This window comes from Telopea speciosissima, chromosome 1 (assembly GCF_018873765.1).
Source record: "Telopea speciosissima isolate NSW1024214 ecotype Mountain lineage chromosome 1, Tspe_v1, whole genome shotgun sequence".
Lineage (NCBI taxonomy): Eukaryota > Viridiplantae > Streptophyta > Magnoliopsida > Proteales > Proteaceae > Telopea > Telopea speciosissima.
In genome coordinates, this window is record NC_057916.1 from 436911 (window position 1) to 558806 (window position 121896).

The following is a 121896-nucleotide window of genomic DNA, read 5'->3' on the forward strand; positions in this document are numbered from 1 at the left end:
ATTGTCGCAATGGACTTGAACAGGGAGACACTGGCAATGACAGGTTCACTCTGATGCTATCCCTGCAAATTATGTGACAGCTTAAGTTACAAGAAGATTAAGCCTAAGTAGAGATGAATGAGTATGAAACAAGGGTGAAGAAAATAATGTAACCAGGTCAGGGAAATATTACGTATTTCCCTTGAAGGCTCTTGAAGAAGTTACTACTTGTGTTGTCGCATAATCTCTTTGAGTTATGGAGATATTTGTTCTGTTGGGCTGGAACTCTGAGGTTGTCTGCTTGAAGAGTAACAAACATTGAAAAGGTTAGCTGAAAACTGAAGGTAGTTGCCATATAAGAACACAAACTGGGAAAGAAAGAGACAAGACATAGAGGCAAAAAAAAAAAAAAGAAGAGTCTGCAGACCAGTCTTAAGCAAATTTACTTTCTGATGGTAGTCCTAGTCAAATAAAATCCATAACATCCTTCTTTTCCCAGAATTGTTTCTTCATGGATCCAACAAGTCACTTGGGATTATCAATTTAAAGATCAATTACCTTTCCTATTTAATTTTTAAGTCTACGAATCATTGTACTTCAAAGAAAAAAACTCAAGGCGGTTTGATTTCAGCTGCAGTTTATGGTGTGAGTTTGCCAATGAATTTCTCTGTTATTGGACATATTATTAGGTAAAGATTTCTGACACAGTCCACTTAGGAAGCCTTACCTAAATGAAACTAAAAATCTTCCACATGGAAGATCAAATGGGGCTCAAATTTCATGGAACAAAGGAACCTAGTTCCCAGCTCACATGTCCAGTTTCAACCAATCAGATTTTCCCAAGCTATGGGAGTTGGAGTACTGAAGGTGTGTGTGGATGTACATTGGTCATTGGGATGCATACCAATACATAGAAGGGTATGATTGGACTAGGCTCTGAAATTTTAAATGTGGCTAATCCAGACCATGTCCTCTCTTCTACTACTACGTACTGCTACGAGTATTATTATTATTAGGTGAATTATTATTTTCACAAAATTCTGTTATTTTTTCAAATGTCACAAGGTATATATTCTGCCACGTGGACAGATGATACGTCCATTCTGACCATTGGATAGAGATGGCATTGTTGTTGCTGTTGTTTTCGATTCAAACACAAATCCACTTTCAATCATTCAAAAAAAGCCATTAACCAAGAATTATGAAGGGGGAAATTCCAAGCAAGTCAGCACAGTAGCTTTTAGTTGACCAGACAGCTTTTTATTTATGAGGGATTGCTAATTATTTTTCAAGAGATGGAAATTCCAGAATTCGCAAGCAAAGTCCATTTCATTGCATAAACTTGTCAAATAAAGACTCGAGTAAAATCATTGTTTGACAGTTGAAATTAACAAATTGCCCTGACTAATGGACCAAATCCAATGCATGTGCATGACCATCATCATAACAAAACAACCAAGATTATCACAGTTCCTATTTCATGTGCAAATGAGAGAAACCGTCCAAAATTTCAAATCTCTTAAACTATTTCTACTAATGCTGGGTAGTTCAGGGTGCTCTGCATTCCAGTAGAAGTTCACTTGAAATACCCATCAGAAAGTTTGATTAAGCAGATTAGAGAACCTTAAATCCCAAGATTCAGTATACCAACAGAAATTTAGAATAGTTGAAACTTTACCGGTGAGTGGCTGCCTTCAAAGGAATTTCGGGGAAGATCATTAGTTACATTGATGTTAGCGCCTTTTGATGCAGTTTGGTCTCGGAGGAAAGGGTGATCCATTAATTGTACAGCTGTAGGACGTGCAGATGGATCCCTTTGCAGGCACAGCCTCAGAAAGCCCTTTGCATCACTAGAAATGTGATCTGGAATTTCAGGAATGTCTTTGCTGTTTCCAATTTTAAATATTGCAGCCACCTATTTATTCCAACAAAAGAAAACTGATGTTAGATAGTGCAAGAAAGTTCTCAACATTAATTATAACAAGTATCAACTAGAGTATGAAATTTAATACAGACCCCTTCATATTGGCTCCAAGGTGGTTTTGATGTTGCCATTTCAAGAATTGTACAACCCAGGCTCCAAATATCCACTGCCAGGCTGTAGCCACTGGAATTCATTACAACCTGGATAGAATGCAAAAAGACGACAAGATATCAATGTTTAGCATAATGGATATGATGAATGATAAAAAAAATAAACAGAGAATGGTCAGGACTGAGTACCTCAGGTGCCATCCAGTAAGGGCTTCCTTTGAAAGATAACATTGAGGAAAATGATGTAATCTGGAAGAAAACCCAAAAATGGATTATTCTGTAGGTATATAAAGTAAATAAAAAGATAAATTCATTTGGCGTGTATCTTGTGGCTTTATTCTTTGCATATTCTATTTTTTTCCAGTTTGATCATTTAAAAAGGAAAACTACACTTTACTTTGCATAGTGAAGTGGTTCAATCCACTATGTGCCACATGGCGGAACATGGGTGGGTCACGTAGCAGATACTGAAGCGTAACACTTCACTACACGTAGTGAAGCCTAGGTGAACCCTTTTAAAAAGTTCAAAAAGTGTATACAATTTCATACCAGAAGTGAATTCCCATTATCTGTATTTCTGGAATTGAACTTCTTCACAGGGTTAAGAGACGTACATGTTTAGCCATGCCAAAGTCTGCAAGCTTGACTTCACCAGTGGGACCTACAAGTATGTTCGCCCCTTTAATATCCCTGTCAAGTACATTTCATTTGAGTTCTTAAGGCAGTGATATCATTCTTCAACAGAAAAGGATGTGAAAACCAAGTACATTAAGGTCAAAAGAGGGAACAGGACAGCATATCATTCCACAAAACTAGAATAAGAAGGAAGCACCTGTGTACAGTATTCCTCCCATGTAAGTAGGCAAGCCCAGAAAGAATCTGTCTGGTGTAACTTTGAATAACAGGTTCCTTGAAGGCACCATATTCCCGAAGTAATTTGTGGATGGAGCCTCCAGATACGTACTCCAAATAAACAGAAAGTGTCTCTTCCCCCTGTAAACATAAAATTTCAGGATCATTCTAATTATAGGATTGAATATTTGAGGCATTTCAGCAAAATACATGATGGGTAAGCTTCAGTATTAGCTGACTCCTACATCTAGCTGCTCAAGTGGCTTACACATTGATTAACTTCTGGTGTTAAACAGTCGTTAATATTGCACCAAAATACTGTCAAATAGTTGTCTTGACTTATGACAGGACTTGACCAATTCACTGATTTGTTGTCAGTGAGCCAATCTTCAAATCCTGTTCTATAATCTTATTCAATGTACAACCCAGTCCTAGGTTATATAAGTCTACATATATATATTGGGGGGGGGGGGGGGGGGATGAAAATAGAAGCCCAAACAATGGTGACTAACAGAAAGGCTTTAACTAGATATGAGGCCCACTTTCACAAGGTCCCAGGAGGATCAGACTGGACTCTGGAGTCGGTCCTAACCTTTGCCATTTTTGCATAAAGTGGCCCCACCTTTAGACTCCAACATGCATCTTCATGCTAACTGCCCAAGTTATTACCATCACACCAAGCAATGGTAAAATTAATGAGCTTCAGGGGAAATCTTGGTGGCAGGCATGTCTTGGACATGGAAAACTTTTCTAGAGTGGAATCACAAATTATAAATTTAATCGTACCAGTTCGCTCCCGTAGTACTGAACAATGTTTGGGTGCGAGAGTTGACTAAGCAATGCTATCTCCTGTGCAAATGAGAAAAACTGGTTAAAATCCCATCAATTCCATTTGATGAATACCCCAAAACATGGCTAGCAAGGCAAAATACCAGAAGCTAATGTATTAACAAAAAATAAGATGCAAAGTGAAACAAAGCCTCAAAGACAGACAGATGAAGAGATACCTGGTTCAATTGCTTGAGACATTCTTTAGAGGTTTGATCATCAGAAATCACCCGGACTTCCTTTATAGCACACATTTGTCCATTTTCACTGAAAAATGGAAAATAGGAAATGCCATTAGTCTAATCAATTCTTTTTCGGGAGTAGCACCTATTACCGTCTCCCAAGCAATCTTCCCCCCCCCCCCCCCAAAAAAAAAAAAAAAAAAGAGGAAGGAAACCACCAGTTAAAAAGTTGCATAGGATTCGGAAAGAAAGGCTTGATAAGAGGAATTACTGCTACCTGTTAAATCCAACATAAACATGGCCAAATGTCCCTCTTCCTAGGAGCTTTCCTTTCTTCCATTTTGATCCAAGGCAATGTATACTTTCATTGGCTCCAGTATTTCTTATAGTGGGTGAGGTGCAACGATTTGTAGGAGAACCTGGAGGAAGTGGCAGTGGATGACAATGACATAAACTTATCCCATCTTCTTGCTTTCCTGTTGGATGCTCCATACTCGTACCAAATAGCCTTGGATGTAAAGGTGATGTGGGATTGGTCGGCCCCCTTGATCCTGGACCTGGGCTTCTTGATCGTAAGTTTAACTTATTTTCCCCATGTGTTCTGGGTTCACCATTGAACATTGTATTTTGTTAGGTGAAGAAATTGAAAAGAAAACATAAATGTCTTATAAAGGGCGAAGACTTTCTTTTTATCCGCACTACCCAGTGTACCTTAAATAGTTCAATTTGTTGTTTTTTTCTTGGGGTGGGGGAGAGAGACCAAGAGAACTTGGCCAGTTTCTGTTTTCCATGACTTTACAGTTATCCATGAAATGGCTAGAAATAACATAGAACCCCCAGATTATCTAGAGGCAACCCAAATTGAAGCAAGAAGTGGGCATCTCACTAAAAATTGAAAGCAAAACGGCTTGTGAATTGGAGGCTCGTACATTTAAAAAAAAAAAAAAAAAAACAGATTTTCTAGAGTTTCTTTTGTCAAAATTCTAACTTCAGCTATTAGAAGTTTTAATTGGAAACTAAAATTTGAGCGATGGGGGGCCCATAATTTTGAAAATAAATGAAAATTAGTAGAACTCAAAAATTTCCTGAATTGAAATAGGAAAGCATAAAGTCTGAGAAAGTTCATAATTGAAGGACACTTAAAATAATTCCGATAAATCTCCCATGACAAAAAAACCAAACAGCAGATGCAAAGCTTCCATTCTGAAAGGGGAAGAGAAGATTTGGAGGTGGGGGGAAGCATAACAATCTAGTTTTTATTCTTATGCAATTTCATTTGACAACAGAAAGGGGATAGCGATGGGGGAGAAGAAGAGATGGCGGGGAGGAAGCAAAACTAGAGCTACCATAGGTGTTCATGTTAATCCACTAAATGAACTGATCATCTTTTCCATCTGAAAAGATTAATCAATTAATTGGAAAATGAGTTACAACAGGACAATTCGGTTCAGAAACCAAACTCAAAAGAAAAGAACATCTCCCAGAACAAACAACTATAATTGAAATTCAACCAAAATCAATGAAACCCAATACCCAGAAATTCCAAGTCCATAAGAATCCAAATAGAGGAAAAGAATATAGACAGATGACCAACCCGGAATTGCAGGAGGAACCACGATCAGGAGGAGCGTCATCCGAAGACCCAGAGGAGCTGACACTGGAAACGGACACCGACCCAGACCTAGACCCCGACACAGCTCCATGATCGATCGACAGCGACGGCGCCGACGAGACGGACGGCCGAGGCAAAGGAAGCCCCTTCTTCTCCGAAACTACATCACCACCACCACTGTGGCAATCGGAATCAGAACCCCAAGACGAACCGAAATCCTTGCTAGTTCTGGGAGAGTTACGGGTGATAAAAATCGCAGAGAGCCCATCGAAGCTCTTGGGCTTCTCCTTGCTCTTCTTCTTATCGTTCTTAAAGAAAGAAGCTTTGATGTAATCGTGACGCTGTTGTTCTTCTCCTGAGGCTGCAGATTTTTGTTCTTTGCTGCTCTTGTGAGACTTTCTTCCCCACCAAGCAGGCATGCTTTCAATACCTTCAAGTCTTCCAACCACAGTAGAATTGCAGATAGAGATGAGAGAAACGAGAGAGAAAGAGAGAGTTTCTCAATGTTTTTTTTTTGGTTTGATTATGTATAATTGGAGAGAGAGAGAGAGAGAGAGAGAGAGAAGCTAACAGTGGATGACAGCTCAGCTAATTGAGCCGGCGAGCAGTGGTTAGATTAACTGGGTGCTGACATGGCGGTGTGGAGAGAGAAAATATATACAAATAATTGAAGAGAGAGAAGAGAGAGGAAATTGATATGTGTTTGTATTAACGCATGTGTGGGAGGCATGTAAGGAATGCTCTCTGTGCAGAGAATCCCCATTGGTGTGTGTGCAAGAACGCGTGCGAGGAGAGAGAGAGAGAGACACGGGGGATGGCAAAAGGGGACGGATCGGGATCTGGATTGGGTTCGGATCAATCCCAAACCTTTATCCGGATCCATCCAGCAACTCCCGAGTAGATCAAGAGAGTACATGTCTAGGATTAGCACACTTAAATCAAATTTTAGAGTTTAATTTAAGATTTTCGTCTATTGGCATGAATCTCATGAAGTATGTTCATGCACACTTATATTTTATGCACTCTCTCATAATCCTAATTTTTAAATGTTTATTAATTCTTCGACTGAGATTTTACATATGGTAGGGACCTAGAGTTTACATGTTTATAAAATATGACCTCATCAAACTTACCATGTGGCAAAATTTGGGCTACTATCAAGACAGGTTGTTCTGAAAGTTTTCCCCCTGCCAAAATACGGGGAAAAGTATCTCTGAGTTGCATATGGAAGCTACATCAATAGCTACTCTCTCTCTCTCTCTTGACACTTTATCTCCTCTTGCCCCTAATGGTGAATCATAACTTGTCTCTGTGATTGGTGGTTTCTCCATACTGCTAGTTCAGAGAACTCTTAGCTCCCATAATCTAGACCACTCATCGTGATGTTGTTTAGGCTAATACAAGTTGTGTTGGAAAATGTTGAAAGGTCTATTATAATCAATCCGCTAAATCATTCTTTAGAGAACTATAATCCGCCACCCTAGTAACGTGGATGGTTCCTTGGTTTTAGTTCAATCATGTAACATGCCATGTGTTCCTTGTTGAGAATATCACCATCTATTGTTAGGCATCTCACCTAAGAGATTAGATAGAATGAATGATTGGGAAAGGTACATTCCTATCATCATTCTAAATGGCATGTTGACCTAAGCTTTTTTTTTTTTTTTTTTTTTTCGTCGCCTATTCATATACCATATGTCAAGTTTTAGATGGCATGTGACAAAATAAAGTTTCAAAAATTCAAGACTATTGGAGAATGCTGGTTGGAGCATCATAGGAGTGTATGGACATATTTGAGGATACATGTCCATATAAGGAAGAGTATATAGTTGAATTTAAGTCTAAAACTGAACATATGGCGTAGATACTCCATATCCTATTCAACATCAGAATTGCCACATTGTTCCGCCATGTGAAAGTCTTGTGAAATTTCAAGGAATCTAATCATGATGAATGTGACGTAGCATTTTTCTCATACTCTAAGGCTATCAAGAATGTGCATGACAATAAATAAAAATATATATGATTGAATTTGAGTATGTAATTGACAAGTGGCCAATGTAAACCATTCTCAGAACATTTGGTTTTTCTGTAAATACTAGCATTTCATAAGACAAATTCAAGCTTGGCAGCTTGCCAATATATAAAAAATTTATGCAAATAATCGTAATTTTCTATATGAATCTAAATAGGTAATGAGTCAAGAGACTCAAAACATTCTGATCCATTTTTGAATTCCATGTGTCTCACTTTATGATTAATAGTTTTTTATTTTTTATTTTTTTTTTGAAGTGTCTAAATGACATCTCTATTGGTGTATTTATAACTTGACATATTCTTTTGATTGTTTCTTGTCTTATTCCTTGAAGTTCTCTATGCTAAGAGTTAAAAAGAGTTTCAAAAATAATTTGAAAGTGATTTATCATTATCAAAAGTTGTAATTGTCTTGTATATTTTTCGAGTATACATGTGAAATGACACAATTTACTTTCGTTGAAACAAAAAAGTAAATTTATAAATTATTTGACATGTAATCAATAAAAAAAAATCCTGTTTTTAAAAACCCACAAATCAATCAAAATGGTAAGTAGCAAAATCGATACCCTTACGGCTTTGTGGATTACAACTCTCTTTAAAATTAAATTCTAAAAGGTTGAAGCAGAATCCTATAACTCATTAAATGGTTACTAATTAATTAAGGCAAGAGTATATATCTATCCATTTGCTCCACATTTTAGGTATATCCCTTTCTATATTTTAAAAAAAATCAGAAGTGGGGTGGGAGGGGAAGGAAAGGTAGTAAACTAGCTAGAAATATATGAAGAGTAGTAGTAGTGTGGGCGTTACACCTTGGATGCATAACTATTCATATTATTTTGTGTATGAACTAATTCTGATTCCTCAATAAGCCACCCCAAGGTATCTAAGAGCCCAAAAAAAATGGTATTTTATAATTGTTATCCCATTGCAATCTACCTAATCCATGTATATCAAGCATACAATACATGAACCATTTTATCTCCCACAACCAATTAATGAAAACTTTTTTTTTTGCTTTTTATCGTAGAGACGTACACCAGACCCAAGACATTTTGGCCGGGTTTGACCCAATTAAACCTGGTTTAGCATTTTAAATGAAAACACACTTATCGGTTTGACCCAATAAAAGTTAATTTTCTAATAAAAACTGATAATGGAGCCAAGGTTTCAGAATTCATAATTGAATTGGTGGAATCAACTGATTCAAATCAAATTCAGCGGTCACCAATCCCAATTCCCCTGGACTCTATTTCGGGTCTATGCATTTATTTATGATATGTGGGAATTGAAGGTGATGTAACAATTTCAACTGTTGGTCGGGTCTATTGATAAACAAAATTCTCATACAATCTAATCTACCACGTGGCAAATATATAAGTGTATACATGAGAAGTTCTCCTACACACTTATTAGTCTAGCTAGGAACATTTTTATTTTGATGAAAGATATAGATCATGAGAAGACAAATGAGAAAACTTCAACTATGGAAAACATGGTCAACGTTAAAACATTTCATACGTTTCTCTTTGAAAATAGATAGGTCATATACTATTTATTGATAAATAGGATGCAACATTAATCCATAAAATTATCTCTAGTGATTAAAATTGACATCTTCATAAACATTAATAACCATTTTCTCTTGGTTAATGACCAAATTAAGGTCTAAAGGATTTGAATTTGAAATAAAATGTTCTAAAAAAGACTTGAAATTTCAAGAGTCCAATTTCATCTCACATAAGATATTTTAAGATAATCTAAACATTAATTAGCTCAAATCCAAATCTGATACAAAATCAAACCCGTGCATACAAACTCATGTTTTCAGTCATTAATGTATGCTAGCTCATGCACCCTTGTGTAGTCTCTAGATTAATTTCCAAATATCTATTTTTACTACTATGTGAACTGTGTTTCGACTAAAACTTGATACATAAGTTAGGGACCTTGAGATCTACAAGTGCATAAAATTTAGGTCCCATCCAATCTACTAGGTGGTAGAAACTTGGGCAATCCTAACTTACGTGTATCAGGATTGAAGAAAGAGAAAATATTTTGATTATTTTTGTTTGTCAGTTTCCCATGACGACTTTAGATATATTGATGAATTTTAAATACATTCGTCAATTCATTTACAAGTATTCATGTTTTTATTTTCCTCATCTCTTGAAAGGCTCTAAGCTCTCTTCTTCTTCTTTTTTTTCTCTTTTTTTTTTTTTTTGAAAAAGGGAGGGGGATTGCAAAAAAAATATTTTGTTTTCAGCATAGAGATGCAAAAAATTATAGTTATCCTACTTGCACCCAAGGCAAATAACAAAGTTCTTCTTCTAACCAATTAATTGGTAGGCCTGCAATTACCAAAGAAATTAATTAAGTCAAAAGTTATTGACTCAATCAAACAATTATGCCCATATTGCATATGATCGATGTAATAAATAAGATTAGGATTCTCTTTGATCATATCGAAAAAATGGTCAAATAAGAAAGGTCATATGGTTAGGGTCATTTGTTCGACTCACTTGTGTAAGGAATGAGACTGTTGTGTTGCTCATGACAAAACATGACCTTTCTTAGTTGATGGACTTGGCAATCAATATTTGACTCTCTCTCTCTCTCTCTCTCTCTCTCTCTCTCTCTTAAAAGAATTATGGGTTAGAAGTCTTTTCTTTTCTCTTTAGGCAAGCTTATATATTAAGTTTCAACTCTCTCAACTTTGAATGGACCAAGTAACTGCACAAATTTGAAGACTAGTTGTAGGACCCAACTTCATGCAGATAGAAAGACTAGGATTGGACCTAAGGTACGGCTCTTTCCCTTCGACAGAACCTTTACGCTCTATATTGCTACCATTTGAGCTAAACAGGTTGCGAGTTTTTTTTCCATTATTATTATTATTATTAGCTAGAACTCCCTCCCTCATTTTACTCTTACATTTGGTGGACATGTTATCCTCTTCACCATCTATCTATGCACAAAATTTAAATCTAATTAATGGAATGTCCACCATTCGCCGTTGTTATCTTGCATATAAAATTATTATTTGGGAAACAGTTTTCTGTCCAAGAGTGTGGCCTACGCCAGCACTCTCATGTGTCTATCTCTCTCCTCCTTAAAGCAAGGGGTTAGAGCTGTCTTTTCATATGGGGGAGGAGAGAAATAGACTCATGGGAGTGTTGATATAGGCCATACTCCCGGACAGAGAACTTTCTCCCTTATTATTATAATAAGCATTTAAGATGTGACTTTGAAACTGAGTTGAGTTGATTACTTTATGTTCATTCACCTTTCTATGAAATTTCTATTAATCTCCAATGAATTATATCATCAAATCTTATGGGTCGGAAAGATAAGTTGACCATGATTTGCTTAATTCAATTCATTGGTTTTTGTATGTTTTAAGCCTCTCTTGTTTTTCCATTGCAATCTTTAAGGTATATTTAGTTACTACTTTAGTAGACTTGTTTACTGTACTCCTAAGTCTAATCCAAGTTTTACTAGGGAGTTGCATTGGATGTGGATTTAAGTGCATGGGTTCCTAGTCAACTATGGATATTAATCTAGGGGAGGGGAGGGGGATCACAGCTAGATTGGGTGGCCGTTGCACTAATGTGGGGGTTGGGTCAATGAAAGTGTTCACAGGGGCATCCAACAAGAGTGGTATTTTCATTTAACGGGAAGCAGGGCAGTCATTTCACACTTCTTGTGTCTAGACGCAAACACCACACAGCTTGACAGCCTTCTTGTTTTTTTAAAGTTAGAGTAGGATTTTAAAATGCCACATTAGCACTTTCCTACCCCAACTTACATCCCCGTCAAACAAATACGCCTTTGTTCAACAATGAAAATAACCAAATCTTGAAGTGATAAATTGAAAAGATCATATATTTTACTAAAAAAATTGGTATGATAAATGCTTTTAAGATGGGGCGATTACCACATGCGATCATATATATTTATGCAATTATAATTGGTGGACAAATGAAATTACTCTAATACTCCCTAAGAATGTTTATATTAAAGAAATTGGACGTACTGTCTATTATTGTCTTTTACTCTGTTTTTTTTTCCATCTATATATATATATTAAAATGGTCACGCGGTGGTTGGAGAGAAAGTGGGTGGGTGAGGGTGTGGTATAAGAGAGAATAATTAGGGGAGATCTTGCGCAAGGGAGAAAAGAGTATATAAATGAAGTATGAGAGGGAGACTGGGTGGGGACTGGTATGTTTTTTTGTCTGAGAGGGAAAGAAAACAAAAGGTAGAGAGGGAGAGAGAGAGATGTGAGCCGGACCGAATGAATTAATATTATAAATAATCAGAACACAATTTGTACTTCTATGGCAAAGTATATTTAGTTAGCCATTACATAAATTTATTAGATTGGCCCAAATTAAAATGGGTTATGTAGTATGTCCGATGGGGGGCCATGTTTTATGGATAGATAGACTTGATAGGTCTTTTGTTCACATGTCAAATTTCATTATAAATGAAATCTGTCAAACGATAAAAAAAGAAAAAAAAATTAGGTAATTATTATTAATTGAGTATAGAATTTTGAGAATATAGAATTATTAAGAATACCCATCGCAATTGGAGTTCTATAAACCTACATGGACATGAATAGGGGATAGTATACCATAAATGAGAGTATATAGTTGAATTTGAATCTTGATTTTGACAAAATGGCTCTGGCTAGATTGTACACGTACTTTTCATTCAACAATTGAATACACTTTCCATTCAACAATCGAATTACAACACCATTTTTTCATGTGACATAATTAGGTGGACCACTAAGATTAAATAAGTTTTTATTCATATTGGACAATGAACTAGTAATTTCTCAAAAGATAAAATAAAAAAATAAAAAAAATAAAAAAGAAAAAAAGAAAAAGAAAACTACAAGAAAAGACTACAAAGCACTACAAACATCCAAAATAAAGCTTGATTCTCCTTGCTAAGAGGAGAATCAAACCAATGATTTCAGTACTTAGATAAAAATAAAAAAATTAAAAGAATGTTAATCCAAAAAAAAAAAACCTTTTTGAGAATTTCATTGTTTGTTTAAGATTACAGATATCCATCATCCAATATTTGCTTAAATTTTTATTTTTATTTTTTTTTATAAGAATAATTGCCAAAAATGAAACGAATGAAAATTTCTTTCTTTCTTTTTTTAATATTTTGATAAACACACAGACCACACGTCGGTACCCAAAAGTTTAACCGACTTTCCTTCTCTTGTTGTTCACGTTTCTTAGATCACACTTGGGTTTTATTCATCTTTTCCATTAACTCATCAGAATTTTTGACATGAGACGACATTGACTTTAGTCGACTCACTTGTCCCACAAATAATTCGAGTGTGTGTGGATGTAGGGTTCATACTAACATCTTATCTTCTTTTGATCATGGATTTAGATAACGGTATCATCACTCAAATCAGATTATTCCATCTCAAAGAAACACCATTTAAAAAATAAAATGGGAGAAAGAATGCTATTTGGACGTGTGCAATGCGCTATCCCTACACCTAGACATAAGGGCGTGTGAAATGATCGACCACTGTATTCCAGGGAATTTTAGCCTTTCTAGGAGGTTTGGTGGTCATTTAGTGTATCCCTATGTTTGAACGTAGGGGCAGTACACCGCACGTACCCCAGGTAGCGTCCCCCCTCCCCCTCCCCCAAGAAAAAAAATTCCTACTTATACCTATGACCATGTATAAAAAATAAACATGAATTACCCACTCTGAATTGAAGTGCAAAATTAGACCTGAAGGCCCCAAAACCAATCAATGATCCAGCATACACGATTTTAGGAATCCGTATTGAATCGGCTGTATTGATGCTTGACAGATAGAGGTCAGTTGATACGGTATGGATATGATATTTTTTATATGAAATAATGGTGTTTTGATATTAAATTCAACCGATACAATCTGATAAATAGGGTGTCGATATCGGTATCATCGATGACCGATTATGTCAGCATTACGGTGAACTAAATCCATGCAAAAATCAAGTAAGATTGATCCTATATATAATCAAAACTTAATACCGCTATCATAGAAGTAGCCCATAGGTTAATACATCTTAATCAGAGAGGTTTTACCCCCAACTTGCTTAGAAACGTTGTTTAGTTGGGTGGCAGGAAGGTTTGCTGACTAAGTTGGTGGTTAGTTCCTAATTATTCCCTTCCCCCCCCCCCCCTTCAACGATTTTTCGCTAATGATCCATGCCGGCCTCTAATAGGCCAACAGACATATCAATTAGATCCGATCCAATAATCAAAATTTATATACAGCCTTCTTTTTAGAAGAAGTAGCCCATAGGTTAGTATGTCTTAATCAAACAACTTTTACCCCTAACTTGCTTAGACAAGTTGTTTAGTTGGGTGGAGGAAGGTTTGCTTACTAAGTTAATTTGTAGTTAGTTCCTAGCTAATTCCTTCCCCCCCCCTTGACGGCTTTTCTTTCAGCTAGGAAATGGGTTGATGATTTGGATAAGTCATGTGGGTCTCTCTCTCATTGTGCTTAGTGGATAGGGGCCCACCACTCGCAGATGAACTTTATTGTTTGTTTAGCCCTATATATTTTGCCAATTGGCAAAATCTATTTAAGCTGAAATTTGAAATATGAGGAGGACCTTAGTCGATCTACCTATTCACAAAATTTGCACCCATCCGAACTGTCATGTGTACCGTGCAGCAACCAAAAACTCGGAATTAAATATATTCTGACATCTTGCAAATATGCGAAAAACAAAAAACACTCTAATGAGCATAGTACATAAAAATATTAATGTTGTGTAATTAAAACATAAATTTTCATATGGATTTTTTTTTTCCCCCTCTTTTATCCGAATCATATGGGGATCCATCCATGTGGATTAAACCATTCCTCATGCCTCCAGCCTCCATTGGTGTGGCATGGGAGATTCTCTCCACACTAGCATCGTAGGAAATCGATAAGTTCAAGTTATTATATGCATATAAAAATTGAAAACTAATAGAGCTTTTAAATTAGTGATTTCCTTATTGATAGGGCTATAAATGGATCGGATTCGGTTCGGATAGTGCTATATCCGTATCCGCATCCGATTAGCTATCGGATGGATTCGAATAGTGCTAAATGGATACGGACATGAATACGGATCGAATATTTTATCCGTTTACATGTAAATATAGCTTTTTCGGATAGCTATAGCCTATCTGTATCCTCATCCGTTTAGCTTTCGAACGGATGAGGATAGTGCTAAACGGATACGGAAACGGATTTCGGCTATTCATTTACACCCCTACTTATTGATACCTTTTAAGTTAACAGTCAAATAATTAATTACTTTATTTTTATTTTTTTGAATGACGATAAATCATCATGTCATTTCACATGCATATTCAAAAATGTACAAGACAAAAACAAAGTTTGATGATAACATAAAAACCACTTTCAAATTAACATGAAAAGAGTTAATCAAAAGAAGGTGTCAAGTTCTAAATACAACCATATAGGTGTCATTTAGACATTAATTCTCTTTAAAATAAGAAAGAAATCACATTAAAAATTATGAATTGGAAAATTAGAAGCAAGGTTACAGGTATTGGGTATCAGAAGCCGTATCGGTCTCTGCCCATATTGATAAGAATACATCCATATTGGTTTGGCATAGGGCTGGACTGATACATATCGGCCAAGACAACACCGATACGTACCTTTTTCTATGCTTGGAAGAAGAGAGATGCTTAATTAAGAAAGACAATCAATCATATGCTTCCTAATTGGATCCTTAATAGCGATGAAGTCCTTGATTAATATGTAAACCCCAATTACGGTTTTGGTTTCAAGTCTGCAGAGTAAGTGGTCCATATATATCCAGTAGCTAGGTAGTGATCCTGAGTCGTGACTACAGATCCCACACCCAGGGAATATGAGGATATATAGTTAAACAAGTGGAGCATGAGAAGAGGGAAATCTCATCCACATGAACCCTACCACTTAAGCAGCACCACCTCACAATCTCATTTGTAATATCCATACCCATTTTCTGTTTTATGTTTTCTTGGTGAATTAATTGGAATCTCCAATATTGTCCAAAATTAAGGAGAAAAAAAAATCTTAAATGTACTGCAAAGGAATTCTTTTGTATCTCTTCGAATCCTTCTTCAAGTAAAGAATAGAGTAGTAGATCAGAACAGAGTAATACAGGGAAGAAGAAGAAGACCAGAGAGATCGATCGAAATGGCGTTGGAGACTTGTTTTCAAGTTAGCACCATGAGTAGATCAGCAGCTTCATGTTGTGTTCATCTAAAAAAGAAAAATGCTCATCATCATCACCACTACTCATTTGTCTCCAACAACAAGGAGAAGTTCAATTTGCCAACATGTAAGGGATTGAAGAACCTCTCTGCAACAATCTCTGGTTTATCATCATCACCCTCTTCTACTTCTTGGCCTTCCTCCTCTTTTTTATCTCCTTCTGTGGTGGATCACAGATGCCTCAGATCCCGCATTGTCTGCAAAGCCCGAGAAGCCGTCGATGAAGGTAAAAGTGTTGTTCTCGATCATCTCTTCCAATATTTCATCATTTCCTAGTCGATCCTTTGGTTGAAGCCTGAAGGTTGGTTGCTAATTAATTAAGAGGGTAATGTAATGTGTAGTAAGTAGTATCTTACAGTGCTATTATATATATTTATTTGATCGATTAAACCATATATAGTAACCTAAATCCCCAAATTAAAACATGATCTGCATGCAAAATCTAGCTAATTAAACTGATATATAGATAGACATCGATAATCAGATTGGACATTTTGAATTTCCTTTTAGAAAAATGAAATTTGCAATTAATTAATTAAAGCCCTGTATTCCTGCCTGACTAGATCGATCATAACTAACCAAAATAATGTAGTCGATCTGGGAATCCACATGCAGTTGTGGTGGTGACAGAAACAAGCTGGGAAAATGAAGTGATTGCAAGTGAGAGGCCAGCTTTGGTGGAGTTCTGGGCACCTTGGTGTGGACCTTGTCGGATGATTGCACCAGTGATTGAGGACTTGGCCAAAACATATGCCGGAAAGATTGTTTGTTACAAGGTCAACACTGATGATTGTCCCAACATTGCCACTAAGTATGGTATCCGGAGCATCCCAACCGTCTTATTCTTCAAGAATGGTGAGAAGAAAGAGAGTGTTATTGGTGCTGTGCCACTCTCTACCTTAACTGCTGCTATAGAGAAATATTTGGATTCATGAGAACATGAACATGGATTAGATTAATTATAAACCCTCTCTCTCTCCTTTTCTCTCATATATATGTATGCTGGAAAACAATTATAAAATCATCTCAACTATTGTAATCCATCATGATTCTCTTTAATTTCTTCCTCTGTATCTGTAATTAATTACAATGATCGAATTGAAGTACTCCTGTACGTGGTTATCTTAATTTGGAAGAAATTAAAGCTCTGAAAATTTGTAGTGTTATATAATGTTTTGTCATTTATACATTAACTTTGTTGATTAAATCTGCAGCAATAACTGGTCTCCCTCCAGACTCCAGAGGCCTTAATTCTTCACCCATTAATTGGTTCCTTGCAGTTTGCACTTGCTATAGCAATGGAACCAGTTTACCTCTCAGCTTTTGTTGTCATTCAATTTAATTTAAACCTCTTCTTTCATCAATGCTAATATGGCCATTTCTTTGGCAACAAAGGAATTCCTCAAAGGTAAAACCGTCAACCCCACTTCACTTATTTTTGTGGAAGAGTAACCGAAAGGTAACATATATTAATTACTACACTTTTGATCTACAGGAACACCTTCTGACCTGACTATTTTTTTTTATGCTCTCTGCATTGTTGAAAATGGGAAAGGCAATAATCCTTACCCCCCTAGAATCGACCTTTAGATCTGAAAACTCAGTGATCCGGTGTCCAAAAACCTAGAATCGTCCATGTCGAATCAGCTGGAATAGGGATTCCTCGCAGCCAATTCCAATCCAAATCAGCTGACATTTTTTTTGGGTGGGGTTTCAAATGCCCCTCCTCAAATTGCCCAAACATACAAATGCACCCCTGAAAGTTTACTAATTCCAAATGCATACCTATTTTCCAAACTTTGTAACCAAATTGCCCTAATCTTTCCCGAATTGTTTAGGGTTTGAAACTGTAAAGTGTGTAAAAACACGTCAAGTTACTTTAATGATCACCTCAATAAATACTGTTCCAGCATTTCAACTAATACATTTGGTAGTCAACCTTTCTAACAAAGAAGAACCAAAGAGAAACGATTAATGAGTTCCTGTGAAACCAGCCCAATGAAATTAGGGATTGAGACATGGTCTACAAGGCAAGGAGGAGGGTATAACAGCAAACAACAAACTCTCATCCCAGACCTACTTGGCAAAATACAGAAAGGGAAAGGGAAACATGGGAGGGAGAAAAAGAACGTACACAGAATCAAACATGGGAAACACCCTGTCCTTCTTAAATTTGTATCGCAATAAATCGAAGCTCGATGAGCGACTCCATCTCCCTTCTCCAATGATACGCTTTGCTCAATGCTGCTTACAGACGACAATGAATCATCCTCCACATCAAGCAAAGCAATATCTTGGTGTTTTATAAGACCTTAGACTTATTGAACAAAGTCTTGCTTAACTGATCATATTCTATCTCAACCGCAATCCGATTGACCTGATTCTTTAACCAAAGTAAAACTGACTTGATGGGCTACACTTTTCATGCTATCAACTTAACTGATGTTCAATGCACATATCTTGAAATTGAACTACAAACTAATGAATCTACTGACAAGAATTTCTAAAACAAAGAATGTCAACTTCAGTTGAACATTCACTATTACGGGAATATGTTGGCTGTGTCAACAATGACGAACAACACTCGCCCAAATAAAAAAAAATGATGACCACACCATAGTCAAGCCACATTGTTCCACAAGATTTTTGAATTTTTTTTTTTTTTTTTTGAACGTAGGAATTTAGAATTATATTTTGGATGATATGTATTGGAACTTGTAATGGGTTTTGGAATATATTCTAGCACTCAAAAGGCGTTTGATCTCGACACAATGAACGGTGTATACACGTTCCATGCCATGTGTCTGCCTATAACGCTTGTCACGTTTTTCCTGTGTAGGCAACTTGTTAGTGTATAGAATGGAAAATTACAGTAGACCCATTACACATCCCAAAGAATGTGACCTCGCTGATTCCCCCATTTTAGGGGTGTTAGTGGTGAAAAGCTTCTATATGGAACCATAAAATACAAGGAATTCTTCCCATCAGTAACCCTCGTCACATACGTAGGTGACCCAAAATGGGGGGAAAGAAAAAAAGAAAAGAACGCCAAAGCTGATGTGATGCTGGTGGATTACAACGTTTCAATGGACACTACACTATACTCGTTTTACCTTTTCCTGAAATTAGTACAGAAGTGGAAGCTTTGTGGTATATGCTGGACTACTATGTGAGGCATGCAGCCTGGATATATCTGACACTACTCCAGCAGAGCATCCAACTTGAACACACACACGTATCATCGAAAAAGCCTTCTATGGGGATGACTTCCAACTGAATTGGAGATTATTGAAGCTGTTTACTGCACCAAGCCCACTCAACAGCCGATTCCCCAAATCCTGTTGTTGATAGTTCATGCCAGGGTCCTGAGACATTGATGGCATGCCAACCCGCCCATTCAACGTCATGGAGTTATTACTGCCCATCGCTGCTCTAATTCCACTAGCCGCTGCAGGTGTACTAATTCCAACACCCATGTTACCAAATCCCACACTGCCAATGCCTGAACTGTTGGTAATCCCATTTCCAACCAAGCAGTTTCCACCATTGAAGGCTGTGTTATTGCCTGTCTGTGTGATCCCGTTGATGTTTTTCATGTCGTTCCCCAAGGAACCAACACCACCCATACTACTCCCTCCATTTAGCTGATGAGAAGACATCATCATATCCTGTATAATCTGCTGAACAGAGCTCTGGGAATCATTTGGATCAGCTTCAATGGACTGAGTTGGCTGTTGCATTGCAATGGTCGCTGGTGAATTTGCAGTACTCATCTGGTTTGTTGCATTAACTGCAGCTGCTGGTAAGGCACTATGAGAAGAATTCTGAGGATTGTTAGATGAAGGTGTTGGTGATGGGAATGGAGATGATGGATTTGTTTGAGCTTGTGGTATTGAACTTGAGGAGCCCGTTGATGGGATCTGAACTGCACTCGCACCATATGGACTGTTAGCATTATTCATCGAGTTTTCCTGCCTCGAATTCATGGAGTTCTGGTGGAGTAGCCCAACAATGGTGCTTGCAGAAGTGGAAGTGGATGCTGAGTTGTGGGAGTTATTTACACTAACAACCGTATTGTTAGCAGTGAGCTGCACACCAGTGGCCTGGACGGAGCTCTGATCATTGTTGGAGTTTTGCACCATGGTTTGTTGCTGCTGCTGCTGCTGTTCAGCTTGTTGACCTTGACTTTGGAGCCCAGATGACGAGCTGGTTCTCCGAGGGAAGTTGATCAAACTTGCTGAGGAAGAAAGAGTCATTAGCTAACAATAACATAAGGTTTCCTATGACAAACAATAAGGTACCTACAGAAACACGCTTGTTTTTAAAAAGTCCTGCATTAAATCCCCTAAACCAGCCATCAAGAGATATCCTCAACATAAAACATAAATTAATCTTAAGGACAATATTAATATTGATCCCCACAAAAAAAATTTCCACCTAATAATTCTACTTCATGCTCCAAATTTTGATGATTCCAATTGGGGGAGAGAACAGAGGAAGTCCCAAATGACCCATGACAACATAAGGGACAGATTCCGTGCAGTTTCTATGGAGAAAGATAGGTTAGTCAGGCAGGCCATGATGGAAGGCCAAGGACGGGGTCGTGAAAGTGTTTTGAGTCCCTTCTCCCTAGTTTTTTGGATTAAAAAAACTTAAATGTAAAGACGGCACAAACGCAAACAAGAAAAGCCCAAAAATAGAAGTATCCCACTAGATATCCAACCATAAAAACAATGGAAATAGCCAATTGAAAGAGATGAACACAACCACACACACCCCTCAAACGAGAAAAAAAAAGATGCCACTTCAAACTTCACAAGTACCAAGCCAATGAAGTCAATCAATACTACTGTTCTCAGAGAGGGAACATGATGTAGTTATATCAACTATGGGCTTATTTTATTAAAATTAAGTTTTGGGTTGAGTTATGTATGTATTGGGCCTTTGACCTAATGGGTTTTCTTTGTAATGGGCCTATAATAAGGGGAGATGCTAGGCTAGTCATACGGGATTAGATAAGTGAGTGTCTTTATTTCTTTATTTTAATTGTTATCAAGTGTTTTAGTTAAGGCTGGATTAGGATTCTACAAGTCCAGTCCTGTTTTGAGTCAGTTCCCTTCGTTATTTTAGTTTGTAGTCAGGTTAGGTCACCTTATTAGTTAAGAATCGGGGTAAGCCTTTCTGTTTGTGTTTAAATATGTTTTTACGTCTTCTATATAAGTTTGCAAGGGACTACAGTCTAGTACACGAATTTTATTAATGAATGAAGGTGGCTTTTTGCTGCTCTTTTCTGTGGGACTCATATTAATGGCTGTGTGATCAGGTTCTACCAGGTGGGATGCTAGGTGGGTCAGTGGGAAGCTGATCAAGGCTTGGGTGTGAAGCTCAGGTCATATCCTTCTTTTACTTCTTCTAACTTCCTTCTTCATTGTTTAACCTCTGCAACAGGTGTGTGGCTTCTAGTTCTATTCTGTTTTGCTCCAGCACATGAATCTGTTCTACATTGTCTTACTGTTTTCAGCCAGAATTTGGTATCCATCTGAGTTGTTGAAGCACTGATATTAAAGTTCCTAGATTTAAGGAACTTTACTTGCTAATTCTGCAAACACCTACGGTTTACAATCCAACCGTTAGACCATTAGTGTTCTGGGGTTGGGTTATCCTATTAGTCTGTGAACCTTGGTTAAATTTTGACCTTCATCAGAAAAGGTTGACTTTGACCATACTGTTGACTAAAATTCTGTATTGGGGTTTTAATTGGGATCTTGTTAGGGGGTGTAATTCTGAATCTAGGGTTCATCCTACCTACCCCAATAGAACAACTCTCATTAAGGCCTGGAGATCAGTGGTCCAAAACTGGCAGTACTTGATCTACAAATATGGCATTTAAATATGTATGGTGGGTTTTGCTACGATAATAAAAAAGTTGTGGCTTGATGGTTAAGTATCTTTATGAAAGATATCATGTCAGGAATTTTTCAGAACATAGGTAACTTATGTTACACAACACCTAACGAGATCTAAATGCATCAACAATCAGAATATTTGTAGACTTGTCAACACTTTTAAGGCCGCTAATAGTTCTGATCTTGGGACTACCCAGTGCACGAGGCTCCCGCCACTGACGGGTCTGGGAGGGTCATAATGTACACAGCCTTACCCTCGCTTCGCAGAGAGGCTGTTTTCAGCCTTTCCCTGTTTCCAGAGACTCGAACCCGTGACCACTTGGTCACAATGGAACAACCTTACCGTTACCAAGGTCCACCCTCTAAAATATGTTGCCATAAAGAAATGAATATAAAATGAGATCCTTGTAATTTTGAGCCACTTCTAATCATTTTGAACTGAAATACACCAACCATCAGGGTATGGGGTCGTCTTTTACATGAATACATGGAGACACCCACAGCATGCCATATGGCAGTTCATGAAGAAGAGAGAAACATCACTAAGCATAGTGACATGCAGTTTAGCATGCACAATTATGACACCATAATTGGCAGAGCTCTTGCACTGTCAAACCTTTACAAGAACGACAATTCAAACTTTACGAAACATAAGATGAGAATAGGAGCATTAAACAAAAATAAGAGGAAGCTTTACCCATAGGTCCAGTCCCTGTTTCTCTGCTATAATCAATCAAATCTTTCATACTGTTAACGACTTCCGATATCTGCAAATTTTTACCCACAAAACATCACACAGATGAAGAGAAATTCTATGAACGATCAAATTCATTGGATAGAAACCCTTCACAGTTCTTTTTATATGGATAGACCCGTGCAAACAGAAAAAACTAGACTGAGATACCATTTTATCTACTGGGCAAGAAAAATAAAATTGCGGAGAATAGATTAGAACATCAGAGAAAAAGACTTTGTATAAAAAGACGGAAAAAAAAGGGAACACATTATGATGAGTAAGCCTGTTTACTAACACCTTCCTTATGCACCTTAAGCACCTATTATCATGATTGTCACAAGTAAAATTTAGTTGACAAATTAAGATATATAATCATCAAGCAAAAACTTCTAACGAAATAACATGCCTTTGAATCTAAATAAGAAATATTTCAGCCAGACATCAAGAAATTTGTCTGCATTTTTTTTTTTTTTTTCCTTCATTGAAGTATTGACAACTTTGTCACCTCAGAACTAGCAGTTGATCCATAGCCCCCTTCTTCCCCCCCCCCCCCCCCCCCCAAGACAAGCTAGTAGACAAGTTCTCCAATTGAAGATCTCATTTTCACATAATGCAGATAGGAATCAAAATTCATAGCAATGAAGGTCATGATGAGTTCCACTTTTTCAAAATTTAGAAAAGGTGCCGGCAGAATGAATTCAGTCCAGATCATGAGATTCCAAACAGCCAAGAATCACCACAGATCAAAATTTAGAAAGGTGTCGGGAGAAAATGAATTCAGTCCGGATAATGAGATTCCAAACAGCCAGGAATCACCACAGTTCACATCAGTTATTGTGGAATTATCTGGGGACTGAGGGAACTGTGACTTCCATCTTTGAGCTTAAATTCCCATTACCAATAAGAATTGAGACCACCTAATTGTAGAACCAGATGATTATTGTTGTATATTAATTGATTGGGTGGTAAGCCAACCCCCTTTAGTTGGGATAAGGCTGAGTAATTGTTGTTGTATTAATTGATTGGGTGGTCATCTAATCTGACAACTGGACAACTTGTCATTAATAAATACAGCATTCTGACAAATTCCTGGCTGTTTGGACTCCCACAATCCAAATCGAATCGTACCTAAGAGAAGACATGCATCATTATACACAACTATGGAAACCCAAATCTAAAGGTGTCAGTTCAAGAAAAGTTACAAGAATCACATCAAGGAGATAGATTTAGAAAAGTGAGAAGAATTGCATACAAGAGGCAACAACAGCTCTGCACTTTTGAAATGTTAGTGGACCCCAACAAATTAGTTGTAGATGCAGAACACTCAACCATATTCAAGTTATCCTCCAACATTTAATTCAAGATGAAAGTGGAAATCATTAATTTATGTTAATCGAAGAAAAAAAACACACTACCTGGAGACACCGCACGTATCTCTTCGTATATCCTAAATCATTTACTAAAGGCACCTCCAAAGCTTTTGCCAATTGGCGAGCCGATGAGACAAACCTGAAGCAGAATGACGGTTACTGATCAATGTAAGTGATTTCAAATATATATTTTAACAATTTATAAAAAAATATATAAATGCATAGACATGAAAATATGCTCAGAATGAGCCACTAACTAGTATTCTAGTAGGCAGAGAACACTGTACATCATTGTTGATGGATATACACAATATTTCTAACAAGCAGGCACCAACTGTTGGATCTGGCTCTTGTCCAGTTGTGGCGGGAGCTGGACCGTCCAGCAACACCCCCCTAAGATCCTTCCACCTGGCCAGCTATATATCCAATGGTCAGAAATTTTAAATCTCGTTTTAACCCATCTTCCTCTCTCACCCTCTCCTTTGACGAAACCCGACCCAACTTTTCCCATAGTCCATCTCCCTCTCCTCAAAACCCTCGATTCTCTCTTTCTCTTCCCCCTTTCTGCAAATCTACTTTGTTCGCTGTTGCCAGAGAAGAGACAGGGCCCTAGCGGCGTTTGGAGACACCAACCGAAGCACCATTGAAGCTACCGGTTCCCTCGCTAAACAACAACAACCATAACCTTATCCCAACTAAATGGGGTCGGCAACATGGATCCGAAGAGGCTATGATAGTAAAAGAAATAAGAGAAGTAAAAAGAAGTACAAGAAGTAAAAGAGAGAAGAATAGAAAATAAGTAAAGGAAAAAAAGGGTCAAAACAGCATCCCATGAACATTCCCCTACGAGGGGTTGGCTACACGGGTCCTAGTCCTCCAAACAACTCTCTATCTACGATCATACTAGGATTGAGCCCTACCGCATGCATATCCTTTCTTACCACTTCTCTAATAGTCATCTTAGGCCTGCCCCTACCTCTTTTAGCTCCGTCAAACTGAATCTGGTCACTCTTCCTTACCGGTGCATCCATAGGTCTCCGTTGGACATGACCATACCACCTCAAGCGGCTCTCACGAAGCTTGTCCTGGATTGGTGCAACTCCCAATTTGTTTCTAATACAATCATTCCTTACTCTGTCTCTCCTGGTCTTGCCACACATCCTCCTCAACATCCTCATCTCTGCTACACTCATCTTATCTATATTACTCTTCCTAACTGCCCAACATTCCGCTCCATAAGTCATGGCTGGTCTTATAACTATCCTATAGAATTTTCCTTTAAGCTTAATAGGCATGCGTTTGTCACATAACACTCCCGATGCACCTCTCCACTTCATCCATCCTACTTTAATTCTGTGGGAAACATCATCCTCTATATCACCCTCTTTGTTAATGGTTGACCCCAAGTATCTAAAGCATTCACTTTGTGGTAGCGCTCGCTCCTCAAGTTTCACCACTTCATCACCTCTCCTGGTTTGACTGAAGTTACACATCAAATACTATGTCTTTGTTCTGCTTAACTTAAAGCCTCGCGATTCCAAGTTTGATCTCCATAACAAACAAATAGGGGCTTAGAGCTGATCCTTGATGTAACCCAATTGTTATAGGGAATTCACTACTTTGGCCCTCTACAGCTTTGACACTCGTCACCACGCCCTCATACATGTCCTTGATTATGTCCACATAGTTACTTGAGCTCCTTCTCTTCTCCTTCTCTTCTCTAGGACATGCCAAATGAGCTCTCTAGGGACTCTATCATAGGCCTTTTCTAAGTCAATAAAGATCATATAGAGGTTCCTTTTGTAAACTCTAAATATTTCCATAAGTCTCCTTAAAAGGTAAATAGCTTCTGTCGCGGATCTCCCTAGCATAAAACCAAATTGGTTCTCTGATATAACAGTTTCTCTTCTTAAGTGAACTTCAATGATTTCTTCCCAAAGTTTCATGGTATGACTCATTAGTTTTATGCCCCTATAGTTATTGCAGTTCTGGATATCACCTTTATTCTTATAAATTGGGACTACAATGCTTCTCCTCCACTCATCTGGCATTTTCTTTGTACTCAAAATCTTGTTAAACAACTTGGTTAGCCAAGATATCCCCCGTGCTCCTAAGCTCTTTCACACTTCAATTGGGATCTCATCCGGTCCCGGTGATTTCCCAACATTCATCTTCCGCAGGGCCTCTTTAACTTCAGCCTCACCAACTCGTTGTAGATGTTCATGACGTGTGTTGGCTTCAAGACTAATCCTCTCCACTTCTAAATCCATCCTATCGGTCAAGATAGCGCAATTAAGTAGATTGTAAAAATATTCACCCCATCTCTCCATAATGTCTTCATCTCGTATTAATACTCGACCTTCCTCACTCTTAATGCATCTAACATGATCCAAATCTCTGCTCTTCCTTTCTCTTACTTTGGCTATCCGATAAATTGTATTTTCCCCTTCCTTTGTATTAAGTTTTTTTATAGAGGTCATCATATTTTTTCACTCTTGCTTTCCCCACAGTTTTCCGAGCTTCTTTTTTGGCTGCATAATATCTCATCTTATCATCTGCCTCGTTAGTCCTTTGCCAAGTCTTAAAATGAGCTTTCTTAGTCTTAATGGCTGCTTGAACTCAGCCATCCCACCACCAAGTCTCTTTAGGGGCCACACACATACCTTTTGAAATCTCTAGGACTTCTTTAGCAACCTCCTTAATACAAGTCGTCATCTCAGTCCACATCTCATTGGTATCTCCCTCAGAATCCCACTTTCCTTGTAGAGCTACTTTATCAAAAAATGACTCTAAGAGAACTCCTTGGAGTCACCCCCATCTTATCTTAGGGCAAACTTGTTTTGCCTTCTTACGTTGTCCCGTACTGAGGTACATATCTAAGACCATCAGTCGATGTTGGGCGGTTAAGCTCTCTCCTGGTATAATCTTACAGTCCTTACATAAAGGTCTGTCAGACCTTCTTGTTAGGAAAAAATCTATTTGGCTTGCATGGTGCCCACTCTTGTAGGTAATTAAATGTTCATCTCTTTTTTTTAAAAAGGTATTTGCAATGCACAGGTCAAACGCTATCGCAAAGTCTAACACTGATATCCCCTCTTCATTCCTCTCTCCAACTCCGTATCCTCCGTGAACCTCTTCAAAGCCTCTACGATCCCTGCCCACATGTCCGTTAAGATCCCCTCCAATAATAATTCTCTCCCGAACCAAAACCCTGTACTAATCCATCCATGTGCTCCCAAAATTGTATTTTAACACTCTCATCCAAACCTGCTTGGGGTGCATACGCGCTAGCAATGTTGATAACCTCGTTGTCTAGCACCAGCTTGATAGATATGATCCTAACCCTTAATCTTTTAACATCCACAACTTCGTTCTTAGGGTCTTTATCCACAACTATGCCCACTCCACCTCTCCCACTTTCATCTCCCAAGTACCATAGTTTGAAATCATCTAATGCCTTCGCTTTGTGACCCTTCCATCTAGTTTCTTGAATGCATGCCACATTAATTCTTCTTCTTCGCATAGCATCAATCAACTCCATACTCTTACCCGTCAAAGATCCGATGTTCCAGGATGCAAATCTAATCCTACGCTTATGAACATGATTAGTACTTGAAGACATGATATAAAACAAGATAAGGGATAATCAAAAGATAGTAGGATCCATGCAAAAGGGATTGGCTGTATAGAATATAGTGCCGGCTGCCTACCTGACGCACTAGTATAAGATAACTACTATATAATATAAAGGTGTAATTTAAAAAGAAATATGATTTATAGGGTAAAATTTTAAATCCGATCAAAGTGAAGATAAGCACGACATAAGCCCAAGAAAATTAAAAAAAACAAATATGAAGGGTAAGCAATAATCAACAATCAGGGTGGGGATTTAGAAGCAACAATGGAAAGAATAGTATATGGCAACAATGTAAAAACAATGTATAATAAAATAGGTAATAGAACAGGGTAATAGAACCAATAAACAGTAAACAACAGCCAGGATGTTAGACTAATATAAAGCACATTGATGGAATTAGAGACAACAATAGAAAGAATATTATATAGCAACAATGTAAAAATAATGTACAGCAGAATATGTAATAGAACAGGGTAATAGTATAAGCCACAATGTAACCGGTTCCCTCGCTAAAATAATTGTCAAATCATACCAAAGAGGGCCGAAATCACTTAAGAGACTAGGGTTTAGAAAACCCAGGGAAATCCAGAATCGCTGGATAGGGTTAGTAAATCAGCAAAGAGAGATGTTTAAAAACTCAACCCAAACAATTCAGTTATGCATAAAACTCCGGTTGATTGGTCGATCATGTAAGTAGAATATCTCAGCAAAATTTGATAGAAATCTGAGACTAATAATTTGAGATATTGGAGAGTCCTGCTCCAGTTAGGAAACCAAATCATGCAGATAGGCGTTGGACAAATTAGAAATTAGCTTATTAATTTTCTTTTCTTAATTTCAGCCGTAGATAGAAGTACAGTTTGAGTCAAAGTTTGATTCAGTTGAGTCCATAATAGATTCCAACTCTATTTCTGTTCAATTAGGATTTCTTTGTTTCAGTTTTAGAGGGGTCTTCAATTAGTTTCTTTAAATACCATTGTAATCCAACGATACTCAGATTTGAGAGTTTTTGGAATGAAATTTTGTTAGGTTAACCAATGGTTGCCATGAGCCTTGCGTGCATCTCTTCCCTCCTCTGATTTCTACTTCTTCTTCTCTTCTTCTTCTTCTACCCAGCTACTGTTTGTGTTACTGTTGATAATACCAGGCTGAGAAGGAAGTGATTGAACTCCTTGCTGCTCTTTGGTTTTTTTTTTAAGTATCCATATAGGTGATCCTAATCCAAGGGTTCCACCACCCAAATCAACCCCTGTTTTGAAGATCAATCGTAACCTAAATGTTTGGTTAAACCCATGGTTTAGGTTTAGGGGGAAGAAGGAGATTTGCAGAAAGGGGGAAGAGAAAGAGAGAAACGAGAGTTTTGAAAGGGGGTCGGGTCGGGTTTCCTCAAAGGAGTGTGTGAGAGGAATATGGGTTAAAACGAGATTTAAAATTTCTGACCGTTGGATGTATAGCCGGCCAGGTGGAAGGATCTTAGGGGGATGCTGGACAGTCCAACTCCCGCCACGGCTGGACAGGAGCCAGATCCCCAACTGTTGCCTTGACTACAAATATATATATATTTATTTATTTATTTATTTAAAATGCCTCCAAAACAATGAATCAAACATCAGACTGAAAGCAGGAAGTGGGAAACAGATTAGCAAGCTTCAGTTATATTTCAAAACAATGATTAAATTTCCATCTCATAATTTTTATGCCACATGGAAGCTCAAATAAAAAAGGGAATACCCAGTGCAAGAGGCTCCCGCCACTGCAGGTCTGGGGAGGGTCATAATGTACACAGCCTTAGCCCCACTTCGCAGAGAGGCTGTTTGCCTGTTTCCAGATTCAAACCTACCACCACTGAATCGCAATGGAGCAACCTTACCGTTGCACCGAGTCCGTCCTCACATGGAAGCTCAAATGTTAGCTCCCAACTATTCAATTTATGGGGAACCCCCTTGATTAGCCATATAAACATTTTTTCTTTCTTTATTTATTTTCCCTCCCTTTTAACAGAATTAGCCACATGAGCAGTTACTTTTCAATCTCAGTACGCAGCCCCCCTTTTTTTAACGTACTCCCCTTCTTAATGTATCTCTTCTTACAAACTAGAATGGTGATATATTGCTATTGAATTCAGTATGTGACCCAGGCAAGGGAGATAAAGATCTGGGAATAAATGTTCCTGCAGATCCAGTAACTACTGACAATAGTTAAAGCTATAGTTGCTGGTACTTCTGTGTGTGTGTATGGATAATAAAAAATTCTATTGAAAGGGGAAAGAATGCAAAGAGAACAACCCTCAAAGGTGAAAACTGAGGCTACATCTAAAAGAAACAAAATAAGGCAAAGGTCTGCAAAGCAAAACATTGAATAGACTCGCAACAAAAGCAATTCGAGAAAGATATGCTCGGTCTAAAACACTCCATGCTTGGCTAGATCATCAGTTCATTGAGTAACTTATTTTGACTCAAACAGAATAAATTGTTCAGAGTAGAAGGAGATGATGTGCATGAATCTCTAAGGACATATTCCTCCATGCACATCCAACCAATAATGGTAACCAAGTTTCCATCTACAATGACATACTGATAACGTGCTCTGCCAACAAAAGAAATGCCTGCTCACAAGTATCCCAACTTCACTCTCAATGAATCCCCTTGCACATGGGCCCAAAGTAGACAACAAGGACCTCCTCAGACCTGATCGAACTGGATTGCATAATGAGCAACCATCTAAGTTCAACTTCACAAAGCCTTCAGAAGTAGAAGCCAAGCCTGGTTTGAAATTTCGGTCATTTTTCAGTTGAAATGACCGAAATTTCACGAAATATTTTCAGTTTCAACCTAAATCGAAATGAAATGACTATCGAAATTGCAGTGTAGAAATAGACCTAAATTTGTGAAATGGACTGAAATTTAAGCCAAATATTCCGGTTTCACTCCGAAATCAAAATGGGGTCAAAATATGAAATTTCAAACATTGGACCAAAGAAGGAATCAGTTTATCAAACAAAACTCATGAGGCAATCATCAGATACCATTCTCCAAACAGATAATCACAGGAAATACCAATGAATAAATTGTCCACTGCCCCCAAACAGAAACTCTACTGTTAAACCATTGGGATAATCTTTTGTTCCACGACAAATGAATTTTCTGAATAGCCTGGCGTTTCATTCCTCCCACCATAGCACTGCTAAATATATTTTCAACTGATGACCAAAAACCAAGTTCACATCTGCTTAAATAAATCCTTAGGAAAGAAGCAATCAAATCAAAAACTTCATAACAAATGGAACTAATTGTCTAATTGAGAAACCGAAACCCTAAACCCTAACCTATAATAGTATTGGTGAAATGGAACTATCATTATGGACAGATTACACAACTCAATAACAAAAGAATAGGAATCTCAGATGGGAAAATACCCTGAAAACCAAAACAGAAAAGGAATACTGTTGAAAAAATGTGGCAGAAGCAGATTGATGGCATTGATGGAGAAATAGTACCACTTGTAAGGAACAGTCCACCAGGCTGATAGTCAAAATTGGGTGGCCTTTGGTACCATTTGGTATAAAAAACAGGACTGATTTCTCAGTTCCTAGTAACATGTGACTAGAGTTGTTACAGATCTAGTCAAGTTTCATATATCAGGCACAGGAGGAGATGCAGTAGAACTTGTAAAGAAGAGACCAGATGATGCAGATTTATCACCAAACTGGGCTTCTTTTATTAGGAATAAGTCTAGGGTTGGGTTCTATATATCTTGGGCCTTCGATCCCATGGGTTTTCAATGTAATAGGCCACTTTTATGAGCCTAAAATATGAGTACTAAGGTTACATACGGGATTAGTTAGTAGATTTCTTTTTATTTGGTAAGTGGTCAGGTGATCACTCTAGTGATCATGTGACTTGGTTAAGTGGTCATGTGACTATTTAGTTATTATTTAAGTTGCGCTGGATTAGGACTCTACAAGTCCAGCCATGTTTTGAGTCTATTTCCTTTAGTATTTTAGTTTCCTAGTCAGTTTAGGCTACCTAATAGATTAAAGATTGGGTTAGGCCTTTCCTTTTTAGTGTGGGAGTCTATTTTTGAGTCTTTTATATAAGGTTGTAAGGGGGGCAAGTATTGAACACGAATTTTGATATTAATGAAAGCTTTTGCTGCTCTTCTTCTCCATTGAAAATTTTTGTCATGTGTTTGATCAAGGCTGGTGGGTTCGGTGTTTGATCCGATTGACACCTTGCGGTGGGAAGCCTGGGTGGTTCTTTGGTGGGATTGGTGTTTTGATCCAATCGACACCTTGCGGTGTGAAGCCCAGGTGGTTCTTTTGAAGCTCTCTTTAAGTTCTTTGAAGATCTCCTTCAATTTCAAAATCAAAACTCAAGAATTATTCAAGATCCTCTAACCAACTGAGCTGCCCTTGCAACAACAGTAAGTTTGAATCATCCCATCAATACCCATTCTTCTAATCCTCCAAACCACCCCAAAACCCTAATTTTCCCACCCATCTCTTGAACCATTCCATCTCCCAAAATTCTTAACAAACCATTCAGCTAACAACACCTTCATATAATTGGATCAAGTATTCTCCTGCCCAATTGGAATACTCAAACCAAGCTGTTTTCCCATTACCCCATTCAAACCACAACATCCCTCCATCACTGATTCTGCCCAGACCAAACCAGCCTGCAAAATCCCTCCTTTTTTAGTTCAAACTCTCCACACCTGTCCCTATAGCATTCGATCCAAACCCTAACCCTAATTTCACCCAAAAAAAAAAAAAACCTATTTTGACCTAGCTAATTCACTTGTTCTTAACAGATCCTGGTTTACTGGCTCCTAGTTGGTCTCATAGTTGTCACGCATCCAAGTCGGTGGAGGGTGTCCGATATATCGACATGTCGCCCCATGCAATAATAGATGTATACTCAAGCCAGGTTTCTCAAGTTTTAAGAAAAATTCAGAAATCGAAGAGGAAAGAAGAAATCGAAAGAAATCAAGAGGAAAGAAGACGAAGAAGAAATCGAAGAGGGAAGAAGACGAAGAAGAAATCAAGAAGAAATCGAAAGAAATTGAAGAGGGAAGAAGAAACGAAGAAGAAATCAAGAGGGAAGAGAGTCGAGGAAGAAACAAGAGTCGCCATGGCGTGTCGCCATACTATGGTTGGTCTCCTACCAATCTAGGACTACATTACCAGAACTGATAGCATGGACCACTACAAATTTTCCCATAACTGATTACAGATCAAAGCTAGAAGAAAAAACAGTAAAGCTAATGTCAGAAAGCAAAGGAATTGAACTAGAACTTGTCCGACGTAAGTAAACAACCAGAACCAGGTGGACAACAGTGGGTTTCTGACCTATTAAATATCCGCTGTAATGGAAGAAATAGATTCTGAAACTTCAATACTGTAGCACAAAGAAGAATAATAAATTGCAAAAGAAACAATGCAACTAAGAACCAACCCAAGCACTTAAGAATCCATCCTAATCTATGGATTAGGAATCCACCTCATACATAAAACAGAATCAAATATTCTAGTTTAGGAGAATTTCACTCTTAATTAAGGAAATACATCCCCATCCCATGAATCCGCATGATTATATAATAGAGAAAAGAACTATGTCACTTCATTCATGAAATTTGTGTCCCCCCCCCCCCCAGGCTGGGGGACAAGCCTATTTATGATATTCCAAATTTCCAATACCACTCTAAAATAGAAACTCATCCCAAACTCAACTCCAAAGTCATGTAGGACTTAAAACTGCAAAAGAAACTCAAATGGACAAACTCTCATATTTCCATAAGAAAAAAATAAAAAATAAAAAAAGATAAGACCTCCTAGTTCTACAAGGAAACATAAAATAGAAGCTAGACTCTCAAGCAACTAAAACAAGACTTAAACTTGTGCTCCTATTACCTACCCATAACATAGGCCCATTAAAGAAGCCCATTACAATGAAATGGCATAGGACCACAAGCCCAATTTATTTATGGGAAAAGGCTGGGAATGCCGCCAGGGTGCCCAACATGTGTCATCCTCTCTCCTCCCCCAATGGAAAAGAACCCCCTGGCCCTCCTGTGTCCAGCCATGTGATTGATGTATTCCGCAAGCTTACCAAAAGCTGGCGGCATACCCAACCCTCTCCTTTTATTTATAAACCAATGCTTACCTTAACTAAATTGAGCCCTTTCTTGCACTTAAAGCATCAGGAACCAGATTTCTTGCAAAAGAACAATAAGGAAATAGGTTATCAACATAATTCATCCCCCCTTACCCATGAGATAAATCTGAAGAGGAAGGAACCATCCCACCCCTCTCCCCTGATCATGGTTTGAGGAATCGGTATAGGATCGGCCGATCCGGCCGGTTTTGTATCGGTATCGGTATCGGTGGATCAGGTGGATCAGTACAGACACGGGTAAAAATGGGGAAAAACTATTTTATTAATGAAAACAGAGCCGATCTGGATCGGTTGATCCAGACAGATACGGCTGATCCGGATCGGTATTGGCAGAGACTCGCACCGATTACTAAAACCCTGCCCCTGATACATCTTTGCAAGAAATAGCTACTTCAGGATTATCCCCCTCCAAATAATTTGAATTTAGAAGGGATGTCAGGACTCCAAATATCCTTTTGGAGAAAAAGAACTCCGAATTATTCAGGTAATCTGGATTAAATAGATTCCCAGAGCAGCTTTCAGCTAATGCTTCCTTTGGATTCCATATTAGTACCTACTTCCATCCATGCGTGGCAATTGACACCCAGGACAGAAGTGCTAATAAAACAGCTGATGACTTAGAAAAATGGGGTTCGTGAATCTATCCCACATAAGTTGTATGTAGATTTTTCAGGGTCGGTGTGATACTTCTTCTGGTTAGCTCTTTAAGCTGTATGTTTTATTTCATGTTTCCACTCCAGACCTAGTTTTTTGGCTTTGAAACTTTACCTAAAAGTTTCTAACACTTAATTCTGTACAAAATACAAATCCACATCCACACACACACACACAATGGATTTCACAGCTCTGGCAGATTGAAGGATTTTGCTTCTAGAATTCTTGACAGAAGAGATTTTCGGTGAGAACTCCTTTCTTCTCTCTCTCTCTTAGTACAAGAAATATATAGGTTAGAATGACTACAGGCTATATTTATAGATTTTATTCGTCCTGCGCTAAATCTGTTCATAATTTTGATGAACCGTAGTATGTTGAAATTAAAGTTAAACGAGAGAGAGAGAGAGAGAGAGAGAGGGAGAATTTGAATTTCAGCATATGAAATTGCTTCTCCAAATTTATGTACTATGTATGCAATGCATTAATTTTTTTAATGTCCGAAAGACTTCTGTTAGAATATTACTGTCTAAGTTCTTGGGTTTCCAGAATTTCTCCTTTTCCTTTACCTGAATCAGCTGGTTTTTTTTTTTTTCCGGTGTACTGTACCGGAGCCTCACCAGAACTGACCAAGGTCCAATCCATATCCTTAAAACGATGAGTTCCACTGGTCAAAATCATTCCAAACACCGGGCCTATACTGCTTTTTTAGAAATGGAAACTGGGTCCCACACAAATATTACATTACAATCACTAGTAAATAATACTCCGGTGAAGAGTAAATACAATATTATAACAGCATTTTACAATATATGTAAATAACTATACAGACATATAACAAATAATGTGCACGCATACATGAAAGAGAGAATAACTAACCTACCACAGAAAACGCATCAACTGACACAAGAACCAAGCATGTTTAATGTACAATGGTAACCCCAGACATCAATCCATCTTCAGATACTACATAAAATAAAAAAAAGTAAACACATAATAGAGAATAATTAGCTTACATATTACAGTTACTTTGTAACTCCTGAGGAGATAGGTTGGATGATCCATTTTGGGTAGCAGCCTGGTATTTCTGAGCCGCTGCTCCAAGCTGACTAACCTACACACATATAACAACAATGGTCAATGCTGATACTACAATCCATTACACACTGTTGCAGCAGCCACAACCAACTTCCAAGAAAACTCCCATAGCATATCAAAATGTCCAGCTAAAAAGCCAACACAGATACAACATGAAAATTATGAATTAAAGAAAAAAAAAGATACTGATAATGCAATTAATGTTGGTGTTATTGTCCCAAAGAAAGGGGGTGAAGAAGGAATCTAGCTTCCAAAACACGGAAGATGCAAAGGAGTACAAAAGGGAGTCAAGAACGTTCATCGTTTCAATGGGGTCGACCCTATTTAGTTGGGATAAGGTTTAGTTGTTGTTGTTGTTGTTGTTATATTTCATTTTCAAGAGACATCAAAGCAAAACAGGGTTGACTCTGTAGGCCTACCAGATTTCAACTGCAATTTCAGCATTTCGACTCATTTCGACGAGAGTTTGACTCATTTCGTAAGATTTCGATGAAATTTCAACTCATTTTGGCAAAATTTTTAGCTTTTGCCCACTATCACCTAAGAATTCCAGAACTACTACAAAAGCTTTTTTTTTTGGGCAAATTCCTTCATTTGGCAACTGAATCAAGACTTGGTGGTCAACTGTGGACCATCCATTTCAACATTTGGGTGGATTGGAAGCATCATTTGGCCAAATTTCAAATTTTCCACCTATAGGGTTGTTGTGTTGGACCTCGAGAGATTCTTTAGGCAGAAGATGACATGGCCACCATATGTAATAGGGTCCAAAGGTATACTACCACTTTGGGTGTTCTTTTTTCCAATCTAATGCTTCAAACATATGTACACATGCTTAAATAGGCAAACCCTATTAATTGTCTATGATTAAACTTTTCAGCATTGGTGTACTATTAAATGGTTTATCTTCCTTCTTAATACATAAGTTCAATTGTTTTTATTGAATGTTGTGTTTTCTAGTATTAAATTATTTGTAGAATAGGTTATATAAGAGAAAGGATACCAAAACATACAGCGTACGTCGTGTAGTACCAACCTAGTTCTGAAGACAAATTACCATTTTGGTTTTTTTTAAATACAATGTAAAAGTTCAAAAATGTTTAGAGATGCTTAATAGGGGTTTCCTTGAACTTTTGGCCAAAATATGGCCATTTGACAACCAAATGTACTACATTTTGGTCGAATTTTGAAATATTTTGGCTTTGACATGGGTTAAAACGAAATCTCAACCTATGGCTTCAAACCCAACCCCCCCCCCCCTCCCCAAACCAAAAGGAATTTCTACCAAAGTTGGAAGCTCAACTCCCAAATGGTAATATTTGACATATGGAAATGCAAAGTTCAAATAAGTTACCACAAGTATCAATGGCGATGTGAGGTACTCTCTTCCCCAATAAATTGTATCGGTCTTTTTACAGCAACTTATTACAACTCTCTATCTATAACAATTTATTACAGCAGCCCTCATCCCAAAGAAAGAAAGGATAAAAAGAAAAATGTCGTCAGACTCAGGATATCAAAATTCTCCACCAAACATCACCAATACAGGAAGATATGATTTGTCTATTTCTTCTTAGGGGGATAATTTTTGATAGTCTAATATGTATCATACAATTCAGCACATGCTAAGATATTATAAACAATGACCGTGACAACCCCTAGAGTAATGGAAAATGACAGTTGATTAAAATAAATAGAGGTAAGAGAAAACAATACAGCAATTGGAGGGCCGAGAGTGGAAGAATAGAAAGATAATGGTAAAACATAATAACAGGGAAAACCCCACCCCCATCTTTAGAGTGTCAAAGATATGTGAACGAGTAGGAAGATGAAATATTAAGATCAGAAAATACTCAACTTGAGACGATATAAAGAATCATTTTTCAGTAACATGACATACCAAGAACAGACCGTATTCAACATGGAACAACAGATTCAAGAAAGTTTGTGGAGCAAACAAAGAATCAAGACACAAATTAAAATCAGTCATTTGAATTTTCAATAAAGAGACAGCTAATTAAACAAATAATTCAAATGACCATCAAATTCCACAATAATTTTGGACTAAAATGATATAGTAATTAACAAAAAAAAAAATCAGGCATTACTTATATATTAAGAAGAGAATATAAAGAACTCAATTTAACATCAAATGAAAACAAGCCCCTTCCAAGGAAGCTGCAGATAAGTAAAGGTGTAGGCTATTCTATTAGCTATTTATTTATTCAGTTTTCATCTACTTATTTATTTATTAGACAAGTAACATAGTCAACTACCAAGAAAGTGCCAGAATCAAAATTTCACTCATTTCTTGGGCAAGACAAGTCAAATAAGACAAATTATCCAGAGGTCATATTGCTGGTGCACAAATCATGACAGGGATAAAGCAATAAGGCTTTCAAAATTGCTTACCTGAGGAATGATCAACCTCCGAGGGATGAGCTCCTCATGACGCCGAGCACAAAACTCCCAAGAACAAATCTAGTGGAGGAAGTTCACACACACAAGAAAATGCCACTCAGTAATACTACACAAATTAAGAACTTCTTTTACATAGAACAAACAATCACACACTGACCTTTAGATCAGATGAAAAAACAATTCTTAGCTGACCATCACGAACTACACGCAGTTGCTCAAATACACTTTCCTGTATTGCCTTTGCATAATCTAGGACTATTTGCCCTGCTGCATTCTGATATTCACGAGGCATATCAACATAGAGAAGTTCTTCCAGAGTACCACTATCATACTTGATTTTGCAAAGCCTGGGTATAACTTCAACCGTCGCTTCTGAAATCATAGAGGGTAAATATCAAATATAATCTGTGAATAACAATCCTGACAGTAAATCTAGATTGGCAACAAGTGACAAGCATGATTATGAGATTGGGGATAGCACTAATGGCAATCTGAAAAACAAGATGCCAGCACATTTAAATTTCTCAAAACCAAGAAAAATAGAAAACTAAAAACATACCAAATCCCCGACCAGGCTTACGATTGCATATTTCACAGTGCCATACATCCTGCAAATAATACATTTAAAAATCATTTCATGTCCAAATAAATAACTAAAAGAGGAAACATAATCCATTTGACACTTCATATTGGTACGCAAACAAACATCAACTACATAACAAATATAATTGAAATTTTTCATCAAAAAAATCAGACAATCACCCTCTTGGTGCCATACTGAGAGAGTAATACAAAGCCCATATTAGTTACATATGATGAAGGATGACCTAATATTACAGGTAAGCAGAATCACCTACAACCAGGCTACCTGGATTGAATCTCCACAATGAGGCATAACATCAACAAGGAGATAGGTTTTCTCCAGCAACAAACCTGAGGGAAAACACCAGTTGTTTGCCGACCACTTCCATAGAGAGACACACACCACCTCTTTTTGGCATTGGGAGCGAAGTACTCAGTAACAAATTTCCTCCAGAACTCAATGTTATTGTCCTGCATTAAAGATGATCGTAAGCAGACAGAAGTCGTAAAAGAAACATGAAATATGTGACAAAAGATTCAACTCAAATGGGATCTCACAGCAGGCCTGTGTTGTTGGTGATACATATAATGCGTCAAACGCCGAGCACATGTCCCAGGCTCATAGGCAGTTTTAACTGTAGATCTCACAGGCAAACTCTGCTGTTGAAACTGCTGCGGTAACTGAGACCGCTGCTGAGGAAGTCCCTTCAAGAGTTGCTGTTGCTGCTGCTGCTGTTGTAGCTGCAGGATACGCTGCTGTTGCAAAAGATTAATCTGAGCAGCAGCCTGAGAAGACTGCCTGGTCATTTGGAGGTATTGTTGTTGCTGCTGTTGTTGCTGAAGAAACAATGACTGGTCTGAATGTTGTGGTTCCAGTTTAACAGGCCCTAAACTTCTCAAATTCTGGATTTGTTGAGGTTCCAATTTCACTTGGCCCAGACTACGCAAGGACTGCAACTGTTGCTGCTGTCCATTTTGGTCGTTAGTCATCTGTTGCTCCAATTTAACAGGGCCAATGCTCCCCAACCCTCCCCGAATTGCCTGAAATTGCTGTTGCTGCTGCTGCTGTTGTTGTTGTTGTTGTTGTTGTTGAAGCTGCTGCTGCTGCTGCTGCTGGTGGTGGCTGTGAGGAACAGAGAACTGCTGCAACGACTGCTGGCCATGCTGGAAGTTTTGCTGCTCAAGTTGTTGAGATTGCTGCTGTTCAGGCACCAGCTGGTTCCCAGATGGGTTTGAAAATTGCTGCCCCTGACCTTGACCAGTCAAGCCAATGTTGGCAGTGTTAGGTGATGCAAATGACATAGGTGAATGAGTGAAGTTCATTCCATTACCGGCAATAGACAGTGGATCAGACTCGGCCCCTGTATCAACGCCACCACGTTGAATACTCCCCGAACCAGAAAGGCCAGAGTTCGACCCACCATTCCCAAAGGATTGGTTGAGGAGAGAGGAAACATTGGGCATGTTACCAATCAAGTTCATGCTATTATATTGAGTACGTGGAGAAACAAGTGAAGGAAACCCTGTCTGTGAAGGAATTGCACCACCTTGCGCTCCCAAAAGACCAGAGTTTGATCGGATGAGTGAAGGCGAGACAGATTGGGCACCACCGACGGGAGTCGGAGGCCCCGAGAGCACCATCTTTCCAATAGCACAAGCTACGGGTTATTCACTAAAGTTGAAAGAATTTAACTATAACAGCATGAAATACAAACTCAACACCACAAGATCCAAAGAAGCAGCACCTAAGCAACAAGCCCCAGATTAATGGATCTCACTCAACCCAGAAGATGTATTACTCTTAAATCCAGAGCTCGAGACCACAGAGTTCTCATTTGCACCCAACGAAGCGAAAAAGTTCTCTTTCCAAAAAAATGTTTAGCAGTGATGAACACCGAAGGAAGAAAAAGGAAAACTAAAACCAGGCAACAAGCTTTGATTCTGAACATTCTTGCATTCCACAAGTTTTCGGAAGGAACAGATACTAGCCAGCAATGGCTAAAGTTTCTGTAATTTACAAATCCTTGGATCACTAAATTGCCGTGATACTACAAAAATGCATCCTCGCTTCCCAAGACAAGAAGAAACTCAGTCTTCCACATCAAATGCAGGCACCTGAAGACCCTCAATCCGGGTACTCTCGTCTATCACAAGAAACCAAAAGAAAACCATCACAATGAGCAATAGTGTAAAAGAGCACTATACTTGATGTTACAACTTACAAAGGCATTTTAATTAAATTAAACTTGATAAATACGAACCGTCCCAACCTTGTTCAACCAGCTGAAACCGCCAAGTAAGGCCGTAAGGGAGGGGGGATCCCAGGACGAAGGGAAATAACGAATTAAGCAAAACAGACTTCTTCTTCAAGACCCAAAGTTTATAATGCGATCCTCAACAGAATCGAAATAAGAGACTAAAACTAAAGATCATCTTAATATACTCAAACAGTAGAAGTGTCCACCGATTTCTCAAACATTGAAGAAACAACTTAAAAAAAAAAACTAAAGAATCCCTTGATCAAGACCGAATTTAAGAAATCGCAGCTAAAATCAACGATCTGAAACTTCGTCCAAGTAAAATCCCTAGGGTTTTTAAGTCAAAATGGAAGCTCAACAAATGAAAAAGAAAGACTAAACCCTAAAGAGATGCAAACCAGACTTACAGGAGTTGAAATTCAGCACTGACAGTGAAGCCCCGAATATTTCGATCAAAACCGAACCACAAACAAACTCCTGAAATATAAAAATTATTCTTCCATCTGTCTTCTTCTTCAGCTTCTTCAGTAACTTTAAATATTTCTTTTTTTCTTTTTTCCTTTTCTAGGGTTCTTCTTCTTATTCTTCTTGTTCTATATATCCTTCTTCATTGAAATAGTCTTTTCTCTCTCTATGGCTCTGTATCCAATCCAGCTCTGAGAGCTTCTGGCCGTCTCTCCCTCTCTCTCTTTCTTCTTTTGTCTTGTGTTCTACTGTATGCGAGAGAGTCCTTGCGGACGTCAAAGATACTTTTGATCGGATTGAATTTGCTTCATTCCTTATTTACAACCTTTTTCCAAATAAGTCAAATCTTCTTCCTCTCTCATTACCACCTGCGCCATCCATGACCTCATGGCATCAATAGAGACACATCATCAATGTTGATGGTAACGGTGATGATCATCATAAGCCCATCGCATGTAACGACCGCCCCTGACAATATATATTAGGGAAATTTACGTTTACAATTCCTGTATTTTCAAATAATTATATTTATATCCCTGAGAACTCTTCTATTTTGTAAATTTCTTTTATATTTTAAAAGATTCTTACAAATGTATCCTTACCGTTAGATGAGAACACTTAAATGATGATGTCATCACCCCAATATTAATTAAATACCCATAATAGCTTTAATGAAGGCGCTTTTACATATTTCCCCCATTTGTTTTAAAAATATATTTTCATTGCATTTTTTTATTTTTTTTTATAGAAATACGTAAACTCTACCATCTAGAATTTTGGGGGTTCAAAATCAACAGTCAACTAAAAAGCCCTTAAACAAAAGGGAAATGACAGGGTTGTTGCCATCTTCTTCGTCAAGCCATCGCAAAACAGAAACCTGCTAGGGTGGCTGAACTTCAATTGTTGTCGATGGCTTTTTCAGGCTTCCACCGACCACCATAATTTTCGATGAAAGATGAAACAATGTCGACGAATTTTCCAATAGGCCAGAACAAGCCTTGAGATCCCTTCACCATTCAAACTAAATGAGGAACGCTGAAAAATAAAATCAATTTTAGAAAGCGTAGGTAACACCATGAGCATGGACAAGAAACAATGCCCTTAAACAAAAGGGAAATGACAGGGTTGTCGCCATCTTCTTCATCAAGCCACCGCAAAACAGAAACCTACTAAGGTGGCTGAACTTCAATTGCTGTCGACGGCTTTTTCAGGTTTCCACCGACCACCATAATTCTCGATGAAAGACGAAACAATGTCGACGAATTTTCCAATAGGCCAGAACAAGCCTTGAGATCCCTTCACCATTCAAACTAAATGAGGAACCTTGAAAAATAAAATTGATTTTAGAAAGCGTAAGTAACACCATGAGCATGGACAAGAAACGGCACGGGAAGAAAATTAGCAACGACAAGGGCGGGCGTCAGTAATTCTTCCTCAAAATACGCTCGTGTTTGATCTTACTTCGGTGATTTTTAGTTTCGTTTCGAAACCAATTTACCGATTCATTTTATTGTTAAAGATCCTTTTTTTTTTTTTTTTTTTTTCTGGTAATTACACTTACAGTATATCAAAATCTATGAATCCAGGGCCATTCAATTGTTTAGTCCGATTCTCAGTATTGCCATATGATTTCTTTTTGAAATCGAATAAGAAAATGCTAGCTTTTCAAATTCAAATTGTTCTATAGAATAATATACAGTAGTAGAATTCTGTCTCACTGCAACTTCTTAGTTTTAATCTTGATATTTCCTTTTTAATTTTGAGAGAATATTGCTCATGAAATCTGGAGTCTGGAATGACCCTTTAACCTTACCACAAAACTAACTACTTGATGATGACCCCAAACGATTTTATTAAATCCTGCAATTCAACATCAATTACAACCCTTTCTTAAACTAACCAACAATAGCGACAAGACTGGTAGGAGGTGGCATAGAAAATAAGGGAGATGGAGCTGGGCAGCTCGGCAGTAGGGGATCTAAATTGGCTCTATAGGGTTTTATGGCTTCCCTCTTCATTTTATTTATTTCGTATTTTATTTCTTTAAAAAATAAGAAAAGGCAAAATTGTTATTTCTTTATAAATTTAACAGAGTTAGTATTCAGACGTTTAGAAGTAATTTTCAAAATTTTAAGGGTGATAAACATAATTGTTTGAAAACCCCAGGATGATAAACGTAAATTTCCCTATATATTATGGTCATCTGTCGTCACTATCGCTTCTGCAGTGAGTTTGCACCACTCGCCCCATGGTATCAACAACACCTATTACTAAAGAGAGATTTTTTTTGGGGATAGAATTACTAAATAGAGTTTTGGTTAATAAAAAAGCTACTCTCAAATCTTAATGTATGAGGTGCTATATGTCAATCGGTCGGGCCTAGTTCATTTCAGTCAAATTTAATAATTGGTCCTCACCAATTTAAGGTTTTGTTCAGATTCCATCCCTTTAGGTATCGGGCCTCATAGGTTAGTGAATAAACATTTTTTTTAGGTCAATCGATCGATTATCAATCCATGTACAAACTCAAGGTAATTGGATTACTCTAATTATAATCGGGTTTTAAACAAACTAATTGATTAATAGAATTATATAAACAGTCTTTAAATATGCTATAAATAAGTTAATTGATATAAAAAAGATGCTAATTATCAATCAATTTTAGTTGGACAACCATCAAGCCATCACCTAGTATCAAGAACCGAAGAACGTCAGATTATTAATCAATTGATACTAAAACCCAACACATTTAGTAATCAATCTAACCGGTCTCAATCTTTAACCTATTCAAGTCGGGCCTACAGATGAAGGCCAACTTTTGACACCCCTATGAGATCCCATAAGACATATTTAGGTAATAAAGTAATCGTGTGAGGTCATTTTGTGAGGTTAGCAAAAACCCATTTCTTAAGAATTTGCAACTTCTTTTTACTTTTTTGAATTATTACCTATAAAATATTTTTTCATTGAGCCAACCAGTGTAGTGGAATAAAATTTATTGACCTTAGGGTATAAAGTGCTACTTAGACCTTGGGTTTATTAAGTTATACCCACATTCCTTTTCCATTTATACAATTTATAGCACGTGCTTCGCATGTAGCATTCCTATTATGTATGCAACATATGCAATCAAAAAGAATAAATGTTTGAGATTCACTGTGTGGGTGATAAACCAATAGATTTTATGTAAGTGCACAAAAAACAGTTTTAGTCACAATTTTTAAGAAAGGTTATGAACGTAGTTTTCCCTACCTCTAATTTTTAATAAGTTTAAGGAGAAGATTATATAAACAAGTGGCATAGGGGAGTGCACTAATAAAGTCTATTGGAAAGATTTCATCTATAGAAGGATAGCGAAATTATTTCACATTCGAATGAGAGAGAGAGAGAGAGAGAGCCTTTCCCTTGCGACTCAGAAAATCTTTGGTAATTTGTAAAAAGATTGAAAAGGAATCAATGTGCATGATTAGAATTCTAAATGGGAAGATTAACTAAAGATGGTTCAAACTAGTAAACCCAGTGTAATGTGGTAATTTGTTTTATGAATTTGTAGAGTGAGAGAGTTATTGAGCAAGTGGCATAGGATACCACACCAATAAGGTGCAATAAAATGGTATCATACATTGAAGGACAATGAAGTCATTTCATATGAGGAGGAGAAAGATAGATACAAATGTGCTAACGTATCCTATGACTCAAAGAATCTTTTTCCTCTTGTATAATTAGAAATATATTTTGACAACTGATTTGTAAAAAACAGAAGAGGGTTCTCGGATTAAGCAACACAGATGAGCATACCAATAACATACAATAAAACAAAATCATACATTGAAGAGAAGCAAGGTCATTCCATATGAGGAAGAGAGAGACAGGCATGGAGAAGCTTGTGTACCATACTCTATAGCCCATAATTTTTTTTCTTCAAAAAAACATAGAAAGAATTCTTTTGAGCATGTGCAGAAACATCAACAAAGGTGGAATTTCAACTTTTTACAAGGAGGTAGTGCGATCATTTTGCATCCTTATGTACCGGCGCAGAGGCCATGGTGTCTTTTAGTTTTTGTCTTTTATCAAGAAAAATAATAGGAAAAAGCATTAAAGTAATTAAGATAGACTATTACTGTAATTGTAGAAAACTTTTTCCTGTTTTAGGTGACGTCATCGAAAGCCACTGAACATAGAAAACCCTAACCTGGATAAACATTCCCGTCATCCTCCCAGTCATGGCGTCATGCATCCTTCCATGGATATATGCATGTGTATGTGGAAAAGACATCAATGCCAATGCTACAAAACTAAACATGCATGATGCATGGTAGGGCATGACATGGTTTTGGGTCACGTGTTACGTCCGTCGACGGCTAACTACCGGTTAGTCCGTTAGTAAAATGGTCCCCCATAAGAAGATTCTCAGTTTCTTACCCTATAATCTAAATTGCAGTTGAGTTCCAACTGGGTATGTCGCGAGTCACCAAAAATCATAAGCCAACTGTTTGACTTGTCCAAGTGAAAATCGATGCATTAGATCTGGATCGTTTGGGGTCGGCTCCATAAGTCATTTCTAGTTATGTGACATAGAATAAAGTTGTTATCGGAGGTACATACCAAAAGTTAGATGGGACAGGGTTTTGGTTCGTTACAATGAAATTCTTTTCTTTCCACGTCAGTCCTAATAGCTGTATGTGGAATTGTATATTGGATCTCTGCTCTATCGAATTTGCCAAGCCAAGCCACGCCACGTGGAAGGATCTTAGAAGCACATCCAAATCCCATTTATGATGTCCACTATTTGCCACTTGTTATGATCGTATGACAGGGTAACACCATTGACCAAGTTACCCATTGACTACCATGGTCCACCCTAAGCCGGCCTCTCTCAAATAAATCAAACAAATGGGTCCAACTGGACATTGATGCTTATTATATAAACATTCGTTTTTATATATTAGCATGATTTATCAAAAAAATATATATATATTTATACGTATTAGCACGGGAAATTGAAAATATATGGCCATGGTAGTAAAAAAGGTAAGGGTGTCAATTTGGGATCAGAATCTTGAATCATCATAGATTTGTTACTAAATGGGACTGTTTTAGAAGTTGATGTTGGAATCGATTATTGTATGGGATAGGTTTTGCAAAACAGTTAAAACGAAAGATCGATAATGGACTGATTGGAATCATAGACCGTTTAAAATATATTTTAACTTATTTAAGGTTAGTTAATACTTGATAACTATTACATGTATAAAGATTTTGAATTACAATGAAAATTATAGATTGTGTCAAATAAAAATAGTTAAAAAATTAGAATTAAATCATTACATTATTAAATGAGATTGGATCCTAGTTTTGAAACCGTTTAGTATATGATATGATTCTAGGATTGATCTTCGTGATCGAAATTGATAAAATAAATTTCTGACTATCCAAAACCATCATATTCAACATTCTTACAATATACAGATCATATCTAGCATATTTCTATTTATCCCAAACATTGACGGAAATCCAATGAGTCTGGATCAACTCTCCGTACATAGAGTGTAATGACTCTTCAAGAACAGTGATAATGTGCCTAGCTTTTTCCTTTTACAAATGCCCTCCCAAATGCAATGAAAGCAAAATGACACATGTTGTCACAAATCAGTATGTGAAACATTCATGTACGAGGAGCTGTTCCAGGCTCGAATCAAATTGCAGGAAAAGATTTGCAATGTATGTTGAACTACATGCTCAATATCATATCATTCCTTCCTTGTTATTCTACCTAAGTTGGCGGAAATACTGCATTTTTGGGAAATATCATGTCCTATTTTCCATTTTTTATTTGGGTAGCAAAGCATATCATGTCCTATTTAATTTGTTGGAGACTGGCAGTGGTTAGGGTTCGCATGCGTTGAGGGGTGCACGCTAGAGATTTCCAATAAATAGAGAGGGCCCACTTCTAGTCAAGATGTTGGTTCCATTGTGAGCGTATCCCTACCGTCCGCCCTTACGTACAGGCGCATGGAATTAGCAAATCTATTTTCTTTCTAAAATATATTTAAAATGTTTTGGCTAATCATGGTAGGGTGAAATTTTATGTCCTCCAATGGATGAAAGTAGTATTTTGCATATTTTCCCTGCCCATGTGCAGTTTCAGACGAATAGCAAAATCCCTTTTGAAATATGATAATAGGAGAAGGGGCATTTATGACATATCATCCCTTCACATGAACAACGATATATAGAGAGATTTGTAATTTCATTTTTGAGGTGACATTGTGTACAACTTTTTCTCATTTTTTTGTAAACCTTTTAGTGTACTCTGAGCTAAGAGTTACCTCTATGACATATCAAAAAAGGGTTTCTTGTATGGCCCATAAGACTAAAATCTCTTGCTCACATATTTAGTCCAAACAAAAATTACCCAAGTGGTAAAATAATGCCTTAGAAATCTAAAAATGCCAATAATGATTAATATCTTTTTTTTTTCCATAGAAATATAATAAGCCTTAATGGTGCATAATTATACATGGGAAGTTATACGATCAAAGTAGTCTATATATAGACTTTGCTATGTAGCCACTCGAAACAAAGGATGCAATTTGCGTTATTAAAAAAAAAAAAACAAAAAAAAAAACAAAGGACGCAGCCGGGCCTAGGCTCAGCTCGAGGTTCTTAGGGCTCAGTCCATGCCCAAACCTGCTGGGGCAAGGTAGCCCGGATTCCACCCTATTTTTGTCTTTTCTGATTTTTACACAAAAGAAAATAAATTTTAGGAAAAGAGTTCTTTGGGGAGAGCGTGGCCACTGCGTCCAAAGGTCAATGAGAATGCGTGTGAAAGCATCAATTGGGCAGACATTTTAGCCTTTCATGGGGGCGACAATCATTTTGCCCGTGTGTCTGGCGCAACGGTTCATTGCAAGGGATCTTCAATTTTACTAGTTATACTACATTAAATATGATTTTTGAAACAAATAGTCTCTCTTATGTTTCGCTTTTAGATATTTTCAAAACTCTCTCTTACCCGTAGTGTTCTACATTGCTTTTTAGGTATGGGAAGGATGAATTTTTCATCCTCTTATGGGTGATCTTATCACAACTTAATCTTTTTCGTTTCAAGATTCAATTTGATGAAACAGGTATTTCAAGCGTAGTCCAGTGATTACTTTGGTCGGGGTGAAATTGGAAAGCGATTACAGATAGGCTCAATCAAAACACAACTAAGCCTAAACTCCCATCAATATCCTAATGCATAGCCTTAGCCTTTCTTCGTTTATTTATTTCCATTTGCATGAGACTTTAACTTTCAATAATACCAAGCTCCACGTATTTTTTTTTTTTTTTTGTATTCAGTTTACATAAATACAATGAAATTAATTGTATGATGATATGATGACGACATGGTGATGACAACAAACTCGACCCCATTCTTTCAACCAAAAAAAAACTCGGCCCCATTCAAATCAGTGTTCTAAATTCTAATTATCGGTATCGTATCTAGTCGATACGTATCAGTATCACTAGAACCTGATACCAATACAGATTGGCCGATAACCGGTTACAGTCTATCAAAGTTTTCATCAACAAGGATCAAGGTATCGATAATCAACTTCCAAGCTGGTTCCTCATCATCAACAAGTCAGAATGAAGAAGTAAGGCGGTTGTAAATCGGGGCTTTCCAACACCATCAAGAAAAAACAACTAAGCACCTGCAATCGATCAATATCGGGGGCAGTTTGTTCTGAATAAGAGGGATTCCGCTCGCCAATCTGGGAGTGTCCGACAACGCCACAACCCTTCATGCCCTAAGTCCACTCAATCGAGAACCAACAGGGGCACCATGCCATTCAAAGCCTTGCGGTATCGGTAGCGGAATGGGGAAGGTAGCTTGTACTACAGAGATGATAAAATATAGCAAAACCTATACCAAGAATTGGTTCATGTAAGATTTGACATGGAGAAAGGGCAGAGCCTCACCTTGCAGCAGGAAGGCATTCGTTGCTGGGAGGGGTTCCAAAATATCTAGACGAAGGGAGGAGGAATTCAATACTCCGATCTTCCTAGGGATTAATCAATAGCTAGGGGTTTTGAATCAAAGCATGGGCATCTGCAACCATAAGAGGGTCAGTCTATACATATCGAATCGGTAGACACTGATACCGACCAATGGTATCAGCCAATACATGGTCATTTTTTTAGGAAAATTTACATCTACCACCCTTGTGTTTTCAAATAATTACGTCTACCACCACTAGAATTTTAAAAATTGAGTGCTAACTTTGTTAGTTTTATTTTGAAAAGACAATTTTACCCTTTTTTATTTGTTATTAATAAACTCACCCCTCACCCACCCTTGTTACCATTGCATACCTTGTTATCTAGAGCGACAAGGGTTGGGAGTCGACGACCTTTCATTTTGCTACTACCTGCTGCTTTGGCGGAAGTGCTACGCTTGATTTTTGAGTTCTTAAGTCTTCAGATTTCAGTTGTGTTGAGCCGAGTACCTACGCCACAAGGTTGCAGTGATTAGAGCTCTAGTTAAGCCTTTTTTTTTGGATAAGTTCCAATTAAGATATACGATCTTGACCTACAACAAGATCACAAGTCAGCTTTTTCTCATTACCTATTGTTGAAATTGAAGTCTTTCTACCTAAAATCCTAGTAACTGTATTCCTAATCCCTACCGTGTTATTCTCTAATGTTTCAATGTCTAATTCTGGTCTTTCTAAGCTTTTCCTAGATGGATATCCAATCCAACCTATTGCACCACCGATCAAATTAACAACTTTGTGGTCGCATCTCTGAAACCAAGATAGAACAATAATAGCAAGCCAGAAGAGCACCCGATCTACCCCAACACCTCTGGTGGCAGAGCCTACCCATATGTTACTCCACTGCCAGTCCCAGACTCATACTACAACTCATACGCAGCTTCACCGCCAATCCCTAGCTCATACTACAACCCATAACCAGGTCTGCCCTCAAACGACCAACGGCGGGACACCTTCCTCCGCATCTTGGCAATCACAATCATCGCAGTAATCATCATCATGGGAGCTGTCTCCTTAAGCATCTGGCTCATCATCAGCCCTCGCGTCACAGAGTTTCAACTTGATTCGACCTCTAAACCAATGTTGTTCCACCAAAGGACTCCTACGTTGCGGTGATCTAATTCCCTGTTCCCTGACGACCACCACTAGCCCCAAGTTTTGTGGGCTCTGAAAATGGTTATCATCTTTGTTTTCTTCTTCTGTGAAATGGTGCTAGCGTGCGGTGGGGTGGTGGATTGGGATAAAGGGGGTTTTGCAGAGGATGTGTCGGCGGCGGCTTTTCCTTTTGAGACGATGGTGTTTCAGACAAATGGGGGTAAATATGTAAAAACACCTTCATTAAAGGTATTACAGACATTTAGTTAAATATTTGGGCAATGACATCATCACTTAACTGTTCTCAGGGGTACGCTTGTAAGAATCTTTCAAAATACAAGAGAGGTTTATGAAATAGACAAAATTTCAAGGGTGATAAACGTAATTGTTTGAAATCACAGAGGTGATAAACATAAATTTTCCTTTTTTTTAATTTAAAATCCATCCAATCCTGGACTTATATGATATAATACCAGACCAATATGGACATATCACGAGAGACCGATACGGCCTTCCATAACCATAAACTTGTCCATCAGGAACAATCACTGTTGTATTCTGTGAGCCCATCTTATTGTTCTTGTAATAATACTTTGGTATGAAGGGTCTGGTGACTGGTTTTAGGGCAGCAAACAAGACACCTAGTAGGCCTCATCTTCCAAGAGCATGTGCAGAGTTTCAGTCCGATTCCCACTAGGCAAAATAAAACACAAAGAATCATTGAGGAACACCCTGATCGTAATAATAAATCGGTTATGGAGTTTATTTCAGTATTTAATCTCACAATTGATTGGACAGTGATGACTGGCATTTTCATATCTTATAGGGCTGTGAGCAAACCAAGGACCTAAAAACACAAATTTCTAGTTGAATAAAGGGTAAAATGCATCATCAAGAACGCATTTGCAGAACATCAATTATGTATAGGTCATCCACCTTGGTGACATTATTACCCCATTCAGAGCAGCTCAAAAAGTCACAAGCCTAGGTGTCAAGTTGCAGAGGCAATTGATACATGAATTGATAGTTCTTTAGACAATGAAGCACTCTACGTAGTTGATCTGCATCATTAACTTCCACCTGCTTAAGCTTAAGTAGCAAAAGAAATTGATATATTGATTCAGCTCTGGATTGCTTTTAGGCCCTGAAGCACTCTACACAGTTCATCTGCATTATTGATTTCCATCCATTCTAGACACCCTTAAGCTACAACATACACATACACCAGAGTCTAAACACGACAGGTAAGCAGAAATGGCTACCGTGATTTAATGGTTCGAGTTTCAGGGGCCCCCAACGACCTGCGCCACCAGATTTGAAATGCTATGCTGAGATTGGGACACTCTGTGCCATGACTAGAAAAACAGCGAAGCCATTCCATGAACAGAGAGTGTTGCTGCTTCAAGGGGAGGGTCAGAAGCGCATGACCCATGGCTTCCTCCAACTCATTCACATCAAGCCCCTTCCTGCACCTCCGCAACCAACCAAAGTCCACCAGCATCGGCCCAAACCATACCTGAAGAACCCTACACCTTACCTCAGACCGGCAATGCAATTTCCCTCTTCCCAATGCAATGAATATGCAAGCTGAAATCCGACTGAGCTCATACCTGACCATTGGAGATGCCTTTTCATGCATCGTCACCAACTGTATTTGGTCCGCCCATGTAGTGACAAAATCTTCAGCCATTTGCCGATCCAGTAGTATCTCTAGAAGCCAATTGATGTTGTCAACTTGCCTTGACATCCGCTCGATTAATGGCCTATCCATATCTTTTTCTGTTAATCTCTCCTCAGTAACAGAGTTACAGGCCTCCTCAAAGACACCGAGCAATGAACCCAGACATGACTGACAAACAACATAGATATCCTCCTTGTCAAGACTAACAGTCTCCTTGTCATAGACTGAGCTCTTCGATAGCAGACCCTTGACCAAGAACTTGAGATCCCTCCTAGCATTAGCATTGGCACCTCTGGTGATTGACCAAACCAGCTGCATGGCCAAATGTTGCTGGGTGTTGTTTACATGTGGCGAATAGAGCCTCGCCAGCACATTTCTAGCTGTTGCATCATCAAATGTAAATCTGGCAAAAACTTTCTTCAGCTTCTCCTCTTCATGCTCAGTCCAAGGAACAGCTTCAAGATATTTCAAACAAGAGAATACCCCTTTGGTAAAGATGATACCCACCGACACCTAATGAGTTAGAAGAGAAGGGAGCTTATGAGTCACCAATGCTTCAAACTATCTATAGAAAATAAGAACTACAAAAATTCCATTAATACAATTCACTAGAAAAGAATCAAATTAATCAGGCCATGCCTCGAAAAGAAATTAAAATAATTTAAGGAATATAAAGTGCAAAAGATGAATTCTGAAATCCTAAATATCAGGCTCCTGTAACGAAGTGGAAATCTATGCACCCTAATAGAAAAAAGTAGTTAGTTTACTCCCAAGCCCGCAAGGTCAAACCATTTACTTTCTTTCTTTCCTGCTTTTAAAACATTAAAAGATTTGAACAGAAAATTCTAATTGGTTACTACATTTTTGGAGTTTTCAGTTTCAGGAAAGCAAAGTCTATCTAGGAAACTTAAGGAAAAAGTTATGAAACTACTCTCTAAGGCTACGTTTGGAAACCAAAAAAGAAAAGAAAAGTTAAGAAACAATATAATAAGACAAAAACTATGATGACACAATGATTGATTTATGTGTCTATCTCTCTCCTCAAATTCAAATTTTTTTTGAATTTTTTATTTATTTTTCTTGGCTTCCAAACACAGCCTAGGAGAAAGTTAAGAAACTACTCTCTCTCTCTCTACCAAACTTGTTAGGAAAACATCCCACCTCTCTCTTCATCTTAAATTTCCAAGCACAATGCCTTAAAAGGTGATCATACATGAGGTCAATATGATGCACGATTATGCAAAACAACTTACAAAATCGCAAATAAGTGATGCATTCAAGAAGAAAGGAATGGACTGTAGAGTAGGTTTGACTTGTTTGTAAGAAACTTAGAATACATGGGTGAAAATATCAATTGGTGCATATGATTGCACACGTTCTATATTGTTGAGTTCATTGCTGCATTGAAGAACTTTTATGGAAGTCATTTGACTACCAGGCACTGTAATGAGGAGGAACAGTTACCACTTTCAATTAATGGTATTTTTTCTTAAGTGATAGTTAAACCATCAGAGCTAGAATATGTCCAACTCTCATCGCCTTCTGCTTAGTCTTTGGATCTCTCTAGTATAGTGCAAATATTGCTACTCCCTATGGCGTGTTGGCAGCAGAAGAGGTTTCTTTCCACAGGGTTACACTTACTCATGATTATTGTTATGCTTCACAGGATGGGTTGATTTTCACAGCTGTTGTTTCCCCAAACCAAAGCTATGATACTGGTGACTAATTGCTTCAATAATTTGCAGCATGATGGCATTGACTTGCAAGGGTAATGTCAGCCACTCAAATCTGTAACTCTGTTGATTTTCATGGTTCGTAGAGTAGGTTATAGATGGAAACTTCAAGCCCTGTCCCACCCTGTGGTATGAGTCTGTGAGAGAGAGAATCAAACACTTCTATTTTCCTGAAAGAGGAAAGTTGTACATTATTAGCAGGCCTTATGTAGGAGTACACCTGTTGTTACAACAACAGCAACAACAACTCAACCTTATCCCAACTAAATGGGGTCGGCTACATGGATCCTTTCAAAACAAAGTAGGGAAAACTGAGGTCCTCACAAAGGGAAAGGAAGGCACGAGGAATGAAGAATAAAAATGAAGAAATGAGATAAGAAAAGTGGGAAATGGAAAATGAAAACTGAAAGTAAGAGGAAAGAGGATAGCACAGAAAATCAAGAAAATCTCAGCTACATGATATCGACAATGTGGATCCTTGCCCTCCAATAGACTCTATCTGAGGTCATAATTGGCACAAGACCCAGACTATGCATGTCATTCTTCACAACCTCACTATGGTCATTTTAGGCCTGCCCCTAGCTCTTTTAGCTCCTTCAATCGGAATCAGATCACTCCTCCTTACTAGGGTGTCCTCAGGTCTCCGTTGCACATGGCCAAACCACATCAAACGATATTCTCGGAGCTTGTTGTTAATCGGGACAACTCCCACATCAGCTCTAATATGTTCGTTCCTCACTTTATCCTTCCTAGTTTTGCAACACATCCATCTGAACATCCTCATCTCTACAACACATAACTTCACTATATGGCACTTCTTAACTGCCCTCCGCCCCATACATCATAGCAAGTTGGACAACAGTTAGTAGATGAATTCCGGCTTCCATCCAAGTTCTGGACTTTATCACCTATAAAGGTTTTACCATTCCAGCTCACACACTCACCCCCCCCCCCCCACAAAAAAAAAATCTCCAGGAAAGGAAAAACTGAGGCCATGTCCACTGTAGCTATAACTTCTTTGGTAAAGCTAGAGAATTATTTATGAACTTTTGACTGCTGCATGATTACTTTAATAAATTTTGGAGTTGTTTTATCAATTAACAATATAGACCTCTCTGCCTGTATTTGGTTTACTTCCAGCAAAATTTGGAAAGTATTCCTATTCCATATATGCTGCCAAGTCCTACACCTCCTACTGTTGCACTTTAGTGCAATGGCTAATAAATGTCACTACATTGTTTGATTCCAAAACCATTTTTCATGTAGAAGATCAACTGCTTGTGGTTTCTTGATTTTTCAGTGATTAAATCGTGCCTCACCTACCCATCAAACAAGGGGTTAAATGACATCCCAAGTGCCTAAGAAAAGAAGTAATGAACTATTGTAGATAATTCATCAATATGAAAGTATAAAATAAGAAAGGAAGCAATGAACATAAACTTGGATTTCTTTATTTTTTTTAATATTTTATGACAACTCCTTAATCTTTTCTTTATAGCTCATAGAAGTGAACCTATATTGTAACTCCTCTCCCCCCCCCCCCCAAAGGTATCTTCTTTGTCTTAATGAAGCCTATGCCAAATTGGAAATTAGTTTAGGCTCCCTTTGAGCTGAATAGATTGAATTTTAAGACTCCATTTTCTGTATGAAAATAGTGGAAATAATTTTGGTAGATAGGTTATGTTGGGGATATGGCTGTTGGTGTTGTCATGGTTATCAACACAGTCAGGATCAACACACTCACACAATGTGATCAATACAGTCAAAAAGACTTGCACATAATAGTTGATTACACAGTGCTGGACAGTAATGCAGTGTAGCAGATATATGGCGGACAGTCAGCATACAGATGGCAGTACAGAGTACAGATACAGTACAGTGACAGATGTGACAGAGCAGTGATAGTGGTGGTACACATGCGTCAGTGATTTGGCAGCCTCTGGACAGGTGTGGCAGCATATGATGGTGTTTTGCAGTAGTGTACATGGTTGTAGAGTATCAGATATTATGTGGCAGCACTGGTAGTGACAGACATGATATGAACAGTTTTTGTATGTGTTGGAATTGATGTCAACACCAGTGTCAAGACAGTGATGCTTCAATGACTCGGTCTATGATTTATATTGGCTCACGGATTTATGGATCAGTTTTTATGACTCGATCTATTCTTTGGTTCAGCCGCATTGTGAGGACTTGTGGAGTTACTTGGCTCAAGCATGAACCAATCTCGACAGCTTTGTGATTTCAGCCAAGTGGAACATGAAGTCAGCAGGATATGGTGATGTGGCAGCATCACAAAAAATAAAAAGAGGAAGTGGCATTCCAGGTATTTCAAACAAGTTGGAGTTAAAGGAGATAAACCAAGTTTATGGCCTTTAAATTAACATTTCAGCAGCTATATAGCATATATTTGAGCATTACATCAGCAAGTATATACATGAGTGGACAGTGAATCAGTGATATCATCATCTCAAGTCCTCATGTGTGGCCAGCAAAGCTACTATTCAAGTATATACATAAATAAATTGTTGGACAGCAATTTAAGCATTATAAAATGATGAATCAGCTGGTTTTGGTCTTTGATACAGTACAGCAGCATGAAGAAGTGGATAATAGAAGGGTTTAGTCTATTGGACAGCATGTTCAGTCCTAATCTAATTAGGATTCTCTTTTACAAGCTCGGGTTGATCAATTTACATTTCAGCAAGCACTTTGCTTATGTACATGAAGTCATCAAGCACTAATAGAGAGAGGACTGTTTAAATAATTTTTAAGCAAGGTGGGCACTCCAAGAGAGGTCACGTTTTATATTCCAACATGGACTCAGACAGCTGTGGCAAGGTAAGTTGAATAGGAGTGAAACATTTGGTAGACTGAAATTGTATTCAATTGATGGCCTCTCTATATGAATATCCAAGAGAAAGATAGCAGCAATTGGAAACAAGATGAGTCTAATAAGGAATCTTTGTAGCTAAAGTAGGTTTCCTTCTGTCACGGATAGCAAGTTCCTTTTTTCCACAAAAGGAATGCTTGCAACCCAAGATTGAAAAAAAAAAAGGAAAAAAAGAGGAAACTCAAGTTTTTTTTCCCTCACGCACAAGCTTGGCTGCCGACCTATACTATATAAAAAAGGGGAACACGGCAGAACATAATGATCTCTCCATTCGCTGCAGATCTATAAAACGAAGGAGAAAAAAGAGAGAGCCTGGGCAGAACATTGTATCTCCTCCCATTGCAGCAGATTTGTGAGGGAAAAAAAGGGACTGCCAGCTGCAATGTTAAAATATTGAAAAGAGAGAGGGTTTTTGTGGGACAGCAGAATCGTGAGCGTTTAAGGAATTGAGGAGCAGATCATCTGAGAAGGAGCTGAGAGATATCCGGGTTGTTGCCAAGGTGTTTCGAAGAACATTGATTAAAGGAAGCAAGCCAATGCTCCTACCCAGATTTTAAGATTGATGAAAGAAGAAGAGGTTGAGCTGCTACTGCAATGGTGTTTTGCTGAAACAAAATCTGATATCTATGTTGCTTTCATAGGAGTGTGAGAAGAAGAGAATTTGAGACACAAATAGAACCTGAGAGATGCTGTTCATTCATTTATTGTTGCAACACTTTGATGCTGTGCTGCTGCCATGATTTGAATCTAGTTGCTGCTACCATTCACTGAAAATCAAAGAGTTTGAAAGAAGTTTTCACTGCAATTCTTATAATCTGCCGTAGCAGAGTATTGATGTTGCCCATGTGTTAAATCTGAGAACACTGTTGCTGCCATATATGCTATTGGGTTGAGAATCTGAAATTCTGAGAGAAGTTGATGTTGCCGTGGTTATATCTATATACATTGAAGTTTGGAGCACACTCATGTTGATTTCTATGCATCGGGGAAGCATTTACCAATTGGATTACATAAGTTGAGGTAATTTGCACCGCAAATCCCTATTTTATTTGTTCCAGAGTTTTGTAATTGTTGAAAAAACCTAGACCATGTTTGCAAGGGAGGGGATTTGATTATTTTGATCTTTAATTGTAAACCTAGAAAGTTGTGAATTGTCTAGGGTTGAGATTGTAGTCCTTGCCTTTGCGTCGTCAAAGGTTGAAGCAAGACGGTGTTCCTGAGTCGTTGTTGCGGTTGAAATACACCAATTGGGATTGTTGTCCTCGCACTTGTGTAGGCAAGTGTTGAAGCAGGATATGGTTTTCCTTAGCTGTAGTTGGTAGTTAAAAATTCACTAGTGTGAGTAAATGCTAAGGTCGGTTAGACCATTACTATCATTTCTATGATGTGGAGTCAGCGGCCTAGCTCATTCAACTCAATAAATTAACCTCCTTATCCATTTCTATAAATTTTCTTATGGATTTTAAACAGATAAATTGAAAACGGTGCTACAGAATCGAAATGAGCAGTACCTCCATGCAGAGTTACAGTTCTACAGAACCCAAGAGGAAAATAAACAAATGAACAAAGAAGTTAGAAGAGGCTCACCTCCAGTATATCAATAGAACGGGAGACTCCGACCTTGATAAGTCGCCTGGTGATATCTTCCTCAAACATAAGCTCAATGGTCTGCTGAAATATTCCGAGATTTGCAACATCAGGCACTTCGATCCTACAGAGATTGGCAGCGGAACTCCCTCCGGAACCCTTTCGAGAATCTGAGATCAACTCCGCAAAGACTGAGCTGTTCGCGGACAGCACCTCCGAATCCAACTCCAAAATCAGACAACCCCCATTCTTACCTTTCAAGCTCAACCTCACATCGAACGCCCCACAGCAACTCCCTTGATCCTTGGCCACATGATTGTTCAGAGCAAAGGACGAAAAGGAGGAGGCAGGGAGAGCGACAGATGAAGCTCCAGCTCCAGCTCCCTTGGGAATCGTCAATTTATCTGGGGATCCCAACTGAGCACCCACATCGGCAACATTGCAAGTGTGGATGGCAGTGTCGGAGTCGATGGGAGAAACCCTTCCAGGAGACAAGATACGACGAGGGTCGATGCGGCCAACCAAGCCCAACCCAGTTCTATTGCTGCTCTGAGGAGAACTAGGGAATGACCCACCACCAGATTTGGATAGGACATCAGATTTCTGAGGGGTTTTGGGGTGAGAGGCGCTCAGGTTTTCGGGGCCGTCGGAAGAAATGCCGAAGGAACAACACCAACTCCCGCGGAACCCACGGCCTTCACGCTCACGGCGAGACTGACCTTGGGCATTCCTCCGGTGGCCGGAGTCTCCCATTGATGAACTCTCTCGTTTATTCTGTTAATTATTGTGGAGATGGAGTAGCCAAGGGAGGAACTAGGGCTTGAACTTGTAGACGCATCGAACAGAGACGTAAGACTGGGAAATAAGGACGGAAGAGTTTGCTTGTCTTATAGGTTTTTGTTAATTGTCGGGGGTTATGGATTCTTCTTCAGTTATGCTCGGCTGAGCGAAGGAAAAGATAAAACGAATCTGATTTTAATTTTGTGAGATTGAGAGGAGATTCCTGAGTATTAGTAGTGGAATCCAGATGCAGTTGCAAAAATAAAATTGCAGGCCGGGTGGAGGGCTGGAAGCACAGTCTCACTCACAGTTGAGATGATAAGCCCATTGCCTACTTGTTGGATCCTGTATCTTTCATTCTTTCCCCATCTGATTCAGTTATTAGCGAAGCTGCTAACTTGCGCTGTAGACTGTAAATGTAGCTGCGTAAGTGGTGGCCTGGTGGGTGGGGCGCGGCTCCTCTGTCTTTTGTCGATTTATAACCGAACCAAAATCCGGATCAAAACCACCAGTTTAAAATCGAACCAACAATAGGTTCGGCTTTGGTTTTTTGAAAAAAATGGAATGAAATTCGGTTCAGTTTCGATTTTACAGGTAAAGCCATCGATTTAAATTAAAACGAATACATAGAACCAAATAACATTGAATCAAAATGGCTTGATTTTGGTTCTAGGTTTTTAAAACTATTCGGTTTCAGTTCATGCATAATGAAGCTCGAACCAAACTGATGAAAGGCATAGAACCAAATAATATTGAACCAAAATGGCTTGATTTTGGTTCAAGGTTTTTAAAACTATTCGGTTTCAGTTCATGCATAATGCAGCCTGAACCAAACTGATGAAAGGAAAGAGAGAGAGAGAGAGGTGGGGTCCAGCTTTGGTTCATAATCTCAGTTCGGATCAATGGATATTGGCTGGATCAGATCGGTATTGATTCACTTGTATGCCCAAGGATAAAAAGGTAATAAAAACTAATTTTTTATAATTAAAAAAACAAGGGTAAATGCGTCCAATACCAAGACTGGTACGACATGGCTGATTCACACTCAAGCCCTAGAAATGTCCCTGTTTTTGGATCTTTGGACCAATTCTAGGGTTCTTGAAGGCCGATTCCAATCCAATCTAGATTGAAATCGTCAATGTCCGATTCCGTCTCCGATTCCACAATTTAAAACCTTGGTATAATAGTGTAATGGATTCAACATGTTTATTTGTAATGATCTCCTTGTCCCCTTATAAACCAGAGGGAATTGTGCGTAGGTATTTTTTACTGACATAGGTATGCTAGTGAATGGTTACACTTTTTTTTAAGAGAAAAAGATCTCTACTTGGTGGTGTTTTCTATGCCCTCTCACATGGCACCGTGAAATGACACCTTTGCCCTTGTGTAGATACCTAGGCATGCTCCCCCATTAGCCCTGATGCTTGTGTAGAGGCCATAAGACCAAGTAGAGATCTCTTGCCCTTTATAAAATATCTAAAGGGAAAAAAGAATGCTGCCAGCAGCACCCTCTACGACCTCTTAGATGGGGCACTGAAATGACTACCCTACCCCTCCCCCTTGGAAGCTTTTACGTGCACTCGCAATATTGGCCCCTACGTTGGCAGTATAAAAAATTCTCTACCATACTATAGGTAGGGATGTAAACGGATCGGATTCGGCTCGGATAGTGCTATATCTGCATCCGCATCCGATTAGCTTTCGGACGGATTCGGATAGTGCTAAACGAAAACGGACACGGATACGGATCGGATATTTTATCCGTTTACATGTAAATATAGCTTTTCGAATAACTATAGCCCATCCGTATCCGCATCCGTTTAGCTTTCGGATAGATTCGGATAGTGCTAAACAGATACGGAAACGGATTTCGACTATTCATTTACACCCCTAACTATAGGGTGTGCGGTGCACATCCTGCAGCACAGCAAATAACGTTGAGTAGAGCAACCTACAAAGTGAGTAACCAGGACATCTTTAGAGGGGTTTATGGGGTGGAAGAATTGTTAAGGTGGGATCCATGTGTTGGTGGGGATCTGACAAGAGAGTGAGAGTAGTATCTAATTTTTTGGATATTTTTTCATTATGTTCTAATGTGAGATCAATTAAAAAATTAAGTGCACCGCTAGTGCTAGTGCGATCATGCTGTGCATGAATACTGTGGTCATATGGGATGAGCGGGTCATCACAGAAACAAGGAGGAAAAGAAGCCATCATATCCCTAAGCAATTAAAAAGATAATTTCCTGGGGGCTAAACCCGTTTGCAATACTGGGAGAGACAAGGGTCCTAAACACGTACGGTTCTTCCAACCTGGTGTTCCTCAGGACATCAATCTCCTATGCAAATATATGGCCGTGGAAATTACAAGATAAAAGCAAAGAAATAAACAGCAAGTAAACCAACCTGTGTGTGTGCTAACCGGAACTCTAGATCGATAAAACGACCTTCGCAGTACTCAAAGGGGGTAACCCTTAGCGATCTATCACTTCGCAGATAGTCTTCGGTTGTGTGCGCATAAGTCTCAACAAAGAACAGAAAGGAAATACAGGAAAGAAATTTCAAATTTCAATATATGTGCATATCCTTACAAGGAGTTGGCAATAAGTCTGCCGCTTTCACTCTGTTGCAGATCCGAAGATAGGATTGACGATCCGTTGTAGATCCTCGATACTATCTAGAGATCATTAACAAATTCTATACCTGTGGTGTCAGGTGCAATTATAAGAAAACAAAAAGAGCGTACTAAAGCTCTGATACCAATTTACATAAGCGGGGATCGATCCTAAAGAAGGTATCGAAATAAAGATAGAAGAGAAGGAGAAGTAGAGAGAGGGGCGAGAGGCGGAACTCGAGAGCTGGCGGAGCTAGGTCTGCTTTCTCTGAAGAAATGAGCTGCCTTATATAGAGGGAGAGGTCGGCTACGGATTCCAAAATTTTATTTCAATTCCGGAATAGTAACTGCTGACGTAGGGCGGCTGGTACTATTCAGCACTGTTCATGGGTCCAGATGACGTCATGGGTGACGTAGGGCGGCGGTACTATTTGTTGACGTCAAGTGACGTAGGGCGGCGGCACTGTTCATGTGGGACCATGCTGATGTCAGGGATGACGTTAGTCTGATCCGAGATTGACATCGTCGTCTTCGTGACCGGCAAAGAGGGGATTGGGCTCGTTGAGGAGAGCCTCATTGGCGGCTTCCTGAGCAGCGAGTTCGGCGGCGTCGGCTGCAGCCATGGTTTCAACTGCTTCGGCAACATCGGCGAGGAGAGTGCCAGGGATGTCGAGAACGGGAGAGAGTGTCTGGAGCTGGTCGATTAGTTGGAAGGTATCGGCAGCAACTTCATCAGGGATCTCGTAATCCATCATGAACTGGGTGACGAAGATTCGTCTTCCGTCTGAGACAAGATAACGGTATCGTGGACAACTGTTGGGATGTGTAAGTCCGAGAGCTTCTTTGTGTAAGGCGATCAAGGACTGTTTGTACAGGCTTTCCGCATGTATCTGCAAATTAGCAATATGCAGAGCTTCGGCTTCATCTGTAACAAGAGAAGGTTCTGCTAAGGAGTAGCAGGAGGCTGGGCGGAGATGCCAGAGCTGATAGGGCTGGAAGAAGAGTTCGCGTTCACACCAGCCGAGGGTGCTGCAAATGGTGAATTCAAGTCCACCAGAGAATCTCCAATTGGCGACAGCATGGGCGATCATAGTCCTGATCATCATGGGCAATTGGTCGAGGACGGTCGTATTATCACTAGAGAAGACCAGTTGGCCTACTAGTCCCCATTCAACAGCAGCAATACTCCATGGTTCGGAGCCAGGGTAGAAGATAAGTCGGTCCTGATTATGTTGTTCAGTCCGTATTATATTTTTGGGAAATTCCAGCATAAAATCTTGATAGCGCTGGTATTGGGTATGATCACAATGACGTTGTATCATTGGAAATATTTCCCGGGGGAGAATTTCTTTAGCTTTTAAATATAAACAGATTTTGTATGCCTTATGGAAGAGAGCATCTTTTAAATGATCTTCGACACAATCTGCAATCTGAAGAAAGCTGTGTACTTTCTCAGGGGAAGTAACATCGTCCCAATCAGTGTGTCTAATTGAGTCGAGTACAATAGACTGAAGGCTAAGCTGCTTGGCATAGAAAGATCCAAGAGCCTTAGAGAAGGCGGTAAGAGCAGTACGAAACGGCTTTTTCTGGCCGGCAACCTGCATCTTCCACAAAGTATTCAACTGATGGTACCACTTGGTAGGTATGCCATCATGATGAAAAAAATCAGTGGTGTTGGAGACCGACTGACCAAAAGATGAAGGTGATCAATAGGGGTGAGAAACAGAAAATCCCAGATGGAATTTCCCACCTGTCTTGATTCTATATTTCTTTGTGCGTTTGGGAATACAGAATACTTGGAGACCTCATCTTCTCCATTGTTTCAGAAAAGGGTTTTCACAGATGGACTACAACAATTGGTCATGAAAAGCAAGTAAAACACTCTCAGCTACATAAATATCAACATCAGAAAATTCCGAAACAAATTGAAGGCAAGCCTAATCAATCATCAATCCTAGTATACCTTGCTATGATTGAGAAATTCCTAAACCGAGAGCTTCACAAAATTAAAGTAAACGTGTAATGCTGAAATTAGATTCATAAGTTCTGAGAGAAATGACACATGGAGGGAGAGATGAAGAACGTGTAAAGCTGAAATTGGAAAATTAAAGTTGAGGTTGCAGGGGAGTGCGGGGTGGGTGGGGGGAGCAATCAATGAGAGAGAGAAAGATCATTTTTTTTTCTTTTGCTTTTCTGGCTGAAGTAGTGTTTGTGATGATGGAGCAGCGGGGGTTGCGAGTATGCCAAGGAGGAGCAGCAGCGGTGACCATCGATGCCCTGGTTACTCACTTTGTAGGTTGCTAACCATATGGGAAATTTGGGGATTACTCTAACGAGAGGAGCTTGAAGAAGATGAATCGAGCGTTTAATTTTGGGGGATAACAGTTTCTGCAGATTTATGGCATTGGATAGTCGGAGAGTGAAGAGGACCGAACGAAAGAAAGAAGAAGAAGCAGAAAAAGGAGGAGAAGGAGGAGCAAGACGGAGTTTGCCTTTCTAATATTAGGATCAAATGACTATTTTACCCCCAAATCTTGGGACTTTTGTGCACATGCTCATTAAAAAGCGAAAAAATGAAGTAAAAATAGATTTTTGTCATAATTCATAATGGATTCTATCAGAGTGTTTTGAAAAAGGATCTTATGCAGCCGTGGTGGGAACTGCACCGCTAAACAACAGCAAAAGTAGGGGTAAGGTGGTCATTTCATAGGTGGGTCTCATCTGGGCCTCACATGTGAAATGACCACCTCCCCCCCCTGTATTTTGGGGTGGTTTTTCGAGCTGCAGAGTGCAGCTCCCGCCATAGCTGCACAAGATCCAACTACGAGTGTTTTCTATTATTTTGATGTTTTGTAAATAGAAATAGGATCCATAAATTATAACAAACACTTGTAAAAAACATTTGTGCCATAAAATAAAAATAAAAAGTGATACCAAAGAGGCCCTAAGCAGCTTAGAGAACTTTTTTTTCCCTTTCGTTATCCTTTCAGCACTACCTCTTTGAAAAAGTTTTTCTCTAGGGAACCAGCGGCTTGATGAGAGAAATCTCTCCCTTATTTTTTAGACAAACAAAAAGTAGACTAGGCAATACTTGCAACAACTACATCAGTCATGAAATCTCCAAAAGAGTGTTGGATCAGCCCATTTCTGATCCATTTGCAGTCTGATTAGCCTGATTAATTCAATTAGCCCGTTTAGAACCAAATTAACATGATGAACTTGATCCCAATTATTTCATGAGAAAAATAATTTTACCTCAACTTTATCTTAATATTTTCATTTCAACAAAATCCCACCAACATGTATGTCCCATCTTCCCAAGAAAAATGATCGAATTGAATCTGAAAACATGAATCAAGTCTACTGTTGGGTCCTCTTGACCCCAAACCTAAAAAGCAAGACTAAAGTTTTCCTCTACCTATGGGCTATGGAGTAGGTAGAATCTCCGCACTATTGGTGGTGGTGGTGATGGGATTTGCCCTTCACTGTCGGTGAAATAAAATTCGATCCAACCTAAAATATTGTTTTGTCATTACATTTATAATAATTTGTCAAAAGAGTCAATTCATTCATTCCATTTTAAAACTATTATTATTAAGCTAATTAAGGACTTAATAATATTTGCTTTGGTCCGTTAAAAATACGTGTCGGCAGAATAGACAGGTGCGATTAATCGAGGTAGCAAACGGTTTGACCGCCAAACGATCCAGATGTCATCACTTCTACCTCCATTGAGAGAAAAAAATTCCCCAACCGTCACAGAGACTTTTGTGTCAAAGTGCCTACGTAACCTCTTCTCGTGCCACGTGCCACGTGTCTGGGGTCACCGTATCTTTAACTCGATACACATAAAGAAATCGAAAATCTCCCTCCAAATGGCCCATCTGTCCCTGTCGTGGTGCACTTGCCCACCCTTTGAATTCACCTATATATTTAGGCTCCTCGAGTTCCAGAGAAAGGTCTTTCAATTCCCTCTAAAGCTTGCTTCTCTACTTTCTCGCCCTGTCTAAAGCTTCTCTCTCTATCTCTCTCTAACTTTTCTGTATCTCTCAACCTTTCTATCTTTAAGAAGTAGTTCAAATTAAGAAGATTAGTGTCAGGCAAGGGAAAAAGGAGAGGCATGGATGCGTCTGCAACTTTTCTGATAGAGAGAAAATCATCGATTGAGAATGAGCCCAGGACGCTTAACATGAGTCAACTTCAATTTGCAAGGGTGAGTTGAATTCGTAAGTTTTATATATAATATATGTTCATGGCCTGCCGGGTTTATATCATTCACGGCTGATCGATCGAGTTTAAATCCTCTCCGAATGAATTGCAGGAGGCAGCACTTTATGTTGCGGAAACCACAAGTTTTGAAGAGGCACTAAGAATTTTCACCAAGGTACGTAGCGTAGGAGATGATATGATATGATATGATATGATATGATATGCCACAATTAATTAATTATATTGTAAATTTGGGATGTTTAATTAAGGTACAATATAAAATCTAAATTTGAAGTTATTTAGAACCTTTTGTTTATTTTAATTTAATTAATTCAATAAAGGTTTATTATTAGAATGATAGATAGGGCAAAGTTTTGAGTTTTTAGGTTTGGTTGTTGATTTGAAAATTTTGGTTATGATGATGATTGTAGGGCTTAGAGCCAGTGGTGAGTGCTGTGAAGGACAAAAAGAATTTTTCTATGGACACAACGGAAGATTACTGTGATAGCAGCTTTGCGATAACTCAATGGAGACTGCCACCTGCAGCCGCTGTCCCAGCGATGAGGGATATTGCTTCTCTCCATTAATTTGTTCCTTTTTAATCAATATATGTCCATAACATAACACATGTATATATATATATATAGAGAGAGAGAGAGAGAGAGGATGGAGGATGGATTTTTGTAACCATGGTTTACTACTCAGAGATCATATGAGAGATTACAAATTACGATACACACACATAGAAAGAGAGAGAGAGAGAGAGAGAGAGAGGGGGGACAGGGGGAGGGGCCCTACTCATTGCTTTCTGTATTAGAAAATTCAAGTATCTAACAACAATAAAGTGATATGAATAAACCAGAATTAGAAAATAGAAACTTGCAGAGAGAGAGGGAGGAAGGCGTGCATAAAACGGTAGTTTAGGGTTAAAGAATGGTAAAATTGACAGCAGATATACGCAACGAGGTTACGTGGGAGATCACTGTCCACACACAAGTATCTCTAATCCGTCGTCTCTAAACGAAGCCGTCCTGAGGTGGCGCTGTAGGCTGAAGTTGCTTCTCTTGCTGGTGGGCTTTTCCGTTGCCCATCTCCACAGATTCATCAACAGTGGTGGTTTTCGATGTCTTCGCCGCTCCTCCTCCGCTTTTGTTGTTCCGGTATATCGCATACAGTATCAGCTGTAATGTCCCCAAAGCCGACCCGAAACCATTTGGCACCTGTCATTCCCCAACCCATCTACCAAATTATTCACTTCACACTCCCACACATCATCACTCATGACTCGTGGACAGATTTTTATTCTGTTGATCAGATTATTGACTAATAATAATTGATCTCAGGGTAATCACAGCTTGAGATTGGGGATTTTGGATTATTTTCCTGACAATATTGGGGGTGTAAACGGGTTACATGGATCGAAACGGGCCTAATCGGGTTCAACAATGTTGGGTCAATCAGCTGTGCCGGTCTCCCATCAGGCTACAATCAAATAGTGGTATCAAAAATTGGCATGCACCGGTAGGACCAATCGGAACGGTCCAATGCTGATATTATTTTAGTGTTCACGGTGCCTGGTTGTAAGTAACTCGATGGGCTCCCAAACGGTACCAACGAAGATCGACCATTTATAATTTGTTTATATATAGCACGATTAGCTCTGTATAAAGCCTGCTTATAGCCCAATTATCTTACATAAAGAATGATTATAGGTCAATTCATTGAACCCAATTATGGACCAATAACGCACCTATGAAATATAACCGTGTTCATGCTTAATATAACCGGTGGGGCCAATAATCAGACATCGGATCGTTTAAGAACCTGGTCAGTCCGTTGTCGGGCTTTAATCGGTGGGGCCAACCGGTGCAGGTCAGCATTTGACACCCCTTACCGGCAATTATACATTGCTTATAACCTTTTCTAATCTAGAGCATGGTTTGAGGAATTGGTATTTTACCCCAAAAAAAAAAAAAATAAAATGGTATTAGATTGGCCGATCCAACCAATTTGTATCTGTTTCTAATAAAAATTTAGTTTTTTTCCCCATTTTTATCCGTCCGTATCAATCCACTGGTCTCCACCGATATCGCCGGTCCAAACCAATGCGACTGATCCAGATCGGTATTGGTCTGATAACAATTATTAAAACCCTGATCTAGAGTCGTAACGGTCTTCCAAAGGGCATAGACGTCATTTTAAGGATAGGATGAGGACAAACTTGAAAGATTAGATACTCACAGCGACGAAAGGGTCGTGGCCAAGAAGGCCAAAGATGAACCAAGAAGTTCCGCAGAGGAAGCAGAACAGAGACAAGAAGAAGGGCATGTACTCCACGCTCTTGGTCTTGATTACCAGTCTCTGTATTGCATCAGTAGTAAAACCAAGGTCATTATAGTCATTTCAAGCCTGGTTGGACTCATATCAAAAGAGAAGTGTCCTTACCATGATGGATAGAGGCGAGGCGTACATTACGATAGAGAAGATGGTGGCTGCAAGGCCACAGAAGAGCTTCCTGGTGTGGCCATGGAGGGCAACGATGGAAACGAGGGCGATAGCAGCAAAGACGGTGAGAACGAAGGTGAAGAGCCCTAGGATCTTTGCCTTCACCTTCTTAGGCGCATATATGATGAAGATCAAAGCGTATACTGACTCTATCACCGCACCTGTGCCGTTGATCGTGCTGACCAGGATATTGTTCGGTGATACAAACGGCAGACCGTACCTATCAATTCCTCACCCAATCAAATTAAAATCCTCATAGTACAAAAGAAAAGGGGGCGAAAAGCAACCGTGGGGGCATAACTGAAATTTCACGCTCTGGAAACTACCGGCCGTCGGGAGACACAGAGCATAATGACTTTACTAACCCTTTGGTTATAGTGGAATATAAAATCCGGGAAAGAACAAGCATAGGAGGGAGCGAGCGAGGGTAAAATGGTAATTAGAAAACAGAGAAATTGAAGAGTTACCATGCGGAGAGGAGGCAGTTGAGCAAGGTCATGACGTATGGAATGCCTGAAAACTCCTCCGTCGATTTGCTCCTTATGATTCTTCGAAATGTAATTCTAAAAGAACAATTTACACAAACCCATCAGTATAATCCATAGTGATCAAATGCAACTTAAAACTCGCAAAGATCAAACGGACACAGAAACTGAACAAAATCTTGAATTGAAGTTTTTGAGTTCTTTCCACTGGTCATTACTTCGCAGTAACCAAGTAATCTCCAGAAGAAAATTCTTGAACTTTATTGCAGAACGAGAACCGCTGTGGATTCTCCTTTAGAAATGAATGAAAAATAAAATAAAATAAATAACTGAGGAAGTAGTGTTCGTTACTTACGTCGGAGCCAGGAAGAGAAATAAAGCAGTAGCGTTTCCTGATTCAAGAAACACAGAAACCCAAAAAGAAGCCATTATTAACAGGAAAAGGGGGAGTAAAGCCACACCCCAGAGAGACAAAACAGGAAACCCAGAAGAAAGAAAAGAAGAACAGAACCTACCAAAAATCCCAAACAAGAAATGCGCAACGTCCATTTCGGTAGCAAAAGAATAGAGAGAAAATCAGAAAGATGGAGGAGAAATGAAAAATGAGTAATGAGAGAGTACAGAGCTTTACAATGCCTCAACAAACAAGTTCGGGGGTTTTATATACATAGGGAGACCTGGAGAAGGGAGAAGAAAGAAATAACTGTCAAAAATGTTACAGTTGATATTGATTGCGTCCTTATCCAAAGCTTGCTTGGGTTAATTAATGGACTAATTTCTCCTCTCTCTTTCCATTGTCAGACGTCGTTTTTCCGAGGAGAAAAACTGAATTTGAATACTGGATAGTGGATACAGATTGGTGGGAGAAATTAAATCCATGACCAAACGGATTTGGCAGATTTTTTTTTTTTTTGGGGGGGGCAGAGATTTGGCAGATTTAATGCTCTCTTTATTTAAGATTCTCAATTGCCAATCGGTGGTTTTTGTTTTTTTCTCTGGAAGAAGTTGGTGAATTTAATGAATAATGCTGTTAACGGGAATTTTGATTTTCTCTCTAGGTATCTATCTCCCTCTCCATTACTTTTCCTTTTTATTTTTTGTTTAAATCAAATGTTCTCTCGTTTATTCGGTATGTTCACACAGAATGTGTTTTGGTCAACCAGAAAATTTTGAAATAAATTGAAAAAAGAAAAAAACCTAAAAAAATAAACCAAAAAAAAAAAACACAACATAAATTCATCATTGGTTTTAGGACAAAGTCCTTCGCTTCCCGTGAAGGTTCAGCTATCATCCTATGGTTCAGTTTTGGTATATTTTTAAAATATCCTTTGATACCCTATTGTGCCCATCGTCCAGCCCGCAAAGAATGGATTCCCATTCACTGTGGCTGAATGAAAACTTGATCTCTGTAGTTACATTTTTTTTCATTATACCACATTTAAATGCTCAACATGTGGTTTGCGATTACACTACCACATTCTCTGGTACAGTGGCTAATGTTCATCAACTTCCATAGTTAAGCAGTGGTTACATGCCCTTCAAGTTCATCTGTTTCAGCATCTCCTAAGGTTACCACAATTCATCTATTTCATGCATTTTTTGAATAATTTTTTGTTGCTACCGGTTACACTTCCATTACAAGTGCCAAACAAATTCTTAATAGCAATGAACCTCTTCAATCGATTATGAATCATAATGAACTTCAATTTTTCTACAATCAAGCAGCACTAACCGCAATGGCACACTTAATCAATGGTATGTCAAATTATAGCGTTATAAGGACTCTCTACAAATAATGTCCCAATGGATATGGCAGTTAAAATTCATTTGGAATCTTTGTTTGAAATCATATATGTTCATTTTTATTCCAATGGAAGAATATAGAGCGGCTGACTCCCTTGTCAATAGGGTCCCTGTACTTGACGCATGAAATTGTTTGACCCATTTTCATTCAATGATTTCATGAAACTAATAATTCAGAATCCATGTGTACTATACAATTCTTATCAATAAAATTTTGTTTACCAAAAAATTTGCTCCAACAGTTTAAAAGAGTTTGTGGATGCAACAAGAGAGATGATAAAGGAATTTGTTTTTGTTTTTCATATTTTATTTAATTCTCTCTCTATCATCATCATATTATAGCTAGTTCCTTCTCCATTGATCGTTGCTTCAGGAATCAAGTATCTGTCCCAATCATATTTATTGCTTTAATTAAGGAGTAGTTGTGGGTCATACTGGCCCATTTCCACACAAAGTGCTCACCCTTAACTCTATCCATTGACCTGTCCAGAGATGGAATCCTTAAACATGGACAACTCTCTCTCTCTCTCTCTCTCTCTCTCTCTCTTGTGTGTGTATGTAAGGATCTTTATCACCTCCAGTTTGCTGATCGGCCCAGTTCCCCAGTTCCTCTAACAAAGGGGGGTTGAAATGACCTCTCTACCCATGCCCAAACACCCTGCCCCGATGGGATCCACCATCCCCCTATTAGAGGAACTGGGGAACTGGGCCGGTCAGCAAACCGGAGGTGATAATTTTCCGTGTATGTAATAGAAAAGAAAATTTCAACCAAAAAAAAAAAGAAATAGAACAAACATTATGAGCCGGATACACTTTGGAAAATCTAAGTTGAACCTTCAAGGTGGGGCCGCGGGGGAAGTGTATACTGGGGAAGGAATTAATTTGACCCATATATGAGGGCACTGCAAGGATAGGGCATGTGTTACAACTTGGAAAGCATACGTTTGCCCTTGCAAGTGTTTTTTTTTTTTTTTTTCTTGGGGGGGGGGGGGGGGGGGTTAAAAGCCCTTGCAAGAAGTAGTACATTTCATACTACTCCCAGTAGCATGGTTTTAGGTGTCGGCCGAGATAGTATATCACACATACGATGCAGAAAAAAAAATTTCAAAGAGATTAATTGGTGAGAAGAAAAGCATCGTAATAATGTCATAGATTTTTTCTTAGTCCACGAATATTTACTTGATTGATGTCACTAACAATTCTAATACAAACACATTTTTTGGGGTCCATGATGGGTTTAGTGTTTTTTATCTATAGATCAGTTGAAGTCTTGAAGAGTTTGATTTAACGATCTAATTGGGTTGTTCGGTAGGGTCTTTTAATGGAAAAGTTGTGTAGTCTTCAAATGGATGAAGTCTTCAAGATATTGAGTTTTTAAAAAAAGTGAAAGAGTATGGGGAATAGTAAGAAAAAGCTGGAATGATGGAAGAAAAAAAAAAAAAAAAGTACGCACAGATTTTAAAGGGCAGAAAATTCCGAACAGTATAATAAAAAACATAGTTGAAAAAACAAAGAAAGATAAAGAAAAAAAAAAAGAAAGTATAATCATATAAATTGATCGAGGAATTATTACCCAAATATCTGCATCTAATGTTCAAAACAACTATAACATCCAACATATACATATATATTTTCCTAGGTGTAACTGGTTTCCTCTACTGATGGCAATGCCATAGGTGGAGGACCAGTTATTTCTGTTTTTGTTTTTGGTTTTGTTTCTCTTTGTTTCTTTTTTTTCTTTTTTGATATTATTTTTTAGCAATATATATAGGAGAAAGTTTTCATACACGGTCGTGTAAACCGTGTATGTGAGAGGGTGGGAGTTTCAAGGCATTAATTAATGGGTGGGGATTTATGACTTTTCCAACTCTTTGTGAGAGACCCTCTCACATACACAGCTTACACAGCCGTGTATGAAAACTTTCCCCAGTACCAAGTTCTATTCAGCAATGTGGCATGACTATGGTGCCGTTCATTATTGTCCACACAGCCAACACACTCCTGAAGTGATGCAAATTCAATTAAAGTTGGGCATCGTCGCTTTAGAAACCCTTTTCAGCAGATGCCTCAATTTATACCTCAATTGGAGTCTATGCATTGAACATGAGTTGAAGATGATATCATGAGAAATATAGCCCTTCGAGGTAGGCTTTATGTGAGTGAAGAATCAGGTCGATCAATGTTCGGGATACAGAGATATAGTCAGTCAAATTTCATACCCAAATTCAATTTTGACCTAGTCGCATGGAGTATCATACCCTCCCATGTATGTCCATGCATCCCCTTGGTTGGCCATTGCACCATGTCAAATACTAGATTTTTCAATGATCCATTTTATCACATGGCCAACTCCATCTGAACTGAAACTTGACATGTGATAAGGGACCTTGGATCTTAAATGTCCACAAAATTTCCACTCAATCCAACTTGCACCATGATTGAAAGTGGCATACCCAACCATAGCTTGATTATATGGACCATGAGACCCCGCCTTCAAAAAAAAAAAACCTTCTCCCTAGTCATGATACTTTGGACCTCATGTTCTCTATGAGGTTAGTATTTTTGAATGTCCTACAGGTTGATTTAAATTAGGGATGTCAGACTATGTGGCCCCTGCACCATCACATGGGGGCATCCAACAAGGATAGGAATTTTCATTTCTCGGGGATAGAGTGGTCATTTTTCCCTTCCTATGCCTGGCAGTCTGGCACAGGACCTTGTAGCCTCGCATCCTTCTTTTCCCTTTAATTAATATCACTAAACTGCATAATTAATATCTCATAGGAGTGAAATGTGAAAACCTGATTAATTTACTTTTTTGACATCTTTTTCTTTTCAATATTGAAAAATACTTGAAATCTTAAAGTAAATACCAGCTCTGGCTCTCTCGTTGATCGTTGAAAAGGAAAGCGGAAAAAGCACACTGCGCCTTTTAGCGTGTTCATGGAAGCCACGATATATGTATATCACTAATAACAACCGAATTAATGAATATTTCTCTTCCGATGTGGGGTAAGGCAGTCATTCCTCGCCTTGCTGTGTTTGGATCCTTCTTGAATTATTTCTTATATTGTTTTTTCATATTCGAGAATCAAACTTTGTCCTCCTCCTTGAATTGTTTCTTAAATTGTTTTTTCATCTTCAAGAATCAAACTTTGTCCTCTCTCTCTCTCTCTCTCTCTCTCTCTCTCTGTTTCTGAAAGAGATGAATATTATACTACGCCTCCATTTGAAATTCAACAAAGCGAAATGGATCAAAAGCTGATGATCCATCACTGTCATGGTATAAATAAGAGTAAATAGCATTGAAGGTTACATTGCCCTGAAGGGCAAGGCTCTACCATTGTGGTTCCGAGTGTTTGTGTGCCTTTAGAACACCTCTAAGGTTGAGCTTTGAGCCACACATATATATGGACACCCTTAACCTGTGTATGATTACATATGCGAAGGGGAATGAAGCTGTCGCCAACATTTCTTTATTGTGGATTCAGCTTCATCATTAATCATTTAACCAATAAAAAAAATCTTCATCAATCATTTATGAGTCCTTGCACTCTAAGATTGTATTTGATATGTATTTTTGGAATAACTTTTGGGGGTTTTGACCGTATTCAAAAACCTGATTCTTTTTTTTCTTATTTTCTGTTTTAAAATGCATTCCAGATCTATAATCTATTCTGAAAAATGACACAAATGGCAAAAATCGAGATCTTCTAAAAGATGTAAGAGTAGAAGACACATTTCATCAAAAGTACGTACCTTACTAGCCTACTCTAGATTAGGCCGTTAGGGTGCTATAATTCCTAACGGAAAGCAAGTCTGATAGATTATCCATAGTAACTGTAAAAAAAAATCAAACCTAATTAATTTTCATATAGGCAATTACCCCATTTTAGAATAGGGAGGGGGGGGGTCCTGGATTGGGGTTAGGCAAGTTATGTCCCTCCCCTCGTATTTTTTAACATTTTTTATCAATAAAATCTCAGGGGCCTCCCAAGTCCCAGTTAACATTTAGGATAAGAACACACAAAAAAAAAAAAAAGAAGAAAGAATAGGGAGGGATCCAGATCTTTTGCGATACGTTGTCCACAGCGGTCGGAGTGGCACAGACACATGGGTACACATATTGACCACCTTACCCCTGCCCTAGCGCCTTGCCCGAACGGGGGTAAGACGGTCATTATGTGCACCCATGTGTCTGCACCGCTTAGGCCACTACGGGCAGTGCGCCACAAAAGATCTAAGAGAGCATTCTCTTGAGAAAGTGGGATAAAAAAGAAAAACACCAATAAAGTGTGACAAAACAGTAGGGGTGTAAATGAATAGTCAAAATCCATTTTCGTATCCGTGTCCGCATCCATTTAGCACTATCCGAATCCGTCCAAAAGCTAAACGGATGCGGATACGGATAGGTTATAGCTATCCGAAAAGCTATATTTACATGTAAACGGATAAAATATCCGATCCATACCGTTTAGCACTATCCGAATCCTTTCGATAGCTAATCGAATGCGGATGCGGATATATCACTATCTGAGCCGAATCCGATCCGTTTAGAACCCTACAAAACAGTATCATAATTCATAAGAGAGGGATGAAGTCATTTCATATGAAGAAGAAGAAGAAAGAGACAAACATGAGGTGCTTGGTGAAGGCAGTTAAAACGGAAATTCCTGTTGCACCCTTTTCTATTCCTCAATATTTTGTACACAAATATTCTTTTTTCTCTTTACTCCGGTGGAATTTGTACACAATTACACAACCAAAGTAAGACTTGCAATATTAAATTACAAAATTACCCTTAGAGTTTGACTTCTGCACTCCTCACTACCATAAAGTTACACCATCAATGCCTTTCAAGGTGACAAAATTACCCTCAGGTTGCGAATTGACCAAATAACCCTTGATTCCCCCCCCCCCCCCCAACTAATCCGCTGACGCACCTTCCCACAAATTTGACATTTGTGCCCATTTAACCCCATATGTTCTAGCCATAGGGATAGGGATTTTGTTGTAAATTGGTAAGTCCGAGTTGCCCTTGCATCCCATTACTTTGATACCGTTGCCACAGTAACTGCTCTTCCATCAACAGCTTCTGCTTCTTCTCCAAATCCGACATCTGCACGAATGCGGGCGGCGCCACCGCTAGACTCGCAGCGAATGGATCAGCATTCAGTCCCACAGCGGGCATACCATTGGCGGAGACCGGTGGTGCTGGAAGTGCCAACATCGCTGGCTTACCAGACATCACGACGCTACTTGCGCTTCCGGTGCCTCCATAGGCACCTTGCGCCGCTGCGGCAGCCGCATTGGCGGCGGACTGTTGATACATGCCGTCGATCAACAACATATCAAAACCGCCAGCAAGAGATGTCTGCTGGTTCGATAGGTGGCTAGTCGATTGCACCAAAGCGGTTTCCCAATCCCCGGAGTCTTCGGAGTTGAAAGCTTCCCATGCCGGAGGAGCCTGGGACGAAGATGATGGTGCGGCGGCGCCATCGAATAAGGCTAATGCCAACTTGTCACCCTGCTCTTCGGTGGTGACCGTGTCGTCGTATAGATTCAATAGATCTGCTTCTTTTAGGGTGGCGGTGTTGTTGGGTTCTTGTTTGGTCTCTTCTTCTTCTTTATGGGCCTTGGCTTTTAACTCTTCTTCTTGCTGGAAACCTTCCGGTGGCGGCAGCGCTTTGATCTTTGACATATCCTCTTCCTCTTCAACCACAATGGGCTCTGGTTCTTTGTTGTCTTCTTGGACGAAGAAGTTTTTATTCTTTTGTTCAGACTGTTGATTAGCTCTCTTCATCTGGGCAAGAGCCGACTTGTCTCGGATGAATTCGTCCATGACCTCGAGCTTCTTAGCAGTGATTTTCTCGATCTCTGGGTACTCGGATGACCTGCAAATCCCAACCTGCTTGCACCAGCTGTAGAACGAATCGAGCTCTTCAAACTGTTTCCCAAGTCTGGCGAAGATCTGTTGGACTCTGAGACAATCGGGAACTTGGAGCTCCATGAAACGATCGATCAAAATGCCCATGATTTCGGCAATGTCGAAGTATATCTGGAAGCTCTCTTTCACTACAGGGTAGAGAGCCACGGTGACCACCCTGTTGTGTTTCGCGACACCTATATACATATATGTATCAAATTACCTAATCTATAAAGAGTAGAGTGTAGAGTAGAAGAAACACAGAGAGAGAGAGAGAGAGAGAGAAGAAACCTGTTGGTCGACAAGCTAGAAATCGCTCGAGAATCTGTTGCAGGTGTTGAGCCCTAGTAAAGATACGGTCAGTCTTCTGCTCCCGAACTGGTGTGGTCTTCGCCGGAGGTTGCCAAGATCCCTCTTCTTCATCCTCGTATCCAATCCCACTCCGGCGACCACGTCGACCATGCATCCGATACTCAAGTCTTTCATCGAGATAGAGAGCAAGAGTACGTACAAAAGCTGAGAAATCCCATGATGAGTTGTTTGATCGACAATCTCTAAAATCAGACATGTTGAGAAGCCGAGTTCCACGGCGGGTGGCGAAGAAGATTTCTTGTTCATAAACAGGGTCGCCTTCCAAGAGGAGTCTGTGAATCAAAATGAGTGTTTTGAGAGCCACGGTCCAGTTCTTAGTCTTGTTGAGTCTCCTCGATAATATGTTGACGCAAGCACTGATGTAGACACGGGAATAAGAGGTTAAGCTCAGAATCTCCCTAATGTGTCTCTCGTCCGCTGGATTTTCTTCGTGTCGAGTAGCCTTTACGATGGCCACCTCCAGTTCGGAGACGGAGGTGCTGCTCCCATTCACCTTCGCTAGCCCAATGCTTGTCTTGTCTTTCACGGCCCCTAGGGCCTGACGGATCTTGCTTGGGCCCATTTTTCTTTTTCTTTCTTTCTTTCTTTCTTTTGCTGCAGGGAAAAAAATAGTGTAAAAGCAGCTTAATTACGTCAACTCCCTCCGCTGAAAATTATAATTAAGAAGGACAACCAAGAATTATTGCTTGTCTCAATTTGCACCCTCTATTGTCTCAATTTTCACACATGAACAAGAGAAATTGATTGGGTCCTTAATTTATTTTTCTACGAGTATTTCCGTATTGAAACAAACAGACCCTATATATATATATCTTTTTTTTTTGTTTTGGTAAAAATATGAAAATATATATATCAAATGAAGAATGATTTAACAAGAAATAATGCATTCAAAAATTGGATTGTCTCTTAATTAAAGTGGTGGCCTAATTGGAGCAGTTGAACAACACTTTGGCCATGTTTAATCAAACGAAGAAAAAGGAATAAAGTAGAAGGGATTGTCGTGTCGTCACCTGCTTCAAAAAGGAATATAGGCAAGGCTATTCAATGGTTGGTTACAGTTTATTTTCCTCCCTTACACAAAGAACAAATCGTAGCAGCTTCACATGAATAACAACAACCATTAACAGCATCAGCAGAATTTGCTTTCATGCTTCGCCATTAAAGACTTTGATCAGAGAAGAAATGAAGAAAAAGAATAACTAAAAGAAGAGAAGAAAGATAGCTTCGGTGCAGAGCTCTCCCTTCTCCTCCTCCATCTCTCTCTCTCTCTCTCTCTTCTTCTCAAGTCTCAAATTAAATCTCGTTTTCTTCTTTTTTTTCTTTTTTTCTTTGTTTTTTTTTCCCTCCTCTCTTTGTCCAAAACCAGGAATCACTTGACATTTCAATCAAGCCATACAATACCCTTCAATCTAGCATGAAACCTCGGGAATTCAATGGATCAAAGGATAGCCATGTGGCCTCAGACTACCGGTTAGTGAGTATTTTAGGTTTTAGAAATCACTGAGTTTCTCATTTCTGTCACTCTTTGACCGGTTCTATGGTTCTGTTACTCATTACGACCACATTTCAATAAAAATGTCTTTTTTAAGTCCAAATTCCCAAGAGGATCATCATCCTCTGAATTGCACATTCTTGGGAGAACCACTCCTTGCCATTTACGGACGCAATTTGGGCAAGGACAGAGAGAGAATCATAGGGCATTTGGTGACTCAAGAATGCCATGCCATGCCATGCCATGCCATCTATAAGGTGGAAAGGAAAATTATTATAAGAATACTCAGAAATAGGTTTAGGCTGCCACCTCATAACCTATTAACGGCTAACTCTCCCCCGGTAATCCAATGATTTCATCACTTTAATTACTGTAAACATTTAACGGAGTGGACTTAATAATAATAAATTCATAATATCATGGATGGTCTCTGAAATTTTGAAATTTTTTTGTATCACTGTGTGGCTTTTGCCCAAAATATAGGGGTGTTCATGAAATTAAATTTTTTTTTAAGGGCAAAAGAACGTCATCTAGTTGGGCTAGACACGCCGCATCATTTCCCTGATCATTTCCAGGATTCAGGGGGATCCACTAGTCATTTTGTGCACCCCTCTTGTCAGGGCGCAGGGGAGGGCTTATTCTGTATATCCTAGAATCTTGTTTGGCTTCTAACACTCTAATAACCCACTGGATCTCTTGCTCTCAGTTTCTTCCATGACTGATACCTACTCCTTGTTCCTCCGAAGCTGAGAGAGAGAGAGAGAGAGAGAGTTGAAATGGACATTTTGAGTTTTACGTAAATAAGTAATGGGGGTTAAAATGGACATTTTAAGTTTTAAGTTTACACTATTAAACATCAAGGGGTAGATTGAAATTTTGAAAGTTTTTGGTGTGATTGTGGCATTAGGCCTAAATGCAGGGGGGGTCCTTGAAATTTACCCCTTTTTAAGGGAGAAAGAATGCCATCCGATTGCGCGATTCGCGCTAGACCCGGTCCTACTAGGCAGCTCGACAGTAGAGGATCTGGATGGAGTGCACGTGATGACATCAATAGCGCTGTCATTTCACCCCTATTTGTGGCTGCTACTTAGCAGCCACGTTGCATTTCCCCTTAGTGGCAAGTCCATGTGTCTAGGTGCTAGACCCGGTCCTGTGGCTTCTTCTTCTTCTTCTTCTTCTTCTTCTTCTTCTTCTTCACAGTCAAGAAGAATACAAATAATAATACGAAGAAAAAGAGATTGTGAGGGGGAGGTCTGCCGCTTGAAGTTTTCACCAATGCCAAACCAAAGAGCAGAAACTAAAATTCTGCTTCTTGGTTTTTTGGGTTTTCATTTCCTTCATCTGAGCGATCGATTGATAATTTTGTGGGGTTCCAATTACATGTGTAGAAAATCAATGGAACAACTCCAAAATAACGTCTTCTTTTTTTGTGGGGAATGGGTAGGAAAGCAAGAAAGAAAAACCTCTCCAGCTACCCATCCAAAGGGCAGGAAGGATTTGAACATGCATCCCTTAAGTGTTGGCAGATGTTGGGATACATGTCTATGTCCTCCCAGCCGTTGGATTGAACCTGATAAAGCACAGTGGCTAACCACTCCATTTCAAGACCCATGTATTACAAATGATTCAGATTAATTTAAGTCACCTCTATTGAGACAGAAGGCTACGGTGCAGGAGGACAATGAGGAGGGGAAAGAGGAAGGAGTCGACAAGGAGGATGGAGAGGTTAGCAGAACAACAAGATCCTAAATAAAAAGGTGGGATTTTTGTGAGGGATGGGGTGGGAAAATTTTCATGCATGGTTATCTCTCCAGTCTCCCACCCAGTTAACCAAACGAACACAAATTTTAATATTTTGTGGAAAACTTTCTTTTTTCCTACCCTTTTTTTTTTATGCGACAAAAAAACATAAACAGATCAGGAAAAACAATGTTAGCGGCAATGTTCCCCCTACGCCCTCACATGGGGGCAGTGAAATAACCACCCTGCCCTCCCCTTGGATGCCTGTGCCCTCACTAGCCCCATGCTAGTGCAGGTAACACGTAACCTGAGCAAATCCCTTTCCTTTATTTATATAAGAGCCTTATTGGTTTCATTGTAAAATTTTCGTGTAATGATATTTTACATGAAAATTTTCTTCAGTGTAAAATTTCCTTATTCGTTAACGCAGGTTTTGGATATCCTGTTTTACAAGAAATTTTGCTTTCCTCTTTTTTTTATATGGAAACAAAGAGGAAAATTATCTCCGTCTTTCTCCTCTCTCTCCTCATTAAACATTTAGTTTTATCATTGAATATTAACTTGACATGTAAGATGTCAATATAAGCGAGCAGCATGTAGATCTCCTTTCCGTTAAACGGAGCTCACCCGCTCACCATGTAAAGTTTATAAATCCAAACCAATCTTTCTCCCTTCTTTTGTTTTTCAAAACACGGAATTGGGAATCGGATCTGCCCCAACTAACAGGATAGGATTTATGTAGAATAAAACTGTGAAATATTACAAGTGGTAAATCAAGATATGTATTATTTATCTAATGGTGAAAATTACCATATCATCATTATTTTTCAACATTAAACGATGAAAAGATGGATAATTTTAGTAAGCTTATAAAAACAAGCCGTGATAAGTGAGTTTCATCAAAATATTCATTAGAAAAAAAAAAAAAGGGGAACAAACTGAAAAGTCACTAATAGGTACTTCGGTAGTTGTGGGGTCCTTTATCCATGAATTCCCTCACATCCGTTGAAATCTGCTAGGTGACAATTAAAAGCCTCTGCAGTGTCTTGCAGTTCGGCCTGAGAGCTTGGCACGTGGAAGATGCTTCATTCAACGGTGTGAACTCAATTGATCCATTTTTTTTTCTTTTCTTCTTGAGCTCGGTACCATTGGATGTCACATCTTCCCCGTGTCAAGCTCTCAGACTCGAACTGCAAGGCAACGCAAGATTGAGACACTGCAGAGGATTTTTTTTTTCCATTCTTTGATATCATATTTATATATATTTTTTCACATAGAAATACATAGGTCATAGGGCCATGTTCATTCAATTTTTTTTCTGGATTTGTAATTAGGGTGAATTCTTTTAGTACGGCCCATGTTAAGAGCCTTCTCAATGCAAACCAAATATTAACACGTGACAAATCAAGTGGAAAAATAGAACTATGAAAAACCACCCTTATTACTCACACATCACATTTCAGCCTTAACAGAATCACCCACATAGAATAATAGAGCCATGAAAAACCAAGACAAGTGAGATTGCAAAATAGCAACTTAAGCAGGTGTGCATGTTCATCAGTAGCGTCCGATAGCCAAAAGAGAGGGTAGTCTCAATTTCATAAATAGGAAGTGGAAGTGCATTACTGATCCAAGTGGTCCAATCACAGTCTCTACACCTACGGAATAAGAAGGCTGCGTTCGATATACATTCTTGGCGTTTGAGAATACAAAATCGACCAAGAATGCACACCAAACACAGCCTAAAATTAATAGTACCATTCAGGGTAAATGGAGAATGTATGATGAAATTACTAACCAATATCGAATAAAACAGCGGAGAAAGAAACTGCTCAAGGGCAACTTCTGCTATGTCACAACCTTCACTAAATACTATTCCGATAAGAATTTTTCAAAAGGCCAAATCGATAATAATGAATCTGCCCAAGGTGGCATTACCTAAATTTTGCACACACAAAATTGATCAAAATATAAAACCATGAAGATTGTAATACAAAACTGGATCTGTGCTCTCTTCCCATGTTAATTTGCTTTGTTCATTTCTTTTGTAAAACATGCAAAACAGAAATTATATCAAAGCTTCCCAAAGAAACTGGTTCAAATTATCATTACTACCAAGTAATCAAGAACCCAAAATAAGCTGGGTTTTTACAAAATATAAAACTCTTAAATCTTAATACAAATACTAAACGCAAATAAGAAAATAATTCAAAACGAAACAGAGGGGGGGGGAGAGGGGGGGGGGGGGAACCCCGGAGGATACCCGCACTCAAAACATCCATATAAGTTTTAACTCCATTTACCAAACAAGCTAGGATACAGTTTTTTTTTGTGGAAATGAGCTTAGATACAGTTAAAGTACCCCAAAAAATTGTATTGAATGGGATAGAGTAATTGATGGGCGGGACAGAAGCAGGTTCCATACAAACCTGCAAAACTTGGCACCCACTGCGAGGATGAAGACCCAAATCAGAGCTGAAACCACTCCTACAGAAAATAGAAATAAGAACCCGCTGTTGCCACATGTACCCACCAACTTTATTGGACCCCTCCTTGACACATTGCACCCACAACACATGCAAGGAAACTCCCCCGGTTTTTCCAGCAAAGCTTCATTAGTGCACCCACACCAAACATTCACCTCAGCTTCTAGATGGATGGAGGAGCAACTGTATGTTGATAAGAGACGACCACCCTCCAATCTCTTCCCTCCATTGGTACGAGATGGATACTCAGTGGCTGAAGTGGGATAAGCGGGGATAGATTCCAACACAAAACGAAATCCAGAATAGGCTGCATTTTGCCGTTCACCTGGGACGGAACATCAAACAATGATGTAATGAAGGGATACCCAAGGAAATTTCATTTTCTAATGAAAATATAAAACCTAGTGCAAAAACCTGCTGCACCCTCTGCTGCCTTCAGCACAAACCAGAGGTCACAGAACCCAATACCGCAGAGGCTACACAGGAACAAACTAAGAAATCAAGAGAAGCAAAACATGACTAAAAATCTTATAATTGCAGCCACCATAATTATTAACTACAAGGCTGCATGACAGAATTATTTCAAGAAAATGACGTAATAATCATGTAGTTAGATCAATGTCAAATTTTCACTCTAATACCATCTCAATTTTCCCCTCCCTTTGATTCTCTAGGTAGACCCAAAAGTACAGCAAGAAACAGAATCACAATCTTGGCTTGTGGTATGATGATAGCATCGAGGATAGTGAAAGCTACCTCTTGCTGGGGCTTGCTGGAAATATTCCATTCCTCTCTCTTCTGCTTTTCTACCTGAACAAGCAGCAAGGTTACACATGGCAGCTTCATTTCCATGGATTACATCACCATCAGAGCCTTTGTCCTGGGTAAAGGTGCAACGACGTAAATCCAAAAATATATATGTAGATGGAATAAAAACAAGAGGAGAAAAAAAAAATTATGGCAAGAAAGGTAGAGGAACAAAAGAATGTTACAGAAATCACATTGCAAGGGTTTATGGATTACCTTTGGAAATGCAGGCAATTGATCTTCAACCCGAGCTCCCTCAGGATACAGAGGGTGGGACATGCTTAATCCAGAAGCAGGCAGACCAGCATCACAGAAGCCGTCTAAATAATTGAAATCGTTGGAGCAGGCATACGAAACATTAGTTTCAGCAGTGCAGTCCAATGGGTAAGCCAGATCATTTAACTCCAGGAAAGGTGCATCATTTTCCAGAAGCTTAGGATCCAGAGTATATTCAGTTTCCATGCTACTATGGAAATGAAGTCCACTTGTCTTCAAATCGGATGGAGAACCAAGGTCTTGCAAGCCATTATAAATCGCATAGCCCTCCAAATGAGCATTTTCATCAGCATTAGATTTATCCAAGTTCTGTAGGTAAATCAAATAAAAAAAAAATATGATTAATTCAGCAGGCAAATTACCCTTTCAAAGTCCAGGGAACAACAGAGAAAATATATTCATTTGCAACTCAAGGTTTCGGTTTAATTTCCTTTAATAGATATTACAGAGTTCAAGATATGATGGTCAGATGGACAAAGGATATTAGATTGAAATCATTGAAAAACACATTTACATTTCTCTGAAGTAATGCAATACTTGAAATTTAAAGCACATCAAATCTAGGCTTCTAGCCATATCAAAAATCAGTTAAAAACAAAAGCACATTTCTCTGCAGTGATGCAACACTGTACAATAGGATCGACAATAGTTGCAGCAGAACACCAAAAATCAGAATCAGTAACTTAGGCTCTGTATGATAACGATCTTTTTTAGTGTTTTTGGTGTTTTTTCGTTTTTTTGGAACAGAAACATGCTAAAATCTGAATGGTATGTCCGGTTCGATTTTTTGTTTTTTTTAAACGAACCGGGCACTTGGCACACTTTTAGCACACATTTGCAAAACACCAAATTGGTGTTTCTCACCTGGGAGAAGCACTTCTTCAAATTTTCGGAGAAACAAGAGTTTCCCTTAAGTTAATGAGGGCTAAATTGTAAAGTGTCATCTAAACATTACAAATAGGGGTTTTTGGTCCTCACACTTCACAATCGTCACCTACAAGAACGGAGCATATCGATTAACCTCTGCTATTGCGAAGAGAAGCACTGCCCTGTTCGTCGTGAGAGTGAACATTGCCAGTCTCCGGCTGCAACTCTTCATTCTTCCTCTTCTTTTCCTTCGTTCTTGTCTCTTCTCGATCAAACCCTCCTCCATCGTCGAGAGATCCAAGCAATACCTGAAGATTTTGGATCCCCAATGTGATGATTTCAATGCCCTTATAAACGAATTTGTTGACGAATTTTAAAACAAAAGGACTTTGTTCCAAGCGGTCTATGAACTGAAGTTTGGAATTGTTTGTTTCAGTTTTTAATTTATGTGGATTCCCCTAGACTTTATACCACTTCCTATGTTGACATCGATGCTGTTAAAAAAACGTTAAAATTGACCATCTTCGTAGGAAGGACCTTGTAGATACAAATTCAAGGCTTACGACGATGATTAAGGCTACATTCTATTTACCTTCTCTCTGATTGCACTTCCTCTCAAATTTTTTCTAATAAAAATCCCTTCTTGTCTGCCCTGCTTTTCTCTCGCTCTCTGATTTTCTCAAAACCCCCCCTTTTCTCCACTCACTTCTAAAACCCCCTTTGTAAAATGATGATTCCCCACCCTATCAAATGGATTGTGTTATGTGTTTCTCATGTTTGTGATATGTGATCTGAGTGCTTGACTTCTATTATCTACTGACTACAAATGGAGATTGCAATAATGAAGGATCTGAGTGCTTGACTTCTGGATCACCAATTGCTGTGGTACTTTTTTCATTATAAAAATGCCTAACATGCTCTAAAGCTTCAAGCTATTTTATATCCCTATAGGATTTCTATGCTGTTGAATCCTGAAACAGCCAAAGGAAATTATAGTGTGACTCTATTTTTACTATTCTTCTTATGCTAGTGTGATCATCTACCATCATTCTTATTTTCTTGTCCTCAAAATTGCCATCCATGATACACTAATGACACCTACATTTGACTGTAACACTGTTCCGATTCTGCATTCTTGCCACTTATTTTGGGCTGTATTTGGTTAATGCATTTCCAAGTTGACTTTTACATGCTCATATACTGATTTTCTTATCAGAGGCTATGAATTTGAAGCTTCTATTCCTTATCCAACTGGAACTCTTCTGCAGGACTTGCATTTCCTCCTCTATGCATCTATAGTGGAGGTGTTCGTGAATTCCTTGCAACATTAAAGCAACATATTTTTTTTGTGATGTTTGTTTTTTATTTATTTTTGGCTAAAAAAATCATAAGTATAAAAGCCATGGTGTAGGTGGCAAATACGTAATTTTTGGTAAACAACAGAAACGATTCTGTTAAATGCAACCCATACAGATTTCTGTTTCTTCTAAACTTCAGAAATGTTTATTTTTCAGGGTTACCATACAGCATTTCAGGACCCAGAAACGCTCAAAAAACACAGAAACACATAAAAGTGTGCCGGACCCAAAAACACTGAAAAAAAACAGAAGCGTTACCATACAGAGCCTTAGAGAATAAGGACCAAACCAGCAGCAGGAATGGCTCCAAAGTAGGATCCAGTGAAGGCCTTGCCTTGATGTTGTGATTCAGCCTTCCAAATATCAATTGATTTCAATGGTTGGTTGGGGAGATATCCCAGCCTAAAATCTGCAGCAGAACCTGGGCAGAAAAGCAGAGCCGCAGAGTTTTCAAAGTGTCCCTTCAAATTGATGCAACTATCTGGTCTTGATTGGGACTTGATTCTGATCTTCCAGAGGTCTTCACTCTTGCAGCAATCTTAGAATGACAGCAGCAGTAAGGGAAATCAAGCAGGGAAGGAAAAGAGGAGAAAGGGGAATGGCTTGAGTCTCTCACCCACAGCTATCCCAGCTGTTGAAACAAGGATATTCTCCATAACCGATGGCTAGCATGGCTTGAAATTCTATTCTTCAAAATCTGTTCCTTACAATAGGGGGCTTATTAATAGCTTAGGCAAGCTTACAATAAAAATAGAAACTTTCTAGAATAGAAACTAATCCAAAAATAGTCAATAGAGAAATAGGAAACTACTAAAACCAAACTAAAATAGAAGGTAACTAAAATTAGAAACTATTAAGGCTTTATAATTAAGCCAACACGCAAGGAACAGAATTAGAAACTACCTAATACAAACTGAAAATAGAAACTAAACTATGACAGCTTAAGATAGAATCTTCCTCGACTTGATGGGCCCACAAGATCTAAAAATCAATCCCAAACAAGGCCAATTTTGGCTTTGACACTGTTCACGTGAACATTGTTTTAGTCTTCAAATTGGGCCTTCTAGATGGATTTTCATCAAGGCAATATGGGCTGCGACATTGTTCACGTGAACAGTAATTCCCGACTCTTCTCTTCTTCATGCTTCGATCTACATCTCATCAACATCAGAATAATACCCAGAGACGGTAATGCAGGCCTGGTTCGAAATTTGCTCCAATTTTAATACCTATGAGGCATGGATTTTAATTGTAATGGGCTGAATATAAAACGCAAAAAATGGGGATCTAAAGAGATGTATAAAATTAGTATATTAATTTAGTACCAGTAATAGCCATAAGCTATTATTTAGGAAGTTATGTTAAAATTGTATTAGATGGCTCTCATTAGTAATGGGGGGCCCAGTTCTTGCAGGAAGACAGGTTTAGGGAGTCTCTTAGTCGTATTACTTGTCAAGAAGTCCATATTAGGTAGAAGCCTAGTTCTTTTTTCAGTTAAAGAGCTGTAACCCACCAACCCCAATTCGATTAATTTATGGAATGCAATACTATTTCATTTGAAAACTGATTTGAGTTGGATTCTCTTTTCTCTCTCCTTTCCCCCATCGGTCTCCCCTTATCCCTCTTCTAATCTCCCCTGCAATATTCTGTTTTCTAACAATGTTGGACTGCTACAAGTACCGGAACAAAGGTTCTCTCTGCTGACACGATGTTTATAGAAACAGATCAGCTTGATGTGATATGCTGCTAATAGACAAACTGCTTCTGTTTTTCCCCCTTAAAATAGGATCTACTATTCTGTTTCAGTATTAATACTTTTTTATTTCAGTTATGAGATTAAGTTCAACCTACATTCTGTTATCATAATCTTATTCAGTCAAAAACTACGTTTTACTGTTAGGTCATGTCTTAGCAAATATTACGAAATACCAATAGTGTAATATATAGAAGAGGTTAGCCTGACCCCATGTCAATAAATCAACTCTTTACCCAATACTGTAACCCAGGAGAGGACTGACATGGCTCATACTCAAAATCCTGTTGATTTTATCGAGTCCTTAGCTCGTCCACATACAGGATTTCAACAAACCTTAGCTCGTCCACATACAGAATTTTACTGAGTCCTTAGCTCATAAGAAACCTCAACCAGTACATAGCCCCCTACTGAAAAGAAATGGTATTCACAGGGTCATGTTCTCATAGGACTACTATTATCAATCTCATCCACTTGTTTCACATATCTCATACACTTGTTCGCATAACTCGTACTTTCATTCACATATCTCGTATATATATTTACATTTCTCATTCACTTGTTCACATTTCTTGTACACAAACATATACTCATACAACTTGTCAAATAACACCTTAATATATACTTAGCATCAAATCATTCACTTCATAATCATATCATTTAAATGTGTCATGTCAAATACTTCAATACACCTCATACAGCAACACATAAACAATTCTCTCACATTCATTAATCATGCATACAAGTAAAATTTCAATAATCTGTATCATGTTGATACACTATATTACACATCATAAAACACAAAGCCATGCTCATGCATTTCAATATACATTATATAGAAATACTAGTACGATTCCCTCACCTTGCTTGTTACAATGATTCACAGATTCAATCTGTTTATCGTAGCATCTAAGTCTCTCAAGCCATAAAATATCAAGCCGAAGTATCATGTCAATACATCTTAACAATCATATAATACATACCATAGTACATATAAATATACCTTAGCATATTAAATTACAATATATTCATGACCTGCTTGTGGGGTGTTACAAATCAAAACCGAAATATATCATATTTCAGTTGAAGTTCGACCAAAATCTGGTATACCAAGCCAGACGATAGGGCTTAAGTAGTTGTGGATAGTTCAGCCAACAAAAGCAGCTCTAAAGAAAAACGGCTTGTGCAAAGCATCACGTATTTCGGTTGAACATTTCAGTAGTCAAATGGCTAGATTTTGGTCCGAAACTTCAAGACAACATTAATTAAGCATCTCTAAACAGATTTGAACCTTCAGCTTCTTATTGCTTTTTTTAAAAGAAAAAAAAAAAAAAAAAAAGTAAAATGGTAGTTTAGCTTCGGACCCTAGGTTTCTAGTGTACGCCATACCTTACTACATACTTTCTCTAATATAACCTATTCTACACATAACCTAGTACTAGAACATACTGAAATCAATTAAAACAACTAAATATGCATTAGAAATGGGGGGGGGGGGGGGGGAACATAATATTTGGGAGTATTACATAATTATCAACAACACTATATGGTAAAAACTATGTGTTGCATATTGGATCCCTCTGCACATCCTAGTACCATTTAAGAGTTCCGTGAAGGATTAAGACCACTAGCAGATTGTTGGTTCCGACACAACCATTCCTTCGACTGTATCACAAATGATGGACATTTGGACAAGTCATACTATGTTAGAATAAACGGTCAAAATCCTCCACAACATTCCTATAAGTGGTCGTCAATATACTGGAGGTAGCCTAACCCAGTGTATAGATCACCTTACCGTGAAGATCCATGTAGGAGCCACCGTAACGGAGTCGGCATGTATGGTTGAGGGGCCGGGTATAAGAAGATGCTGTCCACAAAGAATGACCCACTACAATGTTGACTCACATACTCAACGGGATGAAGAAGGGTATATACCTTCAAATTGGACCCTTGCACAAATCCAGCAAATCATCGATGGCGATGTGTTGTAGCAGTCCCCAACAACTTATTTCACCAACAAATGTAGGTGATTTGGCAAAAGATCATGAAATCTGTGATTTTCTAGGTTTTCCCCACCTCTTACGGTCGAACTCACGAAAGCATCGTAATGGGTCAAAATTTCAACCCATTTCGATCGCGTTTTGGAATTTATATCACAAGTTGGTAGTATTTTGACAAAACATTACCAACCTGCCAAATCGATACCAAAATTTCGGTTGAAACATTGCATGTCTACTGAGTCGATATGCATTTTCTTTCACAGAACTAAAAATTTTAGGGTATTTCAGCCATCTCGTCCGAAATCTCAAACCATGCCAGTCGTGAAGTAGAACAATTGCAGTCCTCACAAACATCATTTAGAACAACATGCACAATTCTAGGCAAGCATGTAACACTTAAAAATTAAATAATTCCAATTAGGGTTTAAATACTCATCATGCTTTGAAGTTTAGCATCGTATTCGCCAAAGATTGTATAACATAACAATCCCTTGGAAGTACCCAACTATAGGAACCTTGACTCTTAGAACAATGGTTAGGCACAAAAGAATCAAATCTACCTTTTAGTATCCTACCACCAATTTTGGATAATTAGCTACACATTTGAAGGTTTTTAAAAAAAAAAAAAAACCCACATCTGAACAAACACCTTAATGAGTCCAACATAAATACCAGATCCAAAAAACAAAGGATTCTTAATACAAAATTGTGAAAGGTATAACTATAACAGGAATCCAATCAAAAGGCAGTTATGCATAACACATAGCTAGATCAACCACATGACAATACTTACCTCATTACCAACATTGCTGTTGGAAACCGCGGCACCATCATCTTTGTCAAACATTTCCAAGAGTGAAACAATGTCATTATCCTTTCTCAAGGGAGGCTGCTCCTCAGCCTGGGCAAGGGATGAGGAATCAGGGTCAGCATTGGGGAACGAAGCCAAGGAATTCCTCATGTCATCGTCCTCCCAATCCTCCTCTCTATATGGTGCACCATATTGTTCACCATTTTTTGGTCCTGAGCCACTCTTTTCAAAGATTTTACAAAGCACATATGTATCCTGAAACATAAATGGACAAAAAAAGTTAATTCAAGATCAGTTATGAATAGAACTAAGATACAGAATGCGGAGACAGCAACTTTAAATTGGATTGCTACTTCGCTACAAGCCCACAGGTGACAAATAACTCAAACTAAATTAGTGGCAGTTTTGTAATTATTCAAAACTATTTGGGAACGCCTTGAGTAAGGAAGACAAGAATTAGGTCAGAATTGTATATAATTTAAAAGGGAAGGACCAATCTGGTACTTAAGTTGGTCGAAGGAATAAAATAGAACAAAAGTAGATAATAACGGGCTACAATTAAATAACAGAAATTAAGGTCTTTAATACCAAAAAGAAGAAGAGGTCTTCTTCCTCTAGATAGGAAGAATAAAAGTAGAGAGTAATCAGTTGATTCAACACCAATCAACTCAAAATTTCAGGCCAAGGTCGATTATCCCCAACACTTTGAACCCCAAGCAACAAACCATCAAATTTGTAAGCAGGAGATCAATAATATTCCTCTGAAAAACAACCTGGCGATAAAAACAGAGCCAGCGACGGTTTCAGATTTGGTTCTCAAAGCAGAGTTGATATAAGGAGATATATCCTAAATGTTGGGTCACCCTAGACTGGTTGTGTTAACCCCAAAGTAAAAGATCCATCGGGTTTACAACCAGTGAGTTCTACCACTTGCCATGGGTTACCGAGCCAAGCCAAGAACAGAGCAACAGTAACTAATTAGAAGAGATTGAAACAGAAGCGAAAGATCAAGAGGAACATAGAAAAGAATAATATGATAGCAGAGTTAACAGGGTTTTATTGGAGTTAATCAGACCTGATAAGAAGAAACCACTGATGAACCACAGAAGGAACAGGAGAGACAGTATGGCAAGCAGGCATACCACGGTAACATCCACCAAACTTAACTTCATTCAATCAATTATGTTTCCCTAATCGATGGGTTACATGGTCATTAATAACCTAACTAGGATGCTTATCACAAATTAACTCAAAGATGGAATGAATTCAAACTCTATCTCCTGATGATTCCATGATACAGTTAGACGTAGGGATAACTAGGGATATTTATGTAATTTGTTTTCTTTACCTTGTTAGATTCAATAATAGTAAATAGGAAATAGAGTTTCAGTTGCAGTCAAACTTGTTTTCTGTTTTAGAATTTAGACTCAAATTAGGAGACTTTATTTTCTTTATAAACTGGCATGTAACCTAGAATTAAGTATTGGTTTTGAGAGAAGTCCTTTTGAGTTTCATACGCTGCTATGTGCTTCTGTTGTGAAACTGGGCTCTCTTCTGCCTCTGCTTGACTCCAGAACTAATTCTTTTCTCAGGTCAAATCTTCCCATATTTCTTTTTTAAGACTCTCCTTCCCTTGTCTTCTCCATTGTTTCTAAGGCTGGCAAGATCTCTGTTTTCAAGTCTAGCTTCATTTTGCTTGTTCTGCTTGTAACTTCTTCATACTCATTCTGATCCTTCCCAGGTTTGATGTTTAAGACTCTATTACAGATCTCTCTGAAACTATAAGAACGATTTCTAATTTTCAAATCTGAAATTACAGAATCAAATTCATGCTCTGTTTTCGGAAATTTCTGCAATTGACCAATTGATCCATCACTAGTATTGGGGACTAATTGCTAGGCTTCGGCAATTCTGCTTTCTGAAGTTCTATTCTTAACTGGTTGAGCTTTAGAAAGTTATTGCATAACTTGGGGGACTAGTTTACCACTGGCTTGTTGCTTCTATTGTGAAATGATGATAAATTCTTCTTTTTAACTGTTACTAAAGACCCATCTTGTGTAATTATCAAAATACACCTCTAAATTCTGAATCCTTTACACTTTGTCTCCACTCTTAATATATGATTCCCGATTAGCCCTATTTCTTCAATTTTAATTATGTTTCTCTCCCAAGGTCTGTTTGCCTTCGAAAAAGGGGTCCCAAACTTAAAAATAATTACAAAATTGCCACTGCCCCTTTGTAGTTGGATCCTTATAGCTTGGGTGGCCCATAGTGACTACAACCTTAGGGTTTCGACCCCAGGTTCGCATCACTCCTACAATTCTGTCAACATTAATAAAAATAATAAAAAAGAATTTACAAAATAACCCCTAATTAACCCTGCATGTAACTGAAGCATCATACTTTATAAAAAAATATGCATATTTCAGGTATATATTCCAGTTCACAGATATGTTTTTCCTTTTTTTCCATGTTTCTCTCATCTTCCCCCTTTCTCCCTCTTCCTCTACTCTAGTTGCCTAGACATACAAAATGATCTGTTGTCTAGGGCATCCCACGGTTACTAGGTAGCCCCTTGACAACTAAAAAAAAGGTGTACCCAGTGCACGAGGCTCCCGCCACGGCAGGGTCATAATGTACGCAGCCTTACCCCTCGCAAAGAGGCTGTTTCTAGAGTCGAACCCATGACCACTTGGTCCCAATGGAGCAACCTATACCCTTGACAACTATGCAAATAAATGTGCATGATGTCACTGGAGGAGATCTCTCCCACCTTCCTATCTTTTATTTGCATCTATAGGGCATTTTCATCCTCAAAAATTAGTCCACAGCATTCGTCAGTTGGGACCGAATTTGTTCCAGGTAGCAATGAATCTTTAAACTGTTGAAATGAGCATGTGCAGGATTTAGCTTAACTAGAAGTCACTGAAAGTAAGTGTTCTACCTGCAATGTGTAAGAAAACATGAGAGGCCAAGGGCATTTCAGAAAGGTGAGGAGAAGTAACAGAAGTTGTCAAGAACCTTTACGGGTATATAATAAATTACTTATGCAACTCAGGCCTTTAAGGAAGAGACCATAGATCTCTTGCAGCAGCTAATTCAATGAAAAAAGAGATAAAAAAGGACATTAAATAATAGAAGGATTAAGGAAAGATTTTGATAACTTCAATGGACACCATCCAAGAAGTTTGAACTCAACTTGTTTCTCAATCAAGGGAAAAAAAACATAAGCACCCATGCTGCATATTTGGATTTCCTACTGCTTCTAGATTTGGGCTAGAAGAATAAGTCAGATGAGAAAATGATACATTTGGGTAGCTCCTAGTAGCGAACTGAAGCACCAACAATCCAAAAGCGAGGGGGGGGGCACATTTCGGGCTTTTGATGCCCAACAAGGGCATAAGATCCAAGAATCTTGGAGCAAGCCTCCTATATCCCTAAACAAGATTTTATAATTCTACTTCACAAACCTTAATAGCAAGATTCTAGGAAGCCATCAGGATTAAAAAATTGAAGAAACAAGAGCTCAGCCAAATATACTTGTGCAGAGCTGAAGGCGTATGCACCATAGGAAGAAGGCCCACAACTAGCCTTTTAAACTTCCCCACGAGGCCAGGATATCTTGGTTTACGTCCGTTATTTCAGCCTGGTTTGGGCCCATGTGTATTAAGTTACGTTAAGACACTTAAGTCCATAGCAGACCCCATTTACTTAAGTCATCACTTAAGCCCACAAGGAGCATACCACCAGTCTTGTTATGCCTTATTATGTTTTATTTGGTCTACGATTCTGTGGGCCCAAGTGAATGGCTTAGTTGGAAGACATGTATTTAGAAGTTTCTCATTATGTAATAAGCTAATTATCTCATTAAGACTTAAGCTAAGTAGATCTTTTCTTTCGATTTCTTTCCATATTAAGGGTATCTAATTCTTCTAATGCCTTGTGGCTTTTACAAGTAAACGAGGAGGGGGAGAAGGCTCCCATAAGATTTTGATGAAAGCTTCTTCCTGCTGTATGAGAGTGAACTGTGGTGATTCCTGATTCAGTCACATCCTAGGTGGTGAAGCTTTGGAGGGAGGGTGATGATCCCAACCACAGGCCATAGGCACTAATATCTATTGGTGATATCCTTTTCTTCTTTCTCTATTTTCTGTTGATTTTCTTCCGTCACACACTATTCCAGCAAGCACTCCAGTAATATAATTCCTATCGTAATCCCTAGGTGAGTTCTAACCTCCTTTTTTCTTATTTAATTTCCTAACACTGTTAGAAGTTCCTACATATTCTGTCAGTTGTTCCAGCACTGCAGGATGCCGTTAACTCGTGTTGAACACCAACCTAGTTTAAACTTCAGCCAATAGATTCTAAGAATCTGTCCATCAGTTTTGGCTGATATTAAACTATGTTACTCTCCTCCATCCCTACTCCATTCAATATAAATCTTGTGTTCATCGGACAGTTGGTTAGTGAGTTATATCAGTTTTCTCAACTTACTATTTTTCTGTTTTGTGACTTTCTAGTTTCTGTCCTTGTCAGTTTCTCATCATACAACCGTTAACATCTTTTAATATTTTTACCACTTAAGCACGCACCCCCATAGACTCTCTAGGGCATCTTATTTTCACATTCATCAGGTTTATCATTTTAGAGTGTTATTTAGTCGAAGTTTCTGCTGTGTTTTAGATTACTCGTTCTGTTTTTATATTTTTTTAGTGTTGAATTGTTTCAACCTATCATTCGTCATTACATACAGCTAGTGATGGGCAGTTTCTTAACAAGGGTAAGCTTTTCTGGCCACATGGATAAGTATGTGGGCACAGGTCAGTCTCATCAGTCAAATTTAAGTGTGAAACAAGCATAGGTAATAGTTAAACGTCAGAAGAATGGCATTCCATTATGTTATCATATAGTTGCATTTCAATAGTTACTTTTAACTCTGAACTCATACAGTGCTCCACTAGATTTCTGATTATAGAACTAAAAGGAATGACAAAGATAAGCAGAATACATATAAAATTATAGCAATTAGTCTTGATTATACCGCACGAGAGACCAATTCAGATTTCAGCCTCTGTGGAGCACTGTTTTTATAATTATAAGCTTTCCATCCATTCTCCTTAATCCTATTTTGCTCAATTTTCTGACATTTTACAAGAATCCCCCCCCCTTTTTTTTTTGGTTGATGAGATTTTATTGGAATTCCTTCTTTAGTTATGAATTTCTTTGGGCAACGCTGGATTCTAATTCGAAATTCCTCGTTGAATTAGAGCTTGTCATCTGTACTATTCCTCATATAAAGAGGAGGACACCTCCACCCATGCCCCCAAAAGTATAAAGACAAGTTTATATTCTAAAAGCCTTTGAAAATAGTACTAAATAGCATAACTACCAATTACCAAAGGGACACATGCTGGATCTGCAATACCAACAATACGGCTCATAAGGTTAAAATAACATTGGGGGACAATCAATATAGCACAAACATATAGCTCATGTCACAGAAAAACTGTGTAATGCATTGCAGAGGTCTAATTCTGTCATATCTCAAACATAAGCATAGAAACTATGGATGATTTCAAGGATCATAAACTTCACTCCCCCTCCCACAAAAAGATACAGCCCTTGAAAAGAAGCTGTTCTACAATATCCACCTTTAGCATATGGAAGCACAGGTTAGCAAAACAACCTAACAAAACAATGCTCATCTGCCTAGCATTTGAAAATTTTGCCCAACCCACATAACAAAGACACCGTAGAAACTCACTCTACTTAACCATTAGAAATAATTTTCATAAGTAATACAGGACTTAAATTGACTTCAAGCCAAAATACTTGCAGTGTTGAACATAACAACGAATACATTCTCAAAAATACATGTTCCAAAATGCTCCAGTAGAGTAATACCCAAGGGCTGCAGAATGTATTATGTCTATAAACATATACCACAAATACTTGAATGGCATGGAAACTTAGCATTTACCTGAATGACACCCGCATGAACCAGATTTTTATCGTCAAGCCTGTACTCATACATTACCCAATTGGTTTTACGCCCTCGTGGTGCCCGGCCTTCATGAAAAACCAAAGTCTTTCTCTTTCCTACTGTCTCTGAATTATGACAAATAAGTTTATCAACTCCAGTAGTTTTCCAATACCCATGTTCAGTGGCACGATTTGTCCTTGGCCCATTCGAATATTTCCTATACTTTGGGCAAAAGAAATACCACTCAAGGTCTCCGCTCTTCAAGCATGATTTTTCTGCATAGAAAAGAAAATGTGTTTACAAAGAAACAACTATCCAGAATCAAACGGTTCAAACAAATTATGTGCATTTTTACCAATTTCATAATATTATCAACAGGCTTAAAATGACCTATCAGCTACTTCTTTCATTGTACGAAAATAAAACGTCAACTCAGAAACAGGAACAAGCTGGAATTAAATGTCAAACAAGAAGTCATGCATATTTCAGCACTTTCATAATTCTAACAAAGGCTTAAAAATGAACCATCAGTTGCGGTCTTCAATGGGTGGGATTACTCTTCTTTTATTCCTCATGGTGGATGCTTCCCTTGGCCATTATCTGGACCTTGAAAAAGGAAATGGAATGTCAGGGTCTACGCCGAGTTTGTACCTATTGATTGGTGTTTCAGAGAATATGCATCACGTGCACAATCTTCCATGTTGGTTGAGTTTCATCTGTGTCGCGCTCGGATTTCTGCTTCCATTTATGCCTTGATTATTCTCATTTTCAGTTTTCACCAGGCTGTTTAGATTTTTCTGGGTTTTTTAATTTCTACCTTTCTGGTTTTGGGATCACACTAAAAGGGGGGGGGGGGGGAAGACCACTACAACCTGGTTTTTAAGTGAATATAATTGCTTTAGAGGGAGAAAGCAACACAGTATGTTGCAAACAAATCATACTCGAACAATAAAACCAGCCAAAGGAGCAGCAAATCTAGGTCTAATTCCAATTTTAAAACCTTGTATTATGAGAAGCATACATAGAGAACACCGAACCTGTCAATTATTCTCACTTAAACTAGTTGAGAAAAATAGGGGGGATTAAATAATTAAATAAATAAAAAATACTAAATAAGCGGCATGAATGGGAATTACATAAATACCTGGAAGATCCCAAGGATCAAACTTGTATAGATCTATCTCCCCGATGGCATCAACATGGAGTCTCTTTCCCATGACCTTTCTCTTCAGGTAATACAGAATCAGTTCAACATCAGTAGGATGAAAACGAAAACCCGGTGCAAGGAACATTTTCTCCATCATGAACACTCCGAGAGGTATATAGTTTATTTGTTCCTCAAACTGCAAGTGCACTGTTCTCTTCAGGCCAATAAATAAAAACCAATCCCTATCAATTAACCTTTCAGCCTCAAAGCCCAAAGCAAAGTATCTTTTGAGTAGTTAATAAATTTCCCAATATTCCTAGACTTAGAATCAAAGATATATGTCTCCAACCAATAATATTTGCGTAGACCAATGTATAATTGTCAAGTCCAATGTCGAAACAATACTCGTCGTGAACACCACAACCGACCCCGATTCATAAGACTGAAATTGCACTGAATAAACCACAGATGATTGTTGTTGAGGTCAACAGACATTTGATGTGCAATAGAAACCCTGTTTCAATATTATTAGCCTCAACAGGATGAACATAACAACCATGTCAAGATAACAGTGGGGAATCCAATAATAAAACATAAACCCCTTGAAACATCAAAGAACCCAAGAAACCAAAAACGAGTGAAAAACATTAATCCGGAAAGGACACCTAAGATTCACATAAATCGATAGTTCCTGGTTCAGGGAGTTTGTCAGCCAGATGAAGCATTAAAAATCACACAAAATCAAAGCATTCTTCTATGATCAAATAACCCACAATGACCAAGCTAAGAATCGCAATATCTCTCCAAATAGAAGAACCATGCCAGCAACAAATCCAGCATAAAACCCAATAAATACGGAAATTCTTACGAATACCTGTGAAATAAGACAACTCAACAATCGAAACGCAAACCTATCCAAACATACCAAAGATGGACAACAAAAAGGAAACTTGAACGAGACAGAAGTCGAGCAGCAGTCAAGAACTGAGCTATAGAACAAATAATGACACTAACTACAGAATAGACCAAAATGATAAGGGAGAGCGGAAACGAGGGATTTCTACAAGAGCTCGATAAAGCTGAGAATCGCTATGATTTCAAAGGAAGGAATCATATAAACAATCGATCCAGCATAGAAATTAATGAATTAGCAGAAAATCGATCAAGACCACGATTCCATCATAAACCCTAATTACGATACCAACAGAAACCATAGAATTATCAAAACCCTGGCGAAAACCTGCATGACCAAGAAACAGACGAGTAATCAAAAAAGAAAACTGACTAAGTCTTACCCGGAATCGATGAACAAAGCGAACGAAGGCGAGAGAGAGCAGCAGCAGCGGAGAGCAGAAAGGGGCGGGAAGAAAACAAGATAAAATGCCAAAATGCGAGTCCAGTAAGGGGAAAACGAGGGTTTTTATAAGAGCCCGATATACAGATAGCGAGCGAGCGAGCCAGTGTGAATTCCCGCTTTAATATGGAGAGAAGCTTCTTTTACAATCCTCATCCTCTGATTGGTCCATTCTCCACTTAAGTCGCTAATATTACCTATTACTTATTACGTGCGGAAGCCTACGCCAGCAGTTCTTACGTGAGCTTACCACCATCTTTGCTCACTGTACTGTTAAGAGAAAATTACTTGGACACCTCTATACTATAGCCTAATTACTTAGTCTCCCCAATGTTTAAAGCAATTACTTGAACACCCGCTGCAGTTTACCATTTCTTTTAAGTAAGTCCTGTCCGTTAGTTTAGTGATGATGTCATCGATTAAATTTTTTGTAATGTCTAAACTAGCCTTAAAGGGTAATGAAGTGACCCTTTTACCCTCTTCCTTCTTCTTCTTCCTACAACTCAATTTCATATTAAAACCTTAATCGATTTCAAAAAAAAATCTATTTTCTTAAACAAATTTCAAATCAAAATAACCTAAAACCCTTAATCGATTTCAGATTTAAACCCTAATAAATCTCTTTCATGGCCGATTCAACTACAAAAAAAAATTCAAATTTGAGCTAGAGCGCCACCATACCCGACTGCTCTACCACATCCTCCGGTTGCCCCATTCATTTCAAAACAGGAGTAGCAAATACATATATGGGTAGAAGCAGAACAGAGCAAAGAAACAGAACAATCCATGATCTCTGCATATAGATTCCCAACATATGGAATTTCTTGGCTCTAAATGCCTGACCACATAGTGTCTCCAATGCAATAGCCATTCCTAACTAATAAATCCATAAAAAAACAAACAAAACGTAGAACAGAGATTGTTATGAACATTCAATTAAAACATTAAAAAGTGTAGCAGAGTAGAGAAGATTAAGTACCAAGAGACCGTAATTGAAGCCAACAACGACATTATTGGCGATGGAGAGGGAAGCAAGCTCGAGATCACCAAGATGGCCAGCGAAAGCTTGGGTGATGACATTCATGGAGTAGGAGGAGACACGGCTGAAGATGGCTGGACCAACGATGTGCCATAACAGTTTTGATTCGATCCAAACCCTTTTCCCTAAATCTTCATCTTCTTCGTTCTCTCTTATTGATGGTATTTTCTGCAACAAGGGAACAGATTCTTTGAGCATGTTATGGTCAATTATGGGTTTGTGATGGAAATTACTTTGCTTCCTTATTTAATTGTCCATTTTGACCTGGTGTCTTAATCTCCCCCCCCCCCCCTCCTCAATTTGAAAGAGAATGGAAACAAGCTGAAACTCCCAAATACCCTTGAATCTGGTTGTGAAAATCTTTCGTTTTCCCTTACTTCCATATGCACCAACATATGGCAAATAGAGTTAGCCTTCAGAGATATGTCCTCTGCCACTTGGGCTATGACAGGTTTACAGATCTTGGAACCAACCTTTCGTTCACAGACTGAAGATAGTATGGCAGTTTGATTTTGTCCATTATGAGATTATTGCTGCAATGGTGTAAATCGATTGACCTTTACAAATGGGTTGTTGGGTTCCACCGATTGAAAATTTTGACCTCTACAAATGGATTGAGATTATTGTTGCAGAAGTGGATTATTGTTATGAGATGAACTGAGATTATTACTCCACCCCTACTCCCTCTAGGGTTCCACCGGTTGAAAAAAAAAAAGAAGAAGAAGAAGAAGAGCAAAGAGGGCGTGAAACCGAGAATCCCTCCCGATGTACCCATCATGCGTTGATGGTGACGGTGGTGAGGTTTGATCCTCCCTCTGCAACTGAACTATAGTTGCAGGAAGAAGAAGAAGGAAAAGTTAAGAAGAAAGAAGGAGGGTAAGTTGGTCATTTAACTTCATAAGTTTAAGTTAAATAACTCATAAGGGTAAAATGGACATTTCCATGTAAACACTAACAGCAGACTTACACCGTCAGGTTTCGGGGGGTGTCAAGTAATTGTTTCAAACGTTGGTAATCGTAAGCAAAATGGCCATAGTACAGGGGGTGTCCAATTAATTTTCTCGTATTTGTTAACTGTAGTTTCTCTCGGTTCTAATCATGGTTAGTTAACACGTGTACGGTGTATCCTAACAAAATAGGATTAGGATCGTCTCCAGGGAGCCTAGCGCCCAGGGCAAGCCTGAGGGCATCCAGCGGTTGAGTTGTGTCGTACACATCTCGATGCATGCCTAGGGATGTGTGCAACACAGCCCAACAGCTGGCAGCACCCTATGCGTGCTGGACTCCCTAAAGACGAGCAAAATTCATCAAAATAAGGTATTAGTTCGTAAAATTTTTAAACAATTTTTTTCTTGGTAAATAAAAGTTCATTCAAAATAGAATGCATGAGATACACAAGGTTTGGGTATAACTGTAAAAATATGTGAAACCAAGGAGTGGAATATGATCAGAGTCTTTCAGCCTAGGGTGTGGGTCAGCCCAACAGTTTCCCTATAGACAAAATTGTAGACACAACTTACAATACAATTGGATACATGCATATATCCTTGTGAGTAAAAGGAACAAGAGGAATGGACGTTCAAACAAAACCATGTGTTTTCCCATAATGATGATTGGTAGGTTGTCTGGTCCCCATGTTCCCAGATGTCGGCCTACAGACAAAGCCCAACATTTCCTACAGTCTATTGTCAGTCGGCACTGGTGGAGAGAAGGTGCAAGTGGCGGAATCCTTGAGAAGGACCGGCATGAGCTCACACACCTACCATCTATGAGATCTGGTGTTGTACATCTTGACAATGAGTGGGTCATCCACGAAGTTACACATGCCACCAGCAACAATGATGCAAGGGCCAAGGTGTACGACGATGATGTCTTGAAGCCACACACGTGGCACTTCCGCCTGGTGCCAAGTGAGATGAAGGGCGTCGAAGGAGAAGAAATTAGCGGAAAGAATGCAGACTAGGTGTTGGGAATGGGAGGATTGGGGTGTTGGAGAGGCAAAAGCGGTAGCATTAGTGTTGGTGGTGAAGTGATGGATGTCGCCGATCGCAAAGCCAAACGTGAGAGGCAGGGTCAAAAGCACAGGCTAAAGTGAGGGAATGATTGCGATGATGCAAGGTATAAACGATATACCAAGGCTTGAGACCTTCGGCGTCTGTAGCGACAATTCCCTCATCAACGCCGGCTCCATCCCCCTTGCCTATGAGACCTCCAATGCCACACATCAAGGAATCTTTGTTAAGGTCTGACATCAATTGCAAAGATCTGAGATGAGATTAGAAAGGCAAGCACTGATTTGGGCGAGATTTGAGATGAGGCTAGTGAGAGGAGAAGGAAGGGAAAGGTGGGGTGGGAACACCTCACGTCATTGTGGTGGAGAAGGTTCACACAACTACATCTTGAGTCGAAGATCATACAACCATCCTGTGAATGCAAAGGCTTGGGACCTCTAAGAGGGAGAAACTACAACAACTTCAACTATATTAGTTTAAAATAATGTTGGCAGAGTCAAACGGTTTGGTTTCGGTTATTTTAAAACAAACTGTATGTACAAACCAAAATTTAACCGAGCAAAGTATAAGAACATATTTTCATAACCAAAACTGAATTGATTCAGTTCAGCTTTTACTTGTTTCCAATGTAGAAAAAAGAAGAGATAAAATAGGTATTGAAATCATTCAAGTTTATCAGTCTTAATAATTAATAGCTACGTTTTATGCATTAAATAGTGGAGGTGCTGGGCTGAAAAGGCTATTCCAAGGTGGAGGCGGTGCAACAGAAGGGAGTGGCTGAGGCAAAGAGGAGGGGGAAGGAGGGAAAGGCATCAGAGCATCGAGAGTGGCCGTCTCTCAACAAGTTATTGTGGTCATGAATATTTTATTATTTTATTAGGTGTCTTGGAATATTCTAATGCTTTTAAAAATATTTTAATAGTATTCTAATAATTGTAAGTATTTTATTGTTTGATATTTTGTTTTAGTATTATATTAGTGGATTGTATCATGTTTTATATTATTATAATGTGAATAGAATTATTTCATTAATTTTAATATAAGTTATATGAATTATATGAGTTTTATATTATATAATACACCATGATGTATGTATATGTGTGTGTGTGTGTATATGTATACATATGATTGATAAAACATTTTTTTTTTTTTTTCTTTCTATATATAAAAGGATAATCTATTGATAATGACGTGACCCATCCTAGGCTTAGCGGAGTATCCTTGAAGGGAGGAAGGTTTTGAGAGAAGGGTTGGTTTGGAAGATTGGCTCATGTTCCATAGTTTCCATACGATCGGATAAATGGGTCCGTTCCCTACAATATTTAAAGATTCACAGCTTGGCTCCTAACAATTGTGATTACCACTAGGTAGCCGACCTTATACACTCCGAGAACAAACAATGGACACATAACATTCTAAGCACCTTATTCTCCCAATCAGAAGTCAAGGCGATCATAAAGATTCAGTTATCTATTTACCCTAGTGAAGACTATCAGGTGTGGGGTGCATCAAAGACCAGGACAAACCCCTCCTTCAGTGTGGAAGTCCATATGGCACCTACCTACTCTCCCTAAAATCAAGACCTTCTTATGGAGAGCATGCTTTGCTAATATTGCAACGGAAGAAGATTTGTTGCAATGAAAAGTACCTATTGACCCGAGGTGCCACAGGTGTAATCTTGAGATGGAATCTGCTGAACACATCCTCTTCCGATGCCCTTTTGCTCAGGCAGCTTGATTCAGATTGCTCTCTCCTTTAGGGCCTCCCCAAGTGCTAATGAATCTCTAGGATCCTAGATTGGTAACTTATCATTTCTAAACCACCCTTCTTAAAGTAGTAGGAGAGTCTTCTTGAGCTTATGCAACTTTATACTCTGGACCCTCTGGAGAGCAAGAAACGACTCCCTTTTTGCTGTAGATAGTGGACCCCTAAAGAAGTTTGGAGATAGGCTCAGGTGGCTCATGCGCAATTCTCAAACGCCACCAAACCAAACTTCCAAAGGAAAGAAACACCTTCTCCGGACACAATTCATTAGTGGAGCCCACCCCCTCCAGGAGTGTTAAAAATGAACTGTGACGCCTCCATTATTAAGTCTGAGAAGAAGAGTGGTCTGGGCATGGCAATCCGAGACTCCCAGGATCAGATTGTGCTAGCCAAATCAGGAGTGGTTGCCTTCGACTCGGTGGATAGTAGGGAAACTTTGGCAATTCGAGATGGTTTAAGAGATGGAGTAGCACTAGGCATTGAAGACCTGATGGTTGAATCAGGTGCAGTTGGAGTCATCTCCCACATCTTACATCATTCTTGCCCTATTCCACTGACCATCGAACCAATCATTGGGAACATCATCCAGTTGGCTAGCGGTTTCAGATCATGCGACCACCTCTTATCTATCTTTTTACATTAGAATTAAATATTCCAACTGTTCGAACATGGCTGATTCATCGAAAATAGGTTGAAATAGTGCAACTTGTGCTGGCCCATGTCCCATGATATAAATTAAAGATAAAAAATATCATAAAAATATACCCAATACATCAGGCCCAACCCAACAAAAGTTAATATCATACAAATATACCCAATACATTAGGCCCAGCCCAACAAAAAGTTAATGTCATAAACAGATTTGGGCCAATAAATCAAACAGGGCCCAAGCCCATAGCAAAGTTTACAAGTTAAAGGGTCGGGCTGGGTCGCGCCTAGAATCGATTGGTCTGGTTGGGCACCCGACGGGCTAGGACCCTACACTGGGACCACTTGCATAGTAAACATGTCGGGCTGGGCAGGCTTGGTCGGTTCTGCCGGGCCGGGCCTGGAATTGACACCCCTAGTTTGATTAATGGTTATTGTATTAAACATCCTTGGGGATAGCACCCCTTTCCAGTAGAGGGTTGTGGGAGTAGAGCACGTCTATTATGATGTTTGATTAGACAAGGGATTCTCCCCCAGGGCTATGGTGCTTGGACACATGTGAGTAGAGCGCGTCTAATATGATATTTATATAAATGAGGGGTCCTCCCCCAGGGCTACGGTGTCTGGGCACATAGGAGTAGAGCGAATCTATAATGTTGGGCTACAATGCCTGGGAATGTATGTAGTCGACATACCCTCAATTGTTTGTGCACTATGGTAGTTCACTAAGTGGCCAAGACCTAACCTAATTAAATAAAGAAGTGAAGTTTTGTGAGGTGCCATGTAAGTCTCCGTTCTATTTATTGTTCTTTTGAATGCTTGTGTGTATAAGATCATGTGTACCTCACTGGGCGTAAGTTTATTCCTATATATGTTGATGTTTTTCAGATGACAAGTCAGGTGTGGAATCTTATACAACTATGGAGTATTTTAACTATTGGGTAATGTAAGAAAATCAGAGAGAAAATTGTTGAGAACAAAGTTATTTTAGAATATTCAACGTTGATGAATGTATGAACAAGATTTTAGTTGTACAACATTGTAGATAATTGCCACCAATGTATATATTTAACTTGAACTGTTATCCAATATATAATGCTTCCGCTACGTTGTAAGCGAGACTGAGATTTATTTATTACTATTAATGTAAGATTGTAACCTAATGGGTAAGCTCTTGCAAGAGCAGTGCCTAGAACCCTAATTGAGTTTGGGACATTACAGAAATGATCGACACCCCTTCCCTACAATAAGGTAGAAATAGAGTAAATCATAGTTGGAAAACTAGTTTTTTCTACTTGACTCGTCTTTAAGGAAAATGACTCGGTTTTGTCAAACTCGGTCAATGCGAGTCATGTTTTTCTTCTTATTTTTAGGGTAAATTACACATCACCCCCTGGTTTTTGAAAAAACTCAAATCACCCCTTGGTTTAGACCCCAGTATGACAAATTAGTCCCTACCGTTAGTTTTATGCTGTTAAGTGATGATGTCAACCAATTAAATAAATTTGAATCCCTAAACTACCCTTGACCAATGTTGAAGATGATGAAGGGTAGTATTGTAAATTTAATTATAATGTTTTAGTACAAGGGTAAAATAGTCCTTTCACACCAATAACTAACAGTAGACTAACACCATTACTAGAGAGGGGGTGATTTGAGTTTTACAAAACCAGGGGGTGATATGATTTTCGTTTGAAAACCAGTGGGCGACATGTAATTTACCTTTATTTTTGATACAGTAAATATGTATAAATTAATAGAAAAAGCCAGATAAATACAAAAAAAAGAAGGGAATCATATATCAATGTATTTTGAATTTATATCATTGAACAAGAGAAGGGAGTCCAGGAGTTGGAGGTTTCTTACTTACCATTTTACTCAACTCATTTTCTAAGTACACCGACTTTATGATTGATTTTTGGGTAATTTACACATACCACCACTAAGGTTTGACGAAAGGATATTTTCACCCCCCAGTTTTGAAAAATTATGCATACCCCCCTGAGGTTTGCGAACGGTAACAAATAAGCCCATTCCGTTAGTTCATGACTAACACTGTTAAAAAGTATACTTGAATTGACGAAATTGGCCTTCTAAGAAGAACCCCCCCAAAAAAAAGAGGTGAATGGACAAAATTACCCTTACAAAGAAGAAAAAAAAAAAACTGGCAACTCATCTTCCCCAATCGCCTAGGGTTTTCTAGGTTGCAAGAGCTTGATAAAGCAAAAGGTATTGAGCAGAAGTTGGTTGAAACAAAAGCTTTGGTTGAACAATTTAGAACTGAAGTGGAGGCAGCAAAAAAGGCCGAATTAACTGCCAGTAATTTGGTGGTGGAGTGTCAGAAGAAGGCCAAGGAATTTGAAAGTCAAGTTGAAGAAGCTAGCCAAATGGAGAGATCTGCAACCGAATCATTGGATTTATTGATGAAACAACTAGAAGGGAAGAGTAATTTATTGCAGGATGCAGAATCTGAAATTGTTTCTCTTAAAGTGAAAGTGGATTAAATGGAGATCTCAATTGGGCAACAAAGAAAGGATTTTGAAGAACCAGAACAACATCTTGAGACAGCTAAGAAAGAGGCATCGAAAATGGTACGGATGGTTGAATTTATTAAGGCTGAGCTTGAAACTGTGACGGAGGAGAAAATGCAGGCACTGAACAATGAGCAGCTTGCAGCTTCGAGTGTTCAAGACCTTCTAGCTGAGAAGAACAAACTAATAAATGAGCTAGAAACCTCTAGGGATGAAGAGGAGAAGAGTAAGAAGGCATTGGAAAGCTTAGCTTCAGCAATGCATGAAGTCTTTGCAGAAGCAAGAGAAGCCAAAGAGAAGCTTTTGTCTAGTAAATATGAGCTTGAAAAGACCCAGATAGAAGATTTGAAATTAGTTGTGAAAACAAACGAGAAGTACGAAACCACGTTTGAGGAGTCAAAACAAGAGATCGATCTTCTTACATCCAACCATGAAGTCAAGAACTTCAGGGTTGAATGGGAACGAAAAGAGCTCAACTTAGAAAACCCTAGGCAATTGGGTTTCAAAACACTTTTCAACCATTTAGAAGTTTAGGGTTTAAAATTGGGGAAAAATCCCAAATCCCCTTTCGCACTTGCAACTCGTCTTCATCCCCAATCGTAACAGAAACTGTTCATATGACTCTGTTGTTCCATCAATACTTGTGGATATCTCGTCCTCCACTACCAACTGGGGAGGGGCAAGAGCGAGATCCAAATCGAGGGTTAGGGTTTGAGGGTGGAGCAGAGAGTGATGGTGAAGATGGTGATGATTCGGTTCAGGCAAAGAGGTTGAAGAGAAGTGATTGGGTGGCAAACGTTTTAACGAATCAATGGGGCGCTGGGATGGTTGCAACTCATCTTTCCCAAAAAGGTTTTTTATTTTTATTTTTATTTTTTAGGGTTCTTCTTAGAGGGGTAATTCCGTCAGCTCAAGTCTAATTTGTAACAGTGTTAGTCATGAACTGACGGAATGGGCTTATTTGTTACTGTTTGCAAACCTTAGGGGTGTATGCAGAATTTTCCAAAACTGGGGGGTGAAAATATCTTTTCATCAAACCTCGGGGATGGTATGTGTAAATTACCCTTAATTTTTTTAAAACAACTAAAATCGTTTGGTTTATCATTACTTAGGTAAAAATACGGAGTCTTACTCTTAGACTCTTACATTTACGACAACATGTTGTCATTTTTCTATTGGCAAGGCTTTCTCAACTCGGGGCAGGCAACAGCAAAACCCGATTTTCCGACTATGGAACAAAGGCGAAAATCCGTTTCACACCAGGGGTAAAAGTAGAACTGTGGAAATTGTCCAAAACCCTAGCAAGATGTATCAGCCTGACTGGCTCTAATTCTTTCCATCGGCTCCTTTCCTATCAGGAGACGATCTCTCCTACACTCGAAAAGCCATTGCGACATAAGGTACGGTCATTCAAGCTCGCTCGTTTGATTTCTAATACTGGTTGCTTCCTTGAAACACACAGAGCAGAAGAGTGGATGGCAAGCGACACTACGCCACCACTCATTGATCAAATGGCCGCCACAACCCTCGACGACGGTCACAATGCATCGGCTTTGTGGGCCCAATTCTCGGATCGCGTCATGATTCGGTCCATCGTCTGCCGCTCCGATGGGGGCGCTGGCCTAGCCGGCCAGAATGTCAGGGTGGGTGGTTGGGTCAAGACAGGTCGGGAGCAAGGCAAGGGCAGCTTCGCCTTTCTCGAGCTCAATGACGGCTCTTGCCCTGCCAACCTCCAGGTCATCGTGGAGAAGGAAGTTTCTCCTCTCGAACAACTTGTCCAGACTGGTACCTGCGTATATGTACAAGGGCAACTAAAGGAACCTCCTGCAGGGACCAAGCAGAAGGTGGAGCTTAGGGTTGAGAAGGTCATCGATGTTGGCCCTGTTGATCCTGCTAAGTACCCCTTACCCAAGACTAGGCTTACTCTTGAGTTCCTCAGAGACTTCGTGCATCTTCGACCCAGAACCAATACGGTATTTACTCTTCTTCTCTTCTATTTTTCTCTCTGTGTGATTTATGCTTTTATCAGTTTAGTTGTTTTAATTGGTTATGATGCATCATTAAATCTGCATGATAAGCAGAATTTCAAATTGCCTATATGGTTGAATAGTTGAATTTGACAAAATAGGGGATAAAACTTAAATGTGCAATACTTAGATAGTAATTTAGCTTTCCGTGGTTGTATTAAATGCAAGTGGGATGGTGGGGGGGGGGGTGTTCGTTTTGGTGGTCGAAGTATGACAAAGTCCAAATTCATTTACTTATTCACTATCGTGCATCACAATGGAATTCTTATTATTCATCGTGGATGTTAACAGATGTGCAATTAAAGAAGCATCTGTTGAATAAAAGTACCAACCCAAATTGTACGAGTTAATGAGTTTATTAGATTGTTATTGAATTTGATGTCTTAAACCAACCAACCAACTGTTACTTAGCCTGCAATATGCAATAAATAGTAAACCTTGTTTTGTGCATGTTTTCAGATATCTGCAGTTGCTCGAATCCGAAATGCTTTGGCCTATGCAACTCACACATTTTTTCAGAAGCATGGCTTCCTTTATGTCCATACTCCTATCATAACGACTAGCGATTGTGAGGGTGCAGGTGAACTGTTTCAGGTCACAACTTTGTTTAGTGATGCAGAAAAGTTGGAGAAGGAATTGAAGCAGAACCCCCCACCATCTGAATCTGAAATAGAAGCTGCTAACCTTCTTGTCAAGGAGAAAGGAGATATTATCTCGAAACTAAAATCTGCTAAAGCAAACAAGGAAGAGATCACTGCTGCTGTGTCTGAGCTTACAATAGCAAAGGATAGTCTTGCAAGGCTGGAAGAGAGGTCCAAGCTCAAACCTGGTCTTCCACAGAAGGATGGGAAAATTGATTACTCTCGTGATTTTTTTGCTCGTCAAGCTTTTCTGACTGTGTCAGGCCAACTCCAGGTTGAGGGTTTCGCTTGTGCCCTCAGTAATGTTTATACGTTTGGACCAACATTCCGAGCTGAGCACTCACATACATCAAGGCATCTGGCAGAATTTTGGATGGTGGAGCCTGAAATAGCATTTGCAGACTTAAAGGTATTTGAAATATCAGTCGGTTTATTTTCATGAGCTTATTCAATTTTGAGAAGCTTGACTGCACTTAAAAAGTTGCTTGAGCTGGTAAAGTAGAGAACCGTATTCAGCTTGAGACTTTGCTGATGTTAAGAAATTAATCAAGTAGTCATGCATTCAGGTGGTAGATATTTACTGGATTTGACTATATTTGACTAATTTTTTTAAAGAAAAGGAGAAAGGCTACTCACTCTCCGAAACAGTTATGATATCAGCACAATTTGCTCATCAGTTGGTTTTCACTGGATGAGTTAAAGTTCTGTACAAAATGGCAATATATTACCTTGGACTCCCATCCTCGTATGCTTAAACTACTTACTTATGAATAAATAATTATAATTTACTTTGCTCCTCATATTGTATTTAAAAAAGAAACGTCCAAAGAGAGGGGGAGGAGGGGGGGGGGGAAGAACAAATCCCATGCCATTCCTAGGATCAATGTTTATTAGTTGGAATATTGACTCACTCGATGGCCCGATGATTGAGCAGAACTCTGAGTCAGTCCTAAATTAAAAATTTAACTATAATATTCAAAATATAAGAAAATAAATAATAAGAAATAAAAAAAATAGAAAAAGTAAGAAACTCAGAATCTCAAAGTGATGGGGAAGAAAAATTACAGACAAGGGGGGGGGGGAGAGCGAAACCACAGAGAGAGGGGGGAGAGAGAGAGAGAGTGATGCGGAACCCGGGTCACAAAACCTATTTGGGTTCTCTATGGTCCCACACAATTAACAAATAGTTCAAATTTAAGAACCAGTGTCAATCATGTAATTACTGAGAATAGCTAGAGGCTTTTGAACCAGTCGCATGAAGGGTGTGTGATTGATGACTCAATAGGCAAGGGTAAATTGGGAATGGAAGCAAAATGAGAATAAAAGGGTAAAATGACACAGTCACACAAAGGTGGGGTAATATAGGAAATCAGAACTAATGAGTTAACAGCATGAAGGGTTCCTATTGTCTCCTACCTTCGAAAGATCAGGAAACCAGCTAAAAGAAAGCCAGCTTGTGATTGCATCTCTCTACACAAGAGTCCAACCATGCCAGGATTGTAAGAGTGAGTAATCGAATCTAAAAGCCATTGATTCCAGCCAATCACAACCCTAAAATCGAAAGATAAGGGAGAGACAATTTCTGTAATGTAGGATTGGCGGTAAAACAAATCCAGACTTGAAACTCAATTTGGACCTCCCAACTCAGGTTGGCTTTGGACCTCAATACTCAGAGTACTGAATCCCCCAGAGAGAGAAGAAGATCAGTTTGAGATTGAACAAAGAGGAAGGAAGAAGTCACAACTGAACCTGATGTAGATCAATACCTGAAGAAGAGGCCAAAACACTGTGCATGATACTGTTCACGTGAACAGTGTCACAGCCCTTTAATTTGCCTTGGTGAGATAATTACTAGAAGAAACCGTGGGGGCAGTTTTGTCAATGTCTTAAAGTCTTTTAAACTGAACCGATGGAGACAGCTTAAAGGGTGGGAACCACAGACTATGGAGTTCAGCTGCACCAATTAAGCCAGCTAAAGTGGGGTCCACATGATTCAGTTGAAGAGATTTGAAGGCTTTAGAATCAATTAGTATTTAGTAGTTTCTATTTTCATGTCAATCCTAGTTACTATTTTATTTCAGTCAAGTTAATTAGGAAAGTTTCTATTTTTTAGATTGAAGTTAATTAGTTAAGTTTCTATTTTCTTCTTTCTCGAGGAGCAAGCTTTGCCCTCCAATAATTTGTAATGGCTTTTAGAAGCCCCCCTCGATTTGATTATGATGAATGAAAATAGTGCTTATTTGCTGCAAGTGTGATTTCTTCTCAAGTTGAGTGATTGACTTGAAGGGCTGAAGGAGCCTGGCTGAGAGAGCCTAATCCATCTATCCCCCAACCTTCTATTTTCTATTTCTCCATCTTCCCTTCCTCTCCATCAATCTCTGACTGCTGCTGGGTTATTGTGACTACTCCAACAATTGAGAAGACCATCCGAATGCTACTGCTGCTGCTGCTGCTGTTCTTCAATTAAGGATCGAGCCATCTTGTTGCTGCCCAGTTTTCTTCCAGATCTGGTGCTGGGATTTGTGAAGTTCATAATTTCTGCAAACGAGCATCAGTTTTAGTTTGGAGCATACAACCTTCCCACCGTCACCTCAATTCAATCCTCACTTCCACCCCCACTCCAGGCCTGAAACTTCCATAATCTCCATACTTTCTATTTTCATCCCCGGCTTTCCATCTCCATATTCCACAACTAGAACTGACCCAAATCTGCAAATCAAACTCCCCATACCAAGTCTCACACTCTGTTACTGCAGAGAGCACCAACAACTTGTTGTGGAAGGTTTTTGTCTAACCTTCTATTTTGGCGAATCCTTGATAACTTCACATCAAGCCATCATTAGTGAACAGAATTTTGAAGGCAGCCTCTCCCTATCATTCTCTACCTTCGATCCAAAAAGGGTATCCATCAGTTGGCTGGTTTGGCTAAAACCCTAACCTTTTAATTCTGTCCTGGTTTCTAATTTGGTGTTATTGCTATTTTGATGATCTGTTGCAACCTGTGATCGATCCTACTGTATAGTGGTTCTTAGCTGAATCTCTTCTACATTAGAACTACTCTAGTACCATAAACAACTCAAATAAAATTCATCCATCAAATCTATTGACAAGCTTGTATTTAAAAAGAAAATAAAAGACTCCTAAATAGACTCTAAACCTATAAGGGAATCAAACTCTAAGACTAAAGTTAGAGTTCCAAGCTATTTTGTACTCTCAATCCTAGCTAACACCAATAAAGAAATAATTAAATAAATTTCAAATTACAGAATATCCTATACAGGAGTCGAACTCGAACCAGGGAGAAACCAGGGAGAGATCGATTGCTGCCAGGATCAACACGATAAGGATCTATTAATGGTGTGCAACAGTAGCAACAATTTGGGACAACAGCAGCAGCACTTGATTGACCTTCTGGGCAGAGGAATAATCACCAGCAGCCTTGGGTCGATGGAGGTAGCATCGGCAGCCCTTGGGGTCAAAAGAGGATGGATTCAGATCTTCTGATTGTACTTTAATTAGTTGTTGCAGCCTCAGGTAGTAGCAGCGGTAGGGATCGAGCAGGGGTAAGGAAGAAGAGAAGATAGAAGAAGGGGGTAGGGGGATGGCCTTCTCAGCCTGGGTCTCTCACCCACAGCTATCTCAGCTGTTGAACATAGGAGGAAACTCCCATAACCGAATGCAAGAATGCCTCAAAACTTCATTCATTAATTTATTGTCTATCTATTACAATAAGGGGCTGCCTATTTATTGAAATAGGCTAGCGTACAAAATTAGAAACTTAAAAATAGAAAGTAATGAAAAAGGAAACTACTAGAAGCCTCTTACAAGAGAATATTGAGGCTTGTACACCAAGTAATCGAAGACTTGACTAATTAAGACTTAACTAATTAAAATGAAATAAAATTAGAAAGTAAACAAAAGTAGAAACTCAAGTAAATAATAACTAATTAAATCAGCAACAAAATCTTCCTTCTCTTGCTATCTTCAGTGGGGCCTGCAGAATCCTAAATATTTTTTTGGATTTCCTTCTCCATTCAAGGATTATGGACCCACAACAACACTGTTCACATGAACAGTAAATTTTTATTTATTTTTTTGAAATCTGTTTTTGTCCTTTCTTCATGCTTCTCCTTAGGCTCGGGCTGCCTTTGGTGATGCTCCATCGAACCAACAAAAACTTGCCACATCATCAGACCAGGCTGCTTCTCATAGCAGTTGAATCCACAACCTTGCTGGGCTGGTTTTGGGGCTTGTTTCTTGCGGGTACATATGGACTTGTGATCAACATCAGTCCTATTGAACCAGAAAACCAGGTTTGGATCTGGTCTGCCTTGCACTGGGTTTCCAGACCGAGCCAAGATGGTCCAACCATTGATGTGCACCTGCATCGGAGAGAGAGAGAGATGTAAAAGTGCCACCTGCACCACGTATACAGTAAGTGTTATTGGCTTAACACATACTGTCTATATGGTGGACATATTGCCACCTAGGGCTGCAACAGGGTCGGGTTGGGCCGGGCCTTTCAAAACCCTAGCCCAACCCTGAGTCCCATTAGTTGGGCCCAAGCCTGACTCGACCCTGACTTAGGGCCAAGAAAATCGAACCCTAACCCGCCCCCAGGGTCGGGCCGGGCTGACCCTGATTGGCCCTGATCTAAGGGAAGGGAGATGCAAGGGTTGGAGAGTTTGAGAAAGAGAGATGAATGGGCTTGGGAAAGGCAGATGAATGGGCTTGGGAAAGGGGGATGCATGGGCTAGCCAGGCTGGGAAGAAAAGGAAGAAGAAGAAGAAGAAGAAGAAGAAGAAGAGGAGTAGAAAAAAAAAAAAAAAGACAGAAAGAAGAAGACAAGGTCGGGTTGGGACGGGCCGGGCTCAGCCCGAGGCCTCAACCCTGACTCAGGGCCCAAAATTCCTGACCCTAACCCGCCCTCAGGGCCAAGGTATCTCAACTCAAGCCCTGTTCAGGCTCAGGGCAGGCCAGGGCGGGTTCGGGCTGTCAGGGTCAAACTGGCACCCCTACTGCCACCCACCATGCTCACATACCACTGTACAATACTCATAGCACAGACCAGCAAAGAACTAAATAACATAGTTATCAAGCTGGCAAGGCGACCAAGGCGTTGGAGAAGGTCCAAACTCAAGGCAACACATAAAAAGGTGGACCAAGGCGTCCAAGGCGCTTGGACACCTAGGCGCCCAAGGCGACCAAGGAGCCTGGACGCCTTGATAACTAGTAAATAAAGAATGTAAGCAGGACAAATGAGTTCTAAAGTTGGAAATTCCACTTCCAACAAACCATAGGTTTTAGTTAAGTAGTCCTATGTTGATCTGAATATGAATTTCCAGTGAGTGATTGGGGTGTTCCCCCTTCTATCCCACATATTTTACTTATTTCAACCCTTCTGAAAAAGTAGTATGCATATTCCTTCACCTCTGGGTAAAACAGGACCACCCTTGTGTCCACCTTTAGAGCTTGCCTAGCAATATCATTCTCTGATTGCCCTTCCAATGTGATGGTAATGGGGACCCCTTTGTTCCCCTCTAGATTTCCCCCACCTGGAGTCTAAACTTGTTAATTGGGGCTCGACGCACTTAACAGAAATTATTATACCCAACCCACCAGTAGGTATGTAAGGTATAAACTCCAGCAACGAGAGTGGACTGATGAGTAAGGAACTAGGGCTCAGTTCAATCCCAAGTTCTGGTCGAATGAGTAGCTAGGGTAGAGGAACAATACCCCAAAGTTTGGTGATGATCCAAGGGTTGGATCGATAGCTGTAATATGCAGAACATAATAGAAATTATGATGACAGAATTAGCAACAACCACAACTAACAAAACTATTGGGCATAGGGCTTGGTCAATGAGGATGGACCTCCAAATATCTCAGCAAATTGATGGTTAGATCAAGAGATAAGAAGGCAGGACTGAAATTCGAAAGTAATACAAAAATTAGTAACTTACTGACTTGGAGTAGTTTCAGCCATCAGATGAGGCTGAGATTAAGGTCAAAGGAAGACCTCCAATGAGGGATGAACCCATCAAAACACTACTTGATTCTGATGGACAGAATAGTAGTTATATAGGAATGAAATCTGGTGCAATGGAACATCAACTGAAAGGGTGCCACAGGATGTGGAAGATGTAGCAGGTCCTTCAATTAATAATATCTCACTGACAACATCACCTCAACTCCATGTAACTGCAGGCAATATATCAGCTTCAATAGGTCTTGGACAGAACTTGTAGTGGTCAGGATTGTAGGGAAATAAATTAGAAACAAAGAGAGGAGAGAAGAGGGAAGAATAGGGGATATGACCAATTCCTTTCGCTTTTGGCCTTGGTCAGTATCTCACTAACAACAATGGCATCTCACCATTCACTGTTTCTCACAGCAACAAGGCACAAAGCCTAATAATTCTTCATTCATAAAATTGTGGGAGTGGCCTCTAAGGACCTTACAAGTTGCAACATAAAGAAGGGTCTAATCCCTTCTTAAGAAAACTTAATAAAATAGAAGCTACTAAAAGAAGGTCCTCACATGTAACAGTGGATCCTTGTACATCAAGTAACTAATAAAATAGAAATAACTTAATAGAAACTAAAAGTACTATTAAATAACAAAATAGAAACCAAAGTTAATTATGTAGTAGTACTACAATATGGATGCCACGATTCTGGTTTTTAGTGAGCTAGTAACACTCAGACCAAGGCTGGTCTGGTCTGAAAGAAAATAGGTACAGTTGATGAACAGTGGCCTATTGAGGGGCCTGGCTCTTCTTCTTCTTCTTGCGGCTATAGTGTTTGGAGTATAGCTTGTCTACTCACTAGTGTCAAAATTCGCTCAACCTAAATCAAATAAGTTAACGTCATGTTTGAAAGGTTGTGTCTGAAATTGTTGAGCTACGTTTCAAATAGTTATCTTGTGCAGCTAACCTTGACACAGACCAAATGAAGAGTGTTGGTTTTATTTGCGTTGATGCGTTTTAGACCACATGATATCATAACCATGGTTGGTGGCTTGGATTGATCCAGCATTCCGTTACATGGTTGGCTAGATGTTGTTTTTGTCTTATATTCTTTGTTCATGATTAACATTGCTATCCCTTTTAAATTCAACATAGAAGCAACACACAATCTTTTGTGTCTGCGGGCCCTAATTGGTTTTTCAAACAAAATTGATTTCAGTAATAGTCAAAATTTGCTTGATTTTGTAGGATAATATGAACTGCGCAGAGGCATATGTGAAATTTCTCTGTCAGTGGTTACTTGACAACTGCCTGGATGATATGGAATTTATGGTTAAGAATTTTGATAAAACTGCCATAGATCGTCTCAAAATGGTTGCTTCAACCCCCTTTGAGCGTATTTCTTACACGGAAGCGGTGCAGCTCCTAGAAAATGTTACAGATAAGAAGTTTGACAATAAAGTGGAATGGGGAATAGATTTAGCATCTGAGCATGAAAGGTATGCGAATGTCTTGTGGGCCTCCTCTTCCTTATACTAAAGTTGTTTGTATTGGTAGTGATGGCCTGCTCAATTGTGCAGATATTTGTCAGAGATAATTTTTAAAAAGCCTGTTATCGTTTATAACTATCCAAAAGGAATTAAAGCATTTTACATGAGGCTCAACGAAGATATGAAGACGGTGGCGGCAATGGATGTGCTTGTACCCAAGGTAAATCGATCAATGCATTTAATTGATGCTGTGTGGTCTTCCAGAGGCATCTCCTAGGCTTTATTACTTGGTTTCCTTTGTTGGTTGTTTAATGTGCAGTTACTGACAATTTATTATAAAGACTTGTGGTCTGGAATAATGATTTAGAAAACGTTTTTTGTAGCATGTGTACACATTAAAGATCCTCATGTTTGCTTCTCAGGTGGGAGAGTTGGTTGGTGGAAGCCAAAGGGAAGAGCGGTATGAGGTCATTGAGAAAAGGTATGGATAATTATTTTGGTTGTACATGTTAGAATCTAGATCTTAGATGTTATACAATTCAATATGACAATAATTGAGAATGATGCTAAGCAGTTAAGAGTAAGAGGAAGAACATGTTGTTCAAGGGGGGTGAATGGGTGATGTTGGGTCTGAAGGCTTTTGACCTCGACATCACAAAAGGGAGAACCCCACACTGTAATATAATTAGTGTACTCTTTTAGGTGATGCATGGTCTTGAGGTTTTGGAGGTAACTTGACTACAGTTTTTCACCCTTCTCCGGGGGTTGCATGGAAGGCTAAGGATAAGAGGATTATATAATGGACTCACAGTAGCTATTTAAGGTTACAAGAGCTCTTGATCACCAAACGAATGAGCTGACAAGTGAGCTCTTGATCACCCATCCTTAGAGTGCCAATTCTTGAATCATATCCTTGGTTTGGCTTGTGCTGGGAAAGCTTACAAGTCAAACCTGAGGTTGGATTGTAGGTGACCTTGTCCAAGCACCCTCCTAGACCTTGGTTCACCTGCCCTGCCCTTCCCACTCCACCCGATGGCCACCCCTGGTTATAGAGCAGGCTGAAAGGTGTTGAAAAAGTGAAAAAAGAATTGCAGATTGGCTGCTGAAATCTTTTTTCCCAGGTAGCTATAAATTAGCCCCGTTACGAATGTGACAATCTTAGTTTTGTTTAGTGGTCCTCTTACAGTAAACTTAGATTTCTGTATTGTTTGCTCTTAAATCCTGACAAGATGGCGTAGTGGTGCCTAACTATTTTCAGAAGAGAGAACAGTCCCATGTGGTTAGTCTGAAAGGTAATGGTAGTAGTATCCTTGGCAAAACTTAGTTGTTGAAGCAGGATTAGATGATATTTTGCATGATTCAGAAAAGAGGTAATTTCCTATGTGCTCATGTCACAAACCTATCAATTGGCATCAAATGGTATGAATATTTTGGCATCAATACTTGTGACGTAGTTTGTTGTGCTCGTAAAATTTGTTGTGTGTAATTATTGTTTTTATTTTTTTGGAGACAACTGCTTGTGCAGTTGGTTGGTACCCTGCAATAGACTGCAACCTCCTCAAGAGGTCACAGGTTTGCCGCTCTTATCTTCACCTTCTGCCTAAGGCACCCCAACTTCCCTCCATCACTCTAGTAGCTGAATTCAAAGTCTCAGGGGTCACTGTTAGATAGGTAGACCTCAAAATAATAATAATAAGGGAAAATACTTCTACACCCCCTGTACTATGGCCCGATTGCTTGATACCCTCAACTTTTCAAACAATTACTTGAACACCTAATGCAGACCCAGGGGGGTGATCTGCTATGGTGGGCTTCACAGAGAACAATAGAAGAATTAGAAGAAAGGAAGGGAAAGGGGAGAGGGAACTCACACTCACACACACTGAGCTTCACAAATAAACTTCATTAATCAAATCTTCAAATCTGTTGCTCTCCTATGATTACCATGAATAAATAGAAAATAGCTTTGCATAGGAATAGAAACCTATCTAAAATAGAAATAACTCAAAAAGCAAACTTCCAAAATAAAAAAAGGAAACTACCTAAGAAGCTCTTACGTAATCTACCCATGAAATAAAATAATCTAAACTAAATATTGCAGCCTAAGTGAACTACCTGCCCTTACCAGACCAGAAAACAGGTTTAGGACCAGTCTTTGGTTTGGGTTTTCAAAGTGGGTCGTGTTGGTCCAGCCAGGCTAAGGCAACTGCATCAACACCCCCTGCATTTTACGATTTCTTACAAGTAGCCAGTGTCCATTAGTCAGTCACCGTTTAGTGATGATGTCATGGGTTTAAAAAAATTCTAAATGCCCAAACTACCCTTTAAGGGTAGTGAAGTGATCTGTTTACCCTTTGGCCATAGTAAAGGGTACCTTCCTTTTCATCGTTGAACAAGCCCTCCATCCTCCAATCTGCTGCTGCTGCTGTGGCGATTTGCAGCCGTCGGAGAAGATGAAGCAAGCCTTGAATGGAACCCTCAACCCTTGTGATCCTACGGCCGGCCATTAAAAAAACCCCAACCCTTCCCACAAACCCTCGCTGAAACCCCTCTCTCCTATCTGAAACCCTAACTTGGAACCCTCCCCCACAATAGAAAGCAGTGGTGCCCCAACTCCCGCTAGCACCTGCAACCTCCCCTTACCTCTCCCCATACCTCCAGCGATCAATGTGTAACAACCACACTCCAATCCAGCGTTGAGAGCAAATCTCTCAAATGCAGGACATTGCTCTGCAACATTCAGAATTCAGGAAAGAAATCCACACCCGTCCTGAGTAATTTAGTGTATTGTGTGTATATAATATGGTCTGTGATTTGCGCCAGAATTCCTAACAGTGCATAGAATGGTCATCGGAACTCCTAACTTATATATTGAAGTAGTCATTTACCCTAAAAAAGAAAGAAGAAATGTCGATTGGAAATGAAAGATCTTAATTACCTCATGTTGTTTTCTTGATGCTGCAAAATGCAAGATGATGGTGTTGCCTCCATCATCTACCCATTTGAGCATCATCCTTCGAATTGGCATAACATTGAGCCATTTTTACAATTCAGGGCATAGTACCCGTCATTCTTCACAGCGAAGTGAAGAGCTGTTTCCTTCCCAACTGTCAATTCCTTGATGGATCTTGGCCGAGCAGAGTAATTCTTCCAAAACAATTCATTCCCAGATATGGCCGCTGCACAGTGAAGAGGAATCATCTTCTCTCTACCCTTAACAAGGCAAAGGTTCTTATCCACCTTCAACAGATCTGTAACTATCTCTACCTTTCCTATTGCTGCAGCTATGTGTAAAGGACTAAATTCATCTTTGTCCAGCTTTCTAGCAAATGTAGGCTTCAGATTTGCGATCTTTGCAGCAAAGCGAGTCCGCCCTTTTATCACAGCTGTATGTAAAGGGGTATTTATGAATCCGATCTCGTCGATCTTATCGAGAATAGTTTGGTAGTTCGGTCTTCCTTGAGAAGTGTATACAAGCCTTCTATATCTCCAGCCTCAGCCACATCAATCAATCTCTGGTCCATTTCTTCTGCATATAGCGTATGATCACAGAATAATTTCGTCTTCTTCTCTCTTCCAGGACTAATAGAATGTTCTGAAACTCTAAATGGTCATCTTGGGGATAGAAAAAAAACCTGTGAAGATTTCTTCTTTTTGAAGAAGAATCCATTAATTTATAACAGGTGAAGAATTTCCATTTTTTTTATATCCCCATTTCGTAATAATTTATCAAACATGATTGCTGAATATATCCACCAACTCTTTCAATTATAATTCCTCTGCGATGGATTAATAGTGCTATTAGAATTGATTTGGGGTTTTTAAGGGTAAGTTGTTAAGTTTAACTTCACAATTTTCAATTGAATAGCTGATAAGGGTAAAATAGACTTTTCCATTCAACCACTAACAACAAACTAACACCATCAGTTTTCATGGGGCTTCAAGTAATTGTTTGAAAAGTTGGGTGTATCAAGCAATCGGGCAATAGGATAGGGGGTGTACAATTGATTTTCCCTAATAATAATTATAATTATAATAGGAAAGTAGTTTTCTGTCCAGGAGTGTGGCCTATGCCTATCTCTCTCCTCATCAATACAAGGGGCATAGGTGTCTTTTCATATGGGGAGGAGAGAGATAGACTCGTGGGAGTGCTGGCCTAGGGCACACTCCTGGACAGAGTTGTTTCTCTCATAATTATAATAGTAATAATTACTGTTTGAAGTCTTCAAGTGAATTGATTATTTATGAGGTGCATCTTATAGAACAGCTTAGGGCATTAAGATGGGGCTGGATTTTTATCTTGCAGGATATTGGAGGCGGGGCTACCTCTTGAGCCATATGATTGGTACCTTGATATGCGGCGATATGGGACTGTCAAACACTGTGGGTTTGGTTTGGGTTTTGAGCGCATGGTGCTCTTTGCTACAGGCATTGATAATATCAGAGATGTGATTCCCTTCCCCAGATATCCAGGAAGGGCGGATCTTTGAGATCTACAGCAGATATTCTAGATTTTTCAGTCGATTTGTGATTGTGAAACATATAGACTCCATCATTCAACACAGAGAATTGGTTGTATTTAACAAAATTTTATATTATTGAGATAATTTTTTCCATATGAAACTAATGCTTCTTGTTAATATTTGTTTTCTAGTCATAGAATGGCCCATTCCTGCTGATCCAAGCTGCTGTACCTCCATTGCAGCCATCCTAGTATCAGTAAGATGTTTTAACGTGCAATGAAATCCACTTAGTTTTGTACGCGTCAAGTAGTATCAGAGTATTGTATTTGGGATGAGAAAGGAGCATTAGATTACAATGACTATGATTT

At 39.0% G+C, this 121896-nt stretch overlaps 9 protein-coding genes and 1 long non-coding RNA gene across 13 annotated transcripts in view; 4 read left to right on the plus strand and 6 right to left on the minus strand.

Moving 5' to 3' along the window:
- The window catches only part of LOC122667763 (mitogen-activated protein kinase kinase kinase 3-like), a 6550-nt gene extending 555 nt beyond the window's left edge, over positions 1-5995 (minus strand). The window contains exons 1-11 of one of the 2 annotated variants that reach the window (XM_043864178.1): positions 5470-5995; positions 4153-4476; positions 3846-3960; positions 3652-3714; positions 2846-3006; positions 2628-2703; positions 2203-2262; positions 1996-2103; positions 1658-1894; positions 173-276; positions 1-62 (exon numbers count right to left, since the gene is read on the minus strand). The exon at positions 1-62 is cut by the window's left edge and continues 555 nt beyond it. In XM_043864178.1, coding sequence (XP_043720113.1) covers positions 1-62; positions 173-276; positions 1658-1894; positions 1996-2103; positions 2203-2262; positions 2628-2703; positions 2846-3006; positions 3652-3714; positions 3846-3960; positions 4153-4476; positions 5470-5906 — 1747 coding nt within the window. In that variant the 5' untranslated portion in view covers positions 5907-5995. Of the gene's footprint in view, positions 63-172; positions 277-1657; positions 1895-1995; positions 2104-2202; positions 2263-2627; positions 2704-2845; positions 3007-3651; positions 3715-3845; positions 3961-4152; positions 4489-5469 lie in introns of both variants that reach the window. The other variant, XM_043864188.1, reaches the window with a different exon arrangement.
- Positions 5996-15758: 9763 nt separating this feature from the next.
- On the plus strand, positions 15759-16795 carry LOC122639810 (thioredoxin M-type, chloroplastic-like). The gene is made up of 2 exons (XM_043832800.1): positions 15759-16070; positions 16460-16795. Exons 1-2 carry the CDS (start codon positions 15767-15769, stop codon positions 16777-16779), a joined length of 624 nt encoding a protein of 207 aa, XP_043688735.1. The 5' UTR covers positions 15759-15766; the 3' UTR covers positions 16780-16795.
- A 1958-nt stretch (positions 16796-18753) lies between these two features.
- LOC122639792 (transcriptional corepressor SEUSS-like) lies at positions 18754-41440 on the minus strand. 2 transcript variants are annotated; one of them, XM_043832775.1, is made up of 11 exons: positions 41087-41440; positions 39535-40565; positions 38980-39498; positions 38773-38892; positions 38399-38447; positions 37997-38211; positions 37831-37899; positions 35337-35434; positions 23902-23995; positions 22448-22517; positions 18754-20081 (listed from the first exon to the last, which is right to left on the minus strand). In XM_043832775.1, the coding sequence occupies exons 2-11, from the start codon at positions 40060-40062 to the stop codon at positions 19099-19101; spliced, it is 2745 nt and encodes a 914-aa protein (XP_043688710.1). In that variant the 5' UTR covers positions 40063-40565; positions 41087-41440; the 3' UTR covers positions 18754-19098. The 2 variants fall into 2 exon arrangements, with proteins under 2 accessions (XP_043688710.1, XP_043688701.1); XM_043832766.1 differs by having other exon boundaries at positions 38980-40565.
- A 9834-nt stretch (positions 41441-51274) lies between these two features.
- Positions 51275-59025, minus strand: LOC122639804 (BTB/POZ domain-containing protein At2g13690). The gene is made up of 2 exons (XM_043832787.1): positions 58176-59025; positions 51275-52475 (listed from the first exon to the last, which is right to left on the minus strand). Exons 1-2 carry the CDS (start codon positions 58926-58928, stop codon positions 51540-51542), a joined length of 1689 nt encoding a protein of 562 aa, XP_043688722.1. The 5' UTR covers positions 58929-59025; the 3' UTR covers positions 51275-51539.
- Positions 59026-65660: 6635 nt separating this feature from the next.
- On the plus strand, positions 65661-66364 carry LOC122672806. The gene is made up of 3 exons (XM_043870301.1): positions 65661-65781; positions 65890-65952; positions 66209-66364. Exons 1-3 carry the CDS (start codon positions 65689-65691, stop codon positions 66362-66364), a joined length of 312 nt encoding a protein of 103 aa, XP_043726236.1. The 5' UTR covers positions 65661-65688.
- A 429-nt stretch (positions 66365-66793) lies between these two features.
- LOC122672826 (bidirectional sugar transporter SWEET1-like) lies at positions 66794-87485 on the minus strand. The gene is made up of 7 exons (XM_043870324.1): positions 87456-87485; positions 69283-69363; positions 69123-69159; positions 68750-68845; positions 68223-68502; positions 68019-68138; positions 66794-66997 (listed from the first exon to the last, which is right to left on the minus strand). The coding sequence occupies exons 2-7, from the start codon at positions 69314-69316 to the stop codon at positions 66794-66796; spliced, it is 771 nt and encodes a 256-aa protein (XP_043726259.1). The 5' UTR covers positions 69317-69363; positions 87456-87485.
- On the minus strand, positions 75516-77430 carry LOC122672845 (putative clathrin assembly protein At1g03050). The gene is made up of 2 exons (XM_043870344.1): positions 76788-77430; positions 75516-76693 (listed from the first exon to the last, which is right to left on the minus strand). Exons 1-2 carry the CDS (start codon positions 77428-77430, stop codon positions 75558-75560), a joined length of 1779 nt encoding a protein of 592 aa, XP_043726279.1. The 3' UTR covers positions 75516-75557.
- On the minus strand, positions 82773-97825 carry LOC122656440 (NAC domain-containing protein 82-like). Of its 2 annotated transcripts, XM_043850968.1 has the most exons (7): positions 97589-97825; positions 96442-96719; positions 90444-90716; positions 83610-83978; positions 83343-83466; positions 83001-83062; positions 82773-82911 (listed from the first exon to the last, which is right to left on the minus strand). In XM_043850968.1, the coding sequence occupies exons 1-6, from the start codon at positions 97746-97748 to the stop codon at positions 83022-83024; spliced, it is 1245 nt and encodes a 414-aa protein (XP_043706903.1). In that variant the 5' UTR covers positions 97749-97825; the 3' UTR covers positions 82773-82911; positions 83001-83021. The 2 variants fall into 2 exon arrangements, with proteins under 2 accessions (XP_043706903.1, XP_043706897.1); XM_043850962.1 differs by lacking the exon at positions 82773-82911 and having other exon boundaries at positions 82966-83062.
- On the plus strand, positions 90839-94052 carry LOC122656457. Its single transcript, XR_006332109.1, has 3 exons — positions 90839-90969; positions 93125-93127; positions 93858-94052. It is a non-coding gene; the product is annotated as an uncharacterized LOC122656457 (long non-coding RNA).
- Positions 97826-108376: 10551 nt separating the features above from the next.
- On the plus strand, positions 108377-121688 carry LOC122656431 (asparagine--tRNA ligase, cytoplasmic 1-like). Its single transcript, XM_043850953.1, has 6 exons — positions 108377-108912; positions 109426-110016; positions 116824-117074; positions 117156-117285; positions 117488-117546; positions 121372-121688. Exons 1-6 carry the CDS (start codon positions 108415-108417, stop codon positions 121553-121555), a joined length of 1713 nt encoding a protein of 570 aa, XP_043706888.1. The 5' UTR covers positions 108377-108414; the 3' UTR covers positions 121556-121688.
- The last annotated feature ends 208 nt before the right edge of the window (positions 121689-121896 follow it).

Coding starts and splice junctions, on each gene's coding strand:
- LOC122656431 (XM_043850953.1), top strand. CDS start 108,415: ATGGCAAGCGACACTACGCCACCACTCATTGATCAAATGGCCGCCACA. Junction 108,913..109,425: donor TTCGACCCAGAACCAATACG/GTATTTACTCTT, acceptor GCATGTTTTCAG/ATATCTGCAGTTGCTCGAAT. Junction 110,017..116,823: donor TAGCATTTGCAGACTTAAAG/GTATTTGAAATA, acceptor TTGATTTTGTAG/GATAATATGAACTGCGCAGA.
- LOC122639792 (XM_043832766.1), bottom strand. CDS start 40,062: ATGGTGCTCTCGGGGCCTCCGACTCCCGTCGGTGGTGCCCAATCTGTC. Junction 38,212..38,398: donor TAAGCCTGGTCGGGGATTTG/GTATGTTTTTAG, acceptor CTATGATTTCAG/AAGCGACGGTTGAAGTTATA. Junction 35,435..37,830: donor GGAGGTTGATCATTCCTCAG/GTAAGCAATTTT, acceptor ATATGTGTGTAG/GTTAGTCAGCTTGGAGCAGC.
- LOC122639810 (XM_043832800.1), top strand. CDS start 15,767: ATGGCGTTGGAGACTTGTTTTCAAGTTAGCACCATGAGTAGATCAGCA. Junction 16,071..16,459: donor CCGAGAAGCCGTCGATGAAG/GTAAAAGTGTTG, acceptor ATCCACATGCAG/TTGTGGTGGTGACAGAAACA.
- LOC122672806 (XM_043870301.1), top strand. CDS start 65,689: ATGGATGCGTCTGCAACTTTTCTGATAGAGAGAAAATCATCGATTGAG. Junction 65,782..65,889: donor GTCAACTTCAATTTGCAAGG/GTGAGTTGAATT, acceptor AATGAATTGCAG/GAGGCAGCACTTTATGTTGC. Junction 65,953..66,208: donor CACTAAGAATTTTCACCAAG/GTACGTAGCGTA, acceptor TGATGATTGTAG/GGCTTAGAGCCAGTGGTGAG.
- LOC122656440 (XM_043850968.1), bottom strand. CDS start 97,748: ATGATGGAGAAAATGTTCCTTGCACCGGGTTTTCGTTTTCATCCTACT. Junction 96,720..97,588: donor TGATCCTTGGGATCTTCCAG/GTATTTATGTAA, acceptor TTTTCTATGCAG/AAAAATCATGCTTGAAGAGC. Junction 90,717..96,441: donor TTCATGCGGGTGTCATTCAG/GTAAATGCTAAG, acceptor TTTATGTTTCAG/GATACATATGTGCTTTGTAA.
- LOC122672845 (XM_043870344.1), bottom strand. CDS start 77,430: ATGGGCCCAAGCAAGATCCGTCAGGCCCTAGGGGCCGTGAAAGACAAG. Junction 76,694..76,787: donor TCTAGCTTGTCGACCAACAG/GTTTCTTCTCTC, acceptor ATATGTATATAG/GTGTCGCGAAACACAACAGG.
- LOC122672826 (XM_043870324.1), bottom strand. CDS start 69,316: ATGGACGTTGCGCATTTCTTGTTTGGGATTTTTG. Junction 69,160..69,282: donor TTTCTTGTTTGGGATTTTTG/GTAGGTTCTGTT, acceptor TTCTTGAATCAG/GAAACGCTACTGCTTTATTT. Junction 68,503..68,749: donor AACTGCCTCCTCTCCGCATG/GTAACTCTTCAA, acceptor AGGAATTGATAG/GTACGGTCTGCCGTTTGTAT.
- LOC122639804 (XM_043832787.1), bottom strand. CDS start 58,928: ATGGGAGACTCCGGCCACCGGAGGAATGCCCAAGGTCAGTCTCGCCGT. Junction 52,476..58,175: donor GTTCTATTGATATACTGGAG/GTGAGCCTCTTC, acceptor CTAACTCATTAG/GTGTCGGTGGGTATCATCTT.